This window comes from Daphnia magna, linkage group LG7 (genome assembly GCF_020631705.1).
Source record: "Daphnia magna isolate NIES linkage group LG7, ASM2063170v1.1, whole genome shotgun sequence".
NCBI lineage: Eukaryota > Metazoa > Arthropoda > Branchiopoda > Diplostraca > Daphniidae > Daphnia > Daphnia magna.
The window spans coordinates 11,316,934-11,438,829 of NC_059188.1; the positions used below are offsets into that span (position 1 = coordinate 11,316,934).

The following is a 121,896-nucleotide window of genomic DNA, read 5'->3' on the forward strand; positions in this document are numbered from 1 at the left end:
TGCATGTAACATTTCTTTTCTTAATGCTGCTGTCTCTTGTCTGGATTTTCGTAACATTTCTTCTAGTTTTTGCTCTTTTTTTTCTGACAATTTCAGTGCCGCTTGAACACGTTCATTCAAACTTGTCAGTTCCATAATGTCTCTGGTGAAAGTCTCTTTTAATTGCTGGTTAACGGTTGAGTGTTTTTTCTCGACAGACAAGAGGGTTAATTTAAACGTGTGAACCGATTGCATTAAAGTGGATTTCTCAGCGTCGAATGCGGCTTCCAGTTGTAGGAGCTTTTTTTCAGCATTTTCTACCGGCTCTCGCAGAAGTTTTATCCTTTTTAATTCAGCTGTCACCAAAGTAGCCGGCAGTTCACTTGTTATTTCATCCGGGTTGTTCATGGAATTGTTTCCATCGGGTAAAAAGCCAGCATCTTCATGCAAAAAACTGGCTTCTTCTTTGATTGGTGATAACGGTAGCTTTATTTCTGGTTGGATTTTTCTCGGCGATGGTAAAGTTTCTGGGTGTGGTAAAAATACATTCAGTATGGAGTTTAAAATCCATCTTAAGCCGAATAAGAGAAACGGTCCGAGAAAATAGACTAAGAAGTCGAAGAAAGAGTATTCCATTTTGAATTTTCTGAAGATACTGCTTTATGTGAACTGGGCAGTTATACAAATTCCGACTTTATATATGCTCAACGTCGTCCTTATTGCCACTTCCACAGGTCTTCGAAGTCCTTTCTTTTCTTAATTATGAATAACAGAAAACCAAATGCATAATCCTATCTGTACACTAAGAACTCCAACATTTAAAAAATATAGTTCAATTAAAAAAGTAAACATAATAATCCTATAAAATATTTATTGTGCCCATAATAATACCAATGATTACATAGGAGGCCAAAGGTACAGTACATAACAATGAACCATCTAATTATTATTTAGCAAAAAGAATAAAAACATGATTTTAAAAATAAACTTAATTTATGAAGTCTGTTGGAAAACTTAAAATTTAAACAAAGATATAAGTTGATGCCTACTACTAAAGTCTTAATAAAAGTTTCGTTTTCATGTTAATAACCTGGTCCCAGAGCCATTGAGTTCTATCGTTATCCCCTAGAGGATGTACTGTTCCATTTTCCTTCAAAAGTGAAAATATGTTTTAGTGCAGTATTTTATTGGATTGATTTTGATACGAATCTGGGATTAGGATAATACTATTTTACTAATTGTCTATGATATTGATAGCAACTGTCTGCTATCAATATTGTTTATTCTGTGTATTCTAGGCCCCTCAATTAATGGTGCATTAAGTATCTGCAAACAATTTGCTGTTGTACCCAATCACTGAACCTGAATACCCTCAAGAAAGAGTGAGACTGGATTTCTCAGCAAACGTAGAAATTTTATTTAACTGACCATTATTCCCCAAGTGTAGAACAGCCAGCATTGATTGATTACCTAAAAAAAAAACACACACAAATCAGCATCCCGTGAAATTAATAACGAATACATTACTTTACTTATTTTATGATACTAACACACATGTTACTTGTCATTCATGATCTTTACCAAAGTGCACGTCAACGCCATCTAGTTTTCCTTCTGAAACCCAACGAAAATAGATTTTACTTAAATCAGTATAATTCTTGCTTTTAAGTGCTTGAACTTTACTTACCTCAGACAGTTGATTCCAATTTTAAATATAAAAACATAGAATATCAACTACTAGTTGCAAGACGAGAAGCTAAACATTTGTAGCTTGACGAATAGAAGTAATCAGAACTTCATTTGGTTCACTGTTTCATTAAAGTAATGAATCTTATCCAAAAAAGATTAAAAAGTGTTCATGTAGTTGGCGCGCTAGTACGCTATAGCCCTCCGTGATACAGCACAAATTATTCAGTATATTTCAAAAACGGCTGATTTGATAGAAATTGAAATTCGGAATCAGCGTTCATTTTGAGTACATTTAGTGATTTTCAACCAATTCTAATTATATTGGGCACTTTACGCACGGAGTGGTAGTCCCTATTGGAATGGCTAAATGATAATTTAAAGAAAATAGCCTGACAATTCTTGCTTGTATGCTATGGCCCTACGGAGTTCCTATCTCCTGACTAACCCACCAGGACTCAGTGCAACTGGATTTCGCAGAAATAGCGTCGTTTGCTTGTAGAGAATTTGTATTTGGCGGCGACGTTGGATGGTTGATGACGGCGCTACAACAACCAAGAACCAATCCGAAACGAGAGAATCATCATTCTGTCGTCTGCTGCAATCGTCGGTTTCTTTCAAACATTCGTTTGCTTATTTCTTTCTAGACGGAATCAACTGTTGGAAACCAATTTCAACGTTCATTTCAGAGAAGAATGTACAAACTCTTTGTGTTTAGCATTTGCGTTTTTCACGTTTACGCTGTCCTCGATGCCAATGAGGGACCGTTATCTTTGGATCCTAAGATGAACAGACCTGAAGAGAAGAAATTCATTCCAACTAAAGAGTGGCACGTTGTAGCTGAAGGTATTTTTAGATTTAAGATTTTTAAACTATGATTCCTAAGTTTTCTGTTGGTTTTTGTAGGCCAAGCGATACCCCCAGGCCTGCATGTCAGAATTGATATGCAAACTGGAAAAAAAGAAGCCAAACTGCTAGAGGAAGGAAACGATGGAGGAAATTCAAATTCAGCCTTAATAAGCACAGAGACTAGTGTAGATGACTCAATAGAAGAAGTCAAACCTGAGCTTGACTATTCAGAAATCAAAGAAGCATTGAAAAAGATCAAGAATGATGCCAAAGAAACCAGTGAAGGGAATGTTGGCAAGGGTTTCCGAACTTATGATCAGATCAAAGAAGAGATGATGGAACTTGAGCAAAGCATCAAGACTGAATATGAGATTGTTAAGGAACTTGTTGCAAAATATTTGAGCACAAAAGATGATTTGGAACGTCAGCTCATCCTCAGTGATTTGGAATTCTATGTCCACCAATATGACAATGCCCAGGATTTTGTAAAAATGGGAGGTTTCAGTGAGGTTGTGCTCCCTGCTCTGAATTCTACTAAAAAAGATTTACGGAGCTCCGCAGCCTTCTTATTGGGTAAAGGTTAAACTTTCAAAGTAAGAGTATGAAAACTACTACAAGTAACGTTCGTTTTTCCAGGCTCAGCTTGTCAAAGCAACCCGAAAGCACAAATTGCTGCAATGGAAAGAGGTATTCTTCCCCATTTGATCAGACTCATTTCCTTCGATCCGAATCCCGACGTTCGTAATCGTGCATTGTATGAGATCTTTTATGTTTCTTTTTTTTTTCTTTTTTGCTATCTGCAAACACTTTCACTTCAGACCGTCCTGTTTTTCAGGTATGCAATCTCCAGTATTATTCGCCATTTCCCATTGGCCCAAAAAGAATTCATTAACCACGGAGGAATGACGGCCTTTGCGGATATCTTTCTCACCGGCTCGGCAGATTCCCTTAAGCTACAGTTGAAAATTGTCACACTGTTAGGCGATATCATTTTGGAGAAGGAAATGGCAGCGCAGCGTTTGAAAGACTTCACTAGGAGCGAGTTGAGTGAAAGTGCGAACGAAGCGGAGAAGGCCATGTTGGCGGAAAAGTTGCGCCAATACGAAGCGGCTGGCATCGAGAAAGTGCTAGTCGAGCAGAACTTTTGCCGTCTATTGCCTCGGCTTTTGACATCCATTGGCAACGTTGATGATAAAGAGACGCGCAGAGAAGATCTGAGTTTCATACAAGGCCGTCCTTTGAGAGAAGAACACGACGTTGTCGAGAAGGTCGTTCAAGCAATGTTGATTTTAGCTCGATCATGCCGGACGGATTTCCAATCTGTCCGCAACCAAATTCAGACCTTGGGAGAAAGGTAGAAATTTTTCCCAGCAATCAAAATTTCTCGTATGGAAAGTAATGATGAATTAACGTCTTGATTTCTCTTTTTTAATTACTAGGTACCAGGAGTTAAAAAATGTGGAGCAGGCTCAAATGAGTTCGAGGACTTCAGACGCCGATAAAGATTCAATTGATTTATACTACAGTAAAATTCATGACATGTGTCAGCAATTGTGGACGCAGTTGCAAAAAGATGAACTTTGAATATTCAATCGTTGTATTTCTAGATTAATTGTTATAAAGGCAGACTGTTTACCTTTTTACGTAAACACGACTCGTCGATCGTGAGATTTTTCTCTTTTTTTTCCATTCATCGTCCACTTTTATACATGCGCATTCATTCATACACAAACAGGCACACTCTGTAAATTTAAATTTCGTTAACGATTCAAGAGGAAAGGGGAACAACTGGGAACATAAAAGATTCTTTTTGTCTTTATCATTTTCTGTTGTTGTACACACAAGGCTCCTGATAAAAAGTGTAGTGACGTTTGTGGCTCTGCTTTTTGCTCAATTGTCAACCATTAGTTTTCATCGTCATTTCCGAATGCTGGTGCGAGTAAAACGAAAAAAATTGGGCAAACCCCTCATGGAGCCCCAGCTGGGCAAAGAGCCTGACGAAGTTGAAGTACTCGAAGACCTGGACCGGGTGTTTGGCGGCGACGGTGGCGAAGGAGGCGGGTGCATGGCCGTTTGACTTTGTAGCCTCGAGCTGCTTTTATAGCCGTTATCCAGCCTGGAGTCAAAACAATTAAAATCAATACAATTCAAGAACAAAATATAAAAAAAAAAAAAAAGAGAACAGAAGGAAGAAAGACAACAACTGAAAACATGGAAAACAAACGGAATATTCAACTTTGCTACGGTTCTACTAAAATTGCATTTAAAAAATACCGTACCCGTCCACCATTCCTGTCGATCGGTTGTTGGATAAACTAAAGACTTCGTGCACGGTCGGCCTTTTGCTGTATGACTTCTGTGGCTCTTCTGTCAAACCCCACCCAGTAAAAACGAGAAATCCCGGTTGGGTTGAATTGAATAATGAAGACACACGATTAACGAGGGAACGTCACACACACAAACACACACACAGATGTTCGAACATACCGAAAAGTGGAATATCTTCATAGAGGGAACCGGATCGTGGAGCCCACCGGCTGTTGGGAGAACCGTTCGTCGGTTGAGGAGAATGGATTACCATTTGACTGCGAGATACTTTCGGACCCCATCTTGAAAAGGTTCCATTCACAATAATTAGATTAGAAAATCAAAAAACAGTTGCAAAAATTCACGCTATTTAAATCTTACGCGCTGGCGTCGACGATGCGCTGACTCAAGGCCGATATGAAACTACTGTCGGAGCACCGGAACTCGATACGCTTTTCCTCGCCTTCGTCATCGTCCATGGCGGTGAGGACAACCTCGCCGTGGTCGTCGGCCATGGTCGCGCCCTGATTGTCAAAGAGAAATTGAAAACATGTGCTTCCGGAAACAGGAGGGGGAAGCGTAGTACTACGGCACGTGGCGCGGCGGTACAAACACACACACACACTCAAAAGCAGCAAAAGAAAGAAAGGCTGATTACTTGGCCAAGCGAGACGGACAGAAGAGGGTTCCGATTCTTGTCTTGTCGATGTTCTTTCTTTTTCCAGAAAGCCAAGTTGAATCCGCTCAGGGCCGCCAGCACGGTCGGCGGATCCGATTTGCTCGACTTGCTACTGCCGGAAGCTTTCTGGATGATTTTATTGTGATGTTTCAGTGTCACATTGGCCGTCTGCTCAATCGATAGGCAATCTGGTTCGGCGGCAAGACGGCAGCAAAAATGGTCGAACAGAGGCAGCTGGTGGCAGGGATTTTCTAAATTCTCAAGCACTAGATCGTGAGATTTGACGGAGTCGTGCACCTCATCCAAACCGAGTGTTACGGTGGCCACTAGATCGAATTTCGGTCCCACTAAAAGGAAATACGAAAGACGCGGAGAGATTCGAAAGTTGAGTATCTATGGTAACGTCAATCGACCGCAAAAAGAAAACGATGAAACGAATGATAATATTTACATATCGCTCTTGAGGCCGTGAGAATCTTTCAGCGTGGCCGATAATTTGCGGCCCAACGTCCGGGAAATGGACGAGTGTAGCGATTTTTGCAGCTTGCGGGGCGTTGACGCGATAGACAAATCATCCTGCAGCATGCACGAGTACACTTCCAACTTCAATTTGAAATCTGGCTGGGCAGAAGTGCTGTCGAAAATAGCAAAAAAAACAAACAATTTTTGTAATCATTCTGAAAATTCTGCGGACAAACATCTTTCGCCATTTTTAAAACTGATTTGCTTAGTTTTAAGAAAATCTTACAAGACGAGCGCATCGGGAAAGGTGATGTCGGTTGCTGAGCGGTCGACGGGCGTGATGAGCGACGTGTCCATCACTTCGGTGCCAACTTTGGCCAAGCAAAAAACGGCAAAGCGGCGATAGTCGCCGCGATTTTTGAAGTGGTCCGTATCTTTCCACATGAGCGGGAAGCGTAAATCCGTCAAGCCGAGTCGCGCCGGGCACGCCGATTTCCTAATTCCGTTAAGCCGATTAGAAAAAGCAAAAAAAAATGTATATGGGTTCGTGTAATACGAAAGAGAAAAAAGCAAAACAAAACACTAGCAACGAGCGTCACAGCTATTAATACGCGAAATCTAGACGAATGACAGCAGTCCGTTATTTTTAGTAGAAGAAGTTCAAATTGCCGCTAGACAGGCCATCATTCGGTTCATCTATCTCTTCTAATTCACACAAAGCGTAACATTTTACAGCAACACTAAAAATACAATTGGGCACAAATTCTTTATATTATTTCTGCGCTCCCCTTCCCACAATTGGTTACGTCCCTTTTGTTTTTGTTTTGTTCTTGCGGTGCCATTTAAAAAAATATATATATTTATAATATATCAAAAATAATAACATCAGACATACCTCGTGCGGGATGAGGACGTTGACGTTGTTACGGCGGCCGCCGGTCTCGACAACTCGCGTTTTCGCGATTGCAATTCCGTCATGTAGACATTCATGCGTTCGTTGGACGTGTGTAACGTCTTGGCCGCTTCCAGGGCCTGGCTGGGATGTTGGCAGGCGGCCAGCAACTTGGTTGTACCTTCGCGAATGCGGATCTCGACATCGATCTTTTGTTCCAGATCGTATTCCTGGAATTTACGTACGAAAAAAAAAGAAATTTAATAAAAATGAGGCAATCATCATCATTTAAAATTGTTTGCCTTTTTCGCACACGAATCAAAAATAGATTTTCAAAATAAATAAATGAATAAACAATCCGGAGAAAAGCAAAACACATAAAGAAGAACCAAAACAATTGAATCGTTTTTTTTTTCCTTCTTTCGAGCCATTTAGTTTGTCTTGTTTTCTGTTGTTTTTTTCAGAATGGACGACACAAAATGAATGGTGCAAGTTATTTCTAACGCGTGAGAAGCAAAGGAAAAAAATAAAGGAGGGCGGGTGGGCGCATCAACGGAGGAAGGAACAAACCGAAAATGATGGGAAGGTGACGTGACAGCTTCTTTGTACGGTATCAAAAGGTCAACTGACAGTTCGACTCAAGTGGTGTGTTGGTGCGAACGAGTCAAACAACTCAAGAGTCAGTCAATTGAAAAAAAAAAAAAAAAGGAAACATTCTCCGACATTAAAACTTGTTTTCTTATTTTTCCAATCATTTCTTTATCCGGAAAGAAAAAGAAAAAAATGCGTACGAAAAAGGGACAATCAAATGGCTGACCGATTGGCCTTCAACAGCCATCCTCTTGTGCAATCTGCACACCTGTCACGTTTCATTTCATGAAGTCGTTGTCGTCGAAAGAGGCCAAAAACCAGTTGGGAAAACTTTGAAAAAAAAAAAAATAAAATAATCGACTCACGATCACGGCTCTCCCATTTTCCCCTTCATTTTTAAAGGCCACCTTTGCACAAGTAAGAACTCGTTTCCCAAAGTCATTCGTTCACGTAACTTGGCGAAAAAAATAAAATAAAATAATAAATTCGCCTGAAGCGGGTCGGCTCTCTCACACAGAACCTCCTAGCCTCCCGTCCACCCACCTCCACAACCTCAAATGGCACGGCAATGGCATACATGCACGCAGAATCCGTTTAAGGAAACACTGGGAAATTCCAGGCCCCGTAAATTTCACGCGAAAAGAAAAAGGAAAAAAATTAAGTAGTATGTGTGCTAACCTTCATATGACTGGCGATTTGTCGAATGTAATACAAATCTAGGTCGTGTGTTAAAGAACCAACAGATGAGTCAGAAATGATGGCCTGATGATTAGCCACATTGGTGGTTCGCTGGACGTGCTGATTCGACATGAACATCATGGGCAAACTTCGCCGACTTGACTTTCTGGCACTTGCCATTATTTGTAATTTCGTTTAATTAATTGCGGCAAAACAGAAAACAAATGAATCTTTTCACAAATTTTTGATATCCGTTTCGTTCTTGATTTCACAAGAGCACAAGGGGACAAACACAAAAGATCACAAAATCAACAAGAGTTGAACGCTACCACTGGATGACTTAGCCGCAAGAGATTTGGCAGCAACGAGCACGTCCATCTTCCACCCTGGCCCGTCGAGCACTGCCAAATGTTAGGGACTAGAGAACTGAACTGAACCGAACCGAACCCGACCAACCCAGAGGCGAGAAGCACAAGAGGCAACTAACACAAACTATATTGCGGCATCAACAACAGCTGAAAAATAATACATTGGTGTGTGTGTGTGTGTGTGTGTTCTTCTGTTGTTGTTTTTTCTTTTCTTTTGCTCTAAAACAAAAAAACACACACAGACAATTCTTCTCTTTCCGACGAGTCACGCACTGATCGCGTAAAGCCAACAAACGCAGATAGAAAAACCAGTTTCGTCCGTGATTTTTCTTTTTTTCTTATTTCTTCCAATTTTCCCAGATGCTTTGCTTATTCTTACGAGTTTAGAAAATGCTCTCCCCCCTCGTCTCTCGCTGGAAAATCTTTTCGATTTCCCTGGTAGGCAACACCACCCTCTTCCATTGAAAAAAAGGAAATAGAAAACTGTCTGTCTACGTGTAAAGAAGGACCCGGGAGAAGAAGAAAAAAAGCGAGAGAGAGAGAGAGCCCAATTAACGTGCCGGTCGTGACGTCCGACGATTTAAGAAGACGTAATCGCAAAGTCTTGGCAGCTGGCACGGTGGCACCCAACAGCAGACACTAAATGCGCACCGAGCTTGCTGGACTCTGGGTTCTTACGAACAAGGTACGCACACGTACACTAAAGGTGTATGTATATTTATACCCTATTTTTCGTTTGTTTTTTTTTTACGTTTCGTAGTCTGTGAGTTATGAAATAAGCACATGGGGCGGAGGGGGGAGTTTGTCAGGGCTGAATGGCTGGCGGCGGGTGGCGACGTCGCTGGGGGAGGGAGGAGTGTAAAGAAGGTCTCTCAGTCTTTAACCGCTATATTTCCCTGGAGGCCCTTCCCCGGCCCTGTCAGCCCTTCACTTTCGTTCGTGAAGTAAAAGAGGGAGGTAACAGGGGAGAGTCGAAGACCAACTAAATCAACATTGTGCTTAGAGATAGATTTAAAAAATTGAATAATAAAAAAAAATCTATTTGAAAAAAAAAGAAAAACAAGTTAAAATGAGTCGAAGGAAAGGGAGCTAAAGAAAATGCTAATCCGACGTCAGATGAGAGCGTCACGGGGGCAAAATCGTAAATTAAACAATAGTCACTGTCTATCTCGACTTGTTTTTTCTTCTCTTCTCTTCGGCTTGGCGTACACACAGAGAGCCGCCTGCATCGGATGCCCGTGTTTGTGCGTATAAATATAAATGATAATATACGAAGGCAACGCACGCGAGAAAAGGCCGTCAATCCCGAACTTAGCAGCAGAAGCAGCAGCAAATAACAACACGCAGCAGCCGCCGGGTTGACGAAGATGCCAGTTGTTTTCGTCATTCTTCTTTTTTCTTCTTTTATTTTCCAGCGGCTTTTTTTTTTTTTTACAATTGGGTTCTATCTGCGTTCACACAGTCGCACGATATCTTGGCACACGAGAACGAAACGTCTCCTCCCTCCCGAAATACAAAAAAAAAAGGGACGAGGAAGAAGATGAGAAAAGTTATTTCCATGTTCTGGGCTAACATTGAAACGACAAACGCTTTCAATCTTTCTGGGACTTTCTTTTTTATTTGTCTTCCCTTCGCCCTTTCGTCTGTTTCCGGTCAACAGCGGTATTGACAAGTGGCGTCACGAGATCGCCATTGCCCAACTATCTGGGTTGATTCATTTCCGGCTCTGAAACAAAAAAAAAAAAAAAAAGACAATCTCGTCCAAGAAGAATAACAAAAGAATTGGTCGACTATGAAAAAAGAATTTCAACCTATTTATTTTTTTTTAAACTCATTTTCCCTTTTTATTTTTCGTTTTCATCATTTGCCCAGGTTGTTTTGGGGTTTTTTTTTTTTTTACCCATGTTGCGTGTGCGTTCTACTCCAGTAAAAATAACTCGGGTTGATACTAAAAATAAAAATTGACACACTGTTGGTGGTCCATCGTCCTCAACTATCTCGCATGTTTTCAACTTGTCCTAACTCCGTGAGAAAACTTAATATACATAACGTATACATTGAACACATAAGACGGGGGAAAAGCACGGAAAAAGGTATTCCTGGTATCTTGGCACACACAGAAAAAAAAAGAAAGAAAGAAGAGCCGTCGTTTAAATAACTTTCTTCTTCTTATTCTTCGTAATCTCAACAAAGTCTTAAAAATTCTCCTTTTTTATTCTCTTCTTCATTCCTCTTTTTTTTTTTTCAGTTATTCAAAATGAAAGAAGATGGAAGAAGAAGAAAGTCATTATAGGCTTAGAATGTGCAGCCAGAGCAGACCCTTCTCTCTCCGGTAAGTACTAAGCACATCATCGATCGTGTGCGGATAGTAAGGATATATACATGAAACAGGAAACCCCCCCTTTCTCCTTCCCTCCCTATATACACTTCACACACTTGTGGACTCGTGTGTGTGTGTGTTGTTTCTTTTTCGCCCTTCGGCGTGTTAGCACATCCCGAAGAAGAAGAAGATTCTCTCTTCCAGATGGTTTCTTGTGTATGCCACTAACGCCTATAGGAGATGGACAGGAAAAAGGGAGCCCTACCCCAAACAGAAAAAAAAAGGAAAACGGCCGAGGACATCCCGCGGCCAGAATTTCAATATTTGTCGCATCTATAATCTCTTTCATTCCATCTCTCTTTCTCTCTGTGTGTCTGGAAAGACATATACGGTCTAAGTGAAATTCAAACAAACTCTAGAGAGAGAGAGAGAGAAAAAAAAAATATAACCTTCTCTTTTTCCCCATTTGAATATGCAAATCACAATAGGCGTAGATAGTGATATTCTCGTTAAGAGAAACGTGAAAAAAAAAAAAGACTCGAAAAGAAGAGAACACCCACAGCAACCAGACGAAACGACCAATTTCCCCCCCTTCGCTATTCATAAATCACTCGTTTGGTACATACGTACACCCTCGGTGCTGGTCAGGGCAGTCTCACAACATAACGCAGATGTGCGTGCGGAGGCAGTTTCTCTCTCTCTACACTCCGCTTACGCAGACAATCGGCCAATTCTTGTCTTCTTTTTTTTTCCGCAAAAGACGCCAAGTTGGTCGTAGAAGGAACTAGTTCGACGCATTGGCAGCTGGCCAGAAATCATAAAGTCAAAGAAAAACTTTTTCTCTCTTTTTTTTTTTCTTATTTTAAAATCTAAAAAAGAGTGGACCGCGCAGATGTTGGACGGTTGGGGTAACTGGAAAGAGGTCGATAAAAAAAAAAAGAAAAAGGGGAAAATCCATCTGTTGTTTTGAGCCGCCTAAACAAGGGCGTCTACTAACATTTGCGTGTGTGGCCTCTCTCTCTCGCCTATATCATCAGCTCGGACATGAAAAACGCGCTTCGTTATACAGCACACACACACACGAAAGAGATAGCCTCGCTCTCTAACACACCGGTCTCGGTGTGTCCGCTCGTATACAACAACCAGTGCCGAACAACACACGGACATTTTCTAATTCAAGCGAAACGAACAACGCACCCATTCTCATATGTCTAGAAATGTGTGCACCGCATAGCCACAAGGATTTGTTGTTGTTGTTGTGGGGGGTGCTCAACTCTCAGCTGGACCTCTTGGCTCTTTTATGGGTCCTTACCTTCGTAGGTTGGGGCGGTCGTCTACTCGATCGTTTGGGCTCCATGGCAAAAAACAACTGGCCCTCCTCGTTTGCCACGAATTGTTGCGCTGGTGGCCGGTCATCTTGTAAGATGTTAAACAGGGACCTAGTGCGATGGTGGAGCAGCGGGTGTGGAGTAGGATAGGATGGCGGCAGCATCACCAAATCCAGCTGACTTTGATGATTTTTCATCAGCAGCAAATCGATTGAAACTCGCAATCTGCCCGCCCAATAAAGACGACGGGCTTCCGATTCGCATACAAACGGACACAACAGACTTTCGTGGCCGCTATCCAGCGAGGATGACACAGGATTGAGTGGCATCTCTGGCTATCGCGATGGACGCAACACGACTGACTAAACCCCTACACTAAAAAGAGTTTTGAAGAAACAAAAAAAAAAAAAAGAAAAATGGTCGCATCGCAGGAAACCCAAAGAGCAATAACCAAAAAACATTGGAGGAGAGTTTGGTCTTCCGAAACGCTTTTCTGAATTTGATACTCGCTCGAGTGGCTTCATGGTGTTGAAAAAAAAAGAAGAGAGTGAAGGGTCTTTCCAGAAGACTCGAAAAGAAAGAGAATTTAGACGGACATTTTCGATCGTTTTTTCTTTCTTCCTACGACCCGTTCTGTTTACTCGTTTCACTTTATATTTTATTTATTTTTATTTATTTTTTGCTGAAGCAAAAAATAAAGGGAAACGGTTATTGTTTAAAACGCAAACTGATTTTCTTTTTACGTTAGGATATCCTCCCCTCTTTTGTGTGTGTCTGTGGTTATGTAACCACGACAGGCCATGAACGCTATCGTCGCTGTCAACATCTTTGTCCCGGCGGTTTGACAAAAAAAAATAAATAAATAAAAAAGGGGGAGAGAAAGAGAGAGAGAAACAAAAGAGAAAACCGGGAGTGTTTGGGAACGCACTGATAAAGGGAGTTTTTGTCGGTCGAGAGATTTCCCAAATAACATGGCATAGTACTCGTTTAGTTGATTTTTCCTTTTTCATCTCTACCCTAACCCGCAGACAAAAATTTAAACAAAATACTATACATATATTTAGATTGGGACACGTTGTTTCACGGCGTGCCTTCCGACAGGCTGAACGATCAGATCGACGGTATGTGAACAGGTTCTCTATTCCAAGAAAGCGAGCAGGAACACAAAAAAAAGAGCTCATTAACACTAAAAATAGAGACTGTTTTGGATGGCTCATGTAACCCTGTCCCATTTACAAGGCCCTGACAGGTTGGCAGGATATTATATGGCTCAACAGTTTACAAATGATTCAATAAGCCTGGCTGGTATCGTCAGAAGGATACAAGTGCACAATTATGGTAAGGGAGTGATTCGAAATTTAAAGAGATTCAAATAAACTGGATGGCACATCTCTGATAAGCTGATAAATAAAAGGATCACATTTCTGGATTAGGTGGCTTATCTCTTCAACTATCGTCATTTGAACTCTGGACTTGAGCTTCAGAAAACTCTTTGGGGTCGTAAAGCAAAATAACATGATTGAAAACTAGAGATAAGATTGCAAGACTGTGTCTGTTAATCTGGGCCGATGTTAAAGCTTTCCATGTTTGACAAGCGAGGTCATCAAAATAGTACTTAAAAAAAGGAATGCTGTACTATGTATCTGCCAAGCAGTCTGGGATTGAAGAATGGTTATGCAAGATATATAACTCCTTAAAATGATAAAAAGAAACCACAAGTATCACAAAGGCTTTTCCTTTTCCTGTTTGTAGTAATGCACATTGTCAATGACATACCTTGGTTCTGAGGAAACGTTGCGAATCACGACGGCGAAGGGAAGCCTTGAAGTTGGACACATGTTTCAAGTAGATTGGGCTTTGATGCTCGCCATTCTCGCTTTTGTTCTGTTTTCTCGGCCCCATTTTTGAGAAAACTATTAATGCAAACAAACACCACTAATGGCGGTGTAACACCTGTTCTACTGATGGAAGAGGGAAAACGGTTAGTTTTTGAAAAAATTCCAATGACATTCCATTTCGTTGTTCGAAATGAGGCATAGTTGCCAAACGTAAAATTTAGGCAAAAGGTCTTTTCTCTTTTTCGCTATTTACTTATTTTTCAATACCTTATTATACGTAATTCCTTCTACGCCTTTAAGGTTCAGTCATTAAAAATTTTTCCTTTTTCCTTTTTATAGACCATAACGATAAATATTTTTAGTGTTGTCAAGTGCCATTTCTGATATTTATGGCACATTTGTGACGAACAATAAAATAAATTTTTATCGCTTTTCGAGAGTATCGTTCCTCGAGAGGCAATTTGCACTTCTTCAGCCTTTGAATCAAACAGCCACCGAGGTCGGATTTCGCTGGAATTCCCGTGGACTTGTTATTAACGACATTAAACAGGAGAACGTTCGGTCGGTGAATTGTCAAACTTTCACGGCACGCTAGCGACACCTATGGGTCAGTTTTTAACAACATTTTGAAGTGATGGATTTTGCAAAAAAGAAAGAAAAAACAAAAAAGAGAGAAAGAAAATAATAGTCAAGAACATTCTGTCACTGTTCTCATTGCCAGAAATGTGCCACTTACTGAATAACCTCTGCAACGTCCTCGAAAATAGTTTGTTTAGTAAATACATAGAATTTGAGATAAACAAAACAAAAATGACGCCAACAGAAGATTGTGTGACAAGGCGGGTGCGGGTGGGAACTCGTTTAAACATAAGAGCGCTATTATTTATCATCTCATAAGTAAATTAAATTACCGTAAATATGATTATTATTTCTCGGTTTTTACGTTTGAATGCAAATTTTTTAAAATCACACAAGCAAACAGAGTTCATTGGCTCATAATGATCGACTTTTCAGCTCCGAGATGAGAGCGTGTAAAAACGGGATAATGGCGACTGGCGATTTGCGGACGTGTAGGACGCTCGCAGAAACACCAGCCAACGGGAGGGGCGCAAAGACAGACTGGCCAAGAGGATCTAATCTGTTAAACGAATGAAAACGTTTCAGCTGAGCAAAAAAAAAAAAGAAAAAGCATAAAAATAAATTGACACACTTGCAATAAGAAAAAGTCCGCTGCGATTAAGGAAGTGGCTGGACCCAATTTCCGTGGTTCAACATCCTTCACTTGCGATCTCGCACGTCAGTCTACTGGAAGTAATAAGGCGTGCGAGAAGCATAGAAAACAGTTGATTGCTAGTTGTCGACCGTTGATTGTGTAAACTTCAATTTGTGAGTCCGTCTCAAACTTGTTTGCTTGATCCTCCGACTTGATAACTTTCTTGTTATAGATTCCGAATTGCCCTTGTCATTTCATTTCCCCATTTTTTGTTTGCTTTTCAAGGACTTGGACGATATTCATCAACGATCCATCATGTGGAAATTCGCTATTATCTTGGCCTTCGCTATCGCAATGAGCATTCCTGTCCATGCCGAGGAGACGGGGGATGAAACAGAGAATGGCGATGCCATGGCTGAGTGCAGCATTTGCCGCAAAGAGGAATGCCCACCTGCATCGGATTGCCGGGCCGGTCTTGTCCTAGATCGCTGCGGATGCTGTAACGTATGCGGACGGATCGAGGGCGAAAAATGCGACAATTACACTCTACCCCTAGAGTACAAGGACCGCTACGGATTCTGCGGCGACAACATGGCCTGCCTCTTACGTAACGACATGGAAGACTTGGTCCGTATTTCCACAACATTTTGGCATGCTTTCTTTTTAGTCGGAATTCCTTCACGCGTACCATAATAGAGGGGAAACCTTGACGCGAAAGATCCAAAGTAATATATGTACAGTCAAGGGGCTTGGATTTCGATACTTAAAAAAAATTTAAATCGTCCCGAAATAAAACACATCAAAGTCAACAGAGAATTCCATCCAGCTTTCACGTAGACTATCGCCTGCAACTTTTCCATTTACGGGCTTTTTATTTATTGAATAGCATCGGCTGCCCTTTTTTTAAATAGTGGTTTTACATGTCCGATCGATATATCCTTTATACATGATTTATCTATATGCGGTATACATGTAACCAGCATCCGACATAATCAAATAAGGTTCGTGAATTGCCATTTTCGGCAGTGAGTTTTTTTGTTTTAGTTTTTAAACCGACCATCATTTCAATCCAATTTGGCTATCGCGCATTTTCGTCAAGAGACTTCCAAAATGGCGGTTTGATCATTCTCTGCTTGTACACTTGTACGTACATAGTCAGTTAAGATTTCAAGTATTCGAATTAATTCAATTTTGATTTTTAAAATCCAGCCAAGCGTAAAGTGCCGAGGGATATGGACCAGTTAAAACAAACATGTGCTACGTATACATGTATGCGCACTTGGATAATGGGCAACCTTGATATAGTCTCTAGTTATTTTCATTTCTCTTTTTTTTTTGTGTGTGTGGTCATTTTTATTACCATGCATTATAAAAAGGAGATGACCATGAAAGGCAAATGCCGAGGTTCTACGAAAAACCCAAAAAGCAATGGCTAACACTGATTGACTTTGATGGCTATCCTTTCGCCAGAAATTGCGAAACTTGAAATTACTTTTCCCATTTCCTTTTGAATTATGTTTTTGTTTGTTTTGTTTTTTTGGTTTTTTTTTGGTTCTTTTTTTGGGTCACTAAAAGGACATTAACGAGGCGTTGTGCTACTGTAAAAAACCGGGGGCGGTATGCGGGACGGACCTTCGGACTTACGCCTCCGTGTGCAAACTCCGCCAGGAGGCCATCCAGCGAGGAGACGACGAAGTCACAGTCAAGGAATGGGGACCCTGCGAAACTCGTAATGCCAAACCCACAAGAAATAAAGACATTTCTTTTTTATTATTTGATTATTTTCGTTGGATGGACGCGGTGCCCGCAAATGTAGATCCCATCATTTCGTCGGCCCCGGAAAATGTGACGGCCAACATTCACGACGATTTGGCATTGAGTTGCGAAGCCCGCGGCTATCCCATTCCTAGTCTTATTTGGGAATTCGAATCAGCCGCCACTGGAAAGAAAACTAAATTACCCGGTAAAAACGCTAATTGACTCCCAAGTCGGTTATAATTAATTAACAAACATCAGACGGACTAATGTTCTTGAAATGCAATCAATTCCTCATTTTCCCTGTCGATTGGTTTTTAACAATTGCCAGGAGACGATCAAATGATTGCTTTGCAAGTTCGAGGAGGTCCCGAACCTTACATGATCTCTTCGTGGATTCAAATCCTTCGCGTACGCTCAACCGACGCCGGAATCTTCAGCTGCACGGTCGTCAGTAAAAAGGGTATCGTTCGTGCCGAGGGTACTGTCACCGTTGCCAAGGTAAATTTGATCATCTTTCCCCGATTATTCAAACCAAAATAAATCGAATTGCTATTTTGAAGCGAGTGAAAATCAAGAGCCAACCAAAAACTGCAGCGCCAACGACTCCTGTTCCAGCTCCTCTGCCCGTCTCAACCGCTGCTAACTATAATAACGGAGCAAGGTTGAATTTTAAAAAGAGCAATCCGGGCATCAATAAAAGTAGATCAGCACGCAAACAACCCGTCTACGAGCCATCAGGATAACAACAACAAACAACCTAACAAACAAGGTTTGCAAAGATATACGCCGTTAATGATAACCGCATCATGCACAATTTTCTCAATATGCTTCGGTTCGCTTCATAGTTAGCTGTCTAACATGTACGCGTGGAACAGCAAACGTTTGCCAAACTCGACGTTATATAAAAGTTAGTTATTGAGCTATGTTATTATGCATGTTAAAACATTCCTTGTCTTGTGTGCGCGCGTGTGTCTGCCGATCAATAATCCAATTAATTTGATGCCACCAACTACTGAGCTGCTAGCAACATCAAACAAGAAACTCGGAAAAGCTATAGCAAGCGCATATATGTAGATTTAAATGATAAAAATGTTCAAACTCTTTTCTTTCTTATTTTCCCCGCATACATGAAACGTAATTCCTTACGTAAACGCTAGATGCCTTCGTGATTGTTGTGCACGGATAAAAGTCAACGTCCCCTAAACATTAGCAAATCATGCTTGAAAAACAAATGAAACGCGTAATTTTATTTTTATTTTTGAAAGTTCTATCGACTCCATTTAAATCGTTGATTTTAATTCAATTTTGTTGGTGATTTATTAACGTGACAGGATATCCGTCAGCGAACGATTCCTCGAGTTTGACAATGTGGCAGCGTTCGGAAACTTTGGAATACTTAATGAAAAACATTTTTAAAAAAACTATATTAACCTTATTGATATATTGATTAGCTTTTTTCCCCTTACTTAATCGTTTCAAGCGGCTCCTTATTCCTCAGGAGAAATTTCCAATAAACTTTTCCAATTCCCAACCGTCAGATTTCTCTTTATTCCACCTTTAACTTCTTGCCTCCTCCCAACAAAATAAAATCGTTTAATAATCATATAATATACTACATTTTTATCTCATTCTGGTTATCTCTTTCTTTTTAATCGAAAACAATCCAGCCATCCGTGTAACTGCCTAATTGATGAAAAGAGATCGTGATTTTAGGTGCTCATCTCTACCAACCCGTTTGATCTCTTTAGTTCTCCCCCACTCTCCAACATCGTTATTGTCATCGTTGTCTCACGTAACTATGACAAGACTAACCAGATACCCCGAAAAACTACTGGAAAATTCGTTCAATTATTATCACACACAAAAAGCGAAACAAAAGGCAACAACTACAAAAGTAAGGAAGAATCTGTTTATAAGCAAACAAAAAACGAACTTAAATATAGCCAAGTGTGCAAGGCTATATAATAGCGATTATCTGTTTGACCGATCGAAAGAGTCGCTGACCTATATCGACAAACAAGGTAAGAAATAGGGAGACAGAGAAAGAAGAGTAAAAAGGTGAACGAAGAAAAGAAGATAAGAAAGAAAACGTTAACCATATATACCTGAGATGTTTCGTCGCCTACCTTCTATTTTAGAAGTGTCCCCAATTCACGTGACATCGACGACACCATCACGTGGAAGTCGCCTTTAGGCTTCTCGCTGGAAAATCCCTGCAACAACGAATGCTTTTTCTGTACCCCCGCTGCGTTTAAGAAACACCTGGAGTTCCTCCCCCCTTTTTTTTTTGTTTCTCTTTCTCTCTTATAAGCAGACAAAGAAGGAAGAGAAAGGAAAACTAATTTGAATGTTTCTTTTTTTTAAATCCACATTTTTAAAGAAAGAAAGGAAACCTATTTAGTCAGTTGGCAGATCTCGAGAGCGAAGGACGTTCAACGTTTGGTGACCACTTCCACCCCTTTTTTTTGTTGTTGTTGTTTGAACTCTTGTCACTGCCCCCTTTCTCTCTTTTACCTGTCCGACGTGAAAGTTCTAGCACCCGAAAAAAATGGCTGCAATGAACTCTGCCTGGCGTTTTGGTGATAGATACATCATTAAAAAGTTGACGTCGAAATCACGTTTAGCGTTCACGTTTCGACACGCCAGACCTCTCAGCCCGTACTGTGAGTTTTAATTGATTTTTTTTTCTTGTTAACCAACAACGTCAACAAGTTGTTTGAATTCGAGATGGAGCGATGTCGAGTGGCGTCTACCGGATGGTCGGGACGCTATGCTAATACGAGAGAGTTTGGACGCATTGGAGCTACAAGGAACCTATCTACGATGAGCAACTTTGAACGACTTCCTTTCAAAGTAAAAAAGCTTAAATGCAGTTTAATCAAACACATTTTTCAATCATTTATTTTGGGGTGGATCAAGAAAAAATCGTTTATGGAGAGACCCATTCACGTATCGTTGGAACGCTCGTTGAAATCTCCGTTCGCGTTACGAAGTCAGTTGAAGAACGCCAAACGAGTTGTCATCAAGTTGGGTGAGTTTTTTTTTTTAAGGACCTTTTAATCTTTTGAATTTCAAATTGATTGTGATTTTTTTATTCAGGTTCAGCTGTCATCACTCGAGAGGATGAATGCGGTTTGGCACTTGGCCGATTGGCTTCCATCGTCGAACAGGTGGCCGAATTGCAAAATGAAGGTAGAGAATGTTTGATGGTGACAAGTGGGGCCGTCGCTTTTGGCAAACAGAAGCTAGCTCACGAACAGACGCTATCGATGAGTATGAGAGAGACGCTTCACCAACGGGACAGGGTAATTTTCGTTTTAAAAATCATCTGATCGTGATGCTAATGATGGGGCATTTACAGCATAATAACAGCACGAAGCCTTTTTTCGTGATTGAACCGAGAGCTGCTGCTGCTGTGGGTCAATCGGGATTGATGAGCCTCTACGACGCCATGTTTTCGCAGTACGGCGTGAAGATCGCTCAGGTCTTGGTGACGAAACCTGATTTCTATAACGAAGAAACTCGACGTCATCTGGCCAGCACAGTGTCTGAACTGATCAGCCTCAACATTGTGCCAATCATCAACACGAACGATGCCGTCTCTCCGCCACCGCTGGCCGACGAAGACTTGGCTGGGGTTGGTCATATTCAATTTTGAAATGTGAAACAGTTTTTGATTGGAACACGAAATTACAGGTCATTAGCATCAAAGATAACGACAGTTTAGCTGCTCGTTTGGCAGCCGAAGTGCAAGCGGATTTATTGATTCTCATGTCGGATGTCGATGGCATCTACACCTGTCCACCATCGGAAGAAGGAGCACGTCTTATCAATACCTACAGCCCTAATAACGCTGTTAACATCCAGTATGGGAAGAAATCTCGAGTGGGACTAGGTGGAATGGATTCTAAGGTATCGAATTCAAATATACGTTTCGTGTTCTGATGGATAAACTATTTTTTTTAATTGATAGGTTCGTTCAGCGTGCTGGGCATTAGAGAAGGGCATCTCTGTCGTCATTTGCAACGGAATGGCTGAGAATGCAGTGCGAAACATAATAGCTGGCCGTAAATTAGGCACATTTTTCACCGATTGTAAAAACGGTGGGGTTAGCATCGAAAGCGCCGCTGAACACGGTACGTCCCCTCATATTTATTTTGTTTTAAATCGATATTATTTAAAAGCAACTAGATACTACGATAAGATATCGTGTTGCTCATATTGTCGTTTGAAATCCATCATACGAGACAACGTAGTTATATTGGCCCCACTTTGTGTAGTCATTTCGAGCTTGACTAGTTCTCGTTTGATCTATTTTCTGGTAGATGTACAACACGTGTATCGCATGACGTGGAATGATGTCGGATGATGTGGATGAATTGTCTAGTAGATGGGCAATTTTTTTTAAAAACAGGGAGTGATTTATTGTAAAGGGCAGTTATCAAATAACGTTAGTATTTTGTTGTGGGTCCCATTCGATTTGTGTGATCGTTTTACAAAGTGGATTGCAAGTGTATCTTGGGAGATTTCTTGCTTGTTTTAATTACTGATTTCATGGCTCAATTCCATCACATTTAATTCCGTGTCGATAGAAGTGACAGATTGCATCACGATGTACGTGTAACCCCAATCCGAAGTAACTTCAGGCACATATTTTATAGCGTAATTTGACATTATTTTCACAACAATTCATTGTTAAGCCCAAATTAATCCGAAACTGTTTAAATCCTTTAAAGCCTGATCTATTTCACGTGTGTAATCACGATTGACCTTTTCGAAGCTCAAGCTCTTGCCGGATCTTTCCATTCCGGTTGGCGTGTCGCTTCTTAATGAAATTCCTGCACGAAATGAGCTGGAAACTGTTGGCTCAGGTGGATCAGACTTGTCTACTACGTCCCTTTCCCCTCTCCTACACCGTGCGTGTGTCTCGATATCGATCGTTAATTTAGGAGACGTAATGCCGTTCTTGAAGCTCTAGCACGTCCACGTTTATTAGACCGATCGCGTACCTTGTTTCTTCGTCCAATCAACAAGCCAATCAATAATGATTAATATCTTTGCCATCTACCTTAATTTCAGTAGATTGATTGATTGGACAACGTCTTTTTAATTAATAATGTTTTAAAAAAATTCCCTTGGACAGCGCGCGATGGCGGTCGTCAATTGCAGAATCTTACGGGCAGCCAACGTTCGGATATCATTCAGAATTTGGCGGAATTGCTGTTGGAGCGACAGCCGCAGATTCTTAAAGCCAACTTGGAAGATTTGAAAATTTTAAACGAAATGTCTACGGTGAAAAGCGGCGGTGTTGTTCCCCTTCTCGGTCGTCTCACGCTCACGCCGGCCAAACTGAAAAGTCTGAGCGACGGACTGAAGCAAATCGCCGACAGCAGTGCAGACATTGTTGGCCGTGTAATGCGACGCACTTTGCTGGCCAAAGGTCTTGAATTGACTCAAGTGACGGTTCCCATAGGCGTTTTGCTCGTCATTTTCGAGTCACGACCAGATGTTTTGCCTCAAGTAAGTTGTTTGTGCAATTCAATGAAATTCTGTCCGACCTTTAGAATATTTCGAGTATTGATCGTTTTGTTGCTCATCTTTTCCCGTGCGTAGGTGGCAGCGCTGGCCATTGCATCAGCTAATGGATTATTGCTAAAAGGCGGCAAGGAAGCCACCCATTCCAATCAAATCCTGATGGATGTCGTCCACCAAGCCCTGGATACAGCAGGAGTCCCTCAGGCCGTGTCGTTGGTAAGGAGGAATAATTCTTATTGGTGCTGTTGTCCAACTTTTTTTCTTTTCTCTACGTGATATGGGAGAGGGTCTGAGAGAAGAAAAGAAACCCATTTGGCCGTATTTACTCACGATAACCACCTCTTCGTAGTGCATTATGTATGGGAGACTCTTCTCATTCTTATTTGACACGATGGGCGCGCGGCATTTAGACGCTTCTATCTCTCGTTCTTATGTAATACGACATTGGGTCTATTCTAGACTTCCATTTTCAAGATTTCTGTATAGTTCTATGCGTGTTATAAAATGGGCAGAAGGGACGTCATAAAGTTTGCGAGTGAGGATAAAGTAAAAGCTGATGATCAAAGTCGAGAAGAATCTTTTGAGTCCCATACATCTAACCCGACGCCAAGCGAATTGAATCCAATTTCTGAAAATAAAGAAAAACGATGCTTATCATCTTGACTGTATTGGTCATAAGAATCTATGAAATTTTCTATAGTTTAAACATGATTTAAACAAATTTGTTTTGATCAAATGTAGGTGTCTACTCGCGAAGAAATTAGTGACTTGTTGACGATGGACCAGTATATTGATTTGGTGATTCCGAGAGGATCGGGCGAGTTGGTGCGTTCGATCCAGCAGCAGAGTCGCAATATTCCCGTGCTCGGTCACTCCGAAGGAATTTGTCACGTCTACGTTGACAATGAAGCCGATCCCGTTAAAGCCATGAAAATAGGTAGCGTTCATTTTCACTCTTGAAACACGTACAATTAGAATGTGTACTGTCCCAAATTTATTCGCAAGAGACGTTAATGAAGAAAGTGCGTCTGAATATTCAAAAATCGTTCGGATGGGCTCAGTCTCTCGTTGATTGGACTGTAGAACACGAGCAAAAGGCAAAAGTAGAAGAGAAACGACTTTGGTAGGCGAAACTTTTTATGATGCGAAGAAAGTTTTTGAAAAAAAAGAAAAAATTATCAACTGTCGCAAGGTTGAGATCAATTCTGAACAAACTCCAACAGCGAACGTTGTCAAAGTTGATTGTCTTTTGTTACGTCACGTATACTATTCGATGATCATAAACGTTTTCTTTTAAATGATTCGTTGTAGTGAGGGACGCCAAATGTGACTATCCATCAGCTTGTAATGCAATGGAGACCTTATTGATTCACGAGGATTTACTGGGCAATACTGGAGGCAGTGGATCCAGCACAGGCACATTCTTTGCGGACGTCTGCGCCATGCTCAAAAATGAAGGAGTAAGTTATTTAACCGAAATCAGTCTGAAGTGTAGTCAACTCATTGCTAATATCTTTCTTCCATCGTAGGTGAAAATCTACGCCGGCCCTTCGTTGAGTAAACACCTGACATTTGGACCACCTCCTGCCAAGTCGTTACGTACGGAATACGGCAGTTTAGAGTGCACCATCGAAGTGGTCAAGAGCTTAGACGAAGCTGTCGATCACATCCATCGCTACGGCAGTTCGCACACAGATTCGATCGTCACTGAAAATCGTAATAGAATGAAACTTGTTTCGTTTGAATTAGTGTTTTAAAATGTGCCCATTCCTTTTGATTCGAACAGGAGAGAAAGCTGAACAATTTCTTCACAAGGTGGATAGTGCCTGCGTCTTTCACAACGCCAGTACGCGTTTCGCTGACGGCTACCGATTCGGATTGGGTAAGCTATCTTCTTTTCCGCCATTTCTTTCTATGAAATTACGATCGAATGATATTTTGTGATATGAAAGAGAAAGGGGGACGATATATGAGCGAACCAGAAAGCTGCTTATGGCTGTTTGGTTGGAGGCGGAATGGTTTTGCGTTGGATTATTGTCGCCCGCTTGTCATTATCGTTCTTTTTGAGCTTGGCTTTCATCTTTTTTTTTTCTTGTTGTCTTATCTCATTTTCTTTTTTTTTTGTGTGTGGGTATATACTATATATCCAATTTATTTTGATTGCTCTTTTGCCATCAGGAGCCGAAGTGGGGATCAGCACAGCCCGGATTCATGCCCGCGGACCAGTGGGCGTCGAAGGTCTACTGACATCCAAATGGGTTCTTCGCGGATCGGGAGACGCGGCTTCTGATTTCGGACTGAATTCCGGCAAAAGTTTTCTTCATCAATCGCTATCGATCGATGCTAAAAATCCCGTTTCCACGGAGTGAGAAAAAGAAAAAAAGATGAAAGAATTCGACGTGGTATGTCGTGTAAGTGTTGCATAATGACTTTCTCCACGGAAGAATTTATATAAAAACACCGCCATCAGCTGCCCGTGTCCTTTTTATGGTGTAATCGTCTGCTTTGTGTTCATAACAATTAACATCCATACTTCTATGAATAGCGACGGCGCGTATGCAATAAGAGAAATATAACAAGAGTTTAAAAAGTGTATGCACAAATTTACTTTTGATTTTCATCGCGTTTACATTGAAAATCAACCGCAAAATGTTCGTTTGCTTCGAATATAGTAACTTAATGACCTGATGAGCGTGAAGGGCTGATAAATTATAAAAGGACATAGCGCTCGGAATAAAGGCAGCGCAAATGTCAAAGGATCGATAACTAAAAACTCAAGAAAAAATCAATGTCTTCCAAATGGATCCGCCCATTTTCTTCTTCAAAAAAAAAAAAAACGATAAAGAAAAAATGAATGGTAGGACGTAGGGCATTGACTCTGCATAGATACAATGTGACATTAAACCAGGAACATAAACTCGTAAATTAAGAACACCTAAATAGGCCTATGTATTAGTAACTATAAATAAAAATGTTCCCGCATTTCGGGCGGGAGTTGGTCTGATTAGATTTGCAAGAAAAATCAACGCCCAGCAGATGCAACTATGGAGGCATAGGGTACCTATGCGGGTGGTATGGGTTGCACAGCAATCGACATATATAGGCCCACAATGCACATCCATAAAGCTAGCAGCTGTTAGCCTACACTTAAAAAAAAAAGGCCCTATTATTTACATGGAGGCCTAATAGGCTATGCGATCGATTCTGCCCGTATTATTAACGGACACTGATCCCTCGTATGCACTGTTGAATTTCAGCTGTTTAAAACATTAGGCCAGCGCGTAGACCTACATATAACGACTTGACAAAGTAAAAAACATTTTTCAGAAAAGAATTAATGCGCGCCTATTGGGTTTTCGGTCGTAATTTACAGCGTTCGTGACTTTTGTTTCATAATAAATTGGAAGGAAAAGCAGATTATTCAGGAGAGACAAAATCAGAGCAGTCAATTACAATCCGCTTTTTAATTAGATGTCGTGCTGTATACGACCGATAACAAAAGACAGCTGTATACACGCACAACATTGTTTTATAGAAAGGGCCAGTTTCTATACGTCTGTTTTTTTAATCCCAAATGTTCTACCAACTAGATCCACCCTGACTGTGTGATGTATGATAAGAATGCATCCTGCCTTGCATTTCCTTTGTTTTGTTGAAACCAACGTAAATTGAAACGATAAAGAAAAAAGTAGAATATACACCGTCGTGTCTGATGGTCTTTTGTATATATTTCAAAAGGAATAATAAGCCAACCAGGAAAACAAAAGGGACTTACGATTAATCAGCATACACACCCACACGCAGGAAACATAATTGGTTTGCTTGTGTTATTGTTCAACGAGCATTCATTCCGTCCGAAACGATAGGAAAAACAGCTTGTCCTGACACTGTTATCATTTTCGGCCGTCTCTCACCTGCTTCACCAGATCCCCTTATTTTTTAATTAATAAATCGCTAATAAATGCACATCTACATAGATAAGTAGGTGACACGTGTGGCACCTGTTACGTGATCGGCCTATATGCACCGCATCAGACAGACGTAAAAGCCTTGAGTGTTTAGATGTAGGTGTTTTAGGTGCAGTTTACAGAGGCAAACTGTTCTATTAGGCTTTATGCATACGTTCATATGAACTGTAGATAGCCTTAAATGCATGGCTAGAAGCTCTTATATTTTCAATCGTTTCGCTGCCGTTCGTCCTAGCGTGATTAATACGTAAACACAAAGAGGGAAAAAGGTGGAGGCCAAATGGAATAAATAACTGAGTGGAACAGATCGAAAGAAACAAAAGTTCTATAGACATGATGCTTTCAAACGATTTTCGCGCGATAAATATTTGAATGTTGATAGAGAGCTGAATCGAAAGATCGATGCTCCTTTTTATTCGGGAGTGATATTAAGGTACTCAGGAACGAACACCAAAATTTATCGGCCCGTTGTCGACCTATTGTTATACTCAGCTGATATTGGCTATTTATGTTCTATTTACGTTTGGATTGAATACCCTTGCACTATGCGAGTAGACTGTTTCGTCTAACTTTTGTTTCGTCTATGTAAAACAAGAAAACTAACGTATAGTAACATACGTCTGAACGCGAGTTATTGATTCGCTTTTAACACCCCCTCACCAGATCTGTTCTATATTGAGGCTACATACTAAACGTAACGGCCGTCTCACCGACTGGGAACCTGCCAACGAACGTGAAGGATTAGCGTCTCTATTGTAATCAGAAAATGGAAAATAAGCTTTTGATATTATAGTCTATATACACGCAGACTATACCGAAGGGCGTGACCCAAATGTATCTATAGCTTTACAACATCATGTCTCTATTTATCCTCCCGCAAAATAAATATATATTGCTGACCTTTATGCGCGGTTTATATCAACATCCTCTCCCAATAAATCTTAGAAGTTTTCTTATTATTTTCTGTGTACTTTCATACAGACGAAAATTGGATGATGGCTTCGGTACCAATAATTAATAATACCGTTGCTCATATTCGTTTCCGGTGCTTTTAATAGGCCATCCTTGCATCTTTGCCCGAGACAACATCATACGCCTCCCTCTCGTATAAAGCTGGTAAACCATTGATAGAGTCTCTCATTGTAAAGCTTTTATTTCCCCCTCTTGATAATTGACTGTGATGTCGCCAACAGGCCATGGCTGAACATCGGGGATTAACCTTTGGTAGACGACCCTCTTTTGTAGGAGAATGTATCGCAGTACACCATCATATCCAGGATAGCAAAGAGATATTTGAAATAATAACGGTGATGCATCACGCACGTGGGTGTATTCGTTGGTTGGGGGGGTATTTCGACCGAAAGTTGAGTCTTTTGATGTGTCTTTGAAGTTGTCATCTTATGTGCATAAAGCGCGTTCTTCGTTATTAATGAAGGCAGCCAATGGCGGATGTGCAAGTATGGAGTTTGAAGAAGACTATACATGTTCGCGTCTACTGCAGCCATGAAAAAAAAAAAAATCAATCTAATATTAAAAATATTCTTGAAAAAAAAAAACGGTTCGTTCACATGGCAGTTAATAACTTATTAAATTTCATGTTTGAAATACTTCCCTCGAGGGAAAGTTTTCAATGCCAGAAAAGTTATCCAAGATTTTTAGACGCTATGCGTAACGAGGATTTCCTAAAGTTGGGTGACCGCAAGAAGTTCTGCATAATGTAAAAATTAAAAAGATAAATTGCTTACTGTATATGACAACTCAGAAATAGGTCTTTCTATATAGGTACCATTTCATAGTTTATGTAAAGCATTCACAGAACATCGTAAACCACAACTGTGGAAACATGTTTATGTCAGCTGCTGACACGACGTTGTCGCCAACCAACAATCTAAGCGTAGAGGTTCTTACTTTTGTGTACGTGTGTACAGATGGATATTGATCCGAACAATACGATCCCACATCAACCCGTACCTACACCGAAAACTGTTGGTCCCTCGCACACAATTCTTCTTTCAAACATATTGGCCAACATCAGCAGCAAAATTATTCACGCATTTCTTGTTACTATGTCAACAGAACTAAACTTTATTATCACTTTTGAGGATGCAGATCAACTTACCTTATGCAATTCAAACCTATTTTCTTATCGACACGATTTATTCATTTCATTCCCAGGAAATGGAGTTGAGACGCTGTGCCTGACAGTTCCCGGAATGACGTTTTTTCCCCCCGTTTCATGTCGGTGAACCGATCAGGAAGTTCTTTATTCAATTCGGCATAGTACCATAGAAAATTTAGAAACTGTCTAGACCTCTGCAAACAGTTTTCGTATACGCGAAACTACGATCTATGTTGTTTTTCACGTCACTTGTGTACCCAGTATAGTTTCCATTTTACCTGTTATGGTTATTTCATTCAAATTTATCTGTGTCCCATTCGTTTGGTTATCTACCCGACAAATGCGGTGTAACATCTGTCTTCTCTGCAACCACTCAGCCATTAAATCACCTGGGCAACACTTTTGTCCGCCTGTTTGTGCAGAAAGATATTTTGAGATCTGTATATCGTTTCTCAACAGTGGATGACAACTGAAAATGCAAATATTCTTTTAGTTAATAATTTTACATAATAGACAATATCTCCAAATAGATCCGAGTGCAGCTCAACAACCGACTGAAATTGCTGCTATTCAACCGTGTCACGTGAGATGCTGTTTAGATATCATATTTATATAAGCATAGTTATATATATATTGACGCACCCAATACTCCCACGACGTATCCAAGTATAGCATTATAGCCAATATATATGTACAACTCTGTGATGCAGATTTCCCATGGGCAGCGTTGTTTTTTTCTTTTACTTAGTTTCCCTTATGTGCCATTTTCTTTTCTACAGCTTCTTGTCTTTCTTTTTTTTTTATAGTGAATGATGGTCCAGTTTTTGTATTATGTCTAACTGCCGCACACGAACTGGATATCTAAAGAAAAGAAGAAAAAAACGCAAAATGAGTCTACAGAGCAATACCGAACGTGATACCGTCATCACAAACACATAGAACAGACGCTCGCTTGATATAATATTATAAAGGATTCGGGAGGAGGCACACGACGGGAATTATCATTCGAGCTAGCCCACATATTATGTATCTTTCTCTATATAGAGGGAACGTGATTCTCTTTTCTCGGTAGCCTTTTGCTGTTGTGACATCAGACACGAGCTCTTACGTAACGGGATACCCATATGCAGGTTTCCTGTTGGCACTTGAGTGTATCCCTTGATTGGATTTTATTCTTTTGGCAAGCTGATTTGGATCATTTAACAGTGACAAATGAGGCAACAAAAGGTAGAAAATAACAATAATAGACATCTGGCTTCAGGGACGTTTCTTTGACGTCGGGAGCAAAATGGCAGCAATCAAATGCTGTACGTTGATGCCTCGTCCAAACACTTGGAAAGTCTAGAATGGACAGAAAAGTAAACATTACACTAGTTGACATAAACGCAAGCACTTTTTTTGTTGTTGTTGTAATGCTATCTCTTTTTTCTTTTTAATGTTTGTAACGATTTGCAATAGAAAGTGGAGCATTTGGAAGGAATAGTTGTATGGGTAGAGAAGGTTGGGTAAGAAAAATTCCATGATGGCCGCCACTTTCACCCCTCTTCCTCTTTAGCAAAAAATAATAAAAAATAAATAAAGGAATGGTCAGAAAAACTTGAAAGAACATGGCCCTTTGCCCAACCACAAAGTGCTAACCATTTGTTCCGAGGGAAAAGTTTTAAGCTTTTTCCAGGTATGCAGCTCAAATTACCACACAGAAAAATATGCAAAGAGGAAGGGTGACATTTTGTTCTTAGTTGGAGACTTGAAAATGTTGGGTTACACGAAAGAAATCTTCTAAGAATCGGATGAATTTCACAGATATACTACGCCATTAAAAACAATTAATTATGACGAGTTATTCGGGATCTTCCCATGGACAGCTTACCTATATGTAAGAAGCCCACGGTGCAATGGACAATCAGGTATTTGTTATTCGCAAACAAAAGACGAGTGGCAAGCGGAGTGACGGTCGCAAAATCAGAATACAAATTTTTTTTCACAAAAAAAAAAAGAAATATTTTGAAAGGTTTGTTGAAACTTTGATTTTAAATGAATTAAAAACGAAAATGGTTGAGAAAACTTGAGTTAACGAACGATGAGGGTTGTTGGTGAGGTTTCTCTCCCAAAAATAGAAAGCATTCAAGAACATATCTCGTCACAGGACGTTGTCTCAGAGCACTCAAAATGGACGGTAAATCATGTTCTGGAACAAATGAAGGAGGACATTGTTTCTGTTAGCCTACAACCCGACAAGGAAAAGAGAAATTGATCAAAGACTTGCAAACCATTCAATCCGAAATGAAAACTTTGAAGTTGGCACTTGAGAATGCGATGGAAACGATTGCGAAAATGGAATAACATCAAAGTCTTTTGATCGCTTCTGAATCGCAAATGAAGATGACCGCTGATGATAAAGATTTACTTTTGGTTGCGAAAGATGCAGAATTCAAGTGCGGGAATCCGCCGAACTAGCTAAACACAAACCTCAAATTACTAAGCGAGATGTCGGATGCGACACGGATGATCTTCCTCAACTTGTAAAGGCTAAGGGAAGAGACGTCGGATGCGGAACGGATGACCTTACACCACTGCCCGTGACCAATGAAACCAAAGGGGCGGCTGCAGCAGACGAAAAACCATCGGCCTATGAACGCGAGACGCGAAAGACTCCAGAAAATCTGTCGGACAAGGTGAACGATTCAGGTCAAGCAGCAGGAACGTGCAACAGAAACTGTTAAGGACAAGACACCAGTAGAATTACCTCCATTAGCGTAAGGCACGTAACCCAGCCGAGGATGTTACACCGCCATTAGTTTTCCCGTCATCTGATTGCAGGTACAAACAAAAACCAATGGAGGGTTACACGGTTAATCCGTCAATAGGGAAACAGTTGATTCACGCCCCAGCTGGGCAACAAACTGCTTAGCCAAACGTCGTACCTGAAAAGGTTGAAGCAGCCACAGCTGTAGCAAATGCTAAACCAGCATCCGGTTTTGTTATTTCAAAATAGACAAAACAAACCAAAAGTTTGGGTAAACTGATGCTCTTGGAGATCCCCCAGGTTCATTATGGTCGTGTTGAAGGCCGCGCATGTTAGACGCCTGAAGCAGAGTCACGGGGTGCGGATGAACTTTGTAAAAGATTACACGAACCAAAAATCCTAGGACATGAGTAGATTTCACCTTGGGAGTATCTTATTTCGATGCTGTGATTGAATCATTCATCAAGATGCAATTATTTGTATCGAATGATTCAATCATGAATGTGTTAAAACGTTACTCATAGGTAATTCTTTACGTGGGCAACATGAATCCATGATATTTAATCAGTTTTAGGGATACGTAAAAAAACAACTATCACGTAATGTAGTTATTGAACTCTGTTTTTCTAAACGAAAAATTAAAATTAAAAAAAGTCTTTACCATTTTGTTGCGTAACTGCCATTCGTTTACGCTGCTGTCTTTGCTTTACGTTTCGGAAGTATTGATATTAAACAGGCCTGCCGACTTGCTTCTGTATACATTTCCGCCTGGTTTGTTTGCACAGCATTCCGGTGATTTCCAGAAATCAAGAAAGAAAAGAAAAGAAATCCCGCGATCTCTTCTTACGTCAATGTGTATAAAGGCGTAGAATATATAGCCAATCCTTCGTCTTCGTAACTCCACCATATCACCAGGCGCCTTTCCTTCCTTTTCGATCTACATCAGAGAAAAAACAAAGCAAATCCGGGAACTGATTCTCTATATATAGGCTGTACAAGCTGAGAAAAGAGAGCTATGCACAAATATTGAATATTCAGATGAGCATGCGGAGGCCATATATATATATGTATCTCCTCCCATGTTTGATTTGATTTCACGTAGTAGATATCGACTGTTTCTCAGCAGCGGCTCAACTTTCTTTGTCAGCTGCGATTCCTGTGTTTTCCGTCAGTTTATCCCTTTTCAATATCGACATTTTCCGTCATATTCTTTTTTAAATGAAAGAAGGCCACATTGATTTTTCACTTGAGACCGTTACTCACTTGTCATACGATGCGTCCCAAGCCTTAATTTTTTTGGGGGAAGGGGGGGACGATCAAAATGGAATCAAAGTGATGTCGTCCTCTTGAAGCACAAGGAATTTTCACGAGTCTCTTCAAAATCACAATTTATTCCTGCACAGCAATCTACTTTGTAGTGACAACAAGCGGTGACGTCCCCCTACACCCTTACAGATTCATCGCCTTCCTGAATATCTAATGAAATATTCCCTTCACCGAAAACTACTGTCATCTGTAAATAATATAGTAATAACGATGATTATTCTTTCACACATCACAGGACACAGCCTAAGCCTAAAAAATAAAATACGACGAGTTAAACGAGTCGAAACGGCCGATTACACAACCAACAACAAACCTTTTTTATGTTTTCTTTAGATCTCTTTCTCCCTCGTTTTGACGTAATCACCAGCGTTGCTCCAATGTATAAAGATTTGAAAAGAGTTTTTCCCTCAGCATTTCGGGCTCTATTGATTTAATGATAGTACCATAAACCGCGAAACCACTATGCACTCACGGCTGATTTGGACTGAAGCTCTTTTCTTTTATCGTTCCTGCAATACATGTAGAAGAAGATGGAATTAACTTGAGGGGTTGACGGAATGGGTAAATATAAGAGCACTCAGCCGGAAATAGCCTGCCTTTATATCCATCGTCTAGTAGGATAAAAAGAAAAAAACAGCAAGCAAATCAGTTTCCTTGCTTTCAACAATTCCGCAGACAGCTAGACACGATTCTTATGTAAAATCAAAACTCAGCTCCCTTTCTCTTAAACGACGGAAAACTAACTTTACTTCTCCCTGATAAAAAGAACAATTAGAAAGGATGGTCACATCTCAAGTTGTTTTAAAAAAGAAATACTTCAAAGAGTTCTTTTCGTATAAAAGATTTAGACCTAGGTGGAGATACAAAAAAGGAAAAAATCAAAGTTTGAAACAGTCTTTCTTCTTAGGTAAATCAGCATGATTGAATAGGGCTAACAAAACTTACGTATGCTCGATGCTAAAAATTTTTTCACGGTAAGAAAACCTGATGTTTGATTTCGGATGGATGAATGTTATGCTTACATTTCGCTTCACATAGTTTTAATCGAAGTATCGAGGCTAAGATAAATAAATTATGGAGTACAACCAGATTTAAGAGATAATTGTGCTTAAATAACTAGCAATCAAAACATTGTTTTTAAAAACAGGAATTGTGGTTGGATTTTTAACTCACGAGATGAAGAGCTTGCTGCATTCATGACGAGTTCACCGTTCGTGGCTTATTGTACGGCTATTCTTGTGACAGGGGACGGGACCACTAGTCTGCCATTTTCCATGTTGTAAGCCTCAGACAAAGGTAGCAGCCTAAAGTGTTGTCTAGCACTTGCAGAGTTCTTCCACTTCAGTTGCCATGCACTTGTTGGTTATTTCATTGACATGACAGCCCAGCAACTGGTCAACAAAACAGCAGCCTATTGTTTTCTTTAGAAAGGAATCAAACATTATCTGATCACAATCTAGAATTCATCAAAAATAAGAATAGTATTACAAACTTAACTGAAGAATATTTCCCTTCTTGGGACCAAAAGATTGTCTGAAAATGACAGGTTTTAAATCATGAAAGTCGAGGTGGAAAGCAACGTTTCTATTTCTTGGTATATAAAATTTGCTAGCGACACTACTTAATGGAAGGCCTGAAAGTAACAGCTTGCAAAAAATACTTACCAGTTAGTCGGTGTCGTAAGTAGGGAGTTCCTGGTAGCACAACTATGCAAACAATGAGATGTGAAATGGAATAACAGCTGGACAAAAAGGTTGAATACTCAATATTCAATAACGATTGAAAAAGTTTTCGATTTGCTCATGAATATTTAAATAAAAAGCTACCTCGAGTTTTGTAAGGTAGGGAGCAATTTGCACCGAGTTACTCTTGATTCCCGCCCATTGCAACGTCGCCACATGGTAAAAATTAGTAAGAGACTGGGCGTATGCCACCCTCCCACCCGACTTCTTTAAAGCCATGGCAATGTTTAACGATTTTCTTTAGATTGTAGTCGTTTGGTTTGTTGTCAAGATGACAGGCCACCGATAAAAACGATAAATAAACATTTTTGTAAAAAAAGAAAACACGTTGAGCTGGTCTAATATTTAACGAAAATATTGAGCAACTAAGAAACTACTTAAAACTTCGCTTATTTAACCAGGTAGTATTTGGGAATACAAATCTTTCCTACGACCGCAGGTGCTACGACAGAGCAGAAGATGGGACAACAAAATCACATACGGTTGGATTCCACAATGGATAGATTGAGCCTATGCCGAAGCATCTGCAGTCGTAAGCAAGATTTGCATGCCCAAATACTACCAGGTTAGTTATTAAGCGAAGTTTTCTGCTGCGTAATATCTGAGTTGATATTTGATGGCGGTTTGTCATCAAACGAAAACTGCAAAAAAAAAAAACTGGTAAAGGAATCATACCGGATATTGAAACTCCCTGAGAGTTTTATTGATCAATTCATTTCACTGCGGAGAATTTTTCGATGAATACTCGAGCAAATCAAGTGTGTCCTCCTAGCTGCATTTCCGAGGAAGTGTATCAGGTTCAATGAAAACGAATGCTACGTAAGCTGTTTTTCAGATTTTGGATGACAAGATTGTGCTTGAAACATGAACGGGAATAGGAGATCGGCAAGTTTTTGCCTCCTTCAGCAGTAGGGGAGATGAGAATCTCTTTGACGCAATGGCGCCATTTTGCTTCAAGAAGAATAATTTAATAAGAAAGTAAATTTTTGCTTCTCTAATTCTACTCTAGTGGATTTTTCATAAATAAATTCGACAAGAATCCTTTCGCAATATTTAGTGCAAGATATTTACCGAATTCAGTTTAACACACAAAATGCCTTTTCGACTGCAACTCCTTGGTCTTCTGGAGAATGGGTGAGAATCGCCGCCATTTCTTTTAATCCCCACGTGTTCTGAGGGAGATGTATGGGGATGTTGACGAAACGGTTGTCCTTCAAACCTTCCTAAGCAAGGATTTTTAAAGACACAAATCATAGAAAACAAAATATTGACTTTCGTTTTAATATTTGCACCAAAAGCATTTTTATGCTTACCTACGCTAATTGACTTTTTCGACGAATGTAATGCGTGCAGCTGGCGACAGCTGTTTTGCTTGAAAGGACAACCAATTTTGTCAACCATCTCAGACTTCTCAAGTCTGAACAAGAAAACGAACTGCCCTCGGGGAAAGCTTTGTTACTAAAGGCTTTTCAGTCGCCCTAAGCCAATAATGAGGCCATATTTTCATTAAATACTAGATCAGCTCAAATTATTTTTCATTTTTAACAAAAGAACACTACATGCTTTTTATTTTTTTAATCATTTTTATTGATTTACTATCATCTCGGCGAAATAATTAACGACTACAATGTAAAAGAAATTGTGAAACTTTGTAAAGGTCGTAATAGCTCCAAAGACATCGGCTGGCAATTGGCATCCGGACAGTCTCACTCATTTTTACCATGTGGCGACGTGGCAATGGGCGGGAATCAAAGAGTGTGTAGGAGCAAATCGTTCCTGAAACTCAAGGCTATTTTAAATTTAAATATTCATTAGCAATCGAAAAATTTCCTCAATTGTCATTGGTTTACTGAGCATTCAGCCTGTTTGTCCAGCTCATTTTTCCATTTTAAGTCTCATTCGTTGCATAGTTGTGCTCCAAGGAACTCCCAACTTACGACACCGTCTAAATGGTAATTATTTTTGTAAGTTTGTACTTTCAGGCCAATCATTGTATAGTGTCGCTGGCATATTTTAGATACAGATAAATGAAAACGTGACTTTCCACCCAGATTCACCTGTTTTAAAACTCGCATTTTGAAACAATCTTTTGGTTCTAACATGGACAAAATGCGTCAACGACATCGACCGAATATTTTATTTGGAAGGAAACATATTTTGCCATCCAAGATTAGTCAGTCAAATTAGCAATACTATTCTTATTTTTGCTGAAATTCTAGAAGGTAATCAAATTGTTTGATTATTTTCTATAGAACACGGTAGGTTGGTGTTATATTAAGTAGCTGTTGAGCTATCATGTCAATGAAGTAACTACCGAGTGCATGGCAACTGAAGTGGAAGAACTCTGCAAGTGCTAGACAACACTAGGTTGCCACCTTTGTGTTAGATTTACATCGTGGTAGATAGAGGAGTAGAGAGGTCCTTCCCTTGTAGACAGTATATAGCCGTAGAATTTGCCACGAATGATCCACTCGTTACGAATCTACCAAACTCCTTATCTCGTGCGTTAAAAATCCAACTACAATTTCTGTTTTTTAAAACGCTGTTTTGATTAATAGTTATTCGAGCACACTTCTCTTAATTATGGATTGTTATTCTACAATTTATTGATCTTACTCTTGGCCTTCGATTAAAACGATGTGTAGCAAAATTTAAGTGTAGCGTTCGTCCACCCGAAATCAAACACCATGTTTTCTCTACCGTGAACACAAATTTTACTTCGAGCATATGTAAGTTTCGTTATCCCCAATCAATCATGCAGACTCACCCAAGAAAACAAGTTTTTTTTTTTTAGCTGGACGATGCTTCCAATCCGTTTGAAAATATTGTTAAGGGTAGCAAAACAATCGTTGCCAGGTTGTTGCTATTGCATTGTAAACTGGCTCTTTTTGAACTCGTTGAACTTGACTAGCCATTCCATTTTGATAGATTTATTTTTATTTTGAAAGTAGAAGAGCTCTTCCATGTCTCGTTTTCCTGTCCTGTTTGCATACCAATTATTGATTTCTCTTTTTTTTTCTAGGAATATCAACTGTCTGATGAAAGGATTTTGAAAAGGATCCCTTGACTGATTGGAAGTAATCGTCGACGGAGTTCTTGGCGGACGGAAAAACAAGGAAACATATTTGAATCTACCCAGTGAGACGATTGGTTCCACTTCAGACATCTAGTGCAACGCAAAGTATACGACTGCTACGATAATCGGCGACTCCAATTCAACATCATCGTTACAAGGTCGGCATTTCCATTTTTTCTCATTTCTCCTCCGCAGATGCGTGTAATCCAGCTCGTTGCTATGTCATATTTGATCTATAGGGAAACACAGGGAAAAATTGCTCGAGTATGGGGAAAGGGGGGGAGGGGGATAGCATTTGAGACACTCATACCATAGCAAGTAACGTTATTATTTTCTTCTCATTCTTCACCAATAAGATTATGCTGATTTCATGTTGTGTTTTTTGTGGACCCCCAATTTTAGTCGTGGCAGTTAAGCCACAGCTTTGAAAAAAGGAGCTCAACATTATTGCAATTATCTTATCGTTGTTAACATTTAGCTCTTTATAAAATCCGGGTGATTGAGGGGCGTCCTCAATCCGTAGCCAAAAGTCATTTACACATTTATTCGTGTACCTAATAGCTTAACAGATATGCTTTCGTGTCGAGTTGGCAGCGATGGGATGGTAGTGTGTATTCCCTGTACCATTTGGTTTTGAGTTTTACTCTGTAAAGTTATCCTTGTATGAGTTAGTCCTTGGTATAGGAAGTCGTCCTGGCAGTAAACGTTTTATGCAAAACGAGGAAACTCGGCCATGGGTTTTATTCCAGAGAAATTAGGTTTAAAGTTTGTCAATCTGTCAGTGGCTTAGGACAAATGAAAAATGATGAAACTCGAACTTGTCGTCACCTCGTTAGCCGATTGATTGTTATTAGAAATACCGGAAAAGGAGTAAGCGTCTTTTGAATTGATTGAATCGATGACAGCTGTATTCCAGGACATCTCTATTTATAAAACCATGCAGATATAAATCAAGTGTAGTTCACCCTCCCTTGTGTGCTGGATAGTGATATCTGCACGGATTTGTCGCCACATCTTAACCGGCAGCGAATATCATTAGTTATGGCAGCTGACTCTCATAAATAGCTTTCCGCAGTGCGCCACTGGTTTTCTACTTTTTTTTTTTGTGGGGAGGGGAGGTGGTTTCTCTATATCTTTCTCACAGAAACTAATGTTACACGTTACAACGGGTGTATCCGAAGGGACCATGTAAGTTCATTCTTCAATGGCATCCGTCTTTGCTTTTGTTGTCTGTCAGCCATTGCTAGAAAACTCCTCCCCCCCCCGTACATCCTTACTCGTTTAATGGCTTTATACACTTTTTCTTGCCATTAAAATTGAAACTCTGCGCAGTCACGTAGCCGCAGATTGGATTTCCAAAGAAAGACTGTCGGTAGTTTGTAGAATTTTATTGTTTTTTTTTCTTTTATTTGATTAAATTTAATCCGTGTCATAGTATAGACGTAACTTGTATATATATGTACACATACACCATATATAGAAACAGAACGGAATCATGTACAAAGAGGTGTTTTTATAAATTCCCCATATAATGTGTAGGCAAAAAAAAAAAAAAAAAACTCGCCCAGTGTCTCTAATTTTTCGGGTTTTGCGCAGCGAGACGTTTCATTTTTTTCATCATGATGGAGGGGGGGGGGATGCGGGTGAAATAGAAAGAGAAGTCGTACATGTCATATCAAGCAACGATGGTGATGCAATCACAAAAACATTGGAGGAGTACCATAAACATTTTTTATTTTTTAAATCGCTTGTGTGTTTGCGAGACTGACGAGAGCTTATACAAGGATCAAATAGCAAAATGGCGAACAATCGAATTAACGGGAAACAATGGCGCGCAGCGACGTGATTTTTCTGAACATTTTGGTATGTGTGTGTGTAAACTTATAAAGGAATTGACTAGGAGGGGGGGATGTGCTATCAAATTACACTTGGCGCTAATTTCAATTAAAGTCGGATGCATTGCCGTTAAGTTTTTTTTCTTTTTTCTTTTTTCGGTAATAAATAGAAAAACATTTGAACTTTTGATTTAAAAAAAAAAAAAACTGAAAAAATCCGAAGGAAAAAAGGGGATAAATCATTGTGACGTTTCTGACGGCTTCCTTTTTCCCCATTTTTCCGCAATCACACACTTGAGAGGTCGAGCGGATCTTTGCCGTATTAATTTTTTTATTATTACTAAAATTATTTTTAAAAAATTACGATTCCAAATGCACAACAGAGCAGGGCTTTGATGCCTAACACACGTCATAATACCGGTGGGTATAATATCCATTTTATTTGAAAATATATCGTCATATGTCGAGAAATATAAGCGCGTATCTTTCCCCATTTTTTTTCTCTTCGATTTTATTTTATTGTTTTATATGTACAAAAAAAAATGGAAAAAGATTATGTGATTATAACACCATAATTCTTTGAGGGTGTGGTAGGTGAAGGGTTTGCCTGTCATTTCCTTAAATGATCTCAAAAAAAAAAAAAAGATTAGGAAAAACCGGATCGATATTTAGGAAATGTTGTCTTTCACCCTGTAATACTGCAGTATGTACACGTCGTTTGGGGTCCCTGTAATTTAGTACCAACAATTGTCGAGGGTCGAAGACAAGTGGGAATGATGTCCAATCCACAACGAAATGGATGACCAAAAGTTAAATTATTTTTTCCTATTACACGAAATGTAAAATCGAAACAAGAGGCGGAAATCTCTCTGCGCCTTGCTTCCTTGTGAATTCAATTGGATTTTGTCTTTTCACTCTAACGGGGAACAAAAAAATAAAATAAAATGCAATCTCGTTATTCAGTCTGCACATTGATCATTCGATTTAACAACGAAATTTGTGTTTCATCCAGTCTTTATTTCATTTTTATTCATTTTTCCTTAGAGATTCTGGACGGCGACCCCACTGAGCCGCTTGTGATCGATCCTCTCAATGCCGGCGATGGTATCGCCACTGGAATGCCTGATCGTCCTACTCGTTTGATTCTCGGCTGACGCTACGCTCAAACGGCCTAAATTATTCTTGCCGTGCTGCTGCTGCTGGCTGGTGGAAACCGAGGGCGGCCAGTTGGTCGCGTTGCTGCTCGCGCGGATCCTGGCACCGCGTGCAAAAGACGCACACCAAAGTGTTGCGGAAGGCTTCCCGGAAGTCTTTGTTGAAATAGGCGTAGATCAGCGGATTGAGAGTCGAATTGAAGTAACCGATCCAGAAGAGGACCTCGACGACGATGTCGGGACAGTAGCACATGTCGCCGCACAGCGTGACGCTCAGGTACCAGATGAAAAACGGTAACCAGCACAAGACAAAGGCGCCCATGATGATACCCAACGTCCGGGCGGCTTTGTGCTCACGGCGGATTTTTTGCAAGTGTTTACTGTCTTTGCTTATTGTCGGCGTGTTGCTACACGTCTCGTCACGACACTGGTAGCGATTCGCGTCCGATGCACTGTCCAGCAAAGCGCTGCGATCACCAGCGCTGATGCGCTTATTTTCCGGCGGTGGAGGCGGCGGAGACGAAGAGATTGGTGTTCCGTTCTGCTGCTGCTGCTGCGCTTTGCCGTTCACTTCGAGCAGAACGTCCGGTTTGGTCACTTGGATAGCCGGAAGGATTCCACTGTTGGGTCCGTTAATGGCTGCACCTACGGCTGTCGTAATGCTGGCGCCATCCTGATTTTGTTGCTGAATGTGGTGGATTTGATGCTGTTCCATTTCAGCGCTCCTGCGCTGGTTCTGCTGGCGGAACAACAGAGCCGCATCGGCGTTTTTGAGCAACATCTTCTCCTGCCTGGAGGCCATCTCATAGATGCGGTAATAAGTGTAGAGCATAATGGTGCACGGGATCCAGAATGAGATACTCGACGAGATGAGAGCGTAGACTTTGTTGACGACAAAGCGGCAACTGTGCGGATTTTTTTCGCGGTACAATTGGTGCTCATCCGTCGTGTACCTTTTCACCCCAATTAAAAACGATTTTTAATTAATTATTTTTGGTTTTTATTTTTAGTTATTTATTTGTTTTGATTTCAGATCCAGGCTTTTATGTTTTTGAAGCTCAGCTTACCATCCGAGGAATATGGGGAAAAAGGAGATAAGGGCAGGCCAAGTCCAGATGTTGGCCAGCATGACGGCCACTTTTTTGCGCGTGATTTTCATTGGGTACATGAGAGGCTGCGAGATGGCGTAATAGCGATCGACACTGATGCAGCACAGGTGCAAAATGGAGACGGTGCAGCAATAGACGTCGAAGCTGTTCCAGATATCACCTATAGAGCAAATGCAGGTAAATCCGATCAGATCCGATTGCTTTCGCCAGGGTTATTACTCTAATCACGACGCGGTCGTGTTTTACACGGTTATCTAGGACAGCTGGACTTACACATGGCGTAGCTAAATATCCATTGACCGAAGATGATGACGCTGGCGTTAAAGCCCATAGCGACCAATGCGACCAGGATGTCGGCCATGGCCAGCGACACAACAAAATAGTTGGTGATGATGCGCAATTTGCGGAAGCGGGCCACGCTAATGATGACGAGCAGGTTGCCGAAAATGGAGGCGGCGATGATGAGACCCATCAGGAAAGTCTTGACCACCAATGTCAGCGTCAAGAACCAATCGACGGCGGCTTCAGCGTCTTCGCTCAGACCACTGCCCAGCTCCGTCTCCATTATCGAGTAACCGGTAGCGTCGAAGAGCAACGAGCCGTTGTCTATTAACGATTCCGTGTTAACGTCCATGGCCATCCCCAGCCCGCTACTATGGCCAGGAGACCTTTAAAACATTGGGGAAAGCAAATAGAAAATTAAAGCCCCCGACCGATCGATACAAACATTCGGTACGTAAAATAGAATCGAGTTTCTTGTTCATTTATTTACTATCTTGTTTCTTTCAGATCTGCGGAAGAATGAGGCGCACACGATTCGAGTTCCACAAAGCTCTCAAATGATGGTGGAAAACTTTTGACGCACTCGGCATCGATTTCCTTCCGGTGCGTTGTAAATGTACAGGAAGAGGAAAACTGCGCCCCACGGTAATCCAAGTTTTCTTTTATCCAATCGAAACAACGACTGCGATAGTCCTTTAGCTCTCTATCGAGTATTGTTATCTTGATTATTACATGTCGGTCGGGAATACTCGAAAAGTTGTGTCGTTGAACGGGGAATCGTATTTGCATTGCGGGGTTCAAACTGACACGTGCTCGTGTTCGATACTCACGACCTTACGGTTATCTCTCTCTCGTATAATCGACATGAGCATTAAGTCTTTCGCGGTTCGATTTTCTTTTCAATTCGGTGATGGCTGGCTAGCGTGCACGTTTGGAGCTAATCAAGTTGTACACAAGTATCGTATTGACCAAGTACGAAAGATTGTTTCAAGACATGAAGAAATAATAGGCACATTAGGAAATAATACTGGGGGATGTATTTGATTATAAAGGACTGGAAAAACTGGAAGGTTTTCAACAGAACATTATTTGTGAATGCCTCACGAGATGTGCGAGTTATAGTAGTAGTTGCAATCGTTAAATACCGTGCAGTTAATATTTTTTAGAAAAATCCCCAACAAGATTAGCCGTATTGCTTGTCGCCAACTGAATTATGGACGTAACCGTTCGAGCTTCAAATGCTACTGAATTCGGAGAAATAGAAAGATCGATACATTGCCTACAGATCGGTGACTTATGGTGACGGAAAGCGATGATATAAAGCTACCCATTCTTAAAAAAAAAACTGTTTTTTCTATCAATGGGCTATTTTGTATGTTACCTCACCTCCCTTTATTGATTGGTAATCTCGAAGCGGGAAAAAGAAGCGCGGCAGCTGCGATTTTATCGCCGTGGGTGGGGCCATTTTTGAACGCGTGCTGCACACGCACATGGGATACGAACGGCACGCACTAAACTTTTCTCCTTTTTTTTTCTTCTCATATCGCTAGGATCCAAAGTACTTCACCTACTTTGTTAGCGGCTATTGTAACCCGATCTCGCAAATCCGTGCGCAAACTTCTCGGAAGGACCGCACTGTTTCATCTCGCTGTATTCAATCATTGCTCATCTCTTCCGTGCTTGGTATTTAATATGAACGCACGGAGTGTGTTGTGTACAAAATGGCACGTTAATTCGTTCTATTTATGCTAGATGTTCCATCGTCAAGGACGGCCGGGTTAGAGAGTAGTATTGAAACTGTACGCGGTGACTCTGCAGCGTCCGAAAAGAGATGAAGCAGTGACCAAGAGGAGAGAATTATCGATCGACCACATCAATAAGAAGCGGAAAAAAAATGGACGGTGCTGCGTCAAAACGGAAGAAGCGTCCCGCATCCCTGAGGCGATGGCCAAAATCGGATGGAGACGCGCCCAAATGATGTGAGTTAATTCTTGTATTCAGTACTGTAGATGGTTGATGGGCTTGTCCTACATTCGATTTCTATCCTATATATATATATTTATACTGTATACAAGCCAACAGCATTTCCAGTTGATTGTGTTACGTGCTGTTTGCGGGTTTTGCCGGTGTGCCCATCAATCCTGCACGAGAGAGCGGTCGATTATTATCGACAAGAAATCACTTGTCATACGCCAGCGGCTCTATTTATAGCTTCGCGTTGTCTTGACGACCAGAATCACGAAACGATCTAGTACGCAACTCACTTATGATGTGTAACAAAACAAAACGGGAACAACGGGTCGTTCTCTAAACATTAAACGAATGATAGCGGCGTATATTAATTACCATTGTACGTAATGTCTTTTTAAACTTCTGGCGTTCTTTTCATTTCTCTTTTCGTGCCCTTAAATGTCACCCGATACAATTACGTCCGGTAGGGGGGTGATGGATCGGCTGATTTTTTTTTTTTTTCTATAACATTCACTGCGTGCGTGCCCTTTGCATCTAGTGAATGCCTGCCTGCTGTCTCACGATCCTAGACCGCCCTAGTGTGGGTATTTATATATAAAGAGAGCTGCTTGATGCTCGGATGGGAAACATAACGCTAGATGACCCTGCTGGACATGTGCCCAAAAGTTTGATTTAGTAAATATAATGTGTGTTTTTGTTTGTTTTTTTAAGGAGACTGTAGAATCAAAAGAGGGGGTGCCGTGCGAGTCCGTCCAGATGTCTGTTAGAGATCACACATGGAAGATGCAAACGATATTCTTCTATATAGGACGAAGGCACGCAACTTGATGCGTTGCGAAAAGAAAAACAAAACATATCGAGAATTTTGTGTAATAGAAAATATGTAGGTCAATGCAGTTAATGCACTTGGCACTATCTAATCTGATACGTTGGTGGAAGAACCAATTTTCGACGTCATGTTTCTTATTGTGACGTGTTTCTTGAGAGTTGGCGCCCCCCGTCCCTTCTCGCCGACCGTGGGCGTGCAACAACAAAAGTAAGGATGAGCGATGATCTTTCCTTCTTATACCAATTCCGGTTAAATGTGTTGGCGTTAGCTATCTATTAAACAAAAAAAAGGGGGGGAGATGTGTGGCTGTGCTAGTGACGGAAAAAAAAGGGGTAAACCCAAAGACATAAAAAGAAGATATAAACCGATCCGTCAGGACTGTTGGTTGGCGGTTGACATTCGATTTTATTTTTTATTTTTATTTTTCTCTCTCTATATCATTCTTTTCTATCTTCTCTTGTACAGTGCCCGTCTCCTACTGGTGCAGTTCGATGATGTACTTTTTTTTCATTTTTGTATCGCTGCTGTATAGTTCAGCTTTTTGCTTGGCTTGTTCATTATTCTATGCGCTCTTCTTCTTGCTTTTTTTTTTAGTGTGAGGATGTCTCCCTGCAGACGCCTTACTTCCTGCACTTCCCGGATGGTAGAAAGCGGAAGGAGACAACGATAATGAAGACGGATCACTTCAAAAGAAAAGAAAAAAAACTGTACAGATATGTAGTTTTCATTACGTTTTAAGTCGATGCAGACACGTAGAAACTCTATTCGAGGTAATATGTTCCTATGTACGGCGCTAAGTGTTGATGGATAAACCTTGTTTTCTTTCTTTTTAGTTTAAGCTATTCCTATATCTAATCCATCATCGATAAAGTGGCGAGGAAGAGCCAGGTTAAAGCAGGAAAAAAGAAAAACATTTTGATGCAGTGAAAAAGGACAGCTCCACGTAGTGGTTTGCCAGACTGGCTGCAACACTCTTGTGTCGAAAAGTGGATGATGCATTCCACTAGGAGGGCAGCCATTGTTCGCTCACTGTCATCTTTCCAATCTATATACTATGTCATATAAATATGTATTTATATCTATATAGAGAAAGAGCGAGAAAGGCAGCAACCGTCAAGGAGAAAGGGCATCTACAGCAGACACGAAAATAGCTGCGGGGATATAAATGTATGCATCAGAAAAAATTCACTGCGCTCTGATCGGATGACAAGAAAGCCTACGTTCTTTACAGTCTGCCTTTTTTTTTTTTTTATTCTTTATCTTCTTTTTCTTTCTATTCGGCAGGATGCACAACACTTTTTGATGTCAATGCCAGGATGTCCTAGAATCCATACTATTCATCCGCTCTTGCACGTAATTCGCAACCGTTCACAATCTTCTTATTCCAGCAGAAATTTCAACTGATAAATCCCTTTTGGTTTTTTCTTTTTAATTTTTTTATTTGATAGCTGATCCGCGGTATCAGAAGTAAAGCAGATGGACGTATAATAGCCATAGGAATTGTATTTCTATAACCTACTCACGCAAATGGATGTAAACTGCTCCAGTACGCTGGCGATTACCGTGTTGGGATAATCCTGAATTCTATTCATGTCCTTCTTTCAATGCAAGAAAAGACAACTCATTCACTAAAAAGATTCAACAAAATGCAAAGCTGAACAGAAAATCAAGGTAAAAAAAAAAAAAATGTTTTTCGATTAAAAAATATATTGTCCCAAATTCCACGATGCCCATCAGCGGACATGTGAAAAATGAAAGAGGACTATACATTTTTCTCAAATTTTTTTCTTTCATCTCTCATGATTTAGGAGCTGCTGTGTAGGACTGATGCTTTGAAGAGTTTCATTGGAAATTGAATCACTCCGTCTTCTGTGTTCATGTATACACACACACACACTGATTCCACGTCTTACACATTGTTTGCGTAGCTGACTTGCACGACTTGATCGTATCGTCAACTTCTCATCTATTGCGTACGAGTCGTGTTTACCCAGTAAGACTCTTTGCCACCGTATGTCATCGAAGAGGAGCGCCGAGAAATTGCACACGTCAACCGGCGTGTGCTGGTATTCTGATATCAAAGTGATTGTGCTGAGCCAAAAAGGGAATCGTGTCCCTCTCATACTTGCCATTGTTGTGGCACACATTTCAGGACGGGTACGTTCAAAAACTCTTGCATTTTCTTGAATAGAAAAAAAGGGTTAAGTATAACTTGAAGTCGACTAGGCAGCACAAAAAAAAAACGCCAAACAGGCAAGCCAGGCCAATAAAACCCACTCCTAGTTTGCTATACTTCGCAGACAACCAAAGATCAATCGCCGAAGATTTAAAGGCAAAATTGAATTTTTATTTAGGTTCGTGCAGAACGAACACTGAAAGGTTTCTTTTGTTTCTTTGGTAGTGGCTGGGTCTAACTAGGCAACTGCAGTCACGTCATATTGCACTTAACTTGTTCAACATAAAATCTGATGGCTGCCTCATGTTTTCCATTTTTTTTTTTTTTTAGTTATTGGTTCGCGTTGATTATCTGCTCGTAAGTAAACAGAATACGAGTTGATTATACACGGACAACATGAAAGAAAACAACTTTGACGTAAGTAAAAAAAAAAAAGCCTTTTTTTATAGTAAATACTGATATTGGTGATAGAGTTTAATTGCCATTTCATCCCGGCAGTGTTCAACATTTTCCAGCTTCATTGATTAATCCCGACAGCGCCCTCAAACGGGCCTAATGAATCGCTGAAGCAAGTTAAACGTTCCGTCCAAACAGATGACAAGCATCAAGGAATAATGGAAACGCATAACGGCAGTAGAAGCAATTGAATGTTAGAAAAGAAACCGTCACTGGAAACCAGACATCTTTACGTGTTATTGATCGGCCCCGTCATTAGCACCGTCGGAGTCGAAGCTCTTTGTCTTACTTCGTCTGGAAAACGACTCGCAGAGAAGTGTTTTCAACTCGTCGGTGATAACGATACGGTAACGCAGTAACGTTTTTTACGACGTCTGAAATTAAGACATTTCTTTTCTCATTTCAGGCTCCATATCCGTTGATCCAGCTTCGTGTTTACTTGTATATCGCTGTAAGGCAAACACACTGGATCTAATTTTATTTAATAAAAAATAAACAATTGTTTTACTTTAGAATGTTCCACCCATTGGGGCGATCCGCCGCCGATCTGCGAATCGCGTGAAAGGCGGGCCAACCGAAATTCGGCTATAACTATAATTGGCACGAAGGCGAAAAGGAAAACTAAATGCACGGCGTGTGGAAGCGGGGAAGAAAAAAGAAAATTAAGAAACGTAAGTCTGGAAGGCAAAAGGAAAACGAGTCGATCGGTTATTGTCACGTTGGTATCCGTTGTAAAAGAGTTAGACACCGATTATTTAGTCCAGTGAAAACCGTTATTATGTGCAACGGTTGGCGTAGAACCTATTTATATCCTACGACAACTCACGCCTAGTGGGCGCGGTTATCAACTGACTTGTAGCTCGTCGTGAAACGGGCTATTAGGCGTGCGACACGGCCACCAGTCCATCATCGTGGGCTGATTTTTTTACACGCGCTGATGATTGTCGTACTACCTAATAGCGCGAAAGTCTCAGTTCGTTGATTGAATTTAGATGGATCTAATTCCGTTCTTGCCCGTCCAGGACGACATGTCGACGCAATTTCGAATCAAAGGACATAACGATTTTTAAGGACTAGCCCAAAGATCCGCATTTTTCAAGACTGTCAATCCCGCGCAAAAGTTAAGCAATTCCGTCGCGTATGCAAATCCTTTTGTCCTGTCCTATTCATTTCGTTTTGGGAAGCAGTGCAATTGCGGTAGAGACGCTCGTCAAGCGATAAACAATGCGACATGCTTTACATCGTTTTCTAAAAATAGAAGTCTCTTATTCGGCATAATAGCGTTTCACACCGAAATTTGGCTGCGTACAATTTTTTGCACGGCTGTTAAGTTCTACGCAGAATCGTTTTCATATTCCACCCGACGGCAAATTGATCTCTCTGTCGCTGCCTCCTTTTTCATTTCTCGACATTTAGTCGGTTCCATTTCGAAAACAAGCGACTCTTTAGTCAGCACAAAAGATGCCACTGTAAACAGTTGAATCCAATTGTCCCCCCCCCCTTTCGTTTTGTGAGGCTGCGTCTTTGCAGCCCTTCCATTTCACCGAAATTTTGGATTTTTTTTTTACTTCTCTGAACGAAGCGATTCGAGAAATCAATCACTTGATTGGATTGAATTAGTTTGGTCGACTGACTCTGCTTGACGATGTTGAAGCTCTTTTGCCTACTGTGAGATGGAACTGACAGCATTCCGCTCGGTCACACCCTTGATTCACTCCTCTTTTTTGTGCGGAACGCAACAAAATGAGAACCGACTGCGCCCCGCTGATAGCAGACGACGTTTGCAGTTTTGACACAGAGCTTCTATATTTCTCTCCAGCACGGCCGTTCTTTTTTTTATTATTTTCGTTCTGCCACCCTATGGCTTTTGTGTGTGAGATGTCCTCCACAGCGAAAGGCTGATGATGATCGGCGGCGCATCACCCCCATCCGCTTTGTTCTTTCGTCCTCCACCGCAGATCATTTATTCCTCCTTTTTTTTATTTCACCCTCTGAGCAATAATTTCTTTTTTTCTTCTTCTTCCCCTTCTAGTTCTATTATACAACCCGCTACGTAGAGGAAGAACGAAATGGAAAGGGCCGAGAAAATCAATATAAAGGTTCGTTCAATTTCGTGAATTTATCTCGAGTCATGTGTGTTTGATTGAAATGAGCCGCAATATTCTTTGTTCTATTTTCAGGTTGATCCGGTTACGTGTTTGAATTGCCGGTAAAACGAAGACGACGTTCGCCAGAAAGAAAACAGACAGCCCGCAACACTGTGCACCTAATTCAGCTCGGTGAGTCACGCTCTCTTCAATTCACTTTACACATAGCGTTGCACATGCCGTCCCAGCGCAGTCACGCCTAATTTATAGTTATTATACGTCTACATCGGGGTCGTCTACATTTTCGCCGATGTCTTGATACGTCCCTAATTGGTCTCCTCGAATGATGTTTCTAACAATCTGTCGCCGAAAAGAACATCGTAATATCAAAAAGCGAGTCGTTTAGGGGGCGAGGGGAGGAATTAAACGTTAGGGAAGGTCCCGCGTGTCGTGATATGGCCGGTACATACAAGGATAGCATGGCCAGATGATTCGATCAGAGTGAATGTTTAGACCCCTCGCAGAGTAGAGTGGGACTAACGTATGAAGGCGCGTCTATTTTCCAAACAACTCGGAAAAGTGGGCAAGAAAAAACAAAAATGTGAAAATCAAAAAGAACGAAACGAGAAAAGACAGAGATTGAGAGATATGAAATCCCCCCCTTTTTTTTGTGGTCTTCTTCCCCTCGGCATCAATGACGTAGCAGTATATATAAATACATCCCAGTCGATTATCTGATGAGCTAGTCAGGCTTTCTCTATATCTTCTTTACTCTTTTTTTGTTCTCTTATTTGAAAACTCGCCCCGTCTTTTTTTTTTTTATTTTCATGTTGTATCCGGCACGATCGGGCAGTGATCGATCGTCAGTTGTTATCCCTCTTACACTTTTCTCCCTATTTCTTCCAATCTCGACAACACCGTTACACACACACACGTCCAACACACAAAAAGGGGGACGCTAAGAAGAATATCTCTTTTGTACGTAATGTAACATAGATCGATATGTTATAGACTGCCGTGCAATCACCATATCGCCTAATCACCCTATGTATGCGCATCGCATTTCCCTTTTTTGTCTTTTCCGTACATTCGTAATTGCAACTAGAGGCTGCGGAGAAACAGATGTTTATCCAGCTTATGTAACATTTGCCTAAGCCTATAGATAGATTGAAGCATTTTGACTGTTGGGAGGTACAAACATTCAATCAGACATATCTGTAATTTAGGATTCTTGTTTTAGCGAGACGTTACGTGAAGTGCGTTTAGTCCAAGCTCAGATTGCGTAATGGAATATGTGAGTATCCGGTGACGGATTTTGACGTAAGATAAGGGGAGGTAGGATAGATAGAATCCGATCAAAAAGTATTAAGCAATGGAAGTGTCTATTTAAAGTTGGTCTATGATAAGCGGAAACGAAAAGTTGTCGGCATATAGATGTACGACTGGAGTGACGATAAACTTTCTACAGAGAAAAGGGGGAGCAAGTTGCCGAAACTTATCAATCAGAAAACCATAAAGGAGGGGGGGGGGGAGACACTGCCTCTAGCAAAGGCAAAGAAGTTACGTGTACGGAGGCCTCTGAATGAATGCGATAAAATTTCCCCCTCCATTTTCTTAACGTGGTTTTCACTTATTACATTCTGTAATAGAATCTGAGCGCAAAAGCAATCACTTCTTGTGCTTCTTTTGTCTATCTTTTTGTTGTTGTTGTTGTTGTTGATCGAAAAACCGGAATATTATCTTTCCTTTTAGGCAACAACGGCATTTAAACGAGTGGTGCTCTATTTTTATTGCTGGGTTTTCACTTTCTTGGCATCCCAATCGCTCACCAATTCCGGTTGGCTCGAAGGTCGCTGCGAGTGTACTCGGAAATAAGAATTTAAAAAAACAAAAAAACAGCCGCAATCCAGAAAAAAAAAAATATAAAAAAAGAAGGAAAACAATTGATTAGAAATGCGGAGACAACAAGCGCGCGTGTGGCAAGCGAAAAATTGCGACCTCTTGCCAAGGACTAGTTCGCCATTCTTCTCTTTAAAATTCGGTCCGAGTTGGCGACAAGCGCGCCCAAAAGTCCAGTTCAAAATTTACGGCCGGGCACCGCACGTTTTTTGTCGACTGCGGAAAGAGCCATCGGTTGCGAAACAGTTAAACAAATCCAGCCAGACGCAATGAAAGGCATACGGATGCCATGAAAACAGCGCAGCCAATCTGTTTAATGTTCACATGAATGGAAGATTGAAAAGAATTGTTACAATTTGAGTTGGACTGACCGTGTCAAACGAATCGCTCGGCACGTTTTATTTCATTTCGAATTTCCCGCTTGAAACTAGAAGGGGCATCAAATCAGATGCGCGGTTCCAAGTAATTCAACAGCAGCCATAAAATAGGGTATCATCTGGAATGCCAAGTTTCTTTCGTTTGCTGGTGGCTGCTGGACATTAGTTGGAATGCACTTCAATTGTTGACACGGCCAAAAGCGTCCCCTTTTTTTATATCCCTCCGCGTTTGTTTTTTTTTTTTTGTGGAACACGTTTTTCGTTGTCAATGGGAAACAAAAGGAAATAGAGAAGGGAGGCATAACGTGAATCATCCGCTGATCGCTAACCGAAAAATAAAATGATTTCCGCGTTTCTAATTTCGGCTTCCTGTGTCATCTGGCGCCAAATTCAATCATCCGTCGCCGTTACAAAGTTTTCTTGTTCTTTCGCCACTTTGTTATGAAAGAAGAAAGAAAGAAAACAAAAATTGCTCTGCATTTATCCTCCCGATTGTTGAGAACCGCACGCCGTTCGTCCCTCGTTTCACAAATTTTATTGCGTACGGCATCCGAGTGATAACTTACAGCGCCACGCACTTTTTTTTTCCCCGCCCGACTTCCAGTTTAACATCCGGTTTTTTCCAGCTCGTTTACATTGTGGGTGTCCACCCAATTCCCTGAATGTCACGATTCCTGTCCGACCCGTCAAGTAGTTCATTGTTATCACGGACGACCGCAGTGGCCAGCTGGTGAAAACAAATTGATAGAATCATAACAACAACAACAACAAAAGGGGGAAATCGACTTCTTCCTCAGCCACATAGAAATGAGGCTGAGGGAAATGTCTATTTTTTACAACACTGTCCAACAGTCTAATCAAACGTTTCCTTTTGCCGGACCCTGTAGTTTTTGAAGGAGGCGCCCGCCGTCCGTCAATGACGTCTTGCGTTTATGTGTACGACCCTCATTTAATTTCCTAAGTGCGGATGCAGCCGTGATAGAACAAGATTCGTGTCAGATAAAGATAGTACAGAAACAAAAAGTAAGAATAAACAAGAAAAAACAAAAAAAATTAAATTAAATCAAAATATATAGCCGATGTTTCAACCCCTTGTTGTTGCCAGGACGACGAGACGAACGAGACATACGAATCCGATGGCTAATAATATTTTCATCCATCTCATTTTTCTTTTTCTTTCTCTTTTCTGTCTTTCGATTTGTCTGCAAAGTTGACGACAGCGGACAGGAAGATATAGAAAGTAAGAACGAAAAAGAAATTGTAAAGAATTTAATGAATTGACTGGAAAAGTAGACATCAGCGAAAGTGGAACAAAAGATTGAGATGAGATGACAGGCGGGGAAGAGAAAAAAGAAACAACCAGAAACCAATCTTCCATCCTTTATTGTAAAAAAGAAGAAGGGGGAAAAAAAAGGGGGAGAGTCACGAAATGTGGAAGCAAAGACCGGTGACTTTTGCCTGGGCGTACGTGAATTAAAAGAAAAAACTGGAACCTTTACATTCGTTAGTTCGTTTTCTTTATCATTACTTCATTGCTTAGTATAAAATTTTTCTCCTATCCCAGTCAAATTATCTTATCTCGGAGGGGATGCAAATAACAGGCGGAATAATGAACTCAAACGAACGATCCGCTTTGCCAAGGTTACATTGAAATTCAGTTTAACAGACATGTCCTCCTGTTGTTATCGGTTATTCCGTCTTAACATCCATCATAGTTTCAAATCGCCAGAATAATTATTCGGTACCGACATTCCTTTAACGAAAGACTGGACTAACACGTCAATTATTTAAAAAAAAATTATTTGTCTTCCGCACAAAATCTAACCGCAATTCACAAACACAACAGCGGACGCTGTGGAACGTCTCGGCGTTAATGAATTAATTCAATTAACACCGTTGCTAGCGGTAAACGAATCAAACAAAAACAGACTTACCCCAAACACTTGTGTCAAGTGCTGCGGCTGCACGGTCGTCCGATTCACTATAAACACATCCGCAATTATGGGGGGTAGCAGAATGATTCGCACAAACCGAGAAATTTGACTAGTAGACCGGTGGCCAAGAATTGCACGTTAACATCACGCTCTCGTTTCTCCGCCCACTATAAATATATCATCGCCAAATCGAGCAGCTCTTCCTCTACAGCTGTGCGAAAAACTAGAAAGAAAAAAAAAACGCTGTGTTTATTTCTGTTTGCCACGCCGGTCCGTTTTTTTCTAATTTTCACAACCACTTGGCGGTATGTCCAAATCGGACGAAGGAAACTTTGTAATTGATCGACGCTGTTGATTGGCCAATAGTCACGACACAACACCGATGCAAATAAGCTGAACGATCGACTTGACCGACAGCCGAATCCTTCGGTTCCATAAGGAACGTGTAAGGGGGGGAAAAAAGGTGAAGGGAGAACAAAACAAAATTTTCTTTTTTTTTTTTTTTTAAAGAGAAAACTGATGGGCGAATGAAAAATGTTCGTGTCCACTGAGCGGCAGATCCCGCCAACGACTGAGACCCGGTCGCGTCCTATAGCTCGTCCTGTACCTCACCCTGATCTGGTCTGTACGCCGAGTGGTGTGTGTAGCCTATATGTACACTGGTGCGGACGTGCGTGCCGCTATCCCACCCTTCTAGCATGTATTTGATTCCGCCACCTCACCGCCCCCAGGCCACCCCATCGCCCCTGCTGGGTAGCTTTGTAACCATTCACACACTTGCACGCACTTGTCTCATCACGAAAGTCCTGCTGCGCATGCGGACAGACAACTTTATTTCGATTTTATTCTTCGCTTTTACTTTTTCATGTATTTGTGTGTGTGTGTGTTGATGTTTTTTTCTTCAATTAAATTCCAATTTGATGATGTTTTTTTTTTTTTTTTTGTTTTTTTCAGGAGGAGATTGGCCGTTAGGTTTCTATAGAAATTCTACTTTATTTGGCTGCCTGAAATAATAGCAGACAGAAAATTGGGATGAAAAAAAAAAGGTAAGCCCCAACAGCCTCTTATAATGTGATTCTGATTAATGGTAGGCGAGTGTGAAAATCAGAATCGGTATATTATTATTATTACGGGGGGTATCGTAATATAGGCTTTACTACACTACGATTGGATATATAGTCACCGGATGAGTATTTCCATACGCGCATATATTAATAGATCCCCTTTTCTCCCTTCACGCTCTTCATTGGTATTCTCAAAAAGGCCGTGGATTTTTTTTTTTTTTTTAGCTAAACGACATCGAAAAAATCTTATTGCAACAACGTAACAAATGTAAAACAAATAAGGAATTCAGCAACCATAACAAACTGTGGTTGAACCCACTACAAGTCCGTCTGGTGGACTCATTGTCTGGCCCCTCTTTAATACTTTGATTCCTCTGTTTGTCCCTTTAAAAAAAGCTCTTCCCTGTGTTGATAGAGCCTAGTGTTTATTTATAAACACGAATTTAGGTATCAACTAATACCCGTGGTCATTCACAACGTTGAGTATGTGTACCGAAATGCCTCACGCTAAAAGGAAAAAAAAAAATGTTAACGACTCTCAGCGTCAACCAAAGTGTTTAAAATGTTTACACCGACCAGGTCAAACCAATTAGTTCGTAATGGGACATGCTCAAGTTCGTCATCAGTGGAGTTTAAACTGTAAGATAAGGAAATGTTTACGTAACCGTTTACAAGGGTTTTCTGAATTGATTCACTTTTCTTTTTAACGCGATTTAAAAGAAAATGTGTTGATTTGATTCACTATTTAATTCCGATGGTAAACAGATGTTGGGCTAGGTTATGCGTTCGTTACGCCACATTCACGCGCGTCACGTATTCTCTCTAGAACAAACAGCGAATTTCAAGAGAACAGACAACGTCAGATGCTGCCCTGTTGTTAACAGCATACCCAAAGGCAAGCGTATAACATACATAGGTTGCGGTAACAACATACGATGCTGATACAAAAAAGTCCCGTCACGCAGTTTGATTCCGTGAAAGTATGGGGGCAACAACAACAACAAAAAAGACCTATGGGTTACGATACCCATTGGGTCATTGGGTATTCGTTGGGCATCCGATGTCTTTTCTTTTTTTTTTTGCGGGCCTCCCTTGGTGTTGGCATCATCCGCCGTGAACCCCAGTTGTGTCTAAGACACCGAGACATCCATACATGTAAGAGCAGTAAAAGAAATTCCATTTCCGCCTTTTCTTTTCCCGTTCTCTGAGTCTCTTTTTATCCATCTATGTTTTTCTTTACAGTCAATTTAAAATCAAGACCTCACGCGGGATCCCCTCCCCCCTCTTTTTTTTTTTTGGGCTCTTACCATTACTCACAGACCGTGCCCACTCACTTCCGGTGGCTTTAGACTTCCCAGTGAACTCGCGCTATATCCGATTGTTAAGGTCTGTTACATTGACACAGTGATACCCATAGATCCATGGCAACAAATTCCAGCGACTGATTAGATGTCAAGATACGTCGATGTTGTACACGGTCCATTCGATTTATTTGCTGCTCTAAACGGGCTAACAATTTGGATCCATTTTTCAAAGACGTACATTATTCGTCCTTCCTTTCACGTCAAAGACAGAAATCGTTACGAGCTTACATAAGCAATCTCTCCTGTGTTGTCATCACGTTGATTGTTCGCATGGCATAACTTTATAATTCTTACACAATTTCGTGTTATAGACGACGTAAACAAGACAGTTGGTTCTTAACGTTTAGGGGCCTATTTTGTGTGTGTGTGTGTGTACGTCATAACATTAACATTTATCTTTGGCATTTTCTACAGGTGGGTCAAAAAGGACGTCCGTCTTTGTAGCAGAAACGTCAATTCGGATCGGTGTCCTGAAATAGAAACCTGAGAATAGCGTTTGCGGTGAGTGGGCAGTTGTTGACGTGTAAATTAAATAAAAGAGAACGTCACTGATGAAAACAATGGAAAGGTATCAACTACGTTCGTCATCTCAGAAGGAAAATACGCACTAGCATCGTTGTGAGCTTCTGTAACTGACGAACAATACAAAAATGTGAGAATCGGACAAAGAAGTTAAGCAAGCGGAAATCAAGAGCTCGTTAATTAGTTGCTGTAACAATGGCATAACTAATTTCATCCATGGTAACTCTTGTAAACCTATGCGATTTTTATTTTATTTTATTTTTTGTAATTCTCAATCTATTTTGAAAGGTGTGACGGTGAGCCCTCGTTTGATGAATCTCTTCAACTGCTAAAAGAAAATGAAATTCTAAAACATCGGGTATGTAGTACGTCAACACATCTGTCGGATCTGCATAGTTTTCCGTTAGCACTAATATCTGCTTATTTCTCCGTAATTATGTGCAGAATCCTCAAGTTGTTCTTCAACTCGCTACGAAGATGGTGAACGTGTCAAGTGCCACGCCACATTTTTCCCGCCTGATTGAATATACTGGAGAGGATATTGGAAACGCGCTCACAAAGTCCACGCAGACAATGCGCCAACGATCACAAAACGAGCTTACAACGGCTGAATCTCGACGTCGCAAACAGACACAACGGTCGACAAGTGCCATTGAATTACGGAGGCGACAGCGTCGATGCAATTGGGTTCGTATTGCACGCGTCAGATGTTTGATTTGTATAGAACTTAATGCTGTTCAACGATAGGTGAACCAGAATTTCTCTTCTTCCCTGTCTGTTTGTTCCGAGAAAACTGGGCAGAGTTGTTCTCTCTCTCTCTCTCTTGTATCGTGCGTCTTTTCGGGTATGTAAAATCCTAGTAATCCTTTCTAAATATAGCCGCATTGTTTTTAATTCTTTTTACCCTGGATTCCAGCAGCGAAATCCCCTTCATAATGGACACATACCCGACTTGTTTATGTGAAGCCTCGAATCGGTTACATGTGCAGCTTTTGCAGAGACACCATTCGGTAAGTCACTCTTTGTTTAAATCGTATGCGTTTCAACGCGCGAGATGGACAGGTGACATCATCCTCACACTGGAAAGCCGTGATGAGGATGAAGATGCTGTATGCGATTAGGCTTATTGAATGGCTCATCGTGATTTGATTTCGCGTTATCTTTTGAATCGCATTTCCGACTCAAATTGGAATTACTACTTGACATGCGTGTGTACACCCCACTTGATCCTTTTATCGGCTTTTGGCCATTGCGTAAGAACCGCCTCACATGATCACTGACTTATCTATAGCGTCGTAAACCATGGACATGAAGCTGATTGCTGACATTGTTTATGGCAAGCTGCGCGATCGTTTTTTTTTAGGTACAAAAGGGCAAACGATTCCCTGTACGGATATAAACGATAGGTCATGTGTGATTCGATTGTCAACTTGTGCAAGTTTGTAAACTGATTTATCCTCCCAACACTAGAGCTTCTTGTTTCTTTTAAAACGCGTAGCAATAAGAAATTCAAAGATCGTCAGGCTCTTAAACAACCATTTTGGCAGAGGAAACGTAAACAGGGTAGAAACGCACTAGCGCCAGGCACATAGAGGAAACCCTCCGCCGGATCAAACTCAAGGCTACAGACTGTAACTTGTAGAACAAACACGACGTGATACATTAAAAGGAAGCGTCAAAGCCAAGCCGATTTTGCGCGATGGATGAATTTCGTGATTCCAACGCGCACAAAGCCAAAACATAAAGGCCAATAAAGCAATTTAGCAAATGTTCAATTGCATATAAAAAGGATTATTACGCTACTCAATTCACACTGCCGCCAACGGAAAACAAAAAAAAAAAAAACAAAACAGCAACGTCGGATTGAAGGATGGAAGCGCCCAGCACGATTGTTGCTGTTTTGATTTCGGCAAGCTGTCAGATGTAACGCAATTTATGCCATCGCGTATGTGTGAGTTCCCCGGCGAGAGTGGATATCCATCAAACGTTCAGCGGTCGCTCAAATGCGTTAACACAAACGGTTTCAATACTGCAGGCTACAAATCATGTGCGCTTATAAATATGTACGATTCACTACGAGTGTTTTCTATAAACGTGTTCTGTTTAACCGAGCCGGCGCTTGAGATAAATTTGTTCAAACGGAGATATCATATGCGATTTTTTTAAAAGTCAAATTGAACGGCCAGGGCAATTGTCCAAATCGAATTTTTAAAAGAAAACACGTAAACAAGAAACAGGAAAAAACACATTTTTAATTGTAAAAAGAAAAGCCTGGAAAGGTCCAGTTGTGTCGCGGGTTTGTCTAAAAATAATACCCGCCGCATTGACAATTTGCCAAGTGTATAAAGAAGCGGAACTGTATTGATGTGCAAACCGCTTCAAATGAGAAATTTAAATTTCAAATGTAAAACTTTGCGTTGTTTTTACTGAGGGGGGGCTGGGAGAAAGAAAAATTTTACGTTCCTTTCATTGAGTCTAATTTTTTTTTTTTTCGCTTGTCGATTTTTCCACGAAACATTCTTTGAAATTCAATTATCGTCTCAACACGAAACGGGAAAACAGAATTTATTTCACGAGTTGGGACCCTGAAGGAAATGATCATTTAAAAATGGGCGTGTCTTTACTTGTCGACAAACTATTTTTCCTTGAACTTAACAAAGATGTGCGTTTCTCTTTCGAATGTTCTCACTTGGCGGCATCTATATGTAAGAACGTATACCACAAGATTACAGACCTCCCATAAATCTCTTGCTGTCTGATAATGCAAAATTCCTTTAGAATATCAGCGCACTGGAACAGAATCAAAAACAAAATCGACTCTTCTCTTTTCTCCCTTTCTTCACCTGTACACCGAGTTCTGGCGAACCATTGCGCTTCCAATTACGAAAAAATTGTAAACGAATTAATTTGATTAACGCGCAATGGGGAGGCACAACAGCCACAACGTATTGATTTTCCCCTAGTTTTCTAGCTCTTTATTGTTTTTGTTATTTTGTTTAGCCTCACATTTTCATTTTGTTGTATCGTGCTACTCGAAAAGCTATTTCACGGTCTCTTGTATAGACGATGCACATGACGTGTGATGGCTTCTTCTCGTGCTGGAACATAAGCAAGATTTATGAGCTCCCCAATTGATCTCCAAACAAACAAACAAAAAAATCGTCCCCATAATTTCTGGAGGGTCGTACAAAGGTCATTAGGGACACCGAAACAAAAATAACGCCATCGATTTTATCTTTCCATTAGTGCGTCTATCAAAGCACACGCTTGTCTGAACATGAATTTTTTAAAAATCACACAGCAACTTGTTGCTTTTTTTTTTTCCCCTGTCATCCCAGAAGAAAAAGGGCAAAAATATTTGTCGGATGTCTCGTTTCTTTTTAATCTTCATGGACAGATTCCGCGGAATAATTTTATTATGCAAAAGAAGGGAGGACGAGTATAGACGACATGGAAATGGCAGTTCGTTGTTGAAAGCCGATCAGACTGGTTGGCGTGAGCAGCGAACCGCGGAAAAAAGGGCCACCAACTGATCCCTAGTAGCAACGTCTAGGACGCGGCGCGTGTTAGCATTGAAGCAAAAGTCTTGGCAGCGAACAAAAAATAAAAAACGAAAGAAAATAGAACTAAAGATGAGGCGTTTTTACTTAAACAATCCGTCAGATCAATAACGTTCACGTGAAAGCAGAAAAATGTGACGTCTTCACTCCCGAAGAGAATAAACAATACCGTAGCTGATAGAAGAATAAAACAAAAGAAGCACGAAATTATGAAATCAAACTTTAAAAAAATCAAACACGATAAACTTCTCAGATACGAACGGGGTAGCTCACGTTACATGACGAACGACCGATATCGTCGAAAGTCAGTCCCCTTTTTCGTCCATCGTTCCACACGTCACACAAATGAGAAATTCAATGGATTACATCCTCTCAAACGAGATATAGCATTTCGTGCTATAATAATAACACGCACGATGGCTTTCTACCATCTTAACAGACTACGTCACGCAGTTTATGTTGGGGGCGGGAATGAATCCCGCAGAGATACGTTCAGGCATTCCCGAAAACCGGGCCTCGTTTTGTTTTTTTGTAAGGCCAACACAATATGAACTTCCGCCCATCATGTAGACGATATCTTCTTGTACAGTAAACTATTTTCTCGATATCTATCTTCAATGTCGATGCTGTAGATGGTTTCCTTTCTATATTACTGCCACCCTCTAGTTTTTCGTTGCTCTCGCAAATCCGTTCATGTCTCACAAATCTCATTTTGTCGTTACGAAGGCGACGGGCGCAAACCCCTTTACTCTTCCTTTTTGTCTTTCTTTTTCCAGCCAGCAAACAAATAATAAAAAAAAAAAGATATAAATCCGGATGACGACTGCGAAATTTTCTTCTCTCGGTTATCCGTTGTACTTTGCTGCTGTTGCTACAGGGATCCCTTCATCTTCTTTTCGTATTATCCCCCTTGTCTTTAGACTATATCCTTTTCGTCCTTTTGTACTCGGTTCGTCAACGGCTTGTTTGTCACACATCACGCCCGTTTGTTCTCAGCACGAGCCGAGTGGGAGCTTGAAAGTGTTGCATCTAAAACGAAAATCCCCTTTGAGTTTTTGTCTGGTCATCATTGCACTGGCTGTCTATCGTTATTCGTTGTTAAAGGCCGATCGATACGCTCGTGTTTCGCTCCAAGTGAATTCGGACAGCTAATCTTGCACGATATATTTTTTTAAAAAGAAATAACTAGAGACCAGCAGAAAGGACTGGAACGATCGAACACGGAATGGCGAGCGCAATTTTTTTGTAATCATCTCTCGTATAGAAATAGGAAACAGGTTGATGGAAAAGCGCTAACAGATCTGTCAACAGCGTGCGGAGGTCTAATTGAATCCATCAAAGCAATTTGATTAGATCCCGTCGAGCGTTCAGAATCGGGAGGGGGAAAAAAAAGACCGAGAAAATGAGAAATGACCAGTGTACCGAAGATATACTCCATCAACCTCCATCGTCCACACGTTTCCAACGAAGAGCTTGCCCCCTCATCCAGTATATTAGATCTTAAGGAATTAGCGGACGAGAAAAAGTCCAGTCCTGGAAATTCAGCAATCGTTTGGCTCAGTAAAACATCCCACTTTTATTCGAAGGGATGATCGCAATCAACGTTCCAATTTGACAATTATTTAAAAAAAATAATCATAAAAGAATCTTCCAAATTGCAATCGCAGTTGCGAACGGTACAAATAACACGGGAAATCGTAAACATGACACGAACTATCGATAAATAATGTTGTCACGGGCTAAGTACAAAAACAAAATAAATCAATGCCACAAAATAAAAAAGAAGATTCGATCCTACCAAAAAAACGAATAAAAGTGGGGAAAAAAAAATGCAATGACAGGCCCTCAAGAGTGGGCGAGAAGTTGGCGTCCGCCGTAGTTGCCGGTCTTTGCTGCGGCGGAGATGACAGCTCCTCTTTCTCTGCTCTCTCGCAATCCAAACCCATTTCCTTCCTTTTGCAGCCAGCAGCCAAAGACTGACTAGGCGGGCCGTAATCCATTTCCGTCTGTTGGGGGGGAAGGATTCACGGGCGTGACCCAGTATACAACTCAGACGTTGCTGAGGGGGGAGTGATCTCGAGAAAAATACAAACAAGAGACAATCAAAGGGCACAGTTGTCCCTCTAACAACAAGACATTTCCCCCCCAAACATCCATCAACTTTGTGACTCGTGACGAATCGAGATCGATCGCCAAAGTAGACAGATGAGGCGTCTCTATAGTTTTATTCTCGTCCGCCAATTCTTCCGCTACACGCTATTTTTGGAGTTGTAATAAGGAATCAGAAAGAGTCTCTGCAGAATGTTATGTCATAGGCGCTTTTGCAGCGATATCGTTCTGTCATAATTCAACTGGCCTCGTGCGTGTTCACTGGAGCACAAATTTTGATCGAACCGACTCGTTTTGAAATTCAGTCGTTGTTTACATCGCCATTCTTTGATTACCATTTGATTTATTTTTCCAAACCTTGAAAATTATCGCATTTGAGGGATGTTCGTGTATCAAAAATGCGGACGTGAATCACTGTTGAATCTTTACACCGATCGATTGGATAGTTAACTAAAAAGCGTTTAAAGGGCGTTTTTAAAATGTTTGATGAATGAATGATTTTCGTGAAATTCGGAAAACGACATGTACTCAAAAGCAATCCGTCTAATTGCATCAGTCAACGACGGTGCCAGAAGCTCTTCAACTAGATCTTAAAGCGCACAATTTGAAATGGTTGGTGTGCCATTGAGAAATCAAAGACTGTCGCAATTAACGTCGTCACATGCAATCGCCGTGTGTTCCACGGCAGCTGAGAGCTTCCTTCTTTCATCGCCATTGTCATCTGGCTGATTATTCATTCACAGAAGTGCAGCGGGCACTCCCCCAGAACGGAACGGACCGCCCCAAATAAAACCAAAAAAAAAAGAAAGTGCGACATCAGAAATAGCTGAGAAATGCCCTTCGGTGTTGGTCGACATTTGCATTGAAAAGATGATTTTCAACGTCATCACGCCCGTCCCTTGCGATGGAACAGCTGGCAATCATTGCAGAGTCGACACTTTTAGCGATAGAACCTAACAGTTTGGAAGGAGAATAGCCCGGAGTCAAGCTTGAACAATGGTTTTCTTATATATTAGTTTTTCAGTTGATATTGATTCGCGTCATGCCGTTGCTTTCCTACTGTCAAAGAATTATATTATAGCCCTATATTCTCCTCGGCTTTTGTACGCCCAAATCCGCTTTGCCTGGATGTATTGCTATTCGGATAGCATCTGCCCGAGTTGCCGCTTATTGCGTAATTCAGTTAACTTTGATGCGCCATTGGAAATCCAAATGGCTCTTTCCACATTCTCGGCTTTGCCGAGAATAAATTGGGCCGACCAATCATTTTTTTATTGTGTGTGTGTGTGTGTTTGTTTTAAATAGAATCAGCAAAACAACGCTCAACATGTTGCCAGACTTTAAGCCAAAGAGCCTCTTAACTTGCCTGTTGGCCTTTACGGTGGCCATACACTGCGAATCGTAAGCTGCGTAATCAACGTAGAGTCATTTGGTAAATGGGTTTTTAGCCTCTCCTCCCTTGGAGACGGAATTCTACAATGTTCATAACATTCTTGTTTCTCATTTCCTGTAATCAACCGTCCTCGTAATAGCATCCGTGCGTCATCGTATCTGACAACTGCGTAGCTATAAAGGTTGCCATGAATTCCGGCAAACATATTCGTACTAACGCGTTGATGAATGAATGCGTGGGTGTTACACTAGGGGGGTTGCAAATTTATAATGTTAGGTGAAACATTACAACATTCTTGTAAAGCACTTAATTAACAATCGTTGGACGAGCGTTAAATGGAAATGCCAAAGCCACAATTGCTGACAAAGACACAAGCCCTCTAAAATATTCTTTGAATTGAAGTAAAAGATTACCATTTAGGACGTCCTATAAGAACTTACGAGTATCACCTCCACAATAGCAAATTGGCATTTGGTTGAGAAGAGGGGGGATAACAAGAACACACTACAAATTCCCCCCAAAAAAGAAATCTTATCAAAAGAGGGAGAAAGTAAATCGTTGGCAAGGGATAGCAAGACGATTGGATGCGGAACAATTCTCAATTAAACAGCGTGTAGCGGATTATGTTTCAACTCTTTCGTCGCAAACACAGAATGAGTAGCATTTCCGGCAATTCAATTGAAAGCTACATTACAAATTACATTAATCAGCAATGCCAAGTTTTCTTCCTTCCGCTCTGTTGCCTATATACTTTGATGGCATATAGAGATAGATCATTGGAATGCGGCTCAGCTGTGCGACGTACCAAAGCGTTCCAATCATCCATTTTGTGTTTTCCTTTTTGTAAAGGTCCTTCTTATTCTTTTTGTTTTCTTTGTTTTTGCTGTTTGGATAGAAAACAAAAAGAATATGAATTTGTAGAGTCGATGACGTCAAACCCAATCATCCGTTGCCACGACTTTTCCTATTTGTCGGGCAAAAGTCGGTTGCATGTTCTTTTTATAGCCATCGTTCGTTAGAGCTCGCACAGCTATAGAATCAATCCGTGAATCGATAATCTTTTTCGCTAAAGTTCTCCTCAACGTGGACACACACCTTTTGTCAATGAACAGCTTATCCCCTTAACCATTTGATTCGATTTCCATTGACTCATTTTCGTTTCTACTTTCATTCAGTAACGTCTATTAATATACCGACGACGCACATATCAAGTGGCTCATTGTCATCAGTCAATCAAATATGACAGTGGAGGGTTGCCTAGCAAACGGCTAATCGGTCCGTTTCCATGCAGAAAACAGCCGCTTTATTGCCACTTTTAGTTATCCTTTTTTTTTGCCAAACAAACAGACACGTTGAATTGCTGTACGTTTCCCCCACACTCAGCGATGGGCTGACGGACAACATCTTGCCCGCGCACCATGATAGGTTGCTACTTCTCAATTAACGTCTACCATACGTGCCAACAATAACGATGCTCAAGCGCCGACAGCCGTCATCTACTTTTGCCATTTATTTCAGCTCGTCGGTTTCCTTCGTTGATAAGCACAAAGGGCATTGTTTGTGGAGATAAGACCTTTTCTCATTTTGGCTCCTGACATTTGCGGATATGTTCACTATTATCGGTGATATCATTGGAATACAAGTTGTACAAAGAGGACGATAGTAATAGGGAAAAGATGGCCGGATGATGAAGGGCACATGTCCTTATATAGTCGTCCCTTGTTTTTCTTGTTTTTTTTTTCATTTCTGTTTTCCAGGGTACAAGACTAGCAGACACGCGAATCCATAAGGGATAATCGAATTTTCATCCGTCTTAGTTTTGTCCGATTGCTTTTGATTTGTCTCCGGAGTAGTTTTAGATACGAAAGAGATGTAACATAAAAAAAAATGATAATAATAATTGAAAAAAAAATGATGGAATGAGAAATCAATCGGTGGGAAATGGAACTCGAACCGGCGTCAAAACTATTGGCAAAACTAGCAGGATGGTAGACAGTCAGGATTCGAAATATTAGTTTTCTTTGTTGACAACCTTTAAAATCTCTTTAAATCTTTTGTTTGAAAAACGGAACTTACCATAAATCTTTCGGGCCTGCCTCCACTTGTCGTAAAAATCAGTTGACACTCTTCCTCGTTGGGGAAAGCAATCAAAATAGCTGCGTATGGATCTGAATGGCAAACTGAGAATAAAACCAGGGAAGTCAATTTTACTCGATCTGCATCGTCTGACGACGTTCATTCACTTTGCGGATGCTGCCTTCAGCATTTGCATATTTCCTACAACTTTGACGTGATGTGAACACCTTGTTCCTTCACACAATCACCCCTTTTTTTCAAATTAAAGTCATTCGATTTTTAGTTAGCGAGGTAGCAACTTTTGTTATCAGCCCTAAGCAATTGTTGGCTGCGATATAGTGAAACCACCTGTTCATTTGCTAACACCAGACTATAGGATGCAGGTACAAAGTACGTGGGATCAGAGACATAACAAATCGCTTGGCTGTTTTTGATTTGCATCCCGTCACGTTCTCGTGGTGGTGTACCAGAAGATATGCGTGAATTCCGAGGATGTAAGAGAGAAAAATGTCAACTAAGTAGCGATGTGGAGGGGGGGAGGCTATGGATAAAATAGGGACATTGCAGCAAAGGAGCCTGTTAAGGATTCCAAACGTGGTTGCGTGATATTTTGGTATTCATTGAGCGTCTTTTTCTACCCTCGCTTAATGCCTCGCTTTTCCCTGAAAAATCCCCCATGACCCCGTGTAAAAGTTACTGGGGTATTAACGTTTTGGACAGCTCAACAGTAGACAGTAAAGATACAGTATAAAATCCAAAGACGGGGATGAAAACAACCTTATTTCGTTCCACCTTTTTAAAATTCAACTCACGTTGATGTCTGTGCATCACTCAGAAACCACTCGCCGCTCTATCCACTTACTTTTCCCATTGAATTTCTTGTCGTTAAGTACATCCAAGTTTTTGAAGACATCCTTCAAATGGAGGATCAGACCTCAAAGACCTGTGGTTTCGAGCTATTCTCTAACAGATTATTTGCTGCACGAAATTCTGTTTGCAATTTCTAGATTTTTTTAAAAAATTCGAATGACGTCATTCCTGTCCCATATACCTATGCCTTTGTGCATCACCGAACCGATTACGCGATCGAGGACACAGAGGTAGACCTGATTGATGGGGTTATTGGGTCGTAACAGATCGAATGACGTCCAATCATTTCTAATAGGGAATTAACCGAGTTCTCCATACGTGACTAACTGTGTCCGCTTTCTACACCCATTCTGTAGTACAGGAGCTTACTTTTCCACTTTGCTGATCTGAAAGGCAGCAGAAAGAAAGCTCATTGAACTAGTAAGCTGTTTTCAGAAATAATTGAGCGATTTTCTGAGACGCACGCATATCGTTTTGTCAGTACAATGTAGCAAATCATTTCACCAATGCCGTACACAGGACAATAAATCTCGAAATCCACATCAATGAATTGAACAAAAGAATATATCGTCTGTTCGCGTTATTGATGGAGTGACGAGTTATTGGGTTTAATTTGTTGGATCGATTCCATTCTTTACTCGTGAATAACAGACTAGCGATGAGAGTTATGCCAATGTTGCCCACTATGTGAACGACTGACGAATGGAATTCTGTCAATGCTATTATTAGCCTTGTTCAGCTCAAATTGACTTGTAAAAAAAAATGGCGACGTGATGACCGTCATTCAATATATAGAAAGACATTAATAGCGTCTGTAGTTGGGTGTCAACCGATGCCAACTAGTTATCGTTCGAATGCCATCGGATTGTCGAGAAAGTCAACGAAGGTCACAATGATGCCATTTGTCTCGCTAATGTAATAAAATAAAATACTGAGAAACGACATGCCTCTATTGTGCCAACGTGCCATATAATACGGGTACACGCATACGTGCATAACAAGTACACGTTGATACACGAGATTATTATAACATTGCAAAGAAGAATAGTTGCAAATGCTGCAACTGTGGCAACCGGCCAGCTATGCGTCCCGTCTTTGTGCACACGTGCTGCTGGAGCTGCAGCTTCCAGTAAAAACTTGTACTATACGCACAGACTCTACGACATGGGGCTGATTTCGTCTATAGAAGAGCTTGTGTATCAAGAAAATAATGTGAACAAGTGCATTAAAGAGAGTTTGCAGAACGGCTCTGCTTATATTCACGTTGGACTCGATCCTCTTGGATACAGTAGAGATGGCAGGTCTCTCCTGTATGTATACGTCTAATGAATCCTTTCAACTGGCTGAGGTGTGCGCTAGTCAGCACCGACCGAAATGATTGCATTCATCGACTAGCAATTCGTCTCTGATCCAGCTAAAGCCTCTTTTCAAATTCCAGCAGCTCTTTTGTGTACCTCACCAAAGATATGCGGGAAACCAAATGAAATTAGATCGTACGACTTTCCTTTCTTTTTTGTTCGGAGTGAGGATGTAGATGCCTAGTTACATCAAATTTCTTGAGTTGTACTTCTATATGTCCCAAGTGATACCCGTTGCCTTTAACGGATAATCGATCCTTTTCTTCGCGTTATAGTCTCAAGTTGTTTCAATGTGTCGCTAAGCGCTTGAGAAATATGATAGTCACGACTATTTTCGTTGTTGCATCAAAATCGAGGCAAACGAATACGTTTTAGATGCTCGGGGTTTGTTTTCCTCCATCTCCTAAGAGTTAAACAATGTTTTCTAATTAGGACTCTAGTTCCCCCTTTTTTTTATAATATTTAGTGAACACCATCCGCTCTTGTTGAGCAAACATCTGGGGGGTCTGAAATCATCTAACTTTTGTCCGCGACGAAAACAACTGTTGCTTTAAACATTTCTTTTAAAAGCACAGAGGCTAATCAAATCTGATCTCAAAAGTTTTGACGCGTGTCTCTTGTCACCCTTCTGTCGATGCGAGTTGCCAATCCCCGTTGTTGAGCTCGTCAGCGTTGTACAATATACAATCGCTCGCCTTTTCTCCGCTAGTCGTTTGCAAGTTCGATACGGCCCCTCGGAACAGTTTAATGAATCTCGCGTCTCCTTCCGGCTTTCAGTAACGAACCAACTGTTCTTCATCCCCTAATACTATCGACTTAAAAGCACATCGTTCGACGTAAGAACTTCGCCGGGTTTTCATCAAAACTTTTGCCAATGTCGACATAACCCTCTTGGTCAGAAGAATGAACAAAAGGACGTTGAACTATTCAGTTGTTGACTCCTCCGTCTGTTATTGGCATTTCGTCGAGTCGTCCCAGTAATAACTTCCCATCCATTGGGATTACTGGGGACGTTACTCGAACGTCCCTAATATCTCTATTGTGTCTGTATAGATCTGTCTTTGATAAGCTACTGATAACTTTGTTCTCTTTCTCGCCCCGACAAAGAACTACCCGTGAGTCTAGACGATCCTTCAACGGAAGTTTTTGGGGCTAAGTCTGTGTGCGACTCGATGTCAGTGTTGTAAACGAAACACGTTGACTGATTAACCCTTAAAAAACCAACGGGGCTTTCTAAAGAAAATGTTGTAGTTTAATATGCTCTTTGTTTTGATAATAACGTTAAGAACCCAAGTAGAGATTGCGTCCTTAAATCCCTGTTAGTCTGGCGAAAGTGAAACAATGCATGTCCAAAACACAGCTGTATGTACACGAAGATGATAAATCTACGACATGTACCTAATGAACCGATGTTCTGGTGGGGGCGAAAAACAAACGAAAAGCGCAACAGAGCCAAGTCTTGTGAATTGTTCACCGGATGGCGGAGTGACAACCAAGTTCGTTGTTGATTGCGGTAAAGCGAGAAACCAATCAGTCGGAAATTGAATGTCAAAGAAACAACGATGGGGACGCTGAAGTAGAGGGGAGGTTATCAAGTCTTGAGCAGGACCCTTGCAGGAAAATGTCTGATTAGGCGATGCAGCAGAAACTTGCGAGATTGTTGTCTTTTCGTCCGTCTCTCCTCTTCACGAAGGAGCTGTTCAAAATGCACAAAATTTATGCCGTCACATCAAGACGCTTTCATGCGTATACACGAACTATCCATCAAACTTTCAGTGACAGCAAACTGTTCGTCAATCGCGTGAACAAAGACTGCTTCAATGATGGCCCGTAACAAATCACACGCAGTTGTGTGTATCTACAAAATTACGTGTTTTTTGTTTTGTTTTTCAATATTTTTGTTTATAGCGCGGCGTGTGGTTGGGTTTTTTCAAATGCTATCCAGCAGGAAATTAAAGGCTTTGGGAAAGGAGCCGGCAAGAAATAAAGCAAACAAATCAAGTCGGAAGAGAAAACAAAACAAAAAAAGCATGCAGTAAAAATAAATGTGTGGTTCACTGGATTCCGTTTTTTGTCGCGCTCTCTCAAAATAAACTCGCGGGCCTGACAACTTGCCAAACAAATACACAAGAGGCGTAACTATTGCGCAAAAGCCATACGAGTTTCATCAACTTTATATACCAGACATTTTTATTCATATACACAGAAAAGCAGGACTGTGTTATTTAACTAGGAGTGGAGGGGAGTAACAAAAATAACTTGTCCTATAGTTGTTGTTGTTGTTGTTTTTGTTTTTTTACTACACACAAACAAAAACAGCAACGAGTTACAAAATTCAGCGTCAGTGAGTTGCAGCAGGGGTTGGGTGAGCAATCGATGCAATGGAAAACAGGAACGTATGCTGATCTCACTCTTTCTACGCAGACGCAGTCGGAGACACAGTACCCACTTGTTGCCTTAATGATTCGATTTACTCTTGTAAAAAGCTGAAATCCTGAAATGTCTTGATATTCGATACAGCACACAGAGGGCGCGAACAGCATTAAGGCAATTCTAGATGTTTGCGGTTAGCAAAAGTTGGATGGCCTAATGATTGTATTGCCATTTCTGAGAACCAGAAATTCGTAGCATGAACTGTCACGATGTCGACACGTGCGAACATATCGAAGCCAAAAAGATTGGCGTTTCAAAAATGCAAACGTTTTTTTTTTTGCCACATCAATCAGTTGAGGTGACGGTCGGTTGTTGAGGGTTGCCATGTTCTAACCCAGTGCTGCATGCAAAGATCGATCGTTCGCTTGGTTACCCTTAAAAACATTAGTTACCGATGTTGCAACGGGTCAAAACGTAAACACGTCAATACCCTATTTAGAATACGTGAATTCCTCTGCATCACGTTATCGAGATTTCTTTGTGTCACTTTGCACCATTAAATTTAATGGCCGTCCTTTTCTCCATTTTTATTGACATTTTGCTGTTCTCACTCTTGTTCCAACTCTCGAATCTTCGACTATAAAGGACACTCCCCGTGTCAGTGATAAAACTAAAGTTAGAATACAAGTCACGCGCAAATGGCCTCGACGTGAGTGTACCCAGCGCGAGATACTGCCGAGTCGTACACCTCTGTGTTTTGCGATAAACGCCATGATAAAACTCGATACTCTCTCTTATATTTACGTGTTATCTCGTGGCCAAAACTATAGGCTGGCGATTATTCTCGGAAGAACGGTGCGTACAAGAAATTATGTAAGTTCTGCGATTGCACGGCTTCGTACAAATGATGTAAAATTCAAAGGAAAGTTCTACATGACCCTATAGGTGGGCTGTATCTTGTTTACGTTTCTAACAGGTAGAAGGCCAATGAAAAAAGAAGGGGATTGTTTAATGAGCTTTTAATTTGCATGTTGTATGGAGATCTAATGCCAGTAAATAACATGTGTACCTTACCATCTTTAGTGCGTGCAGTAACAGTATAGCTTTGCAGAACCAGAGGAACCCAAAAAATACGTCGGGCCATGTAGAAATCACGTGGCATCAACAAACCGGACAAGCCCAGCACAACAAAATAACGTCGCTTGTATACAGGAGCGATGTTCTTTAATTAGAACTGGGCGGCTTGAAAAGAGGATGTTCGCTATAGTTCCTTTATATACAACGAGTTTCATTAACAGCCAAGTCTTATCTTTACGAGCCTTGTATAGAAATGTATTTCTTTTGCCCGTCTTTTTCGCCTTTGTATTATTTATTTCTTTCGTTTCCTTTCACAAGGCCTGGCCGTAAGATTAATGAATACGGTGGATTATCTCTCCTCGTAGACTGCCCCCACAGCCTCTTAATGTGGCCATACCAATTTCTTTTCGTCTCTCGGCTAATGATCTTACAAAAGAAACTCGAAGGAGATTTTTCGTAGAAGAGCCATGGAAGAATGGGCATCATTACAACAAGTGACGTCAAAATCAGAAGAAAAAGAACAAATGACGCCAGTTACGAGGCAGTTCGTGTGAGCGACGACTATTAGATGTTTTCAACAAAAAAAAGGAAGAATCATTTCATTCTAAGGGTTGAAATCAGTCCAAGTTTCTCAAGAAGACGATTAGCCGTGTTTCGCTAGGTGACAATAGCGAAATAATGTCTTTACACTAACGTTTTAGTCAATCGTTCGACGTGTTGATTTGTATTATCCGCCATGACACTCGACTCCTAGTTTATAATGTCCGTTAAAAGAATATTTTTTTTTCAAATTCTAAATGTAGGGCAACGATTATGTAACCTCTGTGCTCTAGAGAGCCCACAGCAGCTTAATCAGGCTACGTTAGCTTCGTGTGAAACAGTTTTGCTATCATCATCGTTCTCGGAATTGATTTTCGTTCGATCAATATTCTAATCGTGGAAAGACGTGCTTTACGTAACTGTTTTTGCAGGACTATGTCGATAAATCTTTGTCCATCCCTCAGGTCTGTAGATATAGGGGACGCCGTGATGAGACTTGATGAAGAGAGAACGATACGAATTAGCTACCACGATGACGTAAGAAAAAGAAATCAGTTTTCATCTTGCCTTAACCACTAGCAACAGCAAATTAGTTCTTCTTCTCATTATTTTTTATTAAAAAAAAAAATTTTTTTTTTTTTTTTTAAAAATTAAATTTATTTTTTTTTTTTTTTATTATATAAATTTTTTTTTCCCTATAATTTATTCTTTCAAATTTCTTATTAATTCCTACCTCTTCATGTTCTGGCTTTCCATATTCTTTGTTTTATGTAGCGGTACTCATCTAAAATTTTCAGAAGATCAATAAAAACCACATCATACTTAAAATAATGAGATACTCATATTTAAAGCTGGAGGGGATCCGAATATAAAAGAAAGCTATAAAAAGAAGGGACACGGAAGTTGGAAATCAAATAAGAGAAGCACGACACGCACGCAAGGAAAAGTGCCGGAATGAAGAGGTAGCACGCATGAACGAACACCCGACCGATTTACAATCGGCCGCATAATATGGTTGCCTACACGGAGAACGTTTTTACAGTGCCCATCATGACTATAGACGCGTGAACTGGACTCGGAAATAACGGCTGATGAATCAACGAGATTACAACGTATAGTACAAATAACGGACTCCATTATGTGCAACATGAAATAATTTATTTTTTTAGGAACCAGAATAGTCTTTGCTACACGGCGTTCATTGTCTCTTTCACTTCACACAACTGACTGTGTCTTTCGGTCTGTACGATATAGCGAACGTGGAATATGGAAGTTGAACGATACAACTTCTCAGTGTTATCCGGCCGTTATCAATAACCTCTTGATTATTGCTTTCCTGTCCCATATTTTAGGTTCAAAACAAAGCGCGAAATCGATAAGCGATGACGAATCGTTGTGAGGTTCATCGAGGACGAAGTAGAAAATATTAGCAGACACAGGATATGACGTGGCCGGTAGTTCAATGGCGCAACGTTGATTAGCCATGTTGTGTTACGTTCCCCGATACAAAGCTGCACATCCAGTGCGGAAAGGACGAACGAAGAAAAAGTTCCATCTTTTATCTCTTACGTATATACAAACAAAGAATCGTACCATATTAGTTATGAATTAAATAATCGTTTATTACTGCAAACGTTACAGAGTTCGAGTACGTCAAAGAGATCCGCATTTGTACTGCTCGCATTTCTCTGCTTTAGCGAACACATCGTAAACATCTTTGATGGATTCCGGAACAAATTCTTTGACAGCTTTTGTTAACGTTTCGGATTCAGCGAAGGATCGTGACAGGGTGCCAGCTTCGCACAGAAGACGCTGGATACATTCTTGCGAATTGAAGGCAGCAAAGACGACGTCGGTCAATCGATCGACTTGGGCGATGCTCATCGACGGACGAGCCGAGCTGGAAGACAAGGTTTTCGTGATCTCCTCTGTTTCACGACGCTTGCGGTTGCCTTTATTCGGTTTGTCGTCCATGTAATTGTTTTCGTAATCTTGGTAGTTGTTCATGTTATCATCGTAGTAAGGTTTCATATCTTCATACTCCTTCTTATCTTTGGTAGGTTTCTTGCCAAATTTCGGCAGAAAGACAAGCAACAAGATGAAAGGAAGTAAGATTGGCAGTACGACGATCAGTGGCAGAGCGAGGAACTTGGTGATGCTACCACCTCCGCCACCGCCGCCACCACCACCGCCGCCACCAAGAGCGTCAGCGTCGTCGGAGATGACCAAAGGTGTCAGCGGGATGGGAGCTGTATACGATGGACTAGGTGAATAAGATGGAGGGGCGTATGATGGCGGAGCATACGATGGAGGAGATGAGTAAGGTGCGCTGGCGTAAGGCATCGGTGCGTAAGAATTCATCTGTTAAACATAAAGGCATTCAAGCAAAGACATGTAATAGGGTATTACTAGAAAGTTGAATGTTATTAAGAATTCCTTACAGTTGAGTCTATTTTGGAGAGCTGGTAACTTTGCAGGAGAAGACGAGCTGATGAACTGCGATGTCATACGTATCGTTTACCTTCCTTTATATACGGTCCTGGCTTTCAGGTGTAGCTCAAGAGATTGTCTGTATTCTAATGACGTGCAGGTCTACCTCATCAATATCGTTTACCGAGAACTTATTCTTAATGGGACAGTAAAGGGAAGAAGGTCACTTCATCTTTTTCTCTGTCTTGAATAGTGGGACGATGGGATGTTGATTTAGAATTATCCCTGGTCAATTTCTGATCAAAGTCGTTAAGGTTTCTTAATTATCTAGGATTATTCACATCTGTTGAAATTTAATGTTTCTTTGAAATCGCTCAATTCACTAGCTGAACTACATGGAATCAAGGTTCAATCAAGTGATCTTATACATTCCTGCTGTTCATTGAACAACTATACTCGAGTAGCTGATTATCATCATTCAATGCCAAATCATACGTAAATTTCTGTGGCTAACCATGAGCGTTAAATTTTTGAAAATTTGACATGACTCGTGAACCTAGTCAAGTGAAGAGTTTGTTGGGTACTTGAGAAATGAGGACAGCTTCTTCGAGTACATTTTAACTCACTCTAAACCATACATTTTATTGGTATTGATCAAATCAATACCAAACGTTTGTAGAGGGGAAAAAGTCAAGACAATCAGCAGTGAAATTTCCATGTGCAATCACAGGCTCTTTATTTGCGTAAGGCAGAAGCGCTTGCCATTGTGTGCTTCTAAAAAAATTTAGACTATTGGTTTGCAGATGTAGCATTTTGTGAAACTTAACTACTATGTATCGTAGCAAAACTTTCCTTAAGGCAGATGAGCTTTGGTACGTACGATTTTCAGAACTGATGGCATTGGTTGCTTGGACAGACAGACCCAGCTATGAAGGATAGCTAGCCAAAGATTAATGTACTCTTCGACCCTGACATTGAAAATCATTTGTTTGGCATTTATACTTTTCGTAAAGGCTCTATCCTGTCCACACATCACATTTGTCATCATGGGCTTTAACGCAAAAAAGCGTTTACTAAACAACTGTTAAAAGAAAACCATCTGAAATGTGAATGTATCGTCAATTCATTCGTTTATTGCATATGCAGATTAGAAAAAAAACACAGAATGTGTGGCAAAATTGAATAGCCCGAAATAATAATTAAAAAGATAAATTAAGTATCAAGTCTCGTCAAGCAATTAAATTAGGGGAAAAGCACAGTTATTTGTTGACTTTAAGGGATCCGCATTGGTACTGCTCGCATTTTTCTGCTTTTGCGAAGACATCGTAAGAATCTTTGATTGATTCTGGAACAAAGTCTTTGACAGCTTTGGTCACCTGTTGAGTCGTGTCGGAGAAAGAGCGTGATAGGGATCCAACTTCGCACAAGAGACGCTGGATACATTCTTGCGAGTTGATGGCAGCAAAGACGACGTCAGTCAATCGATCGACTTGGGCGATGCTCATCGATGGAAGGGCTGACTTGGAAGATGAGATTTGCTTGTTCTTCTCTGCTTCACGTCTATAGCGGTTGCCTTTATTCGGTTTGTCGTCCATGTAATTGCTTTCGTAATCTTGGTAGTTGTTCATGTTATCATCGTAGTAAGGTTTCATATCTTCATACTCCTTCTTATCTTTGGTAGATTTCTTGCCAAATTTCGGCAGAAAGACAAGGAACAAAATGAAAGGAAGTAAGATTGGCAGTACGACGATCAGTGGCAGAGCGAAGAACTTGGTGACCATACCACCTCCACCACCTCCACCACCACCGCCACCGCCACCAAGAGCGTCAGCGTCGTCGGAGATGACCAAAGGTGTCAATGGAATAGGAGACGCGTATGCCGGAGCTGGAGCATAAGATGGAGGTGCGTAAGATGGAGGGGGTGCAGCATAAGGACTGGGAGCGCTAGCATAAGGCATTGGGGCGTAGGCGTTCATCTAATAGGTAAAAGTTAAATGTAACGTTTGAATTGAAGTATAATACTGGGTTGAAATAATTTCTTACGATTGAATGCGGCTGTTGAAGAGCAGGGATGTTTACAGGAGAAGATGAGCTGTTGAACTGCGGTGCCAAACGGATAGTTCATCCTCCCTTATATACGACCAGTAATCGATACTTTTTAACTAAAGCAGGTACATTCTAAAAATGTCATTAAATTTTACCTGGAAATGACCCTGATTGAATAATGTTCAACAAGAAGGAGAGACAAGAGTAGGGATCCTGTAATTACCATTATCCTACTATCATTTCCGAAAATCAAATCACTTAAATGATCTCCATTTTCTTAACGATGGTGCAAAAACATCACGCAATCAAGCTCGTGTATCTATGAGTTAATTCCATTCTCTAGAAGCTGTGACATTAATATCGTCAAGGCTGGATCACGGTGTGGAACACATTCTTTAATCTAGAATTTGTACTATTTTACAGAAGATTAGGTTATATAAGTTGAATAAGTATAAACAAATTGTTGCACCTCCGTGAATTGGCGCTGCTCTAGCGAAACTGTTTCTCGCGAGTCGTGAACTAGGTGATTCTTAAATGATGTGTTGATTGTGCAAGCAAACTGGTACCTTATGTGCGTATCATTGTATTTTTAGCTAACGAGAATCACACGTTATTTATGAGAATTGTTGCCTATTTAAGACGTAAAAACATCGTCGTATCGAAGCACTTAGTGCCCTCAACAATTCATTGTGAATTGTACACAAGTTCATTGTGTTCTATGTTGCCCGATGAAGAAACATTTTTACAAGGGAAATTGTTTGCGTTAGCCAAATTCATTTATTAAATTTTCCCTTCTGTATGATTTGATAAATATTTAATAGATGTGCTCCAACCAATTTCAATTTTGTCCTTTATCGGTTACGGGAAGATTCGTTAACAGTTCTGATGAGTTATTTTACTTGACACGTATTCTAGAAACAAAAATAAACTGAATGTAAGAAGAACTTGTGGCTGCATGTTTTATTGTTGGGATACAGATCATATAAATACAGCTAAATAATCATTGAAAAATTCAAAGGAATATGTAAGTTGCTAAACTCTGTCAAAAGTATTAAATTAGTTTTTTTAAAAACATAGCAGTTATTTGCGGACGTCGAGGGATCCACATTTGTACTGCTCGCATTTCTCCGCTTTTGCGAACACGTCGTAAGAATTCTTGATAGAATTCGGAACAAACTCCTTTACAGCTTTCGTCATCATCTGGGCTGTGTCAGAGAAAGAACGTGAAAGAGAGCCGGCTTCGCACAGGAGGCGTTGGATACATTCTTGAGAGTTGATGGCAGCAAAGACAACGTCGGTTAACCGATCGACTTGTGCGGTGCTCATCGATGGCAGGCCCGAAGAGGACGATGAAATATTCTTGCTGTCTGCTTGGCGACGCTTGCGGCTGTCTTTGTATGGTTTGTCGTCCATGTAACTGTTGTCGTATTCTTGGTCATCGTAGTAAGGTTTCATATCTTCATACTCCTTCTTATCCTTGGTGGGTTTTTTCCCGAATTTAGGGAGAAAGAAAAGGATTACAAGAAAAGGAAGTAAAATTGGGAGTACGACGATCAGTGGCAGAGCGAAAAACTTGGTGATACTACCGCCTCCACCACCACCACCACCGCCACCAAGAGCGTCAGCATCGTTAGGGATGACCAGAGGTGTCAGCTGGATAGGAGCTGTTTGAGGAGCTGCGTAGTCTGCAGAAGTTGCATAAGATGGTGGGGCATATGACGGAGGTGCATATGATGGAGGAGGTGGCGCGTAAGACATAGGTGCGCCGGAATAGGGCATCGACATCGGAACGAAAGAGTTCATCTGTGAATGTAAAAAGTAGAAGTAGTTAAAGTAATTGGCTTTACTTTTTTTGAAATGTACGATATATTTACATTGGCGTTAGTGGAAAATAACTTACGATTTTGTTTTGTTTTGAGGAGCTAGTCCCTTTACCAGAAGAGAAGAAGTGAATAACTGCGTTGTCTAACAGTTTGTTCACCTGTCTTTAAATAGGGTCCACGGATAACATTCGGGTTAATACGGCTGAAGAAACGAAAAAATCATTAGCGTTTACCTAGAATGCATCCCGTCTGAAATTGGCGGAGCGACGGAGTGACTAAAGGTCACGTAAGATGTAGAAGGTTAGCCTTGGGACTTTTAGCTTTCCATTTCTCAGAACTAAGTCGTAATCGTTTTCAAAAGTCTTTACTTATAGAAGAAAACTTAAATTAATGAATTTTAAGAAAACGGTGGACCTTTTTTAAGCATTTAATATTGTCAAACCTTTGATTATAACAAGGTAAAACCACAGAATAAAAAAATGGGACATTATAAGTATTTTCTGATATGGATCTAAGTTAACTTTCCACTAGATGGGGGTAATGGTTTCACCACTTGATGGCTTCGTTATTTCGCCGCTAGCCGCTAGGTGGTATCAAACGTGTGTCAGTATGTGACCAGCAGAGTTCATGGCGTACAATACGTGCCACGACCCATGGGGGAAAGAATGCTTGATAGGTAAATGAAATTGTGAATCTTTATTCATTTTCTGGTGTTGCTAAACTTCAGCTGATGCGGTTGCATGGATAATGGGAACAGATTGTTCATCTTGTCATAAATACCTACCTATATAATACTAGTTAGTGAAGAAAAAAAGTCACTTTGAGCTACATCTGAGACGCGTAGTCACATTTTACCTATTTTGGCTTCCCTTACCTAGAGAACACGAACCAACGGAAGCCCGATTTTGAAGTTGGGACTAATACCCGTTAATCTTCCTTTGAAAGCTTCTCTTTAATGACAGCTTGAATAAAATGTAAATTAGGACTTAGCCCATCTTGAACAGCTTGATTTTTTAAAGATTTGGCTCCAGCTGTTAATTGTGTTGCATTTCTCTACAGGTTAAACATCATTCTTCCATGCCATATTTGTTTGCAATTAGAACAATCTTGAATCAATTGGATCTAACATTTGAAAGGTGAATTCATTATGATTTAACAAAGTTTTACATAATAGTTGATCAGGATGACAAACTGTATGGTACAAATCATGTGATAGATTAAGAAATCCTGCTTTTTCTTTGTAATACCTGTCTAAAGCTACAAGAATGTTTGCTTTTTAACTTTGCTTGCATGCACTTAAATACAAGTGCAATGCAACAAAACTGGTTGGTAGGTTTGGGTTTAGGCAAGGAAGAAACATTCTGTTCCCTTATCAAATAATGTTATAGTAACTTCTTTTGTGAGTGATATAGGTACAGAAGTCTATGACAATGGGAAATGGGGACAGTTTCACTAATAATGGGTTTTCCTCATCACACCCTAAAGTAAATTTGGGAAAGTAATCACATGGCTGTGTTACACATTCTGCTAATAGGTTTCCCCTGTAGAAATTTAATTGTTATGTTTTGTACAATATTTTCCCTTCAGAACAACTTTGCTGCAGGATCAGCAATTACATTCATGCAGTTCTGATTAAGAAATACTAATCAATATTTTTATACTACCATGGATGGCCTACAGAACAAGAAGGAAAGAAAAGGTAACAGTCTGAAACTTTTGTGTTTAATACAGTAGAAAATTTGAATGACTCTTTAGGTTGCAATGGAAAAAGCCATATCCCTTTCTAATAATGGAAGTTTGTGACATTTTTAACGGAAGAAGACAACATAAGCTAATTGGTGTTAAATGCAAAATTGTATAGATTAAAAGGAAAGAAGATTAATGCTTCCTACAAAAATTCAGGCTGTAGTTTGAGATCTGGATGGTTTTCTAATTTCTTCAGTTACAATGCAAGGGGTTATTTAGACAGCACTGGAATTCACCCAAATTAAGTGAGTGATCCTTATATTTGGTAACTTTTGTAAGTTGTTTAACCTAACATTGGACTGTGCAGCAGAAGCAACTGGCAGAAACTGTTGTGATTATGTGTAATATGTATTTATTCAGAAAGATGAGAAAAAAAAGTATCACACTTATGAATAGGGATTTCATCAGCTGTGACTGATAAAGAATAGGGTTTAAATATGTTCGGTTTGAGACAAGATGATCATTTGTTAATAAGCTGTTCACACACCCTAAATTGACGGCAACTACTGCATTGGGGTAAAGATTCTACAGGTGAGTAATTACGGATGTCCTGATCTCTAGGATTAACTTTAGAAGAAAGTCACCGCTTTGTGTATTAAAGAGTTCTTCTGCAACCAAGTAGCGACCGGGGTTCGGCTTTGTGAATTCATAATCGTCCAGTGTTTGAGTGTTTCTTTCAATTCCCAAAAATTATTTCACTGTAATGGCAACAAATTAAAGGAACAGGACAAGAGTAGTTGACAAGGTAATTTTTTTTAAATTATTATTGAAAGTTCATTGTGACATTGTTAGGATGTAAGTCATTCGATCTCTTATTGCAGTCCGTTTGGTAGCTAAATCCCGTTCACAAACAAGGCAAATTACATGAATTTGCCAGTTGCAATTTGCTCGTCAATCGAATTACAAATGGCGTTCATCAGTTTGGCAATGAGGGTGTCAATTCGTTTTCTCTTGTTACCAATAGGAATCGCAATTCGTTTTCAGAATTATTTTAAACTTGCATGGTTCATTAGACAGGGGCTGCTCACCGGAAATGGGAACTAATTCTGGAGGTATTAAAGTAATTTTGGTTTATTGTTAGGTTAGCAAAGGTTTAGAGCTTACGAATCCCACGTCGAGCGATCCGATTATTTGTCATGAATCCATTCCATATTTTCTGGGTAAATTCGGATCTGCTATATTAAGTAGATGTTGGTCTTTCTGTTCAAATTCAACCTTTTTTATTTATTTGTCTGTTTTTCCTTTTTTTTTTTTTTTTTTTCATTCATTTCTCATTTGGATAGAATTAGAAGAAGAATCGCAGGACACCAAGACTGACAGCAAGACGCCAGGGATCATAAACCAATGACTAGATAACCACGTTGGATTGTTCCTTCGTGAAGAAATGTATCCCCGCTCTCTCCCTACAGTGGTAATTGCACATAAAGAAAACATGTATAGAATGGTCAAATGTCAATACAGCATCAAACATCTAATAAAGTTAATCTCGCTAACTGTTTAACATCTTCTCCTTGCTTGTTTTAATGTCGTATCACAATTAACATTTCACAATGGCTATATCCAACAGTTAAAGCCAACAAATTTTACAAAGTTGTAATTCAGTCCACATTGAAACCCAAACAAACAGATTTACATGCCACACCAGAGATGAAGGGGCTCTGTGCCACACTAGCCAGTCTCTGCAATTAAAAAGACCGTATTTTCATGTTAGGTGTATATACCAAAAAGTTTGCATATTTGGCCAAAATTCAGTATTTTTATTTTGGTAATAAAAATTATTCGCTGTGTCCCAAATTGTATGGAGATTACAAGTCTCTGATTCGTTTCGTTGTGTGCTTTGTATTTCTGAAGTTCTTCGTTACTTCCGCTACACTTCCGTAAATACAATTCCGTGCATAAAAGGCAGTAAGGCACCCTAAGTTAAAAATCAAGTCGATCATATACGAGTGTGTTCCATATTCCAGAATGCCTATTGTATAAGGTTTTTAAAACCTTTGTTGCTTCGCATTAAAACCTCAAAGATTGAACGCTACCGTCGTCTGTCATGTCCGCCATTACCTACGTAGACATGTAAACATTTTCGCTCTGTTGTTTTTTCAAGTTTTTCCCTTGTTTTGTGCATCTATACCAACGAGTAAGTAACCTGTAATCATTATTTTTATCCAGGCGTTACTATTTTGCTTTACTTTTAGAGTTAAGAAGGTGGAAGCCTCTTATGTTAACCAGCAATGATAAGTTGAATGCAGATAGCAAGCAAGCCAATGCTCAGCTGGTGCTTTGAAAATGCAATCTTCTGATTTTTCAAAGGTTTGATGTCCCCCAGTACTTCTTCAGAGTATAGCAGAAATATTATTGGCAAATTTTCTGCTAGACTATTACTTGGCAGTGAGTCTCTCGCATAGAATCATGAGTAGACTTAAAAGGATTGGCTGAACTGTTTCATGCTTGATCCCACTAGCTGAGCTATTACTATTTAACATATCTTCCTTTTTCATCTATATCTAGATAACTAAATGGCTTAATAACCTTTTTCATCTTTGTATTCAATATTGTGATACTTCAGTGTACTAGATTTCCTGTTTTGAACTTCTTGAATCTTCATTCAACTAGCATAGCTTTATGACAACTGTTTGTGACATACTTGTTGAAAGGAGATTGAAGATATGGAATGTTTGATAATCAGTTAGCAAAAGATTCCTTTTTTACAGAAGTAGCATTCCCTGCCTTCATTCAGTTTCATCATTATGCTCCCAGTAGTTCTAGGAAACTCTTCAAGTTAGTTTTTGTTTTAAGTTTTGTCATTTTTAAAATCCTAGCAAACCATAATCATACTTTGATCTCTTTTTTATCTATTCTTATGTTGTCATTTTATCTTATTTCTTTACATCTATTACACAGGTCAATAAAAAAGAAAGTCCTGGTAGCCGCCTCATCGTCGCCTTTGTCTTCGCCTTTGCCTTCGCCTTTGCCTTGGCCATCGTCTCATCGCCATCTTCACCTTTGCCTCGGCCATCGTCTCATCGCCGTCTTCACCTTTGCCTTCTCCATCATCTCATCGCCGTCTTCGCCTTTGCCTTCTCCATCGTCTCATCGCCGTCTTCGCCTTTGCCTTCTCCATCGTCTCATCGCCATCTTCACCATTGCCGCCGTCTTCGCCTTTACCTTCGCCATTGCCCTATCGCCGTTTTCGCATTCGCCCTTCACGGAAAAGTCCATCGAAAAAGGATGCAGCTCAGCAGACAGCCCACGGCGATGGAAGGACTTCATCGTGGATCGTCGCCTTGGTATTATTTTGTTTTGTATTTGTAGTGTTATGTTTAAGTTAACCCGTTGGCTGCCACCCCGTTTGCGTCCCATTTTTTTTGTAGCTTGTAGGGACCGGGCGCTGTTCTGCCCCATGGCCATGGGGGGAACAGTCGCCGCGCCTTTTGGCGCCGTAGGCAATGCACCAGTAGGGACTTCTCTTTGTCGGCGCGGTGATAGATTTCCAGGGGTGTGCATTCCCGGAATGGTTTCTATCACCGTGCCAGCCCGGACTTGTCTTCGGACAAGTCCCATCCTGTTCGCGATCCTTCTGACGTGATGCGTAGCAATAGTAGTTTAAGCAACCTACGGGTTGCATGGCCTGGCAGCCAACGGGTTAACTTGTTAATTGTATGTGCATGTATGTTTGTATGTATATATGTATGTATATATGTATGTAATTATGTATGTGTTGTAAGTTATGTAAAATAGTGGCGGAATTGTTGGGTGGAGGTGGGACAATAAAAACAATTCAAATTTAATTTACTTCATTTTGTATTTCATTTAACAATATAAAATATTTTTAAATTAAAGGTATTTTAAATTTGATAAACCGTTTCATCAATCGATTTTACTAAATCTCAAACCGTTGATTTTTACAATCCAACTAAGACATTCACTTTTTGTCTTAAAAACCCCCCAAAGAATCATCAACAACTGTTAAAGAATCTTCTAAATTAAAGTTTTTCATTTACTTGCAATGAAGGTGACGTGAGATGTGACAAACTTAACTAGCCAGTAAAGAACAATGTCAAGACCAAAATAATCTTGAACTTGTATTTGTTTCTTATGCGTGAGCTAATAATCCACCGATGCAAGATTAATACTGGAAATCTTGTATTTAACTAACAGAACAACAGTAGCATTACTTTCTGTCACTGAATGATTCTGCGACCACCACAGCACATCAGGTACATCCCGAAGATCTGAAAGTACAATTACAAAAACTGTTAAAGTTTAACTGTTAACAATAAATTCTTACATCACCGTGTCACCTCCAAGAATCACCGAGATCTAGATAGGGAAAAAGATTATAAAGAACTACTTTCTTTACTTATCACCGTTGGTACAAAATGGGTGCATTAGACTAACGGAATGAAAACGTGTTAGCAAAGCCAAGCCATGCTCCTCCTTTGAAACTTTAAAATAAATGTGGTACGGTTTCTTTGACATGAATTTTTGCCATAATACCTGTGACAACTCTGCATTGATTGAATTCAAAGATGCAGCTAAAATAAAACGGAATCGGTGGTGAAATTTCAAGAAGAGAGACGGTTGTTTAAGCATCCATCCTGAATTTCAAGAGGAGACACGTACGTTTAAGCATCCATCCTCAGTCCGAAGCCACGCGAAATGATATAGCTCATGGGATAGCTGACATGCCCATAAAAATTCTGTGGAGTTAGTTTTTTCTCCCCTAGATGTCTAGAAAATATGGTCAAGGCGCCACCCACTTTGAAACGTTCTAGTAAAAAACACAATGGGCCCCAACACCATCTGATGGTCATACTGGAAACTTTGTTCAGTTTGCAAGATTGTTTCAGGCGTAGCGTTTTCAAATCTAAAAGCGCTTTAAAAGCTATGGCAAATGTTATATTAGCCCAAGCTTTTACCATATCTGGCCGTTTATTACGCCTAAGGTTGTAAAGGGCCGTTCAAGCTTTCGGAGCTTAATTGTTGAACAGCTATAACAGCAGGGTGTCTGGAGTAAAGAAATAACTGTTAATACGCTTGGTTGTCTTGCAATATGTATGTATTAATAAATGTCCAGCATAAGACGAAAAAAGATCATGCGTAGAATTTGATTGAAGGTAGGGTATGCAAGATAAGCAATTTGACGTACCACAAATATTTTGAAATGAATACAGTCTACTGGAAAAATAGTTGATTGAAATTTTTGGATCAAAATTGGTAAACTTATGCAAGCCATTTGCATGCAGGACTAGTTCACATCAAATGTGATGAGATTTCTTGATTAGGAAGGTAGCATATTTTGCACTTCGGGCGATGGTGATGTTGCAGGATTAGTAATAAATTTGGCATAAATGACGACTAAAACAAAAACATGCATACCAGTGCATATTTTTGAAAGGAAACACGTAAGAACACCGAAAGTTATGTGAGTTCCGTATGCATAAACGCCGGTCGATGTAATGGTCTAAGTAGGTGTTCAAAGTTAGAGGATTGTTTCGTATTTCCACTTGTTGATGCAGCTGGCCAACATGCAAGTCAGTATCAACCCTAAGATGTGAAAACCTGCCACTGCTAGACAGATTATTCCAATCAACTTGCCGGATGAACTTATGAACGTAACCACGGTCGTATAACAGCCCTAAATTTATGCATAGTTAATCATTCGAGATGATGGAAACTTCTCCGCATTTTACTTACAACTTCGTTTATCATTGTAGGATTCTTAGGATTGCAGTTCTGAACTTTACAGCATGAATTTGGAACTGGTAGTCCATAATCCTTCCAATCTTCATAGCTTTCAACACCACAACATTTCAACTGAAATTGCAGTCATCATGGTATCATTTACTTTCTTACATTACCAAAGTAAGACAGAGAAATAAATTTTGCCATGTTTGGCTTACTGTAGCTTGCATGGTATCAACTGCATCTTGGTTGGCTTCAACATTCCTATAGTTTTTCATACTGTTCTTTAAGCCATTCTTGAAGCTAACTTTGATTGCATCCTGGTATGCAAATGCAGCAATTCCAATGCTAATCTGTACCACAAGTACTACTCCCAAGAAAGCTGAATACTAAAGAAATTAATGTCAAACATTATTCAGCTATGAATGAATGGCAAAATTTATTTAGGGTTAATACTCACCAAATAAAGAAGGATGGGATTCCCAGAGAGTGTGCAGTAGCATGACATCAATCCCACCAACGCTATGGCAATTCCAACAGACATGAAGAAAATGGCAATATGTGAAGCAACAGGATTTGATGGGTTTACATCAATGAACTTGTGTACTTCAAATTTCATCCAAATCCCAGCAGCTAGAACCGCACACCCAAATACCTGGATAACAAATAAAAAGCAATCACAAGAAACTGAATAAACATCCTTAAATAATAAATATACCATACCCAAAGTGCAAAGTCAAAGACAACAAGAAGAATTTTCATAAAAGCAAGAGTCCATCCGCTCTGAAAACGGGCCGGCATTTTGTGACAGATTATTATTAGCTGATTACAAACTTAAGATATGTGTAGTATTTGTGGACTGAACTCGGGTACAAGAAACAGTCAACTACAACGGGTGACGTACTCTACGCGTTCTCTATTGTCCTACTGGGAGTTGGGAGAACTCAGGCTTACGCGAATCAATAACAAAACAGCCGTCAAAATCCACACAGACAGATGTTGCACACTTGCCAAACAGCGCACATGCCGGTTGCCAGACCTTGCCAGACGATCTCCTCAAAGTCTCAAACATTCGAAATTCAAGATACATTGTTTTACGAACTCATGAGTTACGATATAAATCTTGACTATTGAACCAGTATCTCGCAGGTCAGCTAAATGAATATAACTGTAAGTGACCATAGATAAATCTGACTCATTTTATCTGAAAAGCTTTTAAGTATACTGTACAATCCCGTGATTTATCACGAAATTCACATTCACGGTTTCATGGGATAAGGAAAGAGTGCAAACATTTAGAACGTCGAATGACTAGTCACTAGACGAAAATTTCGTATCTAAGGCAAGAAAATCTTTTGTTTTTGAAGTAAATTTCGGCAGCCGCACGATTTTAAACTAATGCATTGCAAGGGTTCAGTTCAGCATAAAACTTGCTTTTTTATCATAAGCTTTATTTAGTGGGTAAAATCTATTGCATCTAACGTACACTAGTGTACATTGGCAAGCTTGCCAAATTATTTTTGTTTGCAAAATGATTTTTCATCTGCCGTGAGGTGAGGGTGACTAGGTGAGGTTTGAGGTGCAATGCAACAACTGTTGATAATTGCAACTTACGAAATCGGTTATCGTTTGAAATATAATAGGCTAGGTGAGATAACCTTAAGTTAGGTTAGGATATGTTAGATTCATTAAGTTAAGTAGTTCATATGAGGCTTGTTACATAGGTCAATTTAATTCAGTTTGCTATAGGTTGTTATTGCACGTTGCTCTCTACAGTCTCTAGCCTAAAAAGGCTTGATACACCTCAGACGTCACGCCATGCACTCTTGACTTAACTTGATGAATTTCGGTGCTAAGGCTGGCCTTGGCCCAGTGGTGGCGCTCTTAGGCCGGCTCAGTCCAGTCAGTTAGCAGACGAAAAATAAATTCATTAGCAAGTATTATTTGGCAACATTCGTGAATCGTGAGTTGCAATATAAATTTATTCATAGCACTTGAAGGTTGGAGCGGTTGGAGTACTGTTGTAACTGTTGCAATAGGTGTTACTGTTTTTTTGTGATCATTGTGTAAAAATAAATCAATAATTACAACTTAAATTTTTACTTACAAGTACTTACAAGTAAAAATTTATACTTGGTAGTTCGCTTATGTTGTCTTAAAAACAAGTGTTACATTCTGTGAAATTGCAATCTGTGGATCTTCTTGGATCTGCTCTAGGAATTTCTTGGAAATTTTGGAATTTCAGAGTACCACTGAAAATTTCTAATGTACTAAACAAATTTCCACACTTACTATTTTATTTTTCTTTTACTCCAGATGATCAGAAAAACACCCAATAAAATGAAGAGCTCTCGTCATGATGATGTTCAGTATCATCGAATGACAGCACAAAATGATGGTTTTGTGGACATGCAGGTAACTCAACTTTCTTATGGTCAGTTGAAGGCTATGGGAACTGATTTTGTTGACAATAGTTTGAACAAAGTTCACCCCAAAAGATTCCATGGAAAGCCATCCTTCTGTCATTTGCACTATTTGTGGGTGGAACAGTGTTTCTTATACTTGGTTCCCTCTTGGTGTCCGGAACTATTGACTCAAAGGCAAGATTCTTATTCCAAGTTTGAAACAAGTGTTTATAATGTCTTCAGTTTTATTTTGTAGTATGGAGATCGCACATGGCCGCTGATTATCATAGGGTTGATAATGTTCATCCCAGGAGTAAAAATTTATTTTACTTCTCAACCTATTTTGTTTAACCTTTTTCATTAACCATTATCTTTGTTTAGGTGTACCACGTAAGAATTGCTTTTCTCGCATTTACGGGTTGCAAAGGGTTCTCGTTCGAAGACATTCCGGGATTTAATTAGATCTTTTCCTTAGATTAGTTTTGTTCCTTGCTATGTTCTGTATGTAATTTGAAGTATCAAGTATATTCCAAGTGCCATCGAATTCTATTATTTTCCTATTATGTTGCTGTGCAATACAAAATAAAATTTCAAAATTTTTAATTAACATTTCAAGTAATCCTGTTTATTTTTAGCTAACATCTCACAAGTGGAATCGCCGACCCCCTGATTAAACTTCAGAGATTTCCTCATTTTGTGAACAGTCAAATCAGTTTAAAGTTCCGTCTGATAATAATCTGTTATATTGCATGTACTGTTCCTGATTTACAATTGTTGGCGCTGAACCTTCCGGTTTCCTCTCCAGCTAGGATTTGTTTCTCGTGATGTCTTTTTTTTCTCTTCAACTTCTATATTTCACTAATGAGGTCTGACGCAGGTTAGAAATTTGTTTCGAAGCTGATCTAGCCTATATTTGTTGATGCTGACGAGTAGCTATATCAGCTGACCCAACTGTTTGGTTATAAGGTTGCGTCTATTTTTAACCGGCTTCCTCAGTGATACCTTCTGTGTTATGGAGATACAACAGAACATGCGCACCTAAGATTAACATCATTATGAATACTATTTGTTTACCATAGCGTGTATCGAGGCTATAAATATATGTACTCGAAGGTAGAAAGAAATGTTTCTACGTAGATGGGTGACGTCAGAGGCTTACTTATCAATATGTGTTCTACTGCTTGCTGTACATTTCGTTCTGATTCTTCAATCTGTAAAAACAACGTCGTCAAGGCAACTATGCCTTCCAGCCCTTCCCGTGTTCATCCTCTTCCCTCGTCTGATAAGAGATCGTGTGGCAGGCAATGAGAGCTGGATTCACGCTCCACCTGTCGACGCGTTAGGAGTTGCTCCGGAAATGGCAGAATTGACAGACCAGAGCGACGTCTTTCTATCGATGGTTCAAGATATTGCCACCGAGCTAGATCTTCACCAGGTAAGCGCATTAACTCATAGATCATCTTCTCCTTTTTCCGACGCGACAGACAAATATTTTAATCGCCGTATTTCCCAGTTATGCCACAAGATTTTAGCCAACGTTGGCCGATTAACGGCAGCTGACCGAGGGTCTCTCTTCCTTGTGGAATCCGTCAACGGAGATCATTTTAGCGAGGAAGATTTGGGAACGCCTTATCTTGTTCCAAAACTCTTCGATGTCACCGTCGATTCGGGTATGTCTTTTTACAAATAAAGCTACGTGTAGTCGTGACTTAGTTCCGCTAGTCTGGGTGTCGAAATCGAGTGTGGGTGTGCCAGATGGAGTATTTCTTGCTTCCGTCATTGAAATTGATTTTTTCTCCCGTTGAAACAGCGTATTCTTCTTCCCTATTTTAAAGAATATACAAATATATAGCTGTATATGCAGGCAGGCAAACTGCTATGGAAGTCCCTTTTAGTAAAAATGCTGGAAGGGACTCCTCCTTTGAAAACGGGCAGGTCTTGCAATCAAATCAAGTCCTTACAAAAAATAAAAATAAATAAACATAATAGTAGATCTAAGGAGATGGAAATTGGTTCCAAAACTCGATAACCAATCTTATTAATGGTTTTCAATGACAGATTTCGATGATACTTTGCTGAAGGCAGCCCTTGAAGCGCAACCTATACCGCTAGGAAGCGGAATAGCCGGCCATGTAGCCCTCACCAAATCAGGACTGCGGATTGTAGACGCCTATCGAGTAAGTAAAAAAAATTGATTATGCGGTTTTGGTTGTTTCTTGTTAAACAACCTTGGGTTAGATGGGCTACAGAATACTCACAAGAGATTTATAGGGATCTTACCCGAGAGGGTTTAGTGTGTGTGTTAAGAGTTATCCAGTACTGATTGAGGAAATCGATTGCATGCTGTCGTGTCTCTTTCCTCTTTGAATTTACCTCGGATTGACGGGACATCACAGGACGAACGTTTCCTTTCCGAAGTAGACAAGCGAACCGGTTACGTCACACACAGCATCCTCTGTCTTCCTATACTTGATCGCCAGGGTGGTGTTGTCGGTGTAGCGCAAATGGTTAATAAGAAAGGGACTCTCGACGGATTCACATCATCGGATGAAGAGGTAGTAATCAGTTCGTCTTTCATCTTGCAATTAAAAAATAAAAATTAAAAGGTAAACAAAATCTCTTTGAAGTAATCGTATGCTCAAGTTGTTCACATGTACGGCTGTGGTTGAAAACATTCCTGTCTTGCTATCGATCTCCCCCCATTTGTTATATTTGGCTGGCATACATGGCAAGAATCAGATTTCATCTTTTGTGTGGGTATCAAAGATCTTTAGACGTTACCTCTGTTTTGCCGGGATTGGGATTCAGAACGCCCGGCTCTTTTTACGCGTACAAAATGAGAAGCAACGGAATCAGGTAAAAAAAACTGAACAACCCCGCAAATCTGTATAGCTACCCAACTTTTCTTCCTGATCGTAGTATGTTCTACCCAACTTTGTCTGAAAACTGTATGTGTGGTTCGCGCTGAATGATATAGGTGCTCCTCGGCTTGGCGCAATCCATCTTCCAGGAACAAACGTCTTTGAAAAAGTTGGTCGAACTTATGATGGCAAATGCACGCAACTATCTTCACTGTCGACGCATAGTTATTTACGTCTTTTCACCATCAGAAGCTAGCGTAAGCTCAGAAGTTTGCTCTAGTATCCCAACACAAGTCCTTTGGTTCCTTTCTTTTCACATAAAGTTTTACGTTCCCTTTCTTCTGATTCGTTTGGGATGATAGCATGGTCAAGAAATGGACATTACGTCCGGATTCGAGTACATCAATGATGGAAGTGCTTCCAGCCAGATGAGCAGCAGCCAACGGTGTGAAATAAACTTGCTTTCTAGCGCTCAACTTCAAGAATCGCCGTTCACTGCCCTGGCACGTTTTGTGGCCGAGAAACGCCAAGTCGGCAATAAATAACGCTTAGTATTATCTTATTTAAATCTAACAATGAATTCGCAATTCGTTCCAGGTGATACGCATTAATGAAATAAGTGACTATAGTGATTGTTGCCCCGAACTTGCTAAATTACTGAGGGGCGTCGCCGCACCCATCAACCAGTTTTTGTCGCTTCCCATCTACAATGCGCAATCAGCCGTTGTGGGTGTAGTACAACTCCTCAACAAGGTACGTAATCAGACCATACAATTTTCGAATCAGAACGAACAGCGTCTTTATCCTTTGATTGCGTGCTCGATTGCTTACTCAAGGTGGATGGCAAATCATTTACGTCATCGGATAAGTTGGCCGTTGAATCGTTCGCTCTCTTTTGCGGAATGGCAATCCATAATACGCAAACGTACGAAAAAGTTTCTAAACTATCAGCAAAACAAAAAGTGGCCATCGAGTGCCTGTCTTACCATTCACGTGCTAATGAAGAAGATGTTGAACAGCTAGAAAATGATGTCGTTCCCTCGACCGAGTACTACAATCTCACAAAGTACTTTTTCTTTGGTTTACTTCGATGCGTTTCCACTGATGAGTGTTGTTCTTTTTTACAGCTACGATTTCATCGATTTTGAATTATCGGACCTAGATACTTGCAAAGCAGTGTTACGCATGTTTATCCACTGTGACCTCATCAATACGTTCCATATACCTTACAAGGTCAGCACGTTCGCGTTGATCGATAATATCCACGTTTAAAGAAATGATTTTCGTTTTGGATGCAGGTGCTTTGTCGTTGGATCCTGAGCGTGAAGAAAAATTATCGACCTGTCAAGTATCACAATTGGCGTCACGCGTTGAATGTCGCCCAGACGATGTTTTCGCTTCTCAGAACAGGGAAAATGGAGCAGTTCATGACTGATCTCGATGCAAGTGGAAACGTTTTCTTCTTTGCGTCGCTCTCGTGTACGCATGATGACAAATTTATTGACTGTTTGGCTAGGGTAGATTTTGAGTTTGCTGGTTGCCTGTTTATGCCACGATTTGGATCACCGTGGAACCAATAATGCTTTCCAGGTAATAAGACACCTTTCGTCGTTCACAAAAGACAACATTTCTCGTATCGATTGGTTAAAATTGAATGGGTTTACTTTGTTTACCTTGGAAGTCGAAAGTGATGTCTCCGTTAGCTATTCTCTACTCAACTTCTACTATGGAACACCATCATTTAGATCAGTGTATCATGATTCTTAGCGAGGATTCCAATAATATCCTACAAGTACGTTCAAAAATTAATTATTGACAGTATTCTCAATGATACCTATTCGTTTGCTAATGATCGTTTAAATCAGTCGCTCTCACCTGTGCAGTACAGGACAGCCATGCACCTGATTGAGCATGCCATCCTTTCAACCGATTTGGCTGTTTACTTCCGTAAAAAAAATCGTTTCATCGACATGGTGGAAAACGGAGAATTCAATTGGCAGGATCCTGACCAGAAATTGTGTACGTTCAAATTACAAATTAGATCAATCAAATTTTCATGAGTTGTTCGGATTCAAGTACTGTGTGGGATGATGATGACTGGTTGTGACGTGAGTGCCATTGCTAAGCCGTGGTCCGTTCAACATCGAGTAGCTAAACTAGTTGCGGAAGAGTTTTTCGAGCAGGGTGACATGGAGAAATTGCAGCTCAATGAGACGCCCATTGTACGTGTTGTTCTTTTAGATGTTTCTTGTTGATTGTCTAAACGTACTAAGTTTGGTTTTGCCGTCGTCACAGGCAATGATGGACCGAGACGAGAAAGACAACCTGCCGAAAATGCAAATTGGGTTTATAGATTCGATTTGTTTGCCTCTTTACAGAGTAAATACTTGCTGGGATTTGTTAAAGAATTCCCTGAAATACTTAACCTTTCTAATTTTGGGGGGAAAAGGCGCTATCGGAATCATTCCCTTGGGTCAAACCTATCTATGAGACGTGTTTGAACAACCGCGAGCAATGGAAGAAACTTTCTGATTTGGTGGACATGGGGTTGACGTGGATCGATCACCCTTTTATTGACAAGCCTGTAGAACATATAATAGGTAAGTTTCTCCGTTTTATTTGTGGTGTGCCTAATAAAAACATTACTAACTTACTTACGCAGGAAGCAAAGAACAGGAGAAAATACCTCTAATTGTGACGGATTTGAGCGCATCGAATCAACTGGTAATTGCAATTGATACGTATAATTCAATGACACACTCAAATTAGGAGAAACGCCAACAAGTTCACGAAGATCTGCACTTACCAACTTTTTTTCTCTGCCTTTCATTTGTTCCCATTTTTTAAATTTCAGGTGGGAAAAAGTAGCGACCGATATGACAAAGAAAATCTAAAGCTGCATCCCAAATCAATATTGAAATCACCAAAAATAACAACAACAAAATCTATACTTAAGTTACCAAAAGTCATGAGTACCTCTGATTCGGCTCCCGTTAGTCCTCACCAAGAAGCCTCCAAACATCTGGTCAGGATGCGATCCATGAGCCTCAATAGTCCGACGGAATTGGTCGATATCAAACCTTTGCGTCCGAGTCGCGATTACAGTAGTAAACTGTGCAGCATTTCTTGATACCGTTTAGCATATTTTTCTTTTCTTTTTGCTATTCACCTTAAAGCAAAATTTTTAATGCCCCTTTCGTTGAGAACTGTCTTTTTCTGTAATAACATTATGGATTAACACGTGCAGTTGATATTACAAACAAACATTCGCAATCCTATAGCAATTAATGAAACGCGACCTTTAATAGCAGAACAAAAATACTTCTCAGTTTGATGCGCACATCGGTAAACTTCACTGCACTACTATGTTACGGTGACTGACTGGGAGAAGATGAAGATCGTCCAATTCCTTTAGCATATGAAGACGCTGACAAACTCGCAAAGCTACTGTACGTTTGGCTAACCGTTTTGTTGGCATTGGCTCACCAACGATTTCTTCTTGCAAAGGGGAGCTCTTTGGTAGCAGGAGTTGACACTGATACAAGCCATAGGAAACTGTAGCCACCTGATTAGGAGGAGGTTTCGGAATTGGCAACCGTTTCACTAGTTCCTTTATCCTCTGGAGTAACAAAGGATCAATTAGGTTTTCATCCACTTCTTTGATATTCCATGTGGGAACCAATACTGAAGGTCCATGTGACACCAGTTGGCTACAGTATCTGCATGACGACGAAATTTTTTTAGACATTTTCTGAGATTTCTAGAGGGCAAAGGAGTTCGTTATGATACCTGTTAATAAGTGAAATGCTACTCTGTAAGGTGACTCGTGGCCCTTCTTCGCCGAATGGTTGATAGGGTTTGATAATCTGACCAAACATATTGTCTAGAATAGCGTCTTTATCTTCCTCAATGTTGCTTGTGGCTACTAGCTGTTGTTCAATGGAGTGGAATTGGGCCAAATCTTCTAGAAGCTTTTCAGTATCACTGCGACTCACCAAAATACAATAGAAAGCTCTCACAGATCTGGCCCGGCCTGTTTTCTCGATGTGATTAGAATTGATATCAATGTTTGAAATCTTAAAATTGTTGTGCTAAAGTTATACCTTTGGTTTGGACGTAGTCGCAATAAGTTCGAAATTTGTCAAAACGAATAATCAAATTACATTCGGGGATATCAATGCCTTCTTCCAGGACACTTGTAGCCACCACCAAGTTGCAACGTCCTTCCCGAAAGTCTCTCATAATCTCTTTTTGCTTCATGTTCAGAATTTGTGATTCTGTGAGAGTGGCGTTGGACGCTGCCGCCTGCCCCATGGTAAATAACGGCTTCACAAATTCCAAGGTGGTATCATGTACTCGAATATCCTGACACGCATGGAACATCAATTAGATTAAGGATAAACCACGTAAAAAAATAACTACCTTCAGGTAATGGTACAGGACACTAGCCACTGATCTGCGTTCGACAAAAATGATGCAACACATTTTGAACGTTCTGTACAAAAAGAATAAATAAATAAAAATAAGAAATTCAATGTAATTGACTTACTTTTCACCGGGATCACAATGCTCTGGGCTGAAGTTGCGGATAATGTCCAATAACCGTATCACATTAGGTTGAACAAAGACTGTAAGGCGATCTTTTGCGGAGTAATTCGCAAAAAATGATGCGCAAATTTCCCTAAAAGTTTGCATTTTAAAAGAGAAATTTTTATAATATTAAATAATTTTTGGAAAGTTACCGTATTTGATAGCAGAGAGTGATCACTTTGTTAAAGTCAGAAACCTTTCTAACACGCATTTTAGCTGTTTCTAAAATTGGAATGTAGACTTGTGCGCAATGAAAAGCCCCGTAGGGTCCTATTAACCAAGAAATAACACAATTTTTATCACAATAAAATTTTCATTGTCAAATAAATGATGTTTTTATTTATTTATGCTCATATATATATATTTTTTCATTTTACCAAAGTTCTCCAATAGGAAGGCAATGTCTTTAATGGCGTCGCTTAATATATCAGTTTTGCCCGTATTCTGGACGGTGTATGGATTCCACAGTCCATCCGCTTGAAAGTGCTGTAGAGAATTCTGGACAACCAACCGACAGGACAGTAGTAAACTTTGTACCAGTGTACTCAACTCTCTTGCAACAGGATCCAATGCCGTGTCAAAGTCATCGTGTTGAAAGACGACCTCACAAGGTTTCGTCGAGGAGCTTATTCAAATGAAATAGAATAGCTAAACTTCGAAATAAAGAAGATTCCAAATACCGGTAGACTGTTTGTATGTCAGATGGAATTCTCACGACGCATCCCATTGTTTCAGAGAGTTGCTTAATTATGCCATGCACTTCGCGTGGTTTACACCGCTTCCTAAACAAAGCTGCTGTGAGCCCCAGGATTTTTGGCCGTCGAGCAACTATATACAAGGAAAAACAACAAATGAAACCATTCATAAGGATCAGTATGCTTTAAACAAGGAGTGTTACCATCGCAACTGTGTAGTTTCGTGAGAACTTGCCTCATAGGTGCGTCTTTTACTGCTGAATGGCACTCATCAAATACCAGCAAATTGAGTTGATATGGTGAAAAAAAGGCATGATTCAAGATATCAACAAAAATCTGGGCAGTCATCACTAGAACATGATTGTTTTCAAATTCCATTTGCCATCTAATCATGAAAAGAATGTGTATACTGATTTTCTCTCTAATGAACTAAAGTTTAAGTGAAACATACTTGCCTCTACCCCACAAGTCCACACCCATTCCTCCATAGAATTCCTGTACTTTTAGACAAGTGTGGTTCCTCAAATAAGCTGCCTGTTGGATTGCCAGAACAATTGTGGGAACAAGAAACACTGTTCGTCTCCCTCCTGCATTCAAGGACTTTGTGACTTCATTGGATTTTTCATTGATCAGAAGAGCTGCTATCAGTGTCTTTCCTGAGCCAGTTGGGAGATATACAATTATGTTATCGTCCAGGGCAGCTTGGAATAGCTCTACCTGTTGTAGAAAAGTTTAATGGCATGAATGGATTTGTGGTACTTGACACAAAAATAACACTATAATAACTACACTGAAAGTTTGGTTAGCTGCAAAAAATATGTAATGTATAGTACCTGGTAATCTCTTGGAGTGACACCTTCATTGTGTTTGACTAATTGGGTGTTTTCAGTAGCTTCCATAACTATGATGGCTCTGAGATTATAATTGGGAATTTAAACTAAATTATTGTGTGTATCCAACAGCAAAGAAGATTGCGCGAGTGCGAAAACTGTTCTTATGTGTAAGCCTAGACAACTTGTAACTACAGCCTACCTGACTTAGAACAGCGCCAACCTTACGATTTCATATTTTCACAACAAATGAAAACGTTCTCGTTTTATGTAAATTAGAAGGACAGCGATGACACATCGCAAAAAGTAACAATTTTGAACAATTGAAATGATTGAGATTTTGAGAATTTGAGATGATCGAGTTGAATTGATTATTTAAAAAATTGCTATTTCAAAGAATAAAGGTTATTTAAAAACCTTAAAAAAAGGGCACTTTAGTTCAAACTCTAAATTTACCATGTTCGCACATCGTGACTTCGCATATGGCGTTAGCGTAGAACACGACTATATGAGCACTAAACATAAAACTATCAAACTAAATTTGTAGCCGACATTGGTAAAGCTTATACAAAGCTATCGTCTTTAAGTTTTAATTAACACTGCAAATTTACTTAAGAAATAACTTTATTTATGGCTCGTTACTAGTGTGAGAGTGGTTGCAATGTATTAATCAAGTAGCAGGCTTTCAACAATCACATCAAGACACGACCGAGGAAGTAGCGAAGCAAAATTGAAAAGTAACGAAAGAAAATGTGCTGTCTTTTGATCAAGCCAAAGCGAACTGTGTCTAGAATGGACGTCTTGCTCCAGGACGGCCTTGAGGGGCTGGGCCTTCTCCAGACCTAAAAATTTCAAACCTGATTAGTACAAAAAGTTCCAATTAAAATTGGAGAATAAATTTTGTTCATTTACTTTGGATTCTTGATAGTTTCATCGACCGACAGAATAAGACATGTCGCTTCGGAAGCAGCGCTCAGAGCGTTGATTTTTACCAATGAGGGTTCCCAGACGCATTTTTCCATGTTGTCGGCAACATCTTCGTTAAGGATATCGACGCCCATCCATCGGTTGCCTTTCAACGAGATTTAAATATTTAATGGGAAAGTCAAATAGACTTTGAGAAATCCCCTACCTTGGGCATGTTTCTGTCTGAGTTTGTTCAAAATATTTGTGGAATCAAATCCAGCATTGTCACACAGCTGCCGCGGAATGACTTCAAGAGCTCGAGCAATCGCGCTGATTAGCATCTGCTCTTTGCCGGCTATCGTACGTGAAATATCACGTAGATGTTTTGACAGTTCCATTTCAATTGCTCCGCCACCTGTTTTCAATGAAGAAGAAAAAATAAGAATATGAAGATCGAAATAGGTAAAAGAAGCTAAGTGTTACCTGCAACGACTGCATCGTTCTTCTTGGCTCGACGTACGATCATGATAGCATCGTGCAGAGACCGTTCAGTTTCTTCCATAAACTGTTCTGCACCTCCACGAATAATAATAGTGCAAGTCTTAGCTTGAGGGCAGCCGGTGAAAATGTTGAATCTACGGGCAGAAAACCAGCCTCATGGATGAGAATTCAACAATTTGTAAACAAAATATTTACCTGTCACCACCGATTTGCTTCTCTTCGAAGTGTTCACAGGTACCGAGGACGGAGTCCCCAAGATCAGCTACTGTGGTTAAGATGGAACCACCGCAAGCTTTCATAGTACGTTTGAGATCTTCTTCGGGGACTCGGCCGGCACAGAACATGTCACGATCGGCGAAATACTGTGTGGCAACATCTCCAATCGGAAGTTTGGAAAGAACGACTTTAGCTCCGCTCAAATGCAGCTTTTCCAATTTGTCGTACAAAATAGTCCACTCGGCATCAACCACTTTTTGATATTCCTGGAAATATATCAGTATGTTACCAGAATATCAGAAATTATCAAAATTGAAAAATTTACCTCGACGTTCTCAAGACGAATTTCAGCATTGTCTCGCTCAGCTTTCAGCTCCAGCTCGATATTAAGAAGAGCAATTTTAGGACTTGTGTACTGTTTGGGCTGCATTTCGAAACCAGCATATGAAAAAGTCTTTTTGAAGGCAACACCAGCTACAAGCAGAGTATCCTAGCAGAAATATGAGAAAGTTGTAACATTTTCAATTATAATACCATAATGTCTAATCCCTTTACCTCCAATGCACCACCTGGAACTTTCTTAATGCCAATCATGTTGAGGGGAAGGAGTTCATCAAGCATCATTACAGCATCAACAACCATTCTTGAGAAGAAATCTTTCTGTTGATTGATCAGCTTTGATCCCATAGCAGTAGCAGCACATTTCTCAAGCAACTGTCTCAGTTCTACCTCATCATCTTTCTTGGGCTGATTAAAATAAGATCAGGTTAACATGTTATATAGCAAACAAATGAAATGCTATTTGAATACAATTGTACCTTGACAGCAATTTCATTGATAAATTGAACAGCCAACTGTGTAGCTTTACGGACACCATGAATGATGATTTGGGAGTGAACACCTTCCTCAACAAATGGCTTCATTTGCTTTAGAAATTCTCCAGCCAAGATGACCACACTGGTTGTGCCATCTCCCACTTCAGCATCTTGAGACTTTGCAATGTCAACCAGGGTTTTGGCAGCAGGATGAACAACGTCAAGCAGTTTCATGATTGTTGCCCCGTCATTTGAGATTGTGGCTTTTCCTTGAGCCTCAACCATCAACTTATCCATCCCTCTTGGGCCAAGAGTTGTTCGCACACAATCAACAATTGCCTAATAAACTTGCTCTTTACTTCTTTCTTTTGCATTTTGGGGAAAATTAGCTACCTGGCAAGCATTGATGTTTGAAATGATTTGAGACCTTCCTTGGGAAGCCTCAGTCCCCTCTTTCAACAAGATGATTTGTGGTTGCTGTCATAAAAAAAAAGAGAAACAGTGAAATTGAACATTTACAAACATTATAAAGAGAACAATTAACAAATCAAATCGATGTGACAAAGAAAAAGTTTAAAATTTAAAAATCAAACATCTCTTGTGAAATTTTTTTTTTTTCATCCTGCACTAAGGTGCTGGAACTTATCAAGATTGCATCTGAAGAATAAATGACTGAAGTAAATGAAAAGTTTACTACAAGTCATAATGCATTAATGAAACGTCATGTGCTTGTCATGGGGCGGGTTTTTAGGCACGTGCAGGCCGTTTGGTCACAATGGGAAACGCTTAAATAGTCACAAAGTTAGTCCCGAATATTCATTCTTCCTTTTGCAAAGTACAAAATACATTTAGAACAACCAAGACATTTACCATTTTTGTAGAATATTGTGTAGGAACAATCAGCACACCGGTTATGCACGTTTTTTACGGAACTGTACAAGCAGAATGCACGAGACTGTAAAACGATTACTCACGATCATTCGATGCACTTGCATATCGATAGTGCATCTATCGATCATGTGAAGAAACGATGAATAAGAGTAGTAATGCACTTGCCATTAGAACGTCTTTTACCAAGCTCAAGTGTAAGCTGATTCGTCCTTATTTAACTATATTTAGACTGTGTATCCCTTAACTATTTGAAAATCTGAATCATCCAAGATGGCGTAGCAATACCATTTCGTGTCTGCTAAAAGTATTGATCAATCACGAAAAGAGAAAAGAGATTAAAAAACATTTTTTTTTCTCCACCAGATATATTTTATCTTTTGCAATAGCTGCTCCCATGCTCGGTCGTGTATAAATCCCAAACATGTAGGCCTAATAACGAGCGAGCTAGCCAGTGAAGCGTAATATATTGAGAAATTTACGGTTTTTAATCAAGAGCATATTACATAGCATGCAGGCAGCAAAGGCTCTCGATAACGTTGTTACACTGTTATTACACGTGCTGCGGGGGACTTGCTACATATATATAAAGGGCTCACATGATTGGTTCACCATTGCTCCTTTTTCCAATTATTCGTGGGGCTCCGAAGGGACCGCCAACTGGTGATGAAAGCCACTAAAAATGTGGCTCCTATCTGTATGATGGTCCAAGCATTTGAAAAATCAATCATCTGACATTAAGAATATACACAGCTAGCATATATCAACAACCAAATGGGAATTTATATTTGAGACCAAGCGACAAGATTTATGCAGTCTAACTCAAACTGAAATGCTAGACAAATAGTCATTATACAGGTATAGGCTAGACATCATTTCGTATTATATAGGAAAATGGCATATATTAGGCTACAAACCCTTGCCATATAAGGGTCTAGTCAATGATAACGCATTATTATAAAAACAAAAAAGAAATGCATATGAGGCAGAGACAAATGACGGTTCCAAAATGGCTGCATCAAGTAGCCTATATAAATTTTTTTTAATCTAAAACAATATTTTAAACAAATAATAAGAATATGCGTCTCCGGATAGAGAGAAAATCTATGTTTTTTTCTTTCCATCGTCTATAAGAACGCAGCAGCTCGCATTATAGAGCTTTAGCGAAGAACGAATAAGAGAGGGGAGAAAAAAAAATCGATTGTACTTTTACACACACAAGTGCCGTGGTGTGTTGAACTGGAGCGAGTAATGACATCCGCCCCAGTGCTTTTGTGTTAATGACCTTTCTACACTATATATGCCCTCCCATCTTTTTCGTCAGTATATTGTGCTTCGCGTCCCGTATAGCCTTACGGTATCTATACTACTCAAAAACTGCCTGATGGACTATCTAGCTATTGTATTTAATAATTGTGAAAAACTTTTTTTTTTCTTTTTACTTAAAAAAGAAAGACATATTAATTGTATCCCAGAGGCAGGAAAACTTTTTTATGGCGTGAATAATGACACACTTTATATGGAGAGACCAAAGTGTTCTCTCCACAATGCAATATGTCTAGACGTTATATTCTCTGAAACGCAGACGCTTTGCATGCAAAAATAATAAATGATTCAATTATTTTCTACCAAGTTCAGTCGAAAAATGAATGTCATAGAAGTTTTGAAAATGCGCATAAAAAAATTAATCTTAAAGTTCTAAAATTCTGTTTTAATCCATAAAATCTTTACAGCCGTTCTATTAACTCCAATGTTTTGTATCGAATGTGTTTATATCAATTCGATAACGTACTTTAGTAGATCTATATACGCCCAGCGAAAGACAGGCAATAGGTTATTGGATATATGGCGACAGTACAGCCAGAAATAATTGGATTGTGCTGTTATATATCCAACAGCATTGGGACCCTTGCTTTCTGTTTTTTCTTCTTTCTTTTTGCTCACATCAGCACATACTGTGCAGGATAGCCTATACTTTTTTTTCCCTCTAATATAGGAATATTAGAAAGTGTATTATTCTATCAGTAAAATAAAACCAAACAACGAAAGGGCTGATTGCTGCAATGCACAAACACACTTTCTTTCACTTACCCCCTTTTCTGTTGTCTACACACGCAAAAATGGAACATCTAAACGTAAATGATTTTTGATTGTTTGAAAGAAACAAAAAACCATACCTGTCATGGCAATATATATCGCGTGAAATAGATATTAGACAGCAGCAAAATTTATTCGAGTGGATATTTGCGCATTTCACGATATAATTTATAACGGATATGAAATATTGTAAAAACGTGACACGCATTGTGTAATGTGGATTGCAGGCCTACAGTTTTCCATTTTGCTGTCAGGAATGTAATCTAACAAAATGGCTTACATATTATGTGCATAAAACAGCCTACATGGAGCATCATGAGGCTGTCTAAAAATTCTCTTAAACATTTTTCCATCAAATTTTTTTCGTTTAGTAGGACCGAGAATAGGACGTTCACGTTATATTGCTCCAATTCCATTTAGCAGCAATTTCAATATCTTTTTTTTTTAAGTAGGAAAAATAAGTGTGAAGTTGCTATTATGTAAAAATGGAAATTTAATTTCGCCTGGCAATTCCTATGTATGCATATAAATAGATTTTTGGGGTATCAGGAAATTGGGATCGATGCTGCATCGCAGAAAAGAAAAAGACATATCCGCGCAAGTGACCGCAAAAGGCGTTTATAAATATCCTGAGGGAGACAACTCCGATGTCGAAAATAGTTGATCCCATTACAGTGTAATATTTCCTACATAACTCTTATATACTTGGACCGTATATATAAGAAAGAGCGCAACTCAAATATAGGGCGGTGTTCTTTTATGAAACTTGCGTAGAAAAATAAAAAGTTTTGACACGAGACATTCCCATATACTATAAACTCTATAAGAATCTGAATATGTTTTATTTCAGATAGTTACTTCTATACTTATGGTCAGTGTTTCAGTCGAGTATACTAACGTTTTCATCATCATCTTTGATGGCAATTATTTCTGAAATGGCCGTCGATATTTAAAAAAAAGCGTCGTTTGCATCAAATGAATGACATCATCATTTACGACCTGTATATTTATTCGTTGAAATCGGAATATATATGAAAGGATTTATTTGCTTATATACGATTGTTTGCCAAGACACACCCAACTTGAACCCAACGAACGTCTTCTATCTTTGGCAGATCATATGAAAAAATAAAAATAAATAAAAGGGACCATGTAAACACACAAGAAGAAGATCAAAGTGCTGCTGTTTCGTATATAGATGGAATTTGCTTTCAGGCGAACGAAGTATATAGTAGACGATAAAAAGTCAAAGAAGACCCGAACTCTTATTCTTTAAAAAAATATATTATGCACAGATATAAAGACTGTGTCCATTTCGTTCCAGCAACATATTCTCTTGGTGCCAATCCAATCTCACTATTTACTTGCCTATAGCCTATTACGCATACAGCGAAAACTGCTATACCAAATAAACACACATGATTTTAGTCTGATGACTTTTTCGTAAACGCAAACCACCATAACATCTTACATATACCAATATAGCCTATATCTATGTAAACAAATGATTCAAACTTGATGGCCTTCTATAGATGAAGAAACTGTATACGATCATTGGCGAAGCCCCAATCAGCTGCTGCGTAATAACATGTATACTTCATGCTGAATTTGTAGAGGTATGCGTTCTGTGCATGCGAGATCGATGCAAATATCGATCGAAATACTCACGATTGTGCTTTTGCCGATCGAAAAGAAGACGGACGAGAGCGCGACCAAGGCACACAATATATAGAAAGTCAGTTCTCAGCCGATTGATTTCTTATTTTTCGACGAGGTTTTTTTTTTTCTCTTCCTGTTTCTCATCGTCAGATCTTTATACTGAGAAAGAACGAACCCAGTTCCCTTCCTTGTTATACAGACGCGCGTGTAGACTCTGGGAACTTATTTTTTTTCTTTGGCCTTTTTTCTTTTAGCCGCTGGCTCGTCGCCAAATAAATGAAGGGGAACAAAAAGAAATGCGTGTATATATGTAAAAACGAGAAGGAAAAACATAAAAAGAGAAGAGGGAGGGGGGTTGTCTTTTGTGTGTCACGACATTTCGTGCTGATCGATCGCCTTTCAGTTGCTCGCTTGTTACGAAATGGAAAGAGAAAAGACGAAAGTGATGGGTGAGCCGTGCTGTAGAAAAATATTCATGTATAGACTACAATTGATGGTATAAAAAAAAACACACGTATAAATACAGTGATCGATTAAATCGTAAATGTTCTCCAAATTCATCTAATCAAATAAATACTATAGTAAATAGCCATACGTTATTGTTAAACCTAACTTTGAAATTCTTTTTTTTAAAACGCGGATGAAACGAGGCTGAATCAGATCACTTGCTCTATGAACGTAGACTAATAAATTCCTCTTATAATCTGATCGATATTGCCCACTTTGAAATCGATAGTTGCAAACGCCTACATCGAATAGTCGAGAGCATTCTTTTAATTCGTCTATTAGTTCTATTCAATTGTTCACCCCTTTTGGATAGGAGCTATAAATGTGCGTTATAACGACTCTATAACGTGATGTGCCCAGGGGTATCATACTCGGTCAATTAGTACACACACACACACACAAACACAAGCCCGGAAAGAAAAAGACAAAGTTTTCTTTTGGCCGAGTTTGCAAAATAAGTTGGGAATGATGGCTCAAAAATTGTGCTGCATGGGATTCTCCATTTATTCTGTGAGTGTGTATAATTAATCCCTGTTGTGAGGCCGGCTGTTCACTTTTTGCACAAAACATTTTTGAAATAAAAAGTCCAGTAAAACTTCTTTTTTTTTTTTTCTTTTCTTTTTTTTTTCAATTCCAAATGAAACGGTATAGCGTTTATGCTGATGGGATTAATAATAATAATAAAGATGATCAACAACACAATATAACGTACAGCAACAAACAACAACGCGTGTGTAAGTGTATGTGTGTGTAGTTTTAATTTATCTCCTTTTTTTTTTTCCAAAACATCCAGCAACCATTGAATTGTAAATATTCTGTCAAATAACTTAACGGAGAACTGGGAAATTGGCTGAACACATTTTTGAAAAAAATAATAATTAAACGATGAAACTTAATAATAGCCAAATACAAATTTGTTTCCATTTCACCACCAAAAAAAAATTTTTTTTTCTGCATTTTTAAGTATATATATAGAGAGAGAGAGAAAGAGGACATCAGCAGCGGTACATACACATCTATGCTATATGTATATAAATTTTGGAGGAAAGGGATAATCAACTTAGTATAACAAAATATACGGAAATAGAGAGAGAAGAGCCGTGGGGGTAGAGGAAGAAAGGAAATAAGAATGTCGTATGGAAACAAAAGGAAAAGATTATATGTAATATACGATAATTGCGATGACACTATACAATAAAGGCTACGTCGGATCGTTGGATTATCTTTTCCTTTTTTTTTTTTTTTTTTTTTGGTTTGCGTTTTTTTTTTCTTAAAAAAAGCCTATAAATATATTTATAGGATTATAACAGCAGGCGGTGGTGTTACACACACACACACGACACACACAGCACGGTACACACACATGACTAAAAATGATTTTTCGGAGGGGGGAGATAATAGCCTAATGAATTATACATGACGGACCTATATAAAATTGTTACAGCTTTCTCTCTCTCTTTCTAGAACTGAGATTATTACAAAATTCAAATCAATAATAAATTATTATTTCAGGGGAAGATTGATTTTCTAGTCAGATGGAAATGGGTGGTATAATTTAAACAACAACAAAAAAACAGCTGTATTTTTCGTGTTTTTTAAAAGGGGGGAAATGATGGCGTCATATAATACTTTTACAACGTTGCAATTCTAAAGGAGCAACAAGGTAAATGTATACATATCACGTCAAAACAACAACGAGTGCAAAAACGGAATAACAAAACTTAACCGTTATATCAAATATCTATTTTCTTGTTTGTTTAAAGAAGACCGGAATTGATACATAGCCCTTACGGACTACATACGCATTCAGGGAGCGGAATGAACGTACTTTTATTGGAACGTTATTTAAACACACCTGACAAATTATAAACAAGGAATAAGACACGTAACGATACAACAAAAATATAAAATAAATGATACTGTTGTTGTTTCATCCATTTTCCCAGTTGTTTTAGATTTATGTGACATAAAATTGAAAAAAAAAATTGTGTTTTTCTTTTCTTTTTGGTTTGTTTGCCCGTCTCTCTGGTTTTTGCATAGTTTAACGCATCGTTGCTTCACTGGAGGAATACACCCCCCACCCCAACCCACCCCATCCCCCCAAATTTTCCCTCTACACTAATGAACTATACAGCACGAAGAAAAAGAAAAAGAAAACATTTCGAGAAGATAACAATCTAACAAAAACGGGGTGAGGGGCTTGGTTTACAGAGGTCTGTATGTGTGTGTGTAAGTCTTCGATGGATATTTTCAATTCAATTTATATAACACGTCTTTTAATTATTCCGCTGATGTTTGCCGTCACGCTGTAATTTTGAAAGTTCATTCAATTTTTTTTTTCTTTCTCTTTTTAAATAATGACATGTGGAACTTGCTGCTGTTTAGGGTTTCCCTCGGGTCGGCACAGGTTTCAGTTTGTTTAGTACGTGGGCAAAGTGACATCTATTGAACGATACACTTGCTCTCGATCTGCGACTTCCACTCGTTCACCTGAGTCTCCAGGGTGTTTTTCAGTTCTACCCAAAGATAGATTTCAATCAGACGATCAATGTTCATTTTGATTTCCATCCAAAAAACCATTTTTGAATGGAAAATAATTGAAAAAACCAGATCGTTCCGCGTAACCTACTTGTCAATTCGTCCTGGTCGGCTTCTTCGGCTTCTTTGGCCAACTCTTCGGGCGTTTTTTTCTTCCGCATCAAAGGATTGTCAGGTTCCTTTTGAGTCTCGGCTTCAGGAGCTTCTTCCTTTTTCTTGATGTTGTACTGCACATTCAAAGAGACAACAAATTCAGACGAAAATGAACATCTGCTGAAACCCGTAGAACGGCCTCCACACCACTAGCCTACACATCTTATCGATAATTACGTATTTTTCCTTGCTGAATTTGACTCTATTCAACTTAAATCGAAATGAGGTTAAATTCTACTCTGAACCCAACAACGATTTAAGTTTAATTCTCGCAGTTTTTCGCCGTTTGGCGTGCAATAGAAATCCTAATCAATTGTTATAGACGCAGAACAAAAGGCCCAAAATAATCAATTGCCCGTGGCGGAGGAGAGGACCAGCATCTCCGTGTTATCAATAAAGAGAATGGCTGCTATCCGTTCAATTTCTGTCGACACGAGCCAACATTGATCCAGGCAGCAGCCCGTGGTCAGCTGATCGATTCCTCCTCCTATATACCGTGTAAGTGCATTACCAACGAAAATTTGTCGATCCCATTTAGAGTGAATCAATAAGAATCACTCAAGACACATAAATTATTATTTAATCCCATTTTCGCTGCTGCATTTTTGCGTTGTAAAAGAAAAATGTTCATCGGGTGATATCAATCGACCGAAACGACGAATGTATCGATCTGTTTTTTTCTCGTTTTGCTTTGGCTGTACCGTTACATTATTAGGGAAACCCCCCTTTTTTTATCACTATCCTGGGCATCATTATGATACAACAGTTTTTATTTTTATTTTCCAGTAGGATAGAAGAAAAACCCGTCTTTCACTATCATCCCTATTTTTTTTTTTGCAAGATACAATTGGATACAAATGTTTCGATTTGGCAAATACGCACGCACTTTGATCTCTAGTTTCCCAAGATACTCACATACAATGGAATAGAAATCTTAACCTCCCAGTAGGGTAGTTAGTTCATCGCTTGATGTTTTTTTCTTTTCACATAACGAATTGTTATGTTCTCGAGATAGACAACAACGTCAGCTGAAAGATCCCAATCTATCCATTTGGTTCGAATAAAAAAAACAAAAAAACAAAAAAAAAAACGAGCGTGATTTATCGTGTCCAACGATCGATAGAACTTATTCCTCTCTCTCTCTCTCTTTTTTTTTTATGTATTTTGTTCTTTAGCCAAGTCCGCCCGGCTGCGGAAGTGCTTTCTTTCCTCCATACATAGACATATATATATCTTGTAGTAAAGAGAAAGCAAAAAAGGTCTATATATCTCTGGTCCATTTCCTTCCCCTTCCCTAATGTTCCTTTTTTTCTTCTTGTTTCCGCTTCCCGCTTTTGGACCATATAAAAGAAATGTTGAAAATCACATGTCCTGGAATAGTGCCATCTATTGTCCGATCATTGAAAAAAAAACGGAGTTCTTTTACTGTAGTTAAAGAAACCAACAAAAATCATGCGTCGCGTTTTACTTTTGTTTTTAAGAAGAAGTCGATCAATCCGCATTTACTACATGAAACATGAGACAATTTGGTTGTCCATGTTCTTCGTCAAATTTTATAAAAAGACGTGTCGACTCATCTTGCCTTGATCCTACAGACACACTGGAAAGTCAGTCCCAACAACAAAAAGGATTTTCCTTTTCTTTCTCCGTTATGTTATTTATATTCTCTACTGCCAGTGCCTCTTTCTGTTATAAAGGGCAGGAAAAAAAAAAAAAATGGTTTTTGCAAAAACCCACACACGACATCAAAGCGAGAAAATCTCTCCGGACAGATCCTTGATCGACCCGCTTTTGAGTTGACTGCTGCCACTGTCGACAACGGCTTTCATGTCGATCCTCTTACATGTAGTATATATATATATATATAGAGAGAGTTCAGGATTATTTCCACAAATCAGAAGATCTGTTACTAGCTCGGGCGTGTGGCTTGTATGAGTACGAAAAGAACGGAAAAGAATGATCAAAAGAAAATGGGATGGAATCTTTTCTTCCCTTTCTATACGCCTCTTCATTCCACTAAAGCGCCGTAAATGGACAATGGGACCAAGTGTGACAAGAGCCTCGTTAATTACAAGTAGAAAATTAAGCTCGGCAGCGTTTCTTTTTTTTTAACGACCTCCTTGACCTGTACTCGCATAGTAGGCTCTTATACTTAATCAAAAATTGTATACGTACCCGGAAGTTTATCGGATTCAAGTTGAATAACTAAAAATGTCTAAGAGAGCCATTGAATTTTTGTTTTCGTACCTTGTCGCGGATGTCCTGTCTCATGTTTTCGCGTTCGGCCTCCATTTTGCGGTGTTTCTCCTTGCGGCGATCTTCGGCCTCCTTGATGGCCTCCAAACGCTCACGCTCGGCCTCATCGTCTTTGTCTTTGGTGTCACCATCTTCGCTATCATTTCCTCCCAGACCTATGAACGCAAAATCAGAATTTATTCCAATTCTAAATGAAAAGTAATTACGTTATTTAGGCTGTAATACATCGAATACGTTTATAAACGTTCAAACGTAACTATTTTCCTATTATTATAGAATAGTATAGCACTAAAAAAAAAAAAAATGAACTTTTCTACTTCAAATTATTTTGCCCATCTGGTGATAAATTATAGTAGCGGGGCGTTGAACCCTGGATGCGCCGTCAAACTCCGGAATATCAACCCATTAACCCAGCTCTGGGCATTTTGATAAATGGATCGTCATAGTAAGAAACTTGGCAGCGCTGGCATGCTATTTCTCAGACCATCGATGTCGATCGTTCAAAAATCCATATAAGAAGGAGGGGAAAAGGGGAGGAAATTGTTAATATATGCCCGTCTTGGGTTGGCGATGGATTTTTAAGCCCCGGAGTGCTGTCATCTTCTCAAAGTTGCAGCATTTCGGATAGAACGAAAAAAGAAGATTGATTTTTTTTTTCTTCTTTTTTAACAAGACTCCATCAAAACATCTCGGCTTCTATCTACAAGGGCCACACACACACACACACACAAAAAGACTGCAGTATCAGCTAAGGCCCGTAAGTTCTGCCCCAATAGCTGCCATGTAAATATACTTTCCTTTGTATACATATGGAGAGTATACATCATTTGCTTTCAATGTTGTTGTTTGCTGTTTGTATTTCAAACGCCTTTTTTTAATACATAATCGGCGTTCGCAAGATAAAGATTGTACTCTGTACGCAAATATGTATCTAGAACACGCTCAAAAAGATCATCTCAACATGTGTGACATGAAAAGGACACGATGCACTCTAAACACAGCATACATCAACCATGTGCTAGTCAGCTGTCTGATTGAATCATGTCTGTGTACGAGCAATTGGGTCTAGAACTTCGAAAATTCAATTGTCAGACTGCCTTCTACAAATATTTAAATAACAGTGTACCTTTAGTAACCTCAAAGGACTTACAAAATATACGAAAACTAAAATAATTTTACTTGTGAATTTCCAAGCATGTGGATTAGAGGGTCGTAGGTTCGACGCTCGTCGAGTTCACATCTTTTTTTTTGTTTTTGTTTACATTATTCAATTTAATTTTTTTGCTACACACGTTTAGCCTCCAAAGTGCACGAAAGTGTACACTAATAAACTTAATTAAATATTTGTTTGTGTGTACCTTTGACAGCGTTCATTTTGCTTCCAAGCATTTGTTTAGCCACAAAAGCCGCCATGGTGCTTCCAACTTCTTTTCACGTGGAATCAGTAGAATTTCAGACAATTAGGCGCTGAATTTTTCGGGAGAAAAGAGATGTGTGGCAGTTTAATTAAGTAACACGTCCTGATAATAGAAAGACAACAAAAGAAATTTAGCATACAAATAAACTAATAAATCCCAACGTAAATACGACGTCTTATAACGAATTTAACGAACGTACAAATCCAACAATAAACTAATATCAATAACAATGGGCTATATCAAGGGTAGACATCTATTCATAGGGAAATATAAATATGCCGCAATAATTCAATTACTAGATGGCGTTGTGTGTAATTCAATCAACGCACGCGTCTTTCACGACACACAGAAGATTTAGAATAAACGAAAAAATGACAAAATGCCATTTATTTTCAATCTCGGTCGGAGTGTCTCAGACCTTCAAATGTTTACGTCTTGTAAAGAATCACAAAAAAACAACAAAAACAGTCAGACAAAAGTTGATACACAAAACCAAAAGTCTGTTGGGATTGCTATTGTAAATAAACAAGCTTCTTCCATTTATCTACACAATACATTTAGGATTTAAAAGAATAAATAAATAACAGCGTGTTGATAAAGAAGAAGAAGGAAAAAAAACGACGCCCTAATAATACACGAATTTTTTTTTTTCTCTCTCTCTCTGATTTGATTAGCGCTAAAAGAAAAAGAAAAGAAAAGAACGACCCTCTTGTCAGACTACGGGATCTGAAGTCATTTTTACAGAGTGCCGAGCTGTTGGCGGGGAGAGATAATCGATACAACCGCACACATACCAAAGTTATTTGCCCCCCTCTGGCAGAACAGGAAAAAAAAAATGGACGTAAAGAAGAAAAAAATCGATTTGGTTCCATATAAACTTTGGTAATAATTGAGACCCTTCCCGGTAATAATCTAGGGATAAATGTACATCAACCTTAAAAAAAAAAAAAAAAAAAAAAACTTTCTTACATTTCAAGTTGGGGTTGAAACAGCTGCGTGCACCGCGTGCGTGCTCTTTACTGCTGGCAACAGCATTGGGAATAATGATTCCCCCCGAAAGGGACACAACAGCTGTGTATAGCATGCATCATTGCGTGAGTTGGAAAATCCTAGATGGATATTACATCCCTGTTTTTGGGGAAGCTACGTGAAAAGATACACACACAGACACTCGCACACACAGAGAAACGGACTTTGTAGAAGAGAGGGTTAAAAAAAAGTTTTTCGACCACGACATTGATCGTCCACAAAGACAGAGCACACACTGACTAGAAGATTTGTATAGCGAGACGAAGCAGGTGCTGCACCCTGGCTATCGTTTAAAAAAGCCCTTTGTTCAAAAATAATTAGCGCACAATAGATGGTGCTATTTCATTTTGGGGGAATATTAGTCCCCCCGGGGCAAAGCACCTTAGGCGTCGACCTTGGATAGACAATTTCCGCTCTTTAAAGGTCAATTAACTCTTTTTGTGTCTTTTTGTGTTTTAACACCATTGGTGTAAACGGACAATCATTTCCACGAACAATTTCATTTCTTTGTGGGCTTATTATTACTCTATTTCGCTGAAGTATTAGAAAATTTGCTTTAGCTGTTTTCTGCGATCGTTTGTAATAGATATTGAGTAGAAAGCTAGTTATTAGATAAAGGAAAGTGCCATGTGTGATCTGTCGCCACCGAAATCTAGAAGGCCTACATGTTACACTAATTGGATTTCCCAACAAGGGGGATCTATATAATGCCAGAGGGCATTGTAGACCTTCTGACCAATAGAAGCCTAACACACACATCTACACCCTTTCCGGACATGTCTATGCTGAAAAAAGATAAGAGAGTCAAGTACGGACACGATTGTACTCAATCCCGCACGCCAAAATGTACCCTGGATGAAGAAGCAATATAGAAATATTTTTAATGTGGCCTTCTACACAGGCGTTAAACTACAAAGGCGTTTTGGCGACAACGTGTTTCCTGCAGAAAATGTCAGAAATTGAAGGAAAATCGATATTTTTTTTTTAAAGGTTATGCATGATATTTATATACACATAATCAGTACAGTATGACATGCTGCATTCCACAATTCAGTTTTAATAACGGCGTACAGCTGGTTGACAAACAGCCGACTCACAAAGTAAACTCAAAATGAATTTTCTAATAGAAGAGGATACGAATTTATCTATCGATAGTTAGTGGCACAGCTGTTTCACTATACCTCTCTTGTCTTTTTCAGTCTTCAGTTATTTTTCATAAAATAAACTTTAAAACTTAGTGTAACTCAAAATGAAAAAGACATGAGCTGTACTCCTTAATTTTTTGTACACGTTGAGATATAGAGGCCCACTTACAAATATTACATCCGTAAGCTCTTTTCTAGACACAATATTATGTTAATGTCCTTTTAGGCCTCAAATAAATTATTTCTACTTAGTTTTCCAATAGGACACACTCGCTAGATTTTTACAACGCACGCAAAAATCAATTTCTAATAAACACAAAGTTACGTAAACGTAAAGGTATAATGTCTACCAGACACTGTAACGTATACACGAATCACTTATGCAACAACGCGTAAAAAATTACAACAATTCCGAGATAGTCAAGTGAAAAATTCGCTCTGACATCTAACGGAACGTATCGGCACTAAATTTCACATGCTAATTGGGCTTCACATTTCTATCAAAGAATGACACGGTCATTTCGAAACAAAATTACGATGTTTTTGCCTTACCTTTAGCAAAACGTAATTGAGTAGAATGTTGTTCTGGTTTCGACGAATTGGCCAAGTAGAAAAATGTGTGTCGCACTGAAGACGTACTTTGTTTCGTGTGAATTGGAAGTGACGATTGAAGTGGATAGACGAGAGAAATAGGAAAAAGGAAAGAAGAAGGAAGAAGGAAGGAAGAAGGAAACTATATAGAGAAAAATAGAAAAAAGATAGAAAAGAAACGAATGTAAGTAAAAGTGTTTCTTTCGATACTTTTTTAGAGAAAGACACCACCGATAGAAAAATCAAGAATCGTCAGCAAAGTTTCAAGGTTCAACATCCAGCCTCGTGTTTAACATTACAGAGTACCACATATTTTAGATCTCAAGTGCAATTAAATGAACAAAGCTAACAAAGGACATTTGGAAGAAAGAAAAATAATTCTTTTTCTTGTTTTTTCTAAAAAGAAGAAGGAAATCGAATCAATTCTATTTCATATGATGGAATGAATTGTCAGCAAAATGACACACGCACACACCACACTGGAATCGATAGCAGCTGAAAAATGGCGCCGCTCAGAAGAATTGTTGGAATGTTGCCAATACTATTTTAAATTTTTTTTTTTTTAATTCTTAAAATTGTATTAAATTTTTGTCTTAAAATGTCCTATTTCTTTTCCCCCCTCTGAAAGAAGTAGAAAAAGACAAAAATTTGTTTTGGACACGTTGATCGGTCGAAATCCGAAACTGCACTGAAGACGATCCAGCGCCACCACCGGCCTTTTCTCCCTCTCTGGCTTATATGTGTGTGTGTGTAGTAGTAGTAGTAATTCTCCCACTGTGGGTGGCATAAAAGAAAAAAAAAAGGGAATCCTCCTGTACCGAATCGCTGGCCAGCAGTTTGACTATCAGTTCGTGGGTCTCTCTCTGTCATGCTGTCAGAAAATGCATAAAACGGGAGAAAGTAGAGATGCGCCAACCTTCAAGCGCCGCCGCGGCGCCGCCCGAATAGTGTGACGTATCCGCTCTTCGTCCCTTTCCCTCTCTCAAATATTGATCCATGTGTGTGTGTGTGTGTGTAGAACTCTATGCAAGGTTTTTTATTCTTTTTTTTTTTCTTATTATCATTTTGTTTTTTTCTAAATAATTATTTTTTTTCTGTAAGGGACAAGCATCAGCGCCACCGCAGCTACTGGGTATATAGGTCTACTGCTTTTATTTTTCACGTGTTTTGTTGTCTTCTTGGTTTTTGCTGGCATTGGATTTTTCCTTTTTTTGTAGATTATTTATAGTACACGCCCGTTTCCTGGTGATATCCTTATTCGCCTCAACGCCCACCTCCTTTTTTCAGTGGTTAGGAGACCCCCCTTCTTCCGCATTTGATATGTTTCGTACTTACACTTGGATACATTCCACGCATAATTTTCTTCCACTGTTTTTTTTGTTTTTTTTCATGCTGTCTAATTACTGGATAATCAAGCATTTAATTAACATGGTCTTTCCTATCAACTAAACGTAATACTAGGCAAACAAAAAATAAGGGTAATAAATGTACATGCAATGGGGACACGTAAACTCTACCACCATATACCACTTTATGCAAATGTGTGGTTGCAGACAGATTGATGAACGCAGGCCCGTAAGATAATACTATAGTCTTAAGGACATGTGTAACATTCAAATGTTCTTCTGTGCGCATTTACATTTACAATAGGCTGTTTTCGCTGTCGGCTTGTCCCGTACAATTTGAATAGGCGGGTATTTATCCATTAGAAATATGTAAATCCCATGTCTAATGTAAATCACATGCAAATAAACAGTCGATATACAAATAGCATTAAATTCTATAGCTGGTCAGTATGTTCATACCGGTTCAGACATGTCTGTTGTGGACATGTATGGACGGTGTGCGGTTATTCGTAATAGTGGTGCATTGTTATCAGGAAATTGCAATGCTGATGGATAAACAATTGAATATAAATTACGCCGCCAATTGTGATGGTCTGTGACATTCAATCAAGGTTAAAAGAGCAGAAATTGCGATTGGTCATGATGTCTCTCGACCGCGTAATAAAACATAATTGAACGAGAAAACCTCATTTTGGCACAAATGAATAAAATTCAATTTGGTTAGGGTCAGTTGACAGATATAAAATCACTTATTTCTTTGGTGGTGATTTGTAAGGGAAAACTTATTTACTTTTCCATACGTTTGACATTTCCTCTTAAAGAAGAAAAAAACCCACCAAGCAACAGAAACATATCCGGAACAGCAAATGCTGGTCTGCTGTTGGCAATCAACCTGACAGCATCATTTCCTTTTGCATCAACAGCATGTGTGGCAACAGCAGACATACACCGTCTATACATGTGGCACAATAACCCATTTCCTTACATTACAACGTGCAAACATTTTCTTGTCCACACAGCGAATTAGATTCAAAAAATGCTATATGTACGTGACCGACAAGAAAAGCAAATAAAACATCTAGACTGGCCTGTTTATTGGATTTACTTTTCTCTATTCTTTAGCACAAAATGTAAATATAAGGTTGCACTAGAATCGCTGATGGATCGATCGGTTTTCACTAGCATTTTTATAGCCTAAAGTACGTCTGATCTTTTTATAGCAACCGAGATATAAAGGCATTTCTTCGTTTAGCTCTTTTGCATTAGACGTTCGTCGATGTAATCATCGAAGCTTTTCGCAATCGCATTAACTCGGTATACAAAACTGGAGAGCACTTGAGAGAAGATAAAGACATCAAAGACTATGGTACTAACCTCTTCCATTACAATAATCCCGTCTACTGGTTTATTCTTAGTAATCACGAAAGATTTGGCAATGTTGTACTTGTATTACGTAACCGTCCTTATGAAATGGCGGGATGTACAAAATCCGTTGCCTCTTCAATTTTAGTCCATTTATTTGTTGTTTGGTTCGTTAGTGATTTTTTCGCTATTTTCCTTAAGGTGGAGGGCGAGGACATAAGAAATGAGAAACAAGGATAAGGATTTCTTAAAGTTGACTTCATCTTTTAGCCATCGCATTGAGCAAATACTAACCAAAAAAAAACTATACACTCAGGGCGACCTCACTGATGCGTCCATTGTAGGATTATATTGTTAGCCAAAAATTCAAAGAGCAAAATAAACCCAACAAACATAAAGGTGTATACATCACAACATAACTTAGCTTTTACAGGTATATACCCGGCTATATGGTGTCTATATAAAAATGGCTTTCCTTTTATCATTATGTTTCGTTTGTGTTTGTTCTTGTGTAACTTTTTAAATACGCCTCTCTTGTCCATCCATAAATAAACATTGGGCCGAGTCGCTCCCATCTTAAGGTTTTCGGCTTAAAAGGTAAATAGCTTTTAAATACAACAAAAGCCAGATATGATGAATAGCCGACTGATTACTGGCGTTGGCCTTTGCTATATGGGGCCTATGTGTAGCCTATTAGTTTTATACCATCAGGATCTAATAATATCGCGCCTGCTGGTATCAGTTGTCCAGCACGTTCACCATTTTGGAATAGCAATGAAACTATGTAGAGTTTTTATTTATGTGACAGCTGCTAATAAAATGTGTCATATCCACCGCGTTCACCCCCACTTTGCATGTTACCCTGGGAGAAATTTGTATTCCAAGCGTATAGCGAACAGTATGGTAATTTTTTACTCACAATCATAGTAAATCCATGACACATTTATTTATTCATAAAACAACTTATTGTCAATGCATTGATGTGCGAAACCACAGACCCTCTCAATCTGTAATTGCAAATGAGGTCAATGTTTCTGAGAGACTGAAATTTCCTGGAAATTTCACGAAAAGAGTTGAAGAAATGCCTTTAGCAAATTATGGCTTATTGGTATATAGATAATTTCACATTGCTAATCAACCAGCAGAAGAGCTGATCCAAATCAACCGTATTGGTCTTCTATGGACAGGTGTTTTTAGGGTGACAGTTTTGCATTAGGCCTATAGACAAATCAGAAACTTTCACTGTCCATTTGAACATAGCCTACATGCAAATTTAAAATCTTATAGGCCTATACACAGAAGTTCTCGAATGTGAAACTAGATACTTGGACACAGTCTTCTATAGGTTTATTAGAGTCTTCAAGTTATTGAGCCAAACACAAAGTATTCATCAGTAAACGAAAGGATCAAAGTCCAAAAATGTTTTGTTTTGTTTTTTTTTTTTTCATTTTTGTGTTTGCGTTCTGAAAATAACACATAACCTGTTTATCAAATAAATTTTGTGTTGGACAACTTTCTACTGATCGTGAATCAGAAATAAAATCGACTTTCTATTCGAAATAGTCTGGTGCACGTATATAGCAAAACTTGTTTTTCGATGTTCAATGACAATCACTCAAATTGAAAAGCACTGAATTAAATAAAAATTTCTCTTTTAGTCGTTCTATTTAGGAAATCGAAAGAAACGTAACCTGTTCAATGATAGTGCCTCTATGTGCAAGCTATGCTATATTCAGGTTTGTATACCAAAGCCCCAAATAAACTGGATCAGTTTTTAAAAAGTTTCTAAAAGTCTAATGTTACCAGCCACTATATGTAATGGATATACTCATTCGTATTTCAAACTTCAATCAGGTGTCAACTGTGAAACGATTGTGCGAAACTGTACGAACATGTTCATCACTTCTGCAATTAATGACTGGAGTCCATTTTTATTATGTACGGCCTTGGCCATTTTGTTGGCTGTCTGGTATTGGAGTCGATCGCAGTTCGTACGGCTCATCAATGCAATTCCAGGACCTAAATGTCTTCCATTTTTGGGCAACCTTCTCGATTTGAATGCTGGTTACGACGGTAATCCTCTTTTTCTTCTATTCAACCAATTATGTCCAATTGCGATTATCTCGTTTTCATTTAGAGCTTTTCAAGAAATTTACCTTTGACTGGATTCAAAAGTATGGCGGTATGTTTCGCATTTGGTTAACATTTTACTATCCGTATGTTATTATTGGGTCACCGGAGCTGTTACAGGTATACGATAAAAATTTAAAAACTGTTTGACGATGCAATTCATGCTCTCACACTTTGTTGACAACTTTAAAACAGCCCATTTTGTCATGCCAAATCATTGGTCCAGTACCCAAAGAGTGTGACCCGATCAAAGAACATATTGGCGACAGCATCGGTGTACTGGCAGGTTTGGCAAATAATATTGAGAGGCACATTGTTATACGTAGGGCAAACGAATAATTAAGGCTATTACAAACAGGAGAAGAGTGGAAGCAGCGCCGCCGGATGCTCACGCCAGCGTTTCATTTTCAAATCCTGAACAGTTTTGTCGACATCTTCAACGAGAAAAGTGTCGAATGCGCCCGCACTTTGGATGGGGCTATCGAAACGCATAAGGACATCGAGTTCGATATTATGCCCATAATGACACGATTCACTCTGGATATCCTCTGTGGTAATTTCCTCGGTGTCATCTAATTCATTGTGTTGACCATCTCCAAGTGGAATGGGGATATGAATGTTGTTTTGTTTTTTTTGTTCCAAAAGATACGTCCATGGGACGAAAGCCTAGAACTGACGAGAAAAAGGAACTATATCTTGAAAACATGGAAGCGTAAGTGTTTTGTTTGTGTTGTCTTAAATAGTCGTTGAAATAAGGCTTCAAAAAAAAAGGAACTCTTTAATAATTATGTCTCAATGTAACAGAATTCACCGAATCCATATGGAACGTTTTCTGAAACCTTGGCTTCAAATCAAATGGATTTTCAAACTGAGCCGTCTCAGCCGTTTAAACACATTTCACATTGCTGCTTCCCGTGCATTCTACGATCAGGTACGGCTCCAACATGATTGAACATGTCATATAATACACTACATATAGACTATACGTCAAAATTGAAACAGGTAATCGAAGACCGGCGTCAATTGCTCAAAGAAGAAAAAGAGAAACATTCCAATCAGCCGGTGGCTAATGATGGTGTCAACAATAGCATTTACCAAGAAAACAACGTGGATTCATCAAGTACGAGAAAGAAAACAAAGTTAGAGTCTAATTTAAACCTGGTCAGAATATAGCATTTCGCGTTTGACTCCAGGAAAGAGGCCGGCTTTGTTAGATACTCTGTTAAAGGCTTCGGAAGAAAATCCAAACTTCACTGACGTGCAAATCCGGGATGAAGTTAGCCTCTTCATGATTGGGGTAATTCGATTTCATCTAAACATACGTAAGTCTACCCCCAGACGTTGGCCAGCGAATTCTAATTTTTGCGCAGGGTCATGAGACAACAGCTTTCACTCTTGCAATGTTCTTTTACCTGATGGCGAAGCATCCCGGACATCAGGTAGGTCTATATACATATGACCAAGGCGAATATTAGCAAATTGGAACGAATTTCAATGGACGATGGGTTTTTTTTTGCGCATACAGCAATTAGTAGTTGACGAGTTGGCTGAGGTGTTTGGTGATTCTGATCGCCCTTGCACGTCAAACGATTTCGCGCAGCTCAAATACTTGGACTGCTGCATTAAAGAGACTTTGAGGTTGTACCCTGGCATCCCCCTAATGCTTCGATCCATTCCGGAAGACATCCAAGCAGGTAGACACACGATTTTTAACCCTCTGTATTTTTTATGTTTTTAATTGTAACATGTTCATTGACAGGTGGTTTCACGCTGCCCAAGGGCTTGACCGTTATACTCAACTTCTATGCAACGCATCGCAATCCCGCGGTTTTCCCTGATCCTGAATCTTTCAAGCCGGAACGATTTCTTCCGGAGAATAGCATAGGGCGTCATCCGTATGCCTTTGTTCCATTTAGCGCTGGTCCTCGTAACTGCATTGGTATGAACGATTTCCACAAATCAAAACGTGTTCCATGTGGATGATAATATAGGCTAGTATTTTTTCGAATTTATGTCAGGTCAAAAATACGCCATGTACGAACTGAGGGTAGTGATAGCCAATTTTCTTCGTTGGTTCCGCTTTTCCGTCTCCGATCCGTCTGCACCGCTAGAAGTACCTACCATTGCAATAATGCTAAAGCCAAAGAATGGCGTTCGCGTGATTGTCTCTAGGAGATCTAACCTCCCCTAATAAGATATACAAGAAAAACACTTGGATTTGTGCATATACATTTTATAACGTAGACGAAGGGAGTGACGCAAGTTTCAGCGATCCAACGGTCAACTGCATCGGCTATAGATAAAAGAAGATTCTTAGGCCACCGAATTTTTTTTTAAATTGGCTTTTATTCTGAAGTGTTTAAGTGCACTTGTTTTCTGCTCGTTCTCCTCCCGCGTTAGACAAACGCCTGCGTTCAAGGAAAAAATCGATATCGTTAAGTATTTACCCGTTTTTCTTTAGTTATTATTTTTATGTGGCCAAGAGGGCGCCCCTTATCGTGCTGTGTTAAAAGGATAAGCACAGCGTGCACTCAACTATCACAACGAACATTGCCTAATGGAACCCATATAGCTTTTGCTAAAATTTTATCCCGCAACAAGTACTACATCAACATTAAAAACACAACTCTATATACATTACGATTCACTTTAAACAGTTTCAGACAACTAAGGTTTTGTAAATGTCAATGACGAGGTTAAAGTCTGCCAGGCGGGGATATAAGAAACGACCCAGAAGAGAATTCTCCACTGTATTGGCTAAAATCGATATCCATCCAATCCGCCGTCCAGCTGGTCTTCGATGGACACAGTGTCCATTGTCGCTATTTTTCTCCGCAAGTGTCAATTATAGGAACTCTACGCGTCCACTGCAAAACTTTTTCAATCAACAAAAGTCCAAGCGTCGCTTTGAGTTATTCAAAACGCACGTCATGCTGAAATTTGCCTTTACGATGTGCGGCCGTTTAAAAGGTCAGCCAGTCCGTCACACGTCCATAACAATGATGAAACGTGACTGCTCATTATAATGGATTGTACGTAAATGTATGCGAAATACAGGAATAGCCCATGGTCGATGAATTGGCGATCAATTGAAAGTTACCCTTTAATGTAAATTTTGGATGTAAAATGAACGCGTTTGGCAAGTCTAGGCATGTTTGTTGTCATCAGATTTCACTGCTGTACAAAGGACGTGATGAACGAATTCACCAACCTCTGAAATATATAATACGGTCGACAGAAAGCAAAAAGAAATTTGAATTTTGATTTAGGGATCAAAGATGAAAGGAAAAGTTGCTGGCCAATTTGGGATGTTGGGAATGTGTCCAACATTTTCACGTTCAAAGACACGACTGTAA

The 121,896-nt window shown here is 39.7% G+C and overlaps 17 protein-coding genes and 4 long non-coding RNA genes across 93 annotated transcripts in view; 10 read left to right on the forward strand and 11 right to left on the reverse strand.

The window, feature by feature from the left end:
- LOC116934518 (nuclear mitotic apparatus protein 1-like) overlaps window positions 1–1,589 on the reverse strand; it is a 4,288-nt gene extending 2,699 nt beyond the window's left edge. For 4 of the 10 annotated variants that reach the window (XM_045176448.1, XM_045176446.1, XM_045176447.1 and 1 more), the window contains exon 1: window positions 1–1,566. This exon is cut by the window's left edge and continues 1,989 nt beyond it. In XM_045176448.1, the coding sequence (XP_045032383.1) occupies window positions 1–615 (615 nt within the window). In that variant the 5' untranslated portion in view covers window positions 616–1,566. The other 6 variants (XM_045176449.1, XM_045176444.1, XM_045176442.1 and 3 more) reach the window with 6 other exon arrangements.
- Window positions 1,590–2,132: 543 nt separating this feature from the next.
- LOC116926318 (nucleotide exchange factor SIL1) lies at window positions 2,133–4,182 on the forward strand. The gene is made up of 5 exons (XM_032933166.2): window positions 2,133–2,511; window positions 2,572–3,087; window positions 3,151–3,268; window positions 3,350–3,868; window positions 3,954–4,182. Exons 1-5 carry the CDS (start codon window positions 2,361–2,363, stop codon window positions 4,096–4,098), a joined length of 1,449 nt encoding a protein of 482 aa, XP_032789057.2. The 5' UTR covers window positions 2,133–2,360; the 3' UTR covers window positions 4,099–4,182.
- On the reverse strand, window positions 4,094–8,613 carry LOC116926303 (rhotekin). Its single transcript, XM_045176454.1, has 9 exons — window positions 8,124–8,613; window positions 6,858–7,084; window positions 6,249–6,458; window positions 5,959–6,134; window positions 5,480–5,847; window positions 5,203–5,345; window positions 5,002–5,123; window positions 4,794–4,881; window positions 4,094–4,630 (listed from the first exon to the last, which is right to left on the reverse strand). The coding sequence occupies exons 1-9, from the start codon at window positions 8,301–8,303 to the stop codon at window positions 4,432–4,434; spliced, it is 1,713 nt and encodes a 570-aa protein (XP_045032389.1). The 5' UTR covers window positions 8,304–8,613; the 3' UTR covers window positions 4,094–4,431.
- A 6,588-nt stretch (window positions 8,614–15,201) lies between these two features.
- Window positions 15,202–18,576, forward strand: LOC116926336 (insulin-like growth factor-binding protein-related protein 1). Of its 2 annotated transcripts, XR_006649148.1 has the most exons (8): window positions 15,202–15,363; window positions 15,476–15,817; window positions 16,766–16,919; window positions 17,007–17,153; window positions 17,277–17,446; window positions 17,509–17,717; window positions 17,794–17,855; window positions 18,280–18,576. XR_006649148.1 is itself a non-coding variant. In XM_045176453.1 (7 exons), exons 2-6 carry the CDS (start codon window positions 15,506–15,508, stop codon window positions 17,689–17,691), a joined length of 966 nt encoding a protein of 321 aa, XP_045032388.1. In that variant the 5' UTR covers window positions 15,203–15,363; window positions 15,476–15,505; the 3' UTR covers window positions 17,692–17,717; window positions 18,280–18,576. The 2 variants fall into 2 exon arrangements, 1 of the variants encoding a protein (XP_045032388.1); XM_045176453.1 differs by lacking the exon at window positions 17,794–17,855 and having other exon boundaries at window positions 15,203–15,363.
- A 758-nt stretch (window positions 18,577–19,334) lies between these two features.
- On the forward strand, window positions 19,335–25,076 carry LOC116926292 (delta-1-pyrroline-5-carboxylate synthase). Its single transcript, XM_032933130.2, has 14 exons — window positions 19,335–19,611; window positions 19,676–19,801; window positions 19,868–19,979; window positions 20,048–20,253; window positions 20,310–20,585; window positions 20,645–20,860; window positions 20,922–21,084; window positions 22,092–22,468; window positions 22,562–22,699; window positions 23,225–23,420; window positions 23,795–23,943; window positions 24,013–24,199; window positions 24,270–24,365; window positions 24,662–25,076. Exons 2-14 carry the CDS (start codon window positions 19,676–19,678, stop codon window positions 24,850–24,852), a joined length of 2,433 nt encoding a protein of 810 aa, XP_032789021.2. The 5' UTR covers window positions 19,335–19,611; the 3' UTR covers window positions 24,853–25,076.
- A 3,919-nt stretch (window positions 25,077–28,995) lies between these two features.
- On the reverse strand, window positions 28,996–35,853 carry LOC116926364. Of its 34 annotated transcripts, XR_006649173.1 has the most exons (15): window positions 35,698–35,849; window positions 35,456–35,607; window positions 35,060–35,335; window positions 34,307–34,622; window positions 34,131–34,175; window positions 33,816–34,063; window positions 32,956–33,151; window positions 32,580–32,891; window positions 31,978–32,253; window positions 31,577–31,715; window positions 31,317–31,494; window positions 31,040–31,233; window positions 30,841–30,959; window positions 30,441–30,758; window positions 29,725–29,911 (listed from the first exon to the last, which is right to left on the reverse strand). XR_006649173.1 is itself a non-coding variant. In XM_032933233.2 (3 exons), the coding sequence occupies exons 1-3, from the start codon at window positions 35,783–35,785 to the stop codon at window positions 35,216–35,218; spliced, it is 360 nt and encodes a 119-aa protein (XP_032789124.2). In that variant the 5' UTR covers window positions 35,786–35,853; the 3' UTR covers window positions 35,059–35,215. The 34 variants fall into 34 exon arrangements, 1 of the variants encoding a protein (XP_032789124.2); XR_006649155.1 differs by having other exon boundaries at window positions 30,441–31,233; window positions 34,307–34,348; window positions 34,469–34,622; XR_006649158.1 differs by having other exon boundaries at window positions 30,441–31,233; window positions 34,131–34,232; window positions 34,307–34,348; window positions 34,469–34,622.
- An 83-nt stretch (window positions 35,854–35,936) lies between these two features.
- On the forward strand, window positions 35,937–40,476 carry LOC123474744. The gene is made up of 3 exons (XR_006649740.1): window positions 35,937–36,336; window positions 37,407–37,618; window positions 40,340–40,476. It is a non-coding gene; the product is annotated as an uncharacterized LOC123474744 (long non-coding RNA).
- On the reverse strand, window positions 38,834–42,198 carry LOC116926310 (octopamine receptor beta-2R). The gene is given in 4 exon segments (XM_045176455.1): window positions 38,834–40,497; window positions 40,499–41,402; window positions 41,517–41,718; window positions 41,832–42,198. Coding segments are annotated over 4 exon segments (1,635 nt in total). The 3' UTR covers window positions 38,834–40,335.
- Window positions 41,127–54,614, forward strand: LOC116926369. 2 transcript variants are annotated; one of them, XR_006649739.1, is made up of 19 exons: window positions 41,127–41,263; window positions 41,483–41,735; window positions 41,817–42,290; window positions 42,348–42,485; window positions 43,391–43,523; window positions 43,593–43,819; window positions 45,235–45,410; window positions 45,474–45,660; window positions 45,728–45,870; window positions 45,925–45,993; window positions 46,089–46,311; window positions 46,449–46,797; window positions 47,147–47,233; window positions 47,315–47,619; window positions 47,679–47,723; window positions 47,786–47,943; window positions 49,305–49,371; window positions 49,453–49,551; window positions 54,524–54,614. It is a non-coding gene; the product is annotated as an uncharacterized LOC116926369 (long non-coding RNA). The 2 variants fall into 2 exon arrangements; XR_006649738.1 differs by having other exon boundaries at window positions 45,474–45,870.
- Window positions 54,615–56,415: 1,801 nt separating this feature from the next.
- LOC123474746 lies at window positions 56,416–73,051 on the forward strand. 3 transcript variants are annotated; one of them, XR_006649759.1, is made up of 7 exons: window positions 56,416–56,738; window positions 56,808–56,877; window positions 56,964–57,206; window positions 57,267–57,363; window positions 57,439–57,529; window positions 72,650–72,837; window positions 72,918–73,051. It is a non-coding gene; the product is annotated as an uncharacterized LOC123474746 (long non-coding RNA). The 3 variants fall into 3 exon arrangements; XR_006649758.1 differs by having other exon boundaries at window positions 72,650–73,023; XR_006649760.1 differs by lacking the exons at window positions 72,650–72,837; window positions 72,918–73,051 and adding an exon at window positions 72,340–72,500.
- Window positions 73,052–73,482: 431 nt separating this feature from the next.
- LOC123474745 lies at window positions 73,483–74,230 on the reverse strand. Its single transcript, XM_045177260.1, has one exon. It carries the CDS (start codon window positions 74,216–74,218, stop codon window positions 73,529–73,531), a length of 690 nt encoding a protein of 229 aa, XP_045033195.1. The 5' UTR covers window positions 74,219–74,230; the 3' UTR covers window positions 73,483–73,528.
- Window positions 74,231–75,539: 1,309 nt separating this feature from the next.
- LOC116926348 lies at window positions 75,540–76,284 on the reverse strand. Its single transcript, XM_032933207.2, has one exon. It carries the CDS (start codon window positions 76,279–76,281, stop codon window positions 75,565–75,567), a length of 717 nt encoding a protein of 238 aa, XP_032789098.2. The 5' UTR covers window positions 76,282–76,284; the 3' UTR covers window positions 75,540–75,564.
- A 1,012-nt stretch (window positions 76,285–77,296) lies between these two features.
- Window positions 77,297–79,046, reverse strand: LOC116926342. Its single transcript, XM_045177259.1, has 2 exons — window positions 78,252–79,046; window positions 77,297–78,154 (listed from the first exon to the last, which is right to left on the reverse strand). Exon 2 carries the CDS (start codon window positions 78,152–78,154, stop codon window positions 77,432–77,434), a length of 723 nt encoding a protein of 240 aa, XP_045033194.1. The 5' UTR covers window positions 78,252–79,046; the 3' UTR covers window positions 77,297–77,431.
- On the forward strand, window positions 78,735–83,066 carry LOC116926343. Of its 18 annotated transcripts, XR_006649756.1 has the most exons (9): window positions 78,735–78,850; window positions 79,234–79,310; window positions 79,762–79,873; window positions 79,930–80,451; window positions 80,543–80,665; window positions 81,002–81,080; window positions 81,204–82,054; window positions 82,113–82,227; window positions 82,819–83,066. It is a non-coding gene; the product is annotated as an uncharacterized LOC116926343 (long non-coding RNA). The 18 variants fall into 18 exon arrangements; XR_006649743.1 differs by having other exon boundaries at window positions 79,930–81,080; window positions 81,204–81,825; window positions 81,885–82,054; XR_006649742.1 differs by having other exon boundaries at window positions 79,930–80,665.
- A 1,892-nt stretch (window positions 83,067–84,958) lies between these two features.
- Window positions 84,959–86,571, reverse strand: LOC116926345 (tetraspanin-6). The gene is made up of 5 exons (XM_032933203.2): window positions 86,326–86,571; window positions 86,063–86,257; window positions 85,821–85,991; window positions 85,615–85,734; window positions 84,959–85,555 (listed from the first exon to the last, which is right to left on the reverse strand). Exons 1-5 carry the CDS (start codon window positions 86,401–86,403, stop codon window positions 85,400–85,402), a joined length of 720 nt encoding a protein of 239 aa, XP_032789094.1. The 5' UTR covers window positions 86,404–86,571; the 3' UTR covers window positions 84,959–85,399.
- A 44-nt stretch (window positions 86,572–86,615) lies between these two features.
- Window positions 86,616–88,614, forward strand: LOC116926363 (transmembrane protein 230). Of its 5 annotated transcripts, none has more exons than XM_032933227.2 (5): window positions 86,616–86,772; window positions 87,919–88,017; window positions 88,077–88,202; window positions 88,264–88,320; window positions 88,389–88,614. In XM_032933227.2, exons 1-5 carry the CDS (start codon window positions 86,761–86,763, stop codon window positions 88,467–88,469), a joined length of 375 nt encoding a protein of 124 aa, XP_032789118.1. In that variant the 5' UTR covers window positions 86,616–86,760; the 3' UTR covers window positions 88,470–88,614. The 5 variants fall into 5 exon arrangements, with proteins under 5 accessions (XP_032789118.1, XP_032789123.1, XP_032789122.1 ...); XM_032933232.2 differs by lacking the exon at window positions 86,616–86,772 and adding an exon at window positions 87,426–87,565; XM_032933231.2 differs by lacking the exon at window positions 86,616–86,772 and adding an exon at window positions 87,457–87,602.
- Window positions 88,615–89,130: 516 nt separating this feature from the next.
- On the forward strand, window positions 89,131–94,112 carry LOC116926290 (cGMP-specific 3',5'-cyclic phosphodiesterase). Its single transcript, XM_032933127.2, has 19 exons — window positions 89,131–89,442; window positions 89,521–89,677; window positions 90,066–90,184; window positions 90,404–90,562; window positions 90,774–90,863; window positions 90,985–91,125; window positions 91,231–91,398; window positions 91,466–91,621; window positions 91,705–91,934; window positions 91,996–92,101; window positions 92,167–92,310; window positions 92,390–92,458; window positions 92,550–92,660; window positions 92,734–92,887; window positions 92,945–93,090; window positions 93,164–93,247; window positions 93,318–93,468; window positions 93,531–93,592; window positions 93,723–94,112. Exons 1-19 carry the CDS (start codon window positions 89,131–89,133, stop codon window positions 93,996–93,998), a joined length of 2,835 nt encoding a protein of 944 aa, XP_032789018.2. The 3' UTR covers window positions 93,999–94,112.
- On the reverse strand, window positions 89,927–97,306 carry LOC116926300 (endoribonuclease Dicer). Of its 2 annotated transcripts, XR_006649761.1 has the most exons (23): window positions 97,186–97,306; window positions 96,987–97,065; window positions 96,605–96,870; window positions 96,357–96,538; window positions 96,139–96,286; window positions 95,836–96,083; window positions 95,611–95,728; window positions 95,418–95,549; window positions 95,291–95,363; window positions 94,972–95,233; window positions 94,658–94,901; window positions 94,168–94,587; window positions 93,845–94,084; window positions 93,675–93,764; window positions 93,523–93,589; window positions 93,295–93,450; window positions 92,948–93,193; window positions 92,744–92,872; window positions 92,542–92,654; window positions 92,094–92,470; window positions 91,855–92,026; window positions 90,288–90,585; window positions 89,927–90,177 (listed from the first exon to the last, which is right to left on the reverse strand). XR_006649761.1 is itself a non-coding variant. In XM_032933141.2 (12 exons), exons 2-12 carry the CDS (start codon window positions 97,050–97,052, stop codon window positions 94,221–94,223), a joined length of 2,106 nt encoding a protein of 701 aa, XP_032789032.2. In that variant the 5' UTR covers window positions 97,053–97,065; window positions 97,186–97,306; the 3' UTR covers window positions 94,063–94,220. The 2 variants fall into 2 exon arrangements, 1 of the variants encoding a protein (XP_032789032.2); XM_032933141.2 differs by lacking the exons at window positions 89,927–90,177; window positions 90,288–90,585; window positions 91,855–92,026; ... (5 more) ...; window positions 93,523–93,589; window positions 93,675–93,764 and having other exon boundaries at window positions 94,063–94,587.
- A 319-nt stretch (window positions 97,307–97,625) lies between these two features.
- LOC116926311 (T-complex protein 1 subunit eta) lies at window positions 97,626–100,441 on the reverse strand. Its single transcript, XM_032933156.2, has 10 exons — window positions 100,292–100,441; window positions 99,815–99,898; window positions 99,425–99,760; window positions 99,162–99,353; window positions 98,932–99,096; window positions 98,586–98,872; window positions 98,373–98,524; window positions 98,116–98,304; window positions 97,896–98,055; window positions 97,626–97,825 (listed from the first exon to the last, which is right to left on the reverse strand). The coding sequence occupies exons 1-10, from the start codon at window positions 100,292–100,294 to the stop codon at window positions 97,771–97,773; spliced, it is 1,623 nt and encodes a 540-aa protein (XP_032789047.2). The 5' UTR covers window positions 100,295–100,441; the 3' UTR covers window positions 97,626–97,770.
- Window positions 100,442–106,293: 5,852 nt separating this feature from the next.
- Window positions 106,294–114,408, reverse strand: LOC116926360 (complexin). 4 transcript variants are annotated; one of them, XM_032933222.2, is made up of 6 exons: window positions 114,178–114,408; window positions 113,664–113,844; window positions 110,878–111,039; window positions 109,511–109,674; window positions 107,202–107,337; window positions 106,294–107,088 (listed from the first exon to the last, which is right to left on the reverse strand). In XM_032933222.2, the coding sequence occupies exons 3-6, from the start codon at window positions 110,930–110,932 to the stop codon at window positions 107,015–107,017; spliced, it is 429 nt and encodes a 142-aa protein (XP_032789113.1). In that variant the 5' UTR covers window positions 110,933–111,039; window positions 113,664–113,844; window positions 114,178–114,408; the 3' UTR covers window positions 106,294–107,014. The 4 variants fall into 4 exon arrangements, with proteins under 4 accessions (XP_032789113.1, XP_032789114.1, XP_032789116.1 ...); XM_032933223.2 differs by having other exon boundaries at window positions 114,174–114,408; XM_032933225.2 differs by lacking the exons at window positions 113,664–113,844; window positions 114,178–114,408 and adding an exon at window positions 113,281–113,464.
- A 3,824-nt stretch (window positions 114,409–118,232) lies between these two features.
- On the forward strand, window positions 118,233–121,618 carry LOC116926314 (cytochrome P450 4c3). Of its 2 annotated transcripts, XR_006649764.1 has the most exons (13): window positions 118,233–118,483; window positions 118,548–118,660; window positions 118,736–118,826; window positions 118,899–119,093; window positions 119,186–119,252; window positions 119,345–119,471; window positions 119,543–119,660; window positions 119,734–119,837; window positions 119,911–119,979; window positions 120,066–120,234; window positions 120,300–120,479; window positions 120,559–121,140; window positions 121,198–121,618. XR_006649764.1 is itself a non-coding variant. In XM_045177268.1 (12 exons), exons 1-12 carry the CDS (start codon window positions 118,303–118,305, stop codon window positions 120,729–120,731), a joined length of 1,587 nt encoding a protein of 528 aa, XP_045033203.1. In that variant the 5' UTR covers window positions 118,233–118,302; the 3' UTR covers window positions 120,732–121,618. The 2 variants fall into 2 exon arrangements, 1 of the variants encoding a protein (XP_045033203.1); XM_045177268.1 differs by having other exon boundaries at window positions 120,559–121,618.
- Window positions 121,619–121,896: the final 278 nt, after the last annotated feature.

Coding starts and splice junctions, on each gene's coding strand:
- LOC116926318 (XM_032933166.2), top strand. CDS start 2,361: ATGTACAAACTCTTTGTGTTTAGCATTTGCGTTTTTCACGTTTACGCT. Junction 2,512..2,571: donor GTGGCACGTTGTAGCTGAAG/GTATTTTTAGAT, acceptor TGGTTTTTGTAG/GCCAAGCGATACCCCCAGGC. Junction 3,869..3,953: donor ATTCAGACCTTGGGAGAAAG/GTAGAAATTTTT, acceptor TTTAATTACTAG/GTACCAGGAGTTAAAAAATG.
- LOC116926303 (XM_045176454.1), bottom strand. CDS start 8,303: ATGGCAAGTGCCAGAAAGTCAAGTCGGCGAAGTTTGCCCATGATGTTC. Junction 5,124..5,202: donor CGCATCGTCGACGCCAGCGC/GTAAGATTTAAA, acceptor AACCTTTTCAAG/ATGGGGTCCGAAAGTATCTC. Junction 4,631..4,793: donor TCGACAGGAATGGTGGACGG/GTACGGTATTTT, acceptor TTTTGACTCCAG/GCTGGATAACGGCTATAAAA.
- LOC116926336 (XM_045176453.1), top strand. CDS start 15,506: ATGTGGAAATTCGCTATTATCTTGGCCTTCGCTATCGCAATGAGCATT. Junction 15,818..16,765: donor GTAACGACATGGAAGACTTG/GTCCGTATTTCC, acceptor GGTCACTAAAAG/GACATTAACGAGGCGTTGTG. Junction 17,154..17,276: donor AAAGAAAACTAAATTACCCG/GTAAAAACGCTA, acceptor AACAATTGCCAG/GAGACGATCAAATGATTGCT.
- LOC116926292 (XM_032933130.2), top strand. CDS start 19,676: ATGGAGCGATGTCGAGTGGCGTCTACCGGATGGTCGGGACGCTATGCT. Junction 20,586..20,644: donor CCGACGAAGACTTGGCTGGG/GTTGGTCATATT, acceptor ACGAAATTACAG/GTCATTAGCATCAAAGATAA. Junction 21,085..22,091: donor CGAAAGCGCCGCTGAACACG/GTACGTCCCCTC, acceptor TCCCTTGGACAG/CGCGCGATGGCGGTCGTCAA.
- LOC116926364 (XM_032933233.2), bottom strand. CDS start 35,785: ATGGTTGACAAAATTGGTTGTCCTTTCAAGCAAAACAGCTGTCGCCAG. Junction 35,608..35,697: donor GAAAAAGTCAATTAGCGTAG/GTAAGCATAAAA, acceptor ATCCTTGCTTAG/GAAGGTTTGAAGGACAACCG. Junction 35,336..35,455: donor TGTGTGTTAAACTGAATTCG/GTAAATATCTTG, acceptor TTCTTCTTGAAG/CAAAATGGCGCCATTGCGTC.
- LOC123474745 (XM_045177260.1), bottom strand. CDS start 74,218: ATGCCTTACGCCAGCGCACCTTACTCATCTCCTCCATCGTATGCTCCG.
- LOC116926348 (XM_032933207.2), bottom strand. CDS start 76,281: ATGAACGCCTACGCCCCAATGCCTTATGCTAGCGCTCCCAGTCCTTAT.
- LOC116926342 (XM_045177259.1), bottom strand. CDS start 78,154: ATGAACTCTTTCGTTCCGATGTCGATGCCCTATTCCGGCGCACCTATG.
- LOC116926345 (XM_032933203.2), bottom strand. CDS start 86,403: ATGCCGGCCCGTTTTCAGAGCGGATGGACTCTTGCTTTTATGAAAATT. Junction 85,992..86,062: donor ATCCCATCCTTCTTTATTTG/GTGAGTATTAAC, acceptor TAATTTCTTTAG/TATTCAGCTTTCTTGGGAGT. Junction 85,735..85,820: donor TTGATACCATGCAAGCTACA/GTAAGCCAAACA, acceptor CTGCAATTTCAG/TTGAAATGTTGTGGTGTTGA.
- LOC116926363 (XM_032933227.2), top strand. Junction 88,203..88,263: donor CCGGAACTATTGACTCAAAG/GCAAGATTCTTA, acceptor TTTATTTTGTAG/TATGGAGATCGCACATGGCC. Junction 88,321..88,388: donor TGATAATGTTCATCCCAGGA/GTAAAAATTTAT, acceptor ATCTTTGTTTAG/GTGTACCACGTAAGAATTGC.
- LOC116926290 (XM_032933127.2), top strand. CDS start 89,131: ATGTTTCTACGTAGATGGGTGACGTCAGAGGCTTACTTATCAATATGT. Junction 92,102..92,166: donor CGTTCCATATACCTTACAAG/GTCAGCACGTTC, acceptor TTTTGGATGCAG/GTGCTTTGTCGTTGGATCCT. Junction 92,459..92,549: donor GAACCAATAATGCTTTCCAG/GTAATAAGACAC, acceptor TTACCTTGGAAG/TCGAAAGTGATGTCTCCGTT.
- LOC116926300 (XM_032933141.2), bottom strand. CDS start 97,052: ATGGAAGCTACTGAAAACACCCAATTAGTCAAACACAATGAAGGTGTC. Junction 96,084..96,138: donor GACATACAAACAGTCTACCG/GTATTTGGAATC, acceptor CATTTGAATAAG/CTCCTCGACGAAACCTTGTG. Junction 95,729..95,835: donor CTTCCTATTGGAGAACTTTG/GTAAAATGAAAA, acceptor CTTGGTTAATAG/GACCCTACGGGGCTTTTCAT.
- LOC116926311 (XM_032933156.2), bottom strand. Junction 98,873..98,931: donor TTCGTCTTGAGAACGTCGAG/GTAAATTTTTCA, acceptor ATATATTTCCAG/GAATATCAAAAAGTGGTTGA. Junction 97,826..97,895: donor GAAACTATCAAGAATCCAAA/GTAAATGAACAA, acceptor TGAAATTTTTAG/GTCTGGAGAAGGCCCAGCCC.
- LOC116926360 (XM_032933222.2), bottom strand. CDS start 110,932: ATGGCGGCTTTTGTGGCTAAACAAATGCTTGGAAGCAAAATGAACGCT. Junction 109,675..110,877: donor CAAAATGAACGCTGTCAAAG/GTACACACAAAC, acceptor TTGCGTTCATAG/GTCTGGGAGGAAATGATAGC. Junction 107,338..109,510: donor GACAGGACATCCGCGACAAG/GTACGAAAACAA, acceptor TTGAATGTGCAG/TACAACATCAAGAAAAAGGA.
- LOC116926314 (XM_045177268.1), top strand. CDS start 118,303: ATGTTCATCACTTCTGCAATTAATGACTGGAGTCCATTTTTATTATGT. Junction 119,094..119,185: donor CACTCTGGATATCCTCTGTG/GTAATTTCCTCG, acceptor TTGTTCCAAAAG/ATACGTCCATGGGACGAAAG. Junction 119,838..119,910: donor TTAGCCTCTTCATGATTGGG/GTAATTCGATTT, acceptor ATTTTTGCGCAG/GGTCATGAGACAACAGCTTT.